This window comes from Panthera tigris, chromosome E2, assembly GCF_018350195.1.
Source record: "Panthera tigris isolate Pti1 chromosome E2, P.tigris_Pti1_mat1.1, whole genome shotgun sequence".
Lineage (NCBI taxonomy): Eukaryota > Metazoa > Chordata > Mammalia > Carnivora > Felidae > Panthera > Panthera tigris.
Window position 1 is genome coordinate 54,156,719 of NC_056674.1, and position 112,912 is coordinate 54,269,630.

At 44.6% G+C, this 112,912-nt stretch overlaps 3 protein-coding genes across 12 annotated transcripts; 2 read left to right on the forward strand and 1 right to left on the reverse strand.

The window, feature by feature from the left end:
- Positions 1-51,478: 51,478 nt before the first annotated feature.
- Positions 51,479-67,687, reverse strand: CMC2 (C-X9-C motif containing 2). 4 transcript variants are annotated; one of them, XM_042969299.1, is made up of 4 exons: positions 67,212-67,687; positions 59,892-60,006; positions 55,346-55,417; positions 51,479-51,582 (listed from the first exon to the last, which is right to left on the reverse strand). In XM_042969299.1, exons 1-4 carry the CDS (start codon positions 67,391-67,393, stop codon positions 51,496-51,498), a joined length of 456 nt encoding a protein of 151 aa, XP_042825233.1. In that variant the 5' UTR covers positions 67,394-67,687; the 3' UTR covers positions 51,479-51,495. The 4 variants fall into 4 exon arrangements, with proteins under 4 accessions (XP_042825233.1, XP_042825235.1, XP_007082905.1 ...); XM_042969301.1 differs by lacking the exon at positions 67,212-67,687 and adding an exon at positions 66,928-67,072; XM_007082843.3 differs by lacking the exon at positions 67,212-67,687 and adding an exon at positions 60,114-60,296.
- Positions 67,688-67,787: 100 nt separating this feature from the next.
- CENPN (centromere protein N) lies at positions 67,788-93,873 on the forward strand. Of its 6 annotated transcripts, none has more exons than XM_007082841.3 (11): positions 67,788-67,855; positions 72,033-72,213; positions 74,074-74,119; positions 76,715-76,774; positions 77,478-77,554; positions 84,386-84,562; positions 87,159-87,260; positions 88,311-88,371; positions 90,113-90,225; positions 92,840-92,966; positions 93,201-93,872. In XM_007082841.3, exons 2-11 carry the CDS (start codon positions 72,043-72,045, stop codon positions 93,281-93,283), a joined length of 1,017 nt encoding a protein of 338 aa, XP_007082903.1. In that variant the 5' UTR covers positions 67,788-67,855; positions 72,033-72,042; the 3' UTR covers positions 93,284-93,872. The 6 variants fall into 6 exon arrangements, with proteins under 6 accessions (XP_007082903.1, XP_042825232.1, XP_015393299.1 ...); XM_042969296.1 differs by lacking the exon at positions 67,788-67,855 and adding an exon at positions 67,912-67,979 and having other exon boundaries at positions 93,201-93,873; XM_007082842.3 differs by lacking the exon at positions 67,788-67,855 and adding an exon at positions 68,031-68,249 and having other exon boundaries at positions 93,201-93,873.
- A 2,866-nt stretch (positions 93,874-96,739) lies between these two features.
- Positions 96,740-112,166, forward strand: ATMIN (ATM interactor). 2 transcript variants are annotated; one of them, XM_042969283.1, is made up of 4 exons: positions 96,740-97,072; positions 106,334-106,459; positions 107,246-107,445; positions 108,107-112,166. In XM_042969283.1, the coding sequence occupies exons 1-4, from the start codon at positions 96,740-96,742 to the stop codon at positions 109,917-109,919; spliced, it is 2,472 nt and encodes an 823-aa protein (XP_042825217.1). In that variant the 3' UTR covers positions 109,920-112,166. The 2 variants fall into 2 exon arrangements, with proteins under 2 accessions (XP_042825217.1, XP_042825218.1); XM_042969284.1 differs by lacking the exon at positions 96,740-97,072 and adding an exon at positions 97,223-98,032 and having other exon boundaries at positions 108,107-112,150.
- Positions 112,167-112,912: the final 746 nt, after the last annotated feature.

The following is a 112,912-nucleotide window of genomic DNA, read 5'->3' on the forward strand; positions in this document are numbered from 1 at the left end:
CACAGTTGGTCACAGTCCACAGGGCACCAGCAGGAATGGCTATACCCAGTGGGGCAGTGTTTTCATTGAAAATTGTATCAGTTATCTATTGCTATATAACAAAGGACCTTCACACCCCTCAATTATTTATTATCTTGAAACAACATCCATTTATTATCACTCATGTATCTACAAGTCGGGTAGAACTTAGCTTCCCTAGGCTGGGCTCCACTGAGTCACCTGTGCTTCATGTAGTTCTCCTTTTCCTTGTACTACCTGGCTAGCCAGGGCATATTCCTCCCACGGTAATGGTAGAGGATCAAGAATACAGGGGGCAAGTGTGAGTCCCCCTAAGGTCACTTCCACACATATACCATTGAACAATGCAAGTCAGATGGTCAAGGATTGAGGGAATATACTCCACCTACGATGAAGCCAATGCAAAGGTATGGATGCAAAAAAGAGTGGAGACTCTCCTACCAGGACTCTATCAATAAAGGTAGACAAGGGGCGCCTGGGTGGCGCAGTCGGTTAAGCGTCCGACTTCAGCCAGGTCATGATCTCGCGGTCTGTGAGTTCGAGCCCCGCGTCAGGCTCTGGGCTGATGGCTCGGAGCCTGGAGCCTGTTTCCGATTCTGTGTCTCCCTCTCTCTCTGCCCCTCCCCCATTCATGCTCTGTCTCTCTCTGTCCCAAAAATAAATAAAAAACGTTGAAAAAAAAATTTGAAGTTAACAAAAATAAATAAATAAATAAAAAATAAAAAAAAATAAAGGTAGACAAGGGTCACATGAGGAAGAGGCAGCCAAAGAGAAAGATTTGTTCCAGCACCTATAAGAAACGTTCCCACCCTGGAAATGGCATGAACCAACTGGAGAAACCTTTGAGTTTCTTTCATGTAACCTCATTAAAAGGTAAGAGTCCCCTCTTTCATGTAATGTTATCTTTCATGTAACCCCATTAAAAGGTAAGAGTCCCCTCTGCCTTGGTTTCTCTGCAATGCTCAGAGCTCTCCCTTCCTCTGACTGTCAGCCTTCTATTTGTCCTCATGCAAATTATCTTCATGGTAGCAAGATGGATGCAGACTGATCAGAAGATATTCCCTCAATCGTCCTAGAATGATCCAAAGTTGCCTGTGGAAAAGATAAACCAAACGTGGCCAAGTAAGGACATGTGTGGACTATCTCAGGGATGCATTACTGTCTTCCAGGTACCAAATCATTACAGCAAGAATGAGATTACACTGTCAGCCCCCCTCAACTCTTATATTTGTTACACAACAGGGTAGAGTTGATTCTACAAATGAAAGCATGGGCGCTCTTAGGAAGGGGAAGGGGGTAAAGAAAATGGGAAAGCAGGCAACCAGTGTCCACTAGAAGCAACCAATAAACATATTTCCTGTCCTCATGGGAACTTAGAGTCTAGCTGAGGTGAGAGCGATTAACGGCCACAAAAACATATCATTACAAACTGGGGTAAGTGCTACAAAGAAAAGAAATGAATAGGGTGTTATTGGGACAGATACCTGCGGACTCCCCTGGATGAAGAGAGAAGGCAGAGATAGAAGGGTGAACAGGATAAACTAGGTGGAAGAGATTGTACGTGGGAGACAGGGAACTGACGTGGTTAGAGCATCCCAGGAGCAGGAACAGGCTCCTGGACCAAAGGGATCATGGCACCAAAGGCAGCTGGGAGAGTGCCGGTGTGTTTAGAGCTCAGAGATGAGGAGGAAGACATGAGGGGGGGAGGGACAGGGGGGCTGGGCCATGCAGAAAAACCCTTCATGAGGTATTTTATCTTTATCCTAAGAGAAGATGGAATCTCGAAAGGTCTTAAGTAGAGAAGGGGCATAACTTGACTTCTGTTTCTTTCACTCCCATGCGCTTTGGAGAATGGGCTGGAGTTGACAAGAGTGGAAACAAGAGGCCTATGACAAGACAACAGAGGTAGTCCAGGCAAACAAAGCTGCGGGATTGCAGATGGAAAGAAATACATAGATCTGTTCGAGAAGCAAAATCAACAGGACTTGGTGGAAGATTGGGGAGGAAGACCAGGTTAGTAATCTCTGAATCTTGACCCTGCTTTCCATTAAGGACATCCTGATTTTTCTATGACCCTTATTCAATCGTCTGAGGAAGGCACACAAGTTGTCTTGGCAGCAAAGAGTATAGAATGGACTCCAAGCCCAAATCCACCTGACACTGCCATGAACCCTCACTCGGCCAGCTCAGTGTGGTATTAACTACATGGGATTGTGGAATCCCAGGACGTGGGATTCCATCTTTGATCCTCACGAGCAAGAGAACTTCAGGGACCTATTTTAATCTCTTAAACTTCACTTTCCAGATCCATAAAATGTGGATTATAATACCCACAACTTGGGGTGGTTTTAATCTGGGTTGATTTAGGCAGAGGATACTTTGCAAAGGGTAAAGGACTAAAAAATGCTAGTTCAGCTGGTACACTTCCAAGGAAAATCATTCTGAGAGTACATTTATCTAGTACAGTGGTTTCTGGCAATGGCTTGTTCTATATTTACTTAGCTCAAAAAAGGGAAATTGCTTCTTGGGTCTTTGTTGTGATGTTACATACCTATGTATGTAGGGGACAAAACCTCCCTTTGTGACTTGTCGCTGAAACCATTTCAAGAAGAGCACAAAGTATCCTATTTTGGGGACAGTTTTCTCCACTCAGAAAACCTGTCGTCAATGACCTGTCACCTTGTCTGTAGTCCTCTTTGATAAATTACACAGGTGTTGAAGCCACAGGGGAGCAAATGTTCCAATGCACAATGGGATCAAAAGAGGCCGAGCGAAGGGCAGGATTGGTCCCAAGCATAGGCCTGGTGTCAGAAGGGCAGTATTTCAATTAGAGATGACTACAAATAGGCAAAAAAGGAAAATTCATTGACATGAAACAGAAAAGATCGGGGCTATGGCAGACTGAGGTGCAGCTGGATTCTGGGACTCGAACAATGTCGCCAGCTCTGTCCATCTTGTACTTCTGCTGTGTTGGCTGCAACGCAGACAGACTTTGCCCTCAGGCCCTTCTGGGTTCACATCCAAGAAAAGAGAGACATTCTCTTCCAGGTAACTCCTGGGCAAGTCCTGGGCTTCACTCTGATTGGACCAACTTGAGTCAAATGCTCATCCTTCAACCAATCAGTTGGCCAGAAACACAGAGCTCTGCAGCTTGGGTGGTCCTAGATTGCATGCCCATCAGTGGCAGAATGGATATGGGCTGAGAATGGGGGAAAAGATGAAACCCAAAGAGAAATCAGGGACTACTGTGCGGGAGTGGTGCTGGGAATTCCCTATAGACAGGCATGGGGGCCTGCCTACCTCTTTCTCCTGTGAAAACACTGGCCTACCCAGAAAATCCAGTTTAATCTCTCCATCTCAAGATGCTGAACTTAATCACATCTGCAAAGTTTCTCTTATCAGGCAAGGAAACCTATTCACAGGTTATAAGGATTAGGCCACTATTCTCTCTACCAAATTACCTTGTAGTTGTTAGTTGGGTTCATCCAATGGGAGGCACCTGCAGGTGACTGGAGGGTAGGAGGAGAGAGAGAGAGAGGTCCCCCTTCCTGAGCGCCCTCTCTGCCAGGCCAGGTCTGGTGTAGCTGCATTCCTCAGTGGCCGCAGCTCCTCAGTCTGTCCCCACAGCCTTTCAGCTTTCACACACTCCCCACACCCCATTCTCTCCTCTTGCCCTTTCAAACCCATGGGTGGTAATGGCTCCGGCTGTTGCTAGTCTTTGGATGCCTCGACATCCCTTGTTGATTCTCAACTGAAACCATACTTCCTCTAAGAATGGAGGATTATTAAAGAATCTTAAGCCATTTGAATTGGATTGTTTCCTGCTAGGACCTTGACTTAAGCCATCTTTAAAACACTGTTTCTCCATGATTTTTTTCCCCTCCACATCAATACCTTCCCCTCCTTCTCCTCTGCCTACCAACCAGCTCAGGTTTCCCCAAACTTAAGATGACTTTCGGCTACCTAAAAATACCATAGTATTTCTTCCTTCTTTACCCCACCAACCTTCTTAAACAACTGATCTGCACACACATGCGTACTCTGTCTCTGAATCTGGTTTCTTTCCCTCCCTGAAAGCTCCTGAACATTTCCCTGTGAAGGTCACTCAGGACATCCTATTTCTCATGTCTCTGGGAGACTTTCAAAGAGAATAGAGACTTCTTCTCTACCTCTGGAGGGTGAGATACGAAACGTCACCCATATCTTCTGTCTGTTCCTTGTACATCTGGGCCCCTCCCCGGTGGACTGATCCCACTCCTGCTTCTCATTTCATCATGTCATCATCTGTGAGCCCAAGACTCTGGCAGCTCAGAGTCCTGTCTACACCTGCCCCTTGGTCCTCTGCACCTGGACAGGACCCCTCACCACCTCCCAGATGGAGCTCCACCTTCAGCCACTGCTCCCTGTCCCATGCTACTGATTTCCATCTGGGCATTCCTGACATTTTATGGATGTACTTCCACGAGACTGAAGCCCAGGACATTGTCTTCCCTCCCGGCTCCTCTTCCCTTGGTGTTGGTGTGCACCTGCCCTCGGGCGGACAAGCTGCCTGGAGGATAGCTGATGGTCAAGTCACCTGAAGGAAGGTTTCCAAAATACAGATCTCTGGGCCTCGCCCACGCCCCACTAAATGAGAATCTCAGACATTTGTATTTTACCGATTTACCCAGGTGATGGATAAATGGTGCTTGGGAAATCCTGGTTTAAACAACCTACCGAGATAGCTTCACCGTCCAGTACACGTTTACACTAAATTCTCTATTCTATTAATTAAAAAAAAAATAATAAATTAACAAAGCAAAGCAAGACAGTCTCTTGTACATTGTATCCACTACAGGTACTTGAGATGGTATTGGCTTGACAAGAGAAACTTCACGTACATTAAGTAGATATTCATGTACTTGTATCAACCCCTGTGTCCGTGTCCAACTCAAATGACCCATTTGGCAACAAGAGCGAGTTCACAAGGGGCGTCAGGGTAAATGAATAAGAAATGAAGAAATAGGAAGGCTTCAAAAAGATAATTATAAGTTCTTCATTTCTTATCAAAACAAAAAAAAAACCCTTAGTAATATAAACAGAATGGAAATCTTCAGGACAGGATCTCAAGACATGCAAAGATCCATATCCAAGTTAGTCAGCTGCCTTTCTAACTAGCCTTTCATTTCCCCCAACTTTGTTAGCCTATGTTTGTTTTCCCAAGATTTACCAGATACACTCTCCCTTCGTGAGCCATCCAGAAGCTTGAGAATGTTCTCCACCTGCATACATGTTCATCTTGAAGGTGATATTCCACTGACCACTTTTTTAAGAGTTCTGTCCAAACTTTTGTCTCTATAAATAACTCTGGTGGACTTTGGTGCTTGTTTTCAGCCGCTCAGAAAGAAATATTCCATGCTCCCTTCTAATTTCCATGGTTGTTCTTTCTCCAGAGTTTAGACAAAAGAAAGGGGAAAAATCTTAACACTAACACAGTATATATATATATATATATATATATATATATACACACACACACACACATATATACACACACACATACATATATACACGCACATACATACATACATATACATGTATGTATGTGTATATATGTATACATATATATATATATATATGTATGTGTATATATAACTTCTAAGTTTTGGACGCTAACCAACTCCAAACTTCAGAAATTGGGAGCCAAGTTTGCCCTGGGCTGATTAGTAATAAATCAGTTCTTCCTCCATGCCCTGGAAGACTATCGAGGGCATTGTCTTGATCCCCTATAACAAGTACCACAGACTGAGTGACATATAAACAACAAGCAATTTATGTCCCACAGCTCTGGAGGCTGAAAAGTCCAAGATCAAGGTGTGGGCAGATTCTGTGGCTGCCGAGGATCCGCTTCCTGGTTCACAGATGACCGTTTTTTTGCATCCTCCCACTGCAGAAGGAGAACCACCTAGCTCTCTGGCCTCTTCTTCCAAAGGCATCCATCACGTTCATGAGGACTCCACCCTCATGACCTAATCACCTCCAAAGGCCCCACCTCCAAATACCACCACATTGGGATTAGGGTTTCAACATGTAAATTGAGGGGGGGACACAAACATTCAGTCCACTGCAGACGGTGTCTGTCTCCCTGTGCTCTGACTGTCCTGGTCTGGAGTCCCCTGCCAGCCCTCTCTCTGCATCTAAGCAGTGTCATGAGCCCAAGGCTCTTGGGTGCCTGCCCAGGCAAATGAGGCTGGGGACACAGATCTCGTGGAGCTGGAAGCCTGCTTCTCCCCCTCCAGTGCAGACCAGACCAGACCACAGAACAACTCTGGCGTGGCGGGAGCGTCTGCCTCTTCTGCCAAGCGCCAGGCAGCAACAGACTCCCAGCCAACATCCACGTCATCTTGCCTGCCTTTTGCAGGTGATAGAGAAAAGGCGCTGCTGTGATGGATTCTGACCCATTGCCTCCTTTGGCTACAGGTGAGAACTGCTTCCAATGCAGGAGAATCTGCTGCCCTCAAGTATAGAGCCAGTCAGAAGTTTCTCATGCTGACTCCTCCCTCTGGGATGGTTCCTCTCCAACCCCATCCAGGTGAGGCCTGAAGATCCTAGAATTCCCATGCTTGACAGAGCCTTCAAAACTGTCTCAGCAAGGGACCAGGGCTCCCAACTCTCAACCCTGTGCTCTTTCCATGAGTGCATTAGTCCGGGCTCTCCAGAGAAACAGATGACACATAAAAGTCACCAGCACAACAGGGCACTTCCACTTTGGAATCGGAAGCCTATCCACTTAAAGCAGCTTCACTGGGGCACACGAAGGTCTTGTTCAGCATCAACAGAGGCTTGCTAAGCTTGCCTTGACCCTCAGAAGGAACATGAAGCAGGCGTGTGCTGTTCTCCCAGGTCCACTCGATGTTTCTTTGGGACATTCTTCTGCCCCCAACCCATGAGGGCGGCTTGTGGGTTTATCAGTCATGGTGCCCTGCCCACCTGCCATGGGAACCAGATAGATTGAGCTATCCTTTCTACCTGTGGTGGGCAGACTAATGGCCTCCCAAATTTGCCACATCCTAAGCCCCGGAACCTGTAAATTCGTTGCCTCACATAAGGAGGAATTAAGGTTGCAGATGGCATTAGGGGTGCTAATTAGCTGACCTTCAGATAGGGACGGTAACCCGGGTTATCTAGGTGGGCTCAAAGTAATCACAAGTGTTCTTAACAATGGCAGAGGGAGGCAGTTAGACCAAGCAATGTGAGGATGGAAGCAAGGTCAGAGAGATGCTTCGTCGCTGGCTTTGAAGATGAAAGGGGCCCGGGCCAAGGAATGTGTGCCGTCTCTAGAAGATGGAGAAAGCCAGGAACCAGATTCTCTGCTAGTGCCTCCAGAAGAAATATAGGCTTGCCCGCACCTTGACTAGAGCCCAGTGAGATCTACGTCTGACTTTTAAACTACAGAACCATAAGATAATAAATTTGTGGGGGCGCCCGAGTGGCATAGTTGGTTAATCATCCGACTCTTGATCTCGGCTCAGGTCATGATCTCACAGTTTGTGGGTTCGAGCCCTGCATCGGGCTTTGCGCTGATGGCGTGGAGCCCACTTAGGATTCTGTCTCTCCTTCTCTCTGCCCCTCCCCTTCTGGTGCTCTCCCTGTCTCTCTCAAAATAAATGAACTTTAAAAAAAGATAATAAATTTGTGTTGTTTTAAGCCACCATGTTTGTGATAATTTGTTACAGCAGCAAATGAATACACTACCCTATCTTCTAGGAACAGTGATTGGTCCGGGAATGGACTTGATATCCAAGAAGGGCCAATAGAGAACCTTTCCTGATGAGTATCTGGCCACTGGAGAGAGAATTCCCTCCCCTGCTGAGGATGTCAGCTGGAATATAGCTCAATGGGTTGTCTAACTGCATAATTAAGCCAATATTCAAAGAGAGGCCTAAGTTGATAGAGACAGAGAGATAGTACTCTAGATCCAACCTTGCCTGAAACACCCAGACTTCCCAGTTACACGACCGACTGAGTTATCTTTTGGGCTTAAGCTAAATTGAATTGGCCATTTGTTGCTTGCATCTGAGAGAGTCCTGGCAAACATGGAATGCCAGCAGAACTGGTCCTGTGATTCTTAGCTTTTTTTTTTTTTGGCGGGTGTGGGGGGGGTGGGGCACGGGTCGTAGATTCCTCTAAAATTCTAAAAGAAAATAAGAATAGACATGACATTTCTTGAGAACTAAACTTCTTGGTTCCAAATCTGGGCTCCCGGGCTCCAGCAGCACCCAGACTCCTGACCCACAGAAACTGGGAGAGAAGACGTGGATGTTGTTTTAAGGCACTAAGTTAAGGTAACTTGTTACGCAGCAGTAGATAAGCAAGGCACCAGCTTTTTCCATCCTAGAGGTCTCTGAGTGTGAATCATGAGTCCGTGAGGCTGAGAGCTGCCTCGGGCTGTGATGGCCCCCTTCCCATGCAGAAGGCAGGAGACGTTGATTTGAGGCGGCTGGTGGATTTGCCTTTCACGCACTCCTAGGCAAGATACTGCTTTCAAACTCCCAAACCCAAGGCCACGGATTCTGTGCCACGCTGCAAGCTGTTCTCTGCTTCCTGAGACTTGCACCTGTCAGATATTTCAGATAACTCTAAAATGAGAGGGAACAGTGCAGCTGTGGTTATGTGTTCTCAGCACCCATTCAACCCTTCCCATGGTAATGACGATCCCAGTTTTCCTTTGGGAGAACATGTTTTTCTGACTCAACCCAGTGGCTTGGGAGAGGGTAACCTCTACCACCCCCCAACCCACTACTCATTTCCAGAAGTGAGCACACGATACTGGTCTGACCAATCATGAATGAGATGGGAAAATTGGGGCAGAGCAGGATTTGGTGGGAGGGGAGGGGGGATCTCGGAGTTCTATTTGGACATTCCAGCACTTGAGAAGCCTGTTAGATATCCAAGTGGAGACACCACAAAGGCAGGTGGATGTTCCAAAGGAGAGTCCAAGGCAGAGGTCCAGGCTGGAGCTATGAATTGGCCAAGAAGCAGCCGCATGTGGTCAGGATCAGAATTATGAAGCTGGATGAGGTCACCTAGGCAGAGAGGATGGGTAGAGAAGAGACGAGGTTCAAAGCCCCAGCTCTGCGGGACTTCAGCCTTTAGAGAGCTAAGGAATGATGGACACTCAGCAAAGGAGACTGGCCACCCAGCTGCGGGAGGAGGATCCGGAGAGGAATTGTCCCCAAAGCCAGAGAAGAAAGCATATCAAGGAGAACATGACCAACCGTGTCCCGTACTCCTGATAGGGCACGTCAGATAAGGGCTCAGAAAGGACCATTGGACTTAGCCTCAAGGCCATCCCTGGAAACCTGAAGTGCATTTTCAGTGGGGCAGAGGGACAAAACCCCGATGAGGGTGGGTTCAAAACGAATCAGATGAGAGAAAATGGAAGCAGCAAGTATGGACAATTATTCAAGGAATTCCTTGAACCCATCAAGTATTAATTTTTCCTGAAGCTACTGTGAACTGCTTTCTGTTGCCCATAACCACACATGGCCAGACTAATGGAGGAGGTAGACAGGAGGCAAACACCAAAGGAAGGTACTGAATATACCTAATATGCCAGGAACTTCACACACATTGTCTCATTTCATTTTGACTATATATAATAACCCTATAAAGCAGGTGTTCATTATCCTCATTTTAATGAGAAAGAAACTGAGGCCCAGAGAAATGAAGTACGCTTGCATTCAAAGTGGCATTCAAACCCAGATCAGACTCCAGATCCTATAGCACCACTAGGTCAGGGACAAATGCTACTGAAGAAACCAGAGAGTCACTGAGGCCCTACTTTTACATTCAGAAATGCACCGTGGTTCTCAAACTTCAGAACCACCCGGAGGGCTTGTTAAAACCAGGTCGCTGGGCCCCAGATCAGCACTGGGTGGCAGGGAGGGGAGAGTCTGCATTTCTAACGGGTTCCACACGCTATTGACACTGCTAGTCCGAGGACCACACTTTGAGGACCACGGATTCGTACCATCACACTCCCTTGCTCAGACTCAGGGTGCCTGAAGAGCCCCATTCGGAACTCAGATCTCTCCATCCACCTTATTCCCAAGCTACTAGAGGGAACCTCACAGCACTAGATTGGACTCCTTCAGGCTCTTCCTTTGAGAGCTGCTGACCCCTGGCATTGGGAGGTCATATAGAAGGCCCTTAGTTTAAAATGTCCTGTATTAAAGGGCACCTGGGTGGCTCAATCGGTTGAGTGTCCGACTCTTAGTTGTGGCTCAGGGCATGATCCCAGGGTCGTGGGATTGAGCCCCGTGTCAGGCTCCGTGCAGAGTGTGGAGCCTGTTTGAAATTCTCTCTCTCTCCCTCTGCCCCTCTCCCCCACTTATGTACTCTCTCTGTATATATAAAATAAAAAATAAAAAATTATTTTAAAAATGTCTTGTGCTAAAGAAAAAAGCCTTGCATTGTAAAAGACTCTCCATATTTATCATCACATAGCTTATAATCACTCATAATCATAATTATCAACGTAAGACAGAGAATTCTCTGAATTCCACTATTTCAGAAAGTTTCTTTGGGAAGTTTGATCAGAGTGTAATCGAGGGGGAATAGTTCTCTCCGGTGGCTTCAGGTCAGGCTGCTACAGACAGCACTATCCAGAAATTTCCTCTGGTGGGCAGCCGCTGTGGGATGACATGGAAAACAACCCATTTGAGCCTCGTGAAAACCTTGCACAGGCCCCTTGGGCTGAACAACCCACATCCCCGACACTTTCTAGAATTATTTTAATGGTCATTGACTTTTGAGAGAGAGAGAGAGAGGGAGAGAGAGAGCGAGCACAAGCATGGGAGGAGCAGAGAGAGAGGGAGACACAGGATCCAAAGCAGGTTCCAGGCTCTGAGCTGTCGGCACAGAGCCCAATGCAGGGCTCGAACCATGAATTGTGAGATCAGGACCTGAGCCGAAGTCAGACGCTTAATCAACTGAGCCACCCAGGCCCCTGCCCCCAACACTTTCTACCCAGACCTTAGTTCCCAACCCTAGAATTGTATGTCTGCTCTTCTCTGACCCTGCCTTTCCTCTCAGCCACAGAGTAGGGCTGGGTCTCTTTTGGGAGTCTGCATCAATAGGGGAGAAAGCAGGACTGAACAGAGCATTGACCTTGAAGTTGGACATATGTGAATTCTCTTCCAATCAGCCAGGGAGTAGCTGCGTCCCCCCCCCCCCCCGCCCCAGCAAACTGCTTGACTCCCTGAGCCTGTTTCTTCCTCTATGAAACAGAGACAAAAAAGAAACACCAAATAGGCTGCTGGAGTGGATCATCAAAACTATTTGTCAAATGCCCAGAATAAAGAATGTTATTAACAGGGTTGTTTAATCATTCATGTAGGAGCTGGGGATACAGCAGTGAAGAAAGGAAACAAAACTTTCTGGGGCGCCTGGGTGACTTAGTCAGTTAAACGTCTGACTTCAGCTCAGGTCATGTCAGCTCGTGGGTTCGAGGCTCGTCAGTCTCTGTGCTGACAGCTCAGAGCCTGAAGCCTGTTTCAGATTCTGTGTCTCCCTCTCTCTCTGCCCCTCCCCCACTCACACTCTGTCTCTCTCTCTCTCTCAAAAATAAATAAACATTAAAAAAAAAACACAAAACTTTCTGCCTTACTTGACCTGGGAAGTCTGGTGGGAACAGTCCAACAATTTGTGTTATTACATGACATTAAAAGGAGCTAAGTTTTTTGGAGGGGAGATAGGGTCCATCTTGGCAGGAAGTTTGCAATTGTCCATAGGATGGTCAGAGAAGGCCTCGTGGAGAAGATGTTCCTTGAGCAAAGACTTGAAGGAGATGAGGGGTGAGCCATGTACCCTGGGACCAGAGAACTTGGGGCAGAGAAGACAGCAGGCACAAACGCTCTGTCTGAGATGGGGCATTCGGCATGGGTTTGAAGATAAGCAAAGAGGCCACTGGGCCAGGGCAGAGTGTGCAAAGGGAGGAAGATTAGCGATGAGGCCAAGGCATAATTATTTGGCTTTTTATTAATGGAAGCTATAAGCCAAAGGTAAGTCACAGCTGCTCTAAGTCAGTTCGCCTGGCGACAGCTACTAAAGTCATGTTTTAAATAATTGTGATGCTTTATACATGACACAGCAGCCCTTGGTAAGCACATTGTGTGATGGGGTCTTTCCAGTTGTAATCAAAAGTGACCTTCACTAATACCAACAAAACCCAGATTCCCCAAGGATACAACTGGGAAATGAATCTCAGTGAATCCCCATGTGCGTAGGGGCAGCTGGATCCCGGCTCTTGTGCCCAGACACCTGCCTTCCTTTGGAGATCTGTCACCACCACCAGCGTTCTGGCCACTAGGGGGCGCTGCTCCCCACTTAACGCCCTCTCTAGCCTTCATGAGGAACCATAGCACAGCAGCGGGGTCAAGACTGACCAGGTAATCAGGGTTTGCAAATACAAGAGGAGAGCAAAGGGGAACTAACACAGGGACTTATGGAAATATGATCACCTGGGGATCTAAGCCAGACCTAGATTCCAGCTCCCAACCAGCCTCTCTGAGGTAGGCACCTTGTAGCATTTATTTATTTAACACATCCCCATTGGGTGAATACCGTGTGCCCAGCACTGTGCTAGACAGTGAGAATATGAATAAAAGAGGCATAGATCTTACACTCAACCAAGAAATCGATACATAATCCCAAAGTGGAATAGGCCAGTGAAGGAAATGAAGAGGGTGTGGTGATAAAGAATACTGGAGCTGATTTGGGGTGGCCAAGGAAGACCTCTTGGAAGGGGTGACCTGCAATCTAAGACTTGAAGAGAAGCAGCCAGCCTTGCACAGGTGGAAGGGAGACAGTACCAGGCGTGGGGAGAACCCGTGTGAAGGCCCTGAGTGGACCAGGACCTTGAGATGTTAGAGAACCAGGAAGCAGCCCCAAGAGGCTGCTCAGTGGGCAGTGGAAGGGGCAGGGGGATGCAGTGTCTAGGTGACACATAGACGAGCCTTTGTCCTAGGCTTGTAATGGATGCTCCTGAAGGTCTTGAAGCAAGGCATTTCCTGTATGACCACACAACAACCCACAACAAGCTCTGTTAGGTCACATGCTCTTCCAGTGTGACCTGGCCTCATCCTCATGGAGAGGTAGGGTCTGTGTTCCCACCCCTCAGTGAGGACAGGAGCTGGGACTGCCATCCCCAGTGGAGGTGGTGCCATGTGACTCCAGAAGACAGGTCGTCCAAAGGATACAGATTCTGCCCAGCTCATCCCTTTTGGGACACTTGCTGTGTGGAAGGCCAAGGAAGCCCAGGTAGAAGCTTACATGGAGGGAGAGACGTGGAGAAAAACTGAGGCTCCCAGACAATAGCTGATAGCAACCGCCAGACTGATGAGTCAAGAAGCCTTCAGATGACTCCAGCCACCAGTCTTGCTGAGCAGTCCCAGCCGAGGTCCCAAACACTGGTAGACAGATAAGCCACCCCTGCTGTGCGCTGTTTGACTTCTTACCCCACAGAATCCATAAATGCAGACCTTGTTTGTCTGACACCCCCATGTCGTGGAGGATGCACTAGGCAGTGCTGGGGAACTCGAAGAAATACAATGGCTCCCTGGGGAGGGGACCGGCCCGGACACAGACGCCCAGTGGAAGCACTTCCCTAGACATTTCCATTCCCTTGCAGGCTAGATCCAAAGAACAAGATCCCTCCTTCTCCCTGACCTGAGATAAAACCTCCAGCCCCCTTTTTCTGTCTGAGGAACACTGCACACCCAGGCAACTGACCTGGGAAAGAATGTTTCCATCTAGCCAAGGGCCCCCAGGTAGGATGGACAGGGCCTCACGGTTAAGGACCATATAGAATAAACAGAACATGGTACAGTCACCCAGATGGCCCCACATAGTGCACACACCAGGGAGTCATTTCCCTGCTTCCACTCTTTTTTTCAATGTTTATTTATTTTTGAGAGAGAGAGAGCAGGGGAGGGGCAGAGAGAGAGAGGGAGACAGAGGATCTAAAGCGGACTCTGTGCTGACAGCATAGAGCCCGATGCGGGGCTCAAACTCACGAACTATAAGATCATAACCTGGGCTGAAGTCAGATGCTCAACCGACTGAGCCACCCAGGTGCCCCTCCCTGCTTCTATTCTTGAGTCCAGTCAGCTCATTCATCCAAGAACACGTCCACCTTAATTTTATATTTGTAACAAGCATGTGTCAAAACTAATTCCTTTTTCCATGATATGTAGCATTTCATCCCTTCAGTGTTTCTGCTTCCTTTTAAATGTGGTTTGCTATTTTGCCTATTCTAGTATTTTAAAGACTTTTTTTTTAAGCCATTTCATCCAAGCACATCTATCTTAATTGGCTGAAAATCCTTGAAATGCTGAAATGTAACTAAATGAGAAAAATGCATCCAGAGTAAAGGGCTGCTGCTGGCCTTCGAGGTTCGGTGCCCAGGGTTCAATGCCTCATCTTCTGATGTAAAATTCAAAATCCAGAATGCAAAATTCGTTTTTTGGGGCAATAAAATGAATGAATCATTTTTTTTCTTATATTACTAGAAAAGAAATACATGTTGATTGCAGAAATTTTAGAAAATGTATAGCTGAAAGGAGGAGGAGGAGAATAGAAGGAGAGGGAAGAAGGAAATTACAAACAACCACTATCGTTACCCATAAAGTCATAATTTCTCATTAGTACATCCTGGTAACCTACTCGGCCTTTTTTTTTTTTAACGTTTATTCATTGTTGAGAGAAAGAGTGTGAGCAGGGGAGGGGAAGAGAGAGGGGACAGAGAGTCCAAAGCAGGCTCTGCACTGACACCAGCGAGCCCAATGCAGGGCTCGAACTCAAGAACCGCAAGGTCATGACCTGAGCTGAAGTTGAACACTTAACTGACTGAGCCACCCAGGCACCCCTATTAGGTCTTAATATGCTCATTTTGTGCCAAGCCAATCTCTCTCTTGTTTTCATTCATTCATTCACCGCACGAACTTTACGAAGCACCTACTATGTACAGGGTCTGTCATAGGCAATGAAGCTACAATGATGACCAGACAACTATGACACAGCCAGATACCTGCTATGGTGGGAAAATAAAGGGTACTAGAGGGACACATGGGAAGGCCCCCAACTCTGCCAGGTTGGGGCACCAGGGAGAGATGTCTAACGAGGCTTAACAAATGGGTAGGAATCAGCCAGGCAGCAGGAATAAGGTTTTGGGGGCCAGGTTGAAGGGGAAGTGGAGAGAGTGGTTCACACATTGCAGGACCCAGGAGAGGTTTGTACGCTGGAGTCTGGATTCCAAGGAAGGGCATAAAGCCAGGCCAACTCACAGACGTGAGATCATGAAGGTCCTTTATGGGAGGAGAAGGTGGAATCTCTGTGGCCTGTGGGACGCTAGGGTTTGAGGAGGGGTGACAATGAAGGCAGGGGGACCGGTTAGGAGGCTCTTCTCCAGTAGCCCTGGCTGGAGATGCTAGAGGATGGTGGAGAAGAAGAGGAGAGCACATACTAAAGAGACACGTAGGAGGGTAGAATCATCAGGACTTGGTGGGTGACCAGATATGGGGGTGAAGGGAAGACGGAAGTCAAAAGTGACTTGTGGGTTTCCACAATTAACAAGTAGATATATTCATGGTATTGTCACCAAGAGAGGACCCAACGCATGGGACGTGTGCAGTTTCTGACATAGGGAGCTCCAGGTTTCTATGGGATGTCCAGCTGGAGCTGAACAGTGGGAGGTGAATGAAGTTTGCGTTTGTCACTTGTGACTGTTTTTCAGGTTCCCTGAATAACACCTGTCTCTGTCAAACTTCTCACATTGGTGGGGCGCCTGCGTGGCTCAGCAGGTTGAGTGTCCGACTTTGACCCAGGTCATGATCTCATGGTTCGTGAGCTCGAGCCCCGCACTGGGCTCTCTGCTGTCAGTGCGGAGCCTGCTTCGGATCCTCTGTCCCCCACTCTCTCTCTCTGCCCCTCCCTCCATCACGTGTGCACACGGTCTCTCTCTCAAAAACTAAATAAACATTTTAAAAAATGCATTACATTGGTAATTAGCAGTTTCTCTACTTAGATACCGGGTTTCAGACTCTGCTCCTTACCTAATTCTGAAGCAAAAGGTTATAAAAAGAAAAGGCTAAACAACTCGTTTTGTCTATAGAGTATCAACATTCAAATCAAACACACAAACAAGTAGAAAGCAAGTAGTGGATTTACGTAAGTGTGTGGGCATGTAGAGTCTCCACCCACGGCATCTGCACACCCACGGACATGTTCCAGTCCTTATGCAAGGGACCCATGTCACCAGGTGTGCATGCCGTTGGGGCTCAAGATCACACTGCGGAGGTAGTGCCACTCAGGCTGAGAACAACGATCGGTGAGGATGACCCCTCCATCCCACAGCTGGCTGAAGACTTGTCTCTTGGCAGTGGCTACAAGGCATCTTACAAGGAAGAAAGGAAGACTAAGGATATGAAAAGAAGATCTGGGAGATCTGACGGTGTTTTACTCAAATCATAGCCCAGCGTGGGCACCTTCTTATGCTCACTCCTTTGACTCTCCCTCCCCTGACCCCCACAACTGGGAGAGACGCCCCCATCAGGCTGAGCCCTACTTTCTAAGCCTTGACTGTCAGAGTAAACCACAGCTGGCTGCGTTCGCTCCTCGTGGAGAATCTGGACATTTCTGAGCCACCACAGCACCCGCTTCGGTTCACTTTTCATTCGGATCTCCGGAGTCTCAGATGCTACAGCCCAAAGCCTTTTAAATGGCTCCTCCGGCCCCATCTTGAGGTCTGCCTTCCTAAGTCATTTCCCACTGCACCAGCAGGGAACACGGTCAGCTCCCTGAATGGATTTATGTGATACATGCCTTTGTAGCTTCAGGAAATGGGCCAAAAAGTTTTCAGGTTATTAGTTTGTCCATTCACCCATCCATCCATGTAATAAAATGTTTATCGAGCACTATGTCTTCAGGATGCAAGAGCAACAAAAACACACCTGGCCCCTGCCCTCATGGAGGTTATAGTCCAATGGTGGCAACAGGCATTAATCCTGGGGCTCAAAACAACTACTCCTATTCAGCAAGGCTGCCTGCCAAGGGGAACAGGAGGGTGTCTCATGCATCTCTGGCCATGACCAGAGACCTGGAAAAACCCCAGATTCTTTGTCACATGCTCCCCCTCCCGTAGGGTACAAGAATCCACATGTTCATCGGGTCCCTTAAGCTTTCTACTTCTATGTATCTCCAAGGAAGCTACGCAAGCTTGCATTCCTAACAATGGCCTAGATAAGGAACTGGAGACAACCTATCAGCTGCTTGAAGAAGTTACCAAGAGGGGCGCCTGGGTGGCTCAGTCAGTTGAGCATCTGATTTCGGTTCAGGTCACGATCTCACAGTTTGTGGGTTCGAGCCCTGCGTCGGGTCTGTGCTAACAACTTGGAGCCTGGAGCCTGCTTTGGATTCTGTGTCTCCCTCTTTCTCTGCCCCTACTACCCCCCTCAAAAATAAATAAACATTAGAATTTTTTTAAAAAAATAAAAGAAGTTGCCAAGAAAAGGGGTGCCTGGATGGCTCAGTCAGTTAAGTGTCCAACTTCAGCTCAGGTCAAGATCTCATGGCTCCTGAGTTCAAGCCCTGCATCATGCTGTCTGCTGTCAGCCTGGAACCCACTTCATATCCTCTGTCCCCTTCTCTGTCCCTCCCCGGCTCATGCTCTTTCTCTCAAAAATGAATAAGCATTAAAAAAAAAAAAAAAAAAAAAGGTGCCAAGGAAAATGTTTGATTACTTGAGCATTCAACTAACATAAAAAACAAACCACTTCCTTGAATTAAAGCAACGTTTACTCTCAGCATGCCAAGGCGTCCCGACCAGGTGAGATACCACCTCACTCCTTCGCACCCAGGGCGGCTGCATCTCTCCTCTGCCAGGCATCCACCCTTGCCTCCAGGAGAACAATGTTTTAATTTTTGGCATTTTCATCTCTGCCACAAACGATTAAAGTTCCACTGAAATTGAGAGCTCTCAGCAATGGAGCCTCAGGATGGTGCCACTGTATCCAAGATGAACTTGCCCATCGTGGTAGAAGCTGAGGCACCCACAAACGTCGGCTACTCCATGAAAGGACAATGGACAAATATATGGATCATGCTTTCTAGATTTCTCCTACTTGCCAAAGAAATTGCTTAAGCAAAATCTCAACAGAAGTGATTGGAAAGGAAAGGACTAGCTGACAGAGAAGTGTTTAAAAGTCAAACATTTCAGAAAGGGAGATGTCACGTAACTAAAAACAGAAGGGCTAAAGCAGAAAGGGGGATGAACTGCTATGGCCACAGAATGGAGTAGGGCTCAGCAACAAGGAAGTGCATAGACAACTCAGGGGACAATTCAAAAGGCCACACAGTGCATGTTTCCATCTATATGACATTGTGCAAAAGACAAAATGGTGGGGCAAGAAACAGATCAATGGTCACCAGGACCTGGGGAAGGATGGAGAGGTTCGCTATGAAGGGGCACAAGGGGATTTGGGGGGTGATGGAATTCTTCTCCAGTGTTATGGTGGCAACACAACTATGTGAATTTCTCAAAACCCCAAAAAAGGATGGATTTTGCTAAATGCAGATTGTGCCCCAAATTTTAAAAATTGAAGTGTGGGGGAAAAAAACAGGGGAAAAATATTTAGAATAAGCATGTCAAACCCTTAGGTAATTCAGATTTATATGCACACTCCAAGACCCAATAGAGAGATAGGTAAAGAATATAAATAGATCACGTGTATGGGCCAGTACAAATCGTAAAATAAGCATGGGGGAAAAATACATGATGTTAAATTTTAACGCAGGCTAAAGCAACCTTGACCTATTATTTTCAACCTACCCAATTTGGCAAAATTTCACAAAATAAACAACATGTAATGCGGGCCAAGCTGGAACGAAATGAGAAACTTATTCATTACAGGCGCTGTTATAAATCGGGATGGCCTCTTTGGAGAGCAGTATTATATAACACATTCCCAATAATTTCATTCCTGGAAACTTACACTACAGAAATAACTCAACAAAAGCAAAAAGCTGTATGTCACAAATATGTTGATTACTTTCTCAGCTATTACAGAAAAATAACAACTAGAAACTAAATGTCCAACAGTAGAATATTGTGTTGTAAATCATGACATATCCACTAAAAATGTTTGGAACACTGAGGAGAATTTAAAAATGCTAATGATGTAGTCTTGGTGAAAAAAAAAAAGTACAAAACTGTATGTGTAATGGTTTCTCACCATAAGCAAGTTCTAAATTTTATTCCCTGTAAGGAAAAACATCCCATATATTTCAAGACAGCAGGAGCCAGTACTATTTGGAAAACAAGGACAGGGATTATGTCAAATTCCATTTCTCTTCCTTCTCCCTTACCAGCAGTGTTGGAAAATCCCATCTTCTAAGCCTTGGTTCCTTCATTTGTAAATTTAGAAAATAATGAATGTCAAATTAAAAAAAAAAAAAAGGAGGGGAAAATACTTTCTAAAGTATATTGTGCCATATAAACAAAATGTTGCAAAAATATCAGGAAATAGTAAAAACTTAAGGCAATGGTTCAACAGGAAGTTGGAAGACTAATAAATAGCAGGGTTAATTACATAAAGTTTTAAACAACTCCAGGCAGTTGTTGGTGGTGGGTTTTTTTTTTTTTGGTTTGGTTAGGTTTGATTTTTTGAGGTGTGTGTACATTCATGGGCTGGTTCTACAAAGAACATTGCCAGAAGAATTTTTAAAATTGAAAAGGATATTGTTTAAAAATTAAGCTATCTTTTGATAACTTGGAAAAAAAAGCTTCTTAAATTTTCCTTTTTTTCTTTCTTCTTCCTTTTTCTTCCTTCTTCCTTTCTTCTTCCCTCACTCCCTTTCTCCCCCTCCTCTTCCTCCTCTTTCTCTTCCTCTTCCTCCTGTCCCTCCTCCTCCTCCCCCTCTCCTTCTCCTTCTCCTTCTCCTCTTCCTCCTCCTCATTCCTCTCGGCAGTTCTTACATGATGTGAAAATGCTCTCAATTCAGTTAAGCTGTTTGGATCCATGTGATGGGGGGATGTACAACATGTACAATTTGGAAGCAACAGTGAAGAAATGATATAATTACCTCAGCGTCTTAAACAGAAATATTGTGGAATGAATGATCAGTTGAATGAATATGGATAAGGGCCAAGGACAGGTTTTTTTCAATCAAAGTGTGGGCCTGTGAGTAACTGGTTGTCACGTGCAGAACAAAACTGCAGAAATTCTAGGTTAAGAGGTTTAAGATAGTGATTGAAATTCCATCTCAAAACTCCCCAGTTCCAACACCTAACACAATCAGCAAAACAGCTAAACCAGTAAAACAAAAACAAAAACAAAAAAACAGTCATCAAAAGCAATCAATAACCAAAAGGGTAAACTGATCAAAGATCAACTAAGGGAAGGAACAAAAAATTCTGGAGCAAAGCAAAAAGTACAACGAGGCAAGGTGCTCAAGCCACCCTCGTACCACAGAAGCTGTCCCTTTAAATCAACAAAATCCAGAGAAGTTTTCCTTAATCTCCCAATTCTTACCCTTTTTTCTTCTGCTGTAGAAATAAGGGAAAGGGCTGTTAGGGAGAAATAGGGAGAGGCACAAAACAACAGAAAAAAGTAAACACACAGAAAGTCTCCAAAACTATGTGCTGAAGTGGAAAACAAAACACAAGGAATCCTCAACCCCCAGGGAGATGGGCATACCCCCACCCCCTGCCAACTGTGTGGAGTGAACCTTGATCCAGACTATTTGGCATAATTTAGAAGACAGAATAAAGCCCAGCCAATTGTAACAAAGCATTTTTACCCTTGCAGGCTAAAGCAACCTAATCCTTCCCCCTGGATCTCTCCCTCCCTCCACCATCCCCCCAAGCCACAGATAAGTAGATGGAGCACAAAATACCTAGCCCTCAAAATGCAGCTTGGAGAGGAAACAGTCTGGTTTCAGACAGGGTAGGAAGAGAGTCAAGAAGTTATCCACACTATGTACTTGCAAATAGAATGTCTAGTCAGAGCTGCCCAAGCATAAGAAAGACGAAGGGGCCCCTGGGTGGCTCAGTCAGTTAAGCGTCCAACTTCGGCTCAGGTCTTGATCTCACAGTTCATGGGTTCGAGGCCTGCATCAGGCTCTGTGCTGACAGCTCAGAGCCTGGAGCCTGCTTCAGACTCTGTGTCCCCCTCTCTCTCTCCCCCTCCCCTGTTTTCTCTCTCTTTCAAAAATAAGAAAACATTAAAAAAATTAAAAAGAAAGATGAAAAGAAAGGTCATAGAAACTATGCAAAGAAAAGAAAAGGGAAAGAGAAAAGAAAGGAAGAAGTGACAAAGGGAGGAAGGGATATACAAGTATAAAACAAAGAACTCAAGCAAGAAGAAAACATGGATTCAAAAGAGAGAAGGAAATCCCTTACATACTACTTCATACCAGCAACAAATGAGAACATAAATCTCAATAAAACAAGAACTCCAAACAAGAGAACAAAAATCTCAGAATGAGATTTTCTGAATGGAGACTGAAAGAACAAAGGAAACAAATTAAAAACCAAAACAGTATTATGGAACTATTAAATAATTCAGGACAGCAAAGAACGAATCAATCTTGTGTGGAAAATGAATTATTGGAACAAAAGTCTTGCATTACAATTAAAATGACAAACACCTGAAAACTGTATGAGAGAAGCTAACAGATATGGAAGACAAAAATTATCCAACATATGCATATTTGATTCCTTAAACTGCTAATCCAACAAAGATTTACGAAGATGTGCTTAAAGACATAATACAAAACAAACAAACAAACAAAACCCACAAGAAAAAAAAACCCAGAAAACTGTCCTGATATAAAAAGAGTAATGACTTTTCAATTCTAAAGGGTACAATCCATTGTAGGAAAATTTTATTGAAAATCCTCAATACTGAATATATCCCAGTTAAGCTGGGATTATAAAGAATCAGAAAGAATGCCTCCAATACTCAGGAACAAAAATAAATTACCTACAAAAAAGAAAAAAAATCCTAGGTATCCTCAGTTCCACAGCAGCACTCAATGCCAGAAGACAATGGAATAATGTCTACAAAGTTTTAAATGACAGAAAATGTATCTTAAGAATTTTATACACAACCCAGGATGCTGTTCAAGCAATAAAGGACTTATAAGGCATTCTTGAGACAATGACTTTGAATGAAATCCAGGTAATTGAGAGATGACCTTAAGGAAATAATGCAGGAATGCAAAAGACACATGAACAGGGCTGGTGATGAGTACTGAATCCATTTAAACATAGAACTAATACTAAATAACTCTGGGGAAGTATATTTAAATGACTGAATGTCAACATTATAAACCTGGAAAATTAAAAATAATCATAGCGAAAGTTTTAAAAATCAGGAAACAAAAGAAGTGATAGGAGGAAACTCACATGTTAATGCTCGCATCTTTCTTAGCAAGATTAATTATACTCGCTAAAAACTGAAACACATCACTTTTTAAAATCTCCAACCTCTTAATTTTCATTCTCTCCATGCCCTACCTCTGTCCCCCCCCCCCATCTCCTTTCCTCCCTCTTAAGGGAATACTTTATTATATCTCTTGTGGTAAAGACACATTAAAAATTGTTTTTCCAACAATTCGCTCCCTCTATCATTTCTTTTCTAGTATTGAATTCAAATAAAAGTAAAGTATTAAACTGAATGCTTTTAATAAAAATAGCATTTCCCTTTTATAAAATTGTTATATCTATACTCTAACTGTACACATACACATAATACATTAAAATATGTGCTTATTTATATCCCTAAAAACATATCTAGAGCAGTTGTCCACCCAGTGTTTGCGATGGTTATTTCCGAGTGGTGGGATTTGCTCCCGCGTTAACTTCTGTGCAACATTCGATCTCTTTAAAACAAGCACGTTACCTGTTTAAATGACTGTAGACGGGTTGTATCAATAAACTCGGAGAGCAGAAGGTGGTGGAGGCGGAGAGAGGGAGGGGCAGGGTGTCAGGTGGACAGAGGGAGGAGGGGAGGACCGGAAAGAGAGGGCAGGACCACGAGCGGAGGCCGCAGGGGGAACAGAGGCGGCGCAGGAGCGGAGCGCACTCAAAGAGGCGGCGCCCAGCGGAGCGCGCTGGCGCCTGCAGGAAGCGCCTCCTGGCAGCACGCTGACCTACTTTCCGCGGGCCCATCGGTCTGCGGCCAAAGCTCTGCTAAAACAGCCTGGAGCCTCGGAGACGCGCACAGCTCGGGAGGAGGCCAACCCGGACAGCCTCTGCCTCTTCCTCTGCGCCCGGAGCTGTCAGATTCAACGGCGCCGGCGTCCCCCGGAAAGCGGGGGTGGAGAGGGATCCCCGAGCGGACCCTGGGGCCAGGCTTCTTGGAAGAGGTCAGCCGGCTCGTCTATTAAACCCGAGTCGTCCGGTGGGACCTCTGGCCTGAGAGCAGGCGCCCTTCTCCCTGGGAGAGGACTAGGACTAGAGCCTCGCCTCTCCAGCTGATGTCCCCACTCCAGGCTGCAGGGAGTCCCACGTGGCGATCGCGCACGCTTCCTCCTGCTCCAGACGGCCTGTCAGCACCTGCCCAGAACTTGCAGGCCGGGACGGGCTCAAGTTGTCAACTCAGCCCTGCCACTTCCCACCCCTGTCCTTGGGCAAGTCACTGGATGCCTCAGAGTCCCATCTTTCTTGTATTTAGGTAGGACAGAAGATGCCATTTACATCCCAGAGGCAGGGTGAGGAGTAAATAGAAAGACGGGGGTCATGGTGCCTCGAGTGGCAGCGGGCCCCTGCCCTGTGCTCAGTATAAAATGTTAGCTTATCCACTCATTGGGAAGATGCCTTGTAGGGGGCACGATTGATGGCTTCAGGCGCCAGCCACCTCTGCCCACTCCTGATCAGGGGCGATTTATGTCATCATAGTTACTTATGCCCTGAGACATTAAGTAACTAAGTGCTTGATGCAATGCATCCTTTCTGAAATATTTCCTATGAAATACTTTGGCCCTAAGCCCACTACCTAAAGAATTATGTTTTGGGTCACTGATATGAAAAATAATAATAAACACTTAAAAAGCAATTGCTATGAGGCAGATGGAGGGTGAAATAACTCTCTGCCTCTCAGCATCAACCACCAGGGGGAAAATCGGGTGAAATAAGCAGTGGACATTTGTCATTTGGGGGCATATGGCATCCATTCCTCCCTTTTTTATGGTTAATATCTTGATTTCTTCCCGGGGAAATTGCCCCACCTGCACTGAGCCATTTTGCGTAGATGAAAATCAAAGTCTCCTGCGCTCCCCAAACCAAGGAGTGAGCCCGTGAGCCAGCTTGGCCAACTGGACTCTCCCTCCCCCAGGACTTGGAATCATGCAGGGCCCAAACAAAGACAGAAGAAAACACTAATAAAAACAGTAAAACAGGGGCACCTGGGTGACTCGGTGGGTGAAGCATCCGACTTCAGCTCAGGTCATGATCTCGCAGTTTGTGAGTTCGAGCCCCGCGTCGGGCTCTGTGCTGACAGCTCAGAGCCTGGAGCCTGCTTCCGATTCTGTGTCTCCCTCTCTTTCTGCCCCTCACCCGCTCGTGTGTGTGTGTGTGTGTGTGTGTGTGTGTGTGTGTGTGTGTGTGCGCTCTCTCAAAAACATTTAAAACATTTAAACATTTAAAAAACATAACATAAACATTTAAAAAAAAACTTTTTTTAAACAATAAAACAAGACAACAGGGGCATTTTCTTTCCGGTGGTGATGCCCTACCTAGGTTATCAATGCTTCCATCACCACCACCCACAGCCCACGAGCCTCGTGTGTGCCCATCCAGAGCTCGGGATGCAGGAATTCAGCTAACATCTGGACAGCTGCAACCTTATGTCTTGAGGCCATTACCAGGTTTAAGAGTGACCTCATCGGGGCGCCTGGGTGGCTCAGTCGGTTGGGCGTCCGACTTCAGCTCAGGTCACGATCTCGCGGTCCGTGAGTTCGAGCCCCGCGTCGGGCTCTGGGCTGATGGCTCAGAGCCTGGAGCCTGTTTCCGATTCTGTGTCTCCCTCTCTCTCTGCCCCTCCCCCGTTCATGCTCTGTCTCTCTCTGTCCCCAAAATAAATAAACGTTAAAAAAAAAAAATTAAAAAAAAAAAAAAAAGAGTGACCTCATCAATCTCCCCTCACCCCTAAGCCTGCTCCTCTCCCAAGTTCCCTGCTTCAGTGCAGGTCACTACTACCCTTCCAGTTTCCCAGGGGGAATTATCCTAGACCGTTCCTTTCTCATCCCCCATTCATCTGGTTTCTGCATCTATCAATTCTGCCCCCTAAAAGCTTGGAACCCCTTTCTTCCTTCATCTGCCTCAGTTCAGGACTTCATCCTTTCTCTCCGGGAAGATGGCAATAGCTTCTCCAAGAAGATGTTCCCTACATCGGGCCTTGCTACTCCTAACTCATCTTCCACACCGCAGTCAGGGCAGTCTTTCTGAAAGGTTCCACATGGTTGTGTCGGGAGCTGGAAACTCTTTGACACTCTGCCCTTTGCCTCTCCGTAGAGCCCAGTCTCCTTATCATGGTAAACAAGGTCTTGAATCCCTGGCCACTCTATCCCCTTTCTTGTCATCTCTCAACACCCCTCCCCAGGTACCTTCCTCGACCCACATGAAAGTTTCCACAGAGTTCAGGACATTCTTTGCTTTTTTTTTTTTTTTTTTTTTTTTTTTTTTTTGCTTTTACACCATTTCTACTCTGGCATTGCCTTTATCCCAGAAGTCATGTCTCAAACTGTCCCCTCTAAGGACCACATCGACTCAAACAGAGTAGGATCAGTGAATGAGTACATTTGGGTTGGAGATGGGGAAAGGAGATAGTCTCGCATTTGCTTTTTTCCCAGGCAGATTGCAGGAAGCTGGTTTATGTTTCTGAGAGTGACTAAGACGTTAAGCCTGGAACCACGGGCAGCCGTGCTGTCGCTACGAGGAAAACACTGCTTGGGAATGGAGCCAAAAGAAGAGAGTTTGCCCATGAGACCAAGTTCCCTTGGTGACATTTGAGCCCCTAGATGCATCTGTGCCTGAAATCAGACATGACTCTTGAACTTTTTGGTTGTGTAAGCCATGCCCTCTTTTTGCCTGAGCCATTTTAAACGTGGATTCTCCACCTATTGCAAACAGAAGAATCCTGATATCCCTAAAGAACAGTGAAAGTAAGAATACCCCTTGAGAGAAAAACATCAAAATCCACAAAACAGAAGTCTGGGATCAACCTGAAGAGAAAGAATGGTCCTATGGCTGGCAAGACTTGACTGTAGCCTATTGAACAAACACAACATATGTTGTGCCTAGACTCTAAGTTACCTGATATTGAAAACATCTAGCAGAGGAGGGTTGGTGAGACATGCATACGTGGACAAAGTGGGGTTGGGGAGGAAGACTTGGCCATGCCCATCCAAGCGCCACACAGGTCAACAGGTATCAGAGTTCCCTTGGCAAGATTTACCATCTAGTTCAGGGGCTCTGAAACTGGGATCCCGTGGCTGGGCTTCCTGGAGTTTTGCAGCCTCTTGAAATTGTATGTACAATTGTACATCTTCCACAGAACAATGTCCGTGGTCTCAATCAGATAGTCGTGGGGGTTCATTACACCGTGTAGATTAAGAATTGCTAATGTAGCAAGTGAAGAGTATTCCAGGCACTCTAAGAAACCCTTCTTAAAACCACCAAATTCCTTTGTACATTCCAGTCTGTTTCTCAGGACACCATCCTCTAATAATCAGCTTCCCATGTGGCTTGCGTCCAGGGAGAAAATGCAGTGAAGCCACTGATGGGGGCCCTTGGCTCCACTCGAGAGCTGTTTCTCACTACAAAGCAAGAAATGGGGACATTGGAGGAGGGGGCTGTGTTACCTGAGGCAGCTCAGAGGCAAGTAGAGGAAGATTTGGGGAGCAAGAACTAGGATCCGTTGAGCTTGTGTTCCCAGCACTTGCCTATGTTATCTCATCTAATCCTAACAAACCTGTGAGACAGAAATTACTATACCCCCGTTTTATACGGGATCAAGGTTTATACAGGTTGAAAAACGTCCATGGCTGCCTGACTTCCAAGACCATCCTACCAACAACTACTACGAAGCACATCCAGGTTCTGGTAATCCCACATTGGTCTTTGTGGTCACTCTGGTTGTGGTGCTACCGTCTAGATCCCCCTGCGACATGCTTCTAGCAGTGGACCCCTGCCTTTACCCCAAGCCACAGGGAATGTGAACCCAAGCACATCCCCCCGGGACATCCTTTGGACAGAGAGGTTGATTTAGGGATAGAAATATGACCCAGGTCCAGGCCATCTTCCAGGGGCTTTGTAAATGGAGATAGTAGGGAAGGCCCTTTGCCTCTTGGGTCTTGGGGAAAACTAATCTTCCAGAGAAAAGAATAAAGTTAACCAGAAACCAGAAAAGATGAGAGATGGGCCGCAGGAGCCCCAGCAGCTGGAGGTCCAGGTTCTAGAAGGTCTTGTTTGCATTCTGTGAATTCCTCTCATAACAGCCTGGACAGAAAGAGTCAGTCAACGGGAAGGGGGTAACAGCAAACTTCATGGCTACCTTTCATTGCATTTATTCTTCACATCAGAACTCTAAGGTAGGTTCTATCCTTTTTGCCGAGATGAGACAAATAAGGAACAAAAGTGGTTCAGCAGACTGGCCGAGGTCACACAGAGGCGGGTGCAGAGAGGAACAGAGGACACAGGGCTCCAACCCAACCACCATGTTATGTCACTTTCCATCAACACGATAAAAGTGCATCCCATCAGTAAAAGCAGAGTGATGTCATGCCTCAGTCTGGGGAGGGAGCTGGAAGTAGTTGAGATGCCTCCCATGGAGAAAGTTTGCCTCAGAAGATGGAAACACTTCCTAGCTTACCTACAGAACCAATGTATTAGTATTTTGCTGTAGCAAACAAACAAACAAACAAACCCAAAAAACCTCCAAAAATCTCAGTGGCTTCCAACAACAAGCTTTATTCCTTGCACTCTGGTTTGCAGCTCGGCTATATCGATGCCCCGCTCTGCTCCACTTGTCTTCTCACACCAGGGGTGAGGCTGAAGGAGCAGCCACCATCCGGGACATGGCCATCACGCTGCAGAAAGCAGGAAGGCAAGGGGCCAAGCCAAACGATGCGGTATCTTTGAAAGCTTCTGCTCTGACATGGCAGAAAAATGACACCCTCTCACATCACACTGGCCAAAGCAAGTCACATGGCCAAGCCTGACAACATATTCCACCTACTGGAATAACTTCTGGAAGAAATGTATTCCACTCACCGGCATCACTCCTGAAAGTCATGTGGCAAAGAGTGTGGATATATAAAACCCTCACAGGGAGGAAGACGATGGTTGCAAACAATAACATAATCAACTACAGCAGGAAATAAGCATGGGCTGGAACAACAGAACATATGACAAATCTACCTTTCGTCGGAGGGGGCCCTCCAGCAGGGCTGCTGGGAAGACAACACAAACTGAACAAGGACAGAGTCCCAGCTGCAGAAAGGCCAGCTTTCAGTGGCAAAAACAGCAAGTCCTGAGAGCTAAAGCTTTCAACATCTGCATCCCAAAGAGAGAACTCACAAAACACCAGAATACAGTGGCCCAACGGCATGCCTGATGAGTGTGTCATAAGAATAATCATTATCTCAGGGCCTTGGGTTTTGAGTAATTTCTCCATCTGTTTTCTGTTGTGTTATTATGCTTTCTTAATTATAAAAATGAGCAATTTTTTAAAGACATGTGCCTTTCTTGAAGCCTAAAAGAACAAGAGCAGAGGCAATTACTTTCCAAGGCCAAGCCTCATGGTGTTGAGGAAGGTTTGCATGTTGGGTGATGCACCAAGAGGGTGTCATTTCAATCCTGTGGGGTAAATGGTCCTGCCACCTACCCTGATGACTGACAAATGGAAAGAGAGTGGTCAGGAAAACTTTTTCCTTGTGTGTGTGTGTGTGTGTGTGTGTGTGTGTGTGTGTGTGTTTTGCCCCAATTTAGACATTCCAGGAAGTTTCAGCTCAGATCGCATCTGAGGCTGAAGAAAAACAAAGGCCACCATGAGTTCAGTATGAGGTGGAAATCCTGGATTCCTTTCTAGCCCAAGGAGACTAGGTAATATGGGCTTAAAATGTCTCAGTTCACTGAGTGTGTGAGACAGTCAGCAGTGGGTTTTGTGGAAATTAACCATGAGTTTAAGCCGATTTGAGCCCAGTTTGGTGTCATGTGTACAAAGACTTCAGCCGTGGGCTTCTGAGTTACACAGATCTTTGAACCCTGGCCCTGTTGCATGACAGCTCTGTGACTGTGGGTAAGTAATTTCTTTGTGCCTCAGTTTTCTCCTTGAAAGAAAATGGGATAATAACAACATCTACCTCACTGGGATGCTTTGGGGATAAAATACATACATCTAAAACTCCTAGCATTGTACCTGACATAGAGCAGGCGAATAACAGATTTCAATTAGAAATACTAATGTAATAGGGACAAAAATGATTGACATATGTGTATTTGCAGCCTTTCTCCTTCTCCTATTCAAGAAAAGCTGGGGCTGGGGCACCTGGGTGGCTCAATCAGTTAAGCGTCCGACTTCAGCTCAGGTCTGATCTCACTGTTCATGAGTTCGAGCCCCGCATCAGGCTCTGTGCTGATAGCTCAGAGCCTGGAGCCTGCTTCAGATTCTGTGTCTCCCTCTCTCTCTCTCTGTGACCCTGTCCTGCTCACACACACACACACACACTCTCTCTCTCTCTCTCTCTCTCTCTCAAAAGTAAATAAACATTAAAAAAATTAAAAAAAAAAAAAAGAAAAGCTGGGGCTACATCAATACCATTTCCCCTTTCTGCCCCTTCTCCCACGCTCCCCTCCACTTTGGGGTCTTACTGGGGACATCTGGCTCATTGGTGGGAGAAAAATGAGAGAAATGGGAAGAGGGATTTGCAGTGGAAAGGCTAAACAGAACAAAAACAAGCAAATAATAAACGAGAGACAGACAGACAGACAGACAGAGAAGCAGGCCTGAACAGTGAGGGTATCTATGATGGTTTCGAAGAGAGGAAAATAAGAAACAGGAGGAGAGACTCTGGAGCTGTTTGGATAGTGTGAGAGAGGGGGTAACGGAGATACACCAAGGGAAGAGAATGAATTAGGTATCGACTGCTGTATAACCAGTTATCCCCAAAGGTGGCAGCTCACAGCAATAAAGACGTAGCATCTCGCAGTTTCTGTGGGCCAGAACTTGGGAGACTGGCATTCTGGCTCAAGGCCTCCCGTGTGGGTGCAGTTACCATGTCACGCAGGGTGCAGGTCACCTCAAGACCAGCTGGCTGGAAGACCCCCTGACGGCAGCCATGGCAGGAGGCCTCCGCCCCTCAGGGCAGGGCTCTCCAGAGGGCTGTGGGGTGTCTTCCCAATGTGGCAGCTGGCTTCCCCAGAGCGAGTGATCCAGGCGAGGGAACAGGGGGAAGCTGCAAGGCCTTTTGTGACCCAGCTTTGGAAATCCCCTAGGGTCCCTTCTCCTTATCTGTTCACTAGCAGTGAGTCACGAAGTCCAGCCCACACTCGTGGGGAAGGGAACTGACCTCCATTTTTTGAACAGGGGTAGGGGGCAAACGTAGAAGAATTTGTGGACATATTTTAAAACCACTGAAAGGATTTAGGGGCGTGTCGCTGTGGACTGTGACTTTGAGTCCCTTGAATATTATTGGGGAACTGCATGAGAAACTTGGGAATATTTTTGCCTTGACCATAAAACTTTTTGTTGTTGCTTCACCACGACGTGGTCCGAGATTGGTCTGTATATTTCAGTATCATTTCCCTTGTGCCTGAATGACACCCCTTAGCATTTCTTGCAGTTCAGGTCTGCTGCAGGTGAGTTCTCTCAGCCTCTTTCTCATTCTGGGACTCTAATTACACATAGAAAAGATGATTTGATATTGTCCCCCAATTCCCTGAGGCTCAGTTCACTTTTTAAAATCTTTTCACTCTTTGTTCTTCAGACTAGGTCATTATTACTCATCTGCCTTCAAGTTCCTGGATCTTGTCTTCTGCTATCTCAAATCTGCTACTAAAGTCGGCTATTATTTATTTCAGGGCTTTTTTTAAGTTGTTTTTTTTTTGTTTGTTTGGTTTTGTTTTTTTTGTTGTTGTTTTTTTGTGTTTTTTTTTTTTTTTGGAGAGAGAGCAAGGGAGGGGCAGAGAGAGAGAAAAAGAGAGAGAATCCCAAGCAGGCTCCACTCTGTCAGTGCAGAGCCTGACGCAGGGCTTGAACTCACAAACTGGGAGATCATGACCTGAGCTAAAATCAAGAGTCAGACACTCAACCGACCGAGCCATCCAGACACCCCTATTCATTTCAGTTTTTACTTTCATTTATAGAACCTCCATTTGTTCTTTTCTGTGGTCTTCATTTCTTTGCATAGATTACTTCTTTACTCCTTTAATTCTCTGAATGCATTTATAATAGCTGCCTTAAAGCTTTCATGTTTCTCCCATCCAAGTACTATCCAGGCCTGACGCTGCTTAGCTTCCGAGATCAGACGATACTGGGCGTGTTCAGGGTGGTATGGCCATAGACTAAAGCTTTCATTCTTCTAAGTCCAATATCTGGGCCATCTTGGGTTTAGTTTTTATTGGTTTTTCTTGACTAAACATCATGTTTTTCTGTTTGCTTGTCTCTCTAGTGTCTCTTGATTGAACACTGGGCATTGTGATAAATATGTAATAGGGTATGTATGACTATCTACATATCTGGATTTTGTCATCTTCTCCTCAGAGGTATTGCTTCCGCAGCTCAGCTACCAGTGAGTCATCTTGAACGAGTGCAGGTTCAGTTTTACGATTTCTTAGTGCAGATCTGTGGAAAGCGGTGTTTCCCAAGCTCCTCCAGCTTGGTAGGACTTAACCAAGAGTGTGGCAAACTCTGCTTCTACTGCAAATCTTACCATGACTTTGTTTTGGGGGTTGCCTTAGGGGAGGTAGAAATTAGGTTTTACCTTAGGGCAGTGGTTCTCAACTGGGGTGATTCTGCCCACAGGGGACACTTCACAACGTCTGGAGACATTTTTGCCTGTCACAAGTTCGTGGTGCGGCACTACTGGATCTGGTAGGTGGAGGTCAGGATGCCAAATATCCTACAATGCACAGGACAGTTCCCCCACAACAAAGAACTCTCTTGTCCAAAATGGCAATCGAACCAAGGTTGAGAAATGGAGCTCCCTCCTGTCCCATGGATTCTGGTCTCTTCAGTTGCCCCAAACTCTGATCTATGCCTCCTTCAGTCAGTGGGACCATTGCTCTCTGCCCAAATTCCAGTTCTTCATGCCATATACTGTCCCCAAGCAGGGAGCTGAATGATTACAGGACTCAATTCAAGATTCCCACCTCTCAGTGATCAGTCTTGCTGGCAAAGTTGCCCCACATAGTTCATCAGGTCTAGTTGTTTGTGATGAGAGGGCTAATCCCTAGAGCTACTCCATGGTGACTACAAACTGAAGTACAGTGTGTTTATCTTGGCCTTTCTAGTTCTAACTGAAACCTTACAGAAATTGATGAACCTGAAGAATTGTAAAAACACACACGAACCGTAAGTTTTCCCAACGAGCCACTCACTGAAAAAATTTCTAGTTCAGAGTCTCATTCAACAGACATGAATGGGGCCCTCTCATGGACAAGGTTCACTCAGTTTATCCATATAAACCTGAGGTATGCATTACCATTGCCATTGCCATTTTATACGGAATAAACTTGCATCAGGAAGTGCAATTTTCCTAAAGTTTAGGGGAGATAAAACAGATTCAGGGAACATATAGAAACACATCAGAACATGAATCGGTCTGATTCCAAGTCCAGTGTCTTTTCTTTCCTTTCCAGCATCCACAGCTGTTTTTCTGGGATCTATCCACCATCTCTCAGAGGAGATAAAATGGCCTCATAACGTGACTGGTTTTTCCCTTCTCACACCGATCTGTTCTCTGCTAATTTCATTCATACTTTCCTTTTCTGGCAAACCCTTATTTGGTGCTTGGCCTCTTTGTCCACATTTGTCCTGGGACATATCTGAGGCTGAACACCTCTCTCTCAAGGATCCAGGGACTTACGTGGTCAAGAAAATGTTTTCCAATATTTACATCACACAATTTCATTTCCTCTGTTAAAATCTTTTTTTACTGTTTAATTTTAATTGATTTTTTGAGAGAGAGAGTGTGCGTGCACGTTCAAGTAGGGGAAGGGGCAAAGGGAGAGAGACAAAATCTTAAGCAGGCTGCACAGTGAGTGTGGAGCCCGATGTGGGGCTCGATACCACGATCCTGGGGTGATGACCTGAGCCGAAATCAAGAGGAACGCTCAGCTGACTGAGCCACCAAGGCACACGATGATTTTTTTTTTTATTTTTAAGTAATCTTTACACTGAACCTGGGGATCAAACTCACAACCCCAAGATCAAGAGTTGCATGCTCCACCAACCGAGCCAGGTAGGCACCCCTCCTGTGTTAAAATCTTAAAAACAAAAACAAAAAATAAAACAAAACAAAAACCTCTCAATTGTTAACTAAGCAGTTATCCAACTTGGGTAAGAGAAAACTGAATGCTTCCTATAGAGAATCGGTGAATACTGATCTATTTATTCCTATTTTTATGAATCGGGAATGACTTTTTAGGTTGAAAACAAAACCACATTATCTCTTTGCACTACAGAATCACAACAAAGAGTGACTACATTGTAGTGGGTTGAATGGAAAAAAAATATATATATATATACATACATATATATATATATGTTCTAACCCCCAAAACCTGTGAGTGTGACTTTATTTGGGAAACTGGTCTTTGCAGGTGAAATTAAGGATTTTGAGATGAGATCACCCTGGGCATCCAGGTGGTCCTAAATCCAGTGACAAGGGTCCATATAGGATGCTAAAGAGGAGAGACACAGAAACCCCAGGAGGAGACCACAGGAAGACGGAGGTAAAGATTGAAGCAATACCAATGGCCATGAGAAGCTGGAAGGGTCAAGGAAAAGAATCCCCTCTAGAGCCTTCAGGGGGAGCACGGCCCCACCCACACCTTGATTTCAGATCTCTGGCTCCAGAACTGTGGGAGAATAAATTTTTGTTGTTTTAAGACCCCTAGTTTGTAGTAATATGCTACAGTGGACACAGGAAACTAATACACATGTTCACATTAAAAGGCAATTTGACACATTAACCACCCTGGACTTTGCAAGATCTTTTCCATTAATAGTTGGTTTCCTTCTTGTTTGTGGATTTCTTCAGTGGCTACTTCTTGCCAGTGCTGATGGCCAACCATCAAAGCAGGCTACAAACATTTAAGTCAAAATAGGAGAAAAAACTCAAAACTGAGAAATTAAGAAACAGTTAATTTTCCTGCTGATTAGGAAGTGATTGCTGCATGCTTCTGCAGCAACCTAGGTGGTGCAGTTAGAATCCTTTCAGCCACAAGACGATGGAAAACCCAAACCAAAGTGGCTTAACCTCAAGAACACTTACTGGTCACATTCTGGACCAGCAAACCCAGGATGGACTTCAGTGCCCGGCTGGTAAAGTCGGCAGATGTAATCATCTCTCCACCCTGCCATTTACAGCATTGGTTACTTTTTAAAGCTGTTCCTCTCACTGCTGGAGGAAGGCTGTCACAGGTAAGCAGGGCTACATGCTTCTTCTTTTAGGTCCAGGAAGAGAGTCAGAGAATGAGAGACAAAGACAGAGAGAGACGCTTTCTGTAGCTCTCTCCTTAGAGAAGGTACTTCCCAGAAGACTTCAGCAAAACACATGCCCTCTTTTGAACCAATTGCTGATAAGAATGATGCGTCATCCTCAAACTAATGAGGCCCTACACCCTGAACTTGTTGAGGTAGGTTTGGCTTCCCCACGGCCTCCCCAGAATGCATTCAAATGGAGAGTAGTTACTTAAACAAAATGGAGGTCTGTCAGGAAGGGCAAGGATTGAATGAGCTGATGGGCAGATATCGTATATAAACAACAGTGCAACAATCCCAATGTGCCAACCATCCCATCCACCTTAAAATATAAAATATATCCGTGGTTGAGGGCATCTGCATTCCCCTGCACAATTACATCCCTTCACCCTCCTTAGTTACCTGCTATTTTAAACTTGGGGCTTATCAGTGCCACGTATTCCATTCTTACTATTCATCTATTCTTACTGTATGTCTGTATGCCGAAGCCGGTTTCATTCTCTTGCGTGTCTTTAAACTTAATATAAATGGGATGTGTATGTACTATTCTGCAACTTGCTTTTATTGTCCCAACACCGATTTGTGAGACACGTCCACACGGAACATATGAAGTTCTAGTTCACACATTTTCATGGATGCATTCCAATGAATGGATTCATTAATCCTCCTGTCCGTGAACATTTAGGTTGACACTTTTTTCTTTACTACAAAGAAAGCTGCCATGAACATTCTCAGCACGTGCCTCTGTGCAGTCCTAGGAGGGTTTCTTTGGAGCACGTGACAGAAGGAACATCATCGAGTTATCAGGTATGTGTATCTTTAACTTTGGCTGTTCTCGATAGAAGCCGTACCAAATTATATCCCACCGGCTGCATATGAGGATTCTGCCCCTCCACACCCTTGCCAACACATGCCGGACCTAACTTTCAAATCTGTTAGTCTTGTAAATCTTCTTTAAATGGTCTGTCATTCTCACTAGTCTCCAAATTCCACTCGGGCAACCACTGCGGTTACCTCATTCACTCACAGACCCCTGACAATGCTTAGCACTTGGTAGACTTCATGACAAAGAGATGGGCCGATGCTCAGTGTTTTTAGGGCAGGTTCCCAGCCTCATTCTTCTCTGCATAAATCCTTCACTATGCTGTTAACAGTAAGAAGGGAAGGTAGGCATGGTCCGGTTACTGGGAAAATCTTGCTATTAGCTGAATCAGCACACACACGGGATCCAGAGTGTGGAGAAAAGATGTCTCTACCTTTGGCCTCAAGTTGCCTGTCAGTCAGGAGTCTGCCTCCCTTCTCTCCGTACCCCCCGGTGCTCTGGGTACCTAACCCCACACTAGACGCCTGGCCGGCGTCTTCCTCAGCCTCTGGCTCGGGTTCAGCTGTTCAGGTCCATCTCGTTCACCCCTTAATGGCAATGGGGGTTGAGAAATGGGTGGGTGAGCAGGAAAGAAGGGATAAAGAAAAGGGAAGAAAAGCAGCCTTCCTGGTCCCACCTTGGTGGGGAGCATATGAACACATCAATTGCTGAGCTCATAAATGCACTTGGTTTTCTCTGTGCTTTTTCAAATACCTCCTTCTACTGTCTTAATTTAGTATGGGCCAAATTCCTAGAAAAAGGCAAGCGTGCACCACACCCAAGACAGTGGGGACCGCATCCAAACTTTTTGTTCCAAATCCAGCTTCCCTGCAGTGGTTCTCAACCAGGGGCAGCAGCGCCCTCTGGAGGCACATGAAAAACGCGTGGAGGCATTTTTAGCTGTCTCCCTGCTTGGGAATTTAGTTAGTGGTCATGGCCAACAATGCCCACAATGAACAGGTCAGACCCGCACGGTGAGGAACCGTCTAGCCTAAAATGCCAATACTGCCCCCCACTGAAATCGCCGTGGGCTCTGGGAGGCTGAGGGAGAGGCCTGTCATGTTCACAAGCGTGTCCCCAGGGGAGTCTGGCACGAGTGGGGGCTCCATAAATGCTTGCCGAGCGAAAGAATTCGGGACTCCAGTATGCTGTAGCACCAGCTCACAGAACCCAAGTGCCGGCTCCAAGCACACACTGGAAACCAGAGTGCTAACTCATCAGTCAGAAACAGACTAGGAATCTCAAGGGGAAATATCCTCTCTGCCAGAAAGTGCGTGAAATAATCTTCAGATGTGGGGAAGACTGTGTTCTCTGTCCCTGGAAAGCTATCACCTGGAATCCTGTCACTTCTCCCATTTAGAAATATGAGGGCGTTAAAGAGATACAGTCATAGGGAAAAAAAAAAAAAAGCATAAGTGTTCTGACATTACAAAGCAGCCAAAACCTTATGCACAATTTCCCCCCAACCCCACCACCATATGACAGTGACCATGAATGAACATCGCAAAGCAAAATTTGCCCAAGCAGTTGCTCCTGGGCCTTCAGGAGCAAGTGAAGGGAGTTCGCAAGCCCGTCCTGCTGAAAGGAGAGAGCCTGACTAAGCACTGGGCTCTAGATCAGAAGGCAAGGGTTCCATCCTCAGTTGTGATGCCCAGTAGCTGGGTAAGCCGCCGAACTTCTCCAAGCCTCAGTCCCCTCATCCATAGAATGGGAATGGCGATACCTACCCTATGGGGTAACGTGAGGGTTAAGTGATACAGTGTCGGTAAAGCAGGAAGCACAGTGCCTGGCACTTAAAACACACATTATCATTACTAATTCTTTGAAAAGCAACCCCAAATAGCCAGTAATAAAGCCACTGACTGCCTTGCAGAATAAAATAGACACTCAGCCATTTAACCCAAGGACATGAGCAGACCGACAGAACATCCTGTTCTTAAAAGACATAGATGAAGTAATTTTATTCTGCCTCCAAGTCCTTTTGTTCCCTGGTTGACCAACAGTGCTGTATTTCACATTAAATTATAATTGTGTTTCTATATCCCTCTGGTGATAAATATTTCACTATTGGGCCTCTTTTGGAAAAAAGAAAAACAAAAAGAAGGTCTTCGAGCCAACTTATTCCTCATTCAACCTTTACGTTTTTCTTCCCCCATCCTCCACCTTCTCTCCACTGGGTCCCATTGCTGGCATTTTGCTGTACGAAGGAGTGGATTTGTGCTTTATTCCAATAACTTTGAACACTGATAATAATGAAAACATTTGGCATCTGTTTTCTGTTGAAATGTGAAAGCTTCAGAGCAATATTTACAAAGCCTACTTCCCCAACCGCGGCTCTCAGATCTGATTAAGTAACACTCAAACATGACATTCCAAATCAGAGTAACAAGCTGTTCTTGGGCTGTGTCAGGGCCAATCCTTTATATTTTCAAATTTATGAGTATGCTACTAGAGAAACATCACTTACCCAGCTGATCCAACAAATATGCTCTCTTCTCTCGTTCACACGCAATAGTTTAGATCTTCCTGACTCAAATCCCAGTCAGAGTCCCCTTCCACACGTTTTAGGGAGTGGCTATGATGTGGGGGACGTCTCAATAGTGGTGGTGCATGAGTTGGGGCATATTCATACGTTGACTGATCTTTTCGTGAAGACGCTCTGGCATAAACAGATCAAGGTAGCAGCAGGGAAGGCTATATATATTTCTTTAATCAAACTCAAGTCCCTATACAGAAAGCTGAGAAAATTCTCCCTGGGAGAGTATGTGGGCAGGCAGCAACTCTCACACATCCAACTACACATATTTAAAGCAAACCCACCATCGTTAACTATTACTATGTGGAGTAGGCTGAATAATGGCCCCCAAAGAGATCAGGTCCCAATACCTGAGACCTATAAATATTACATTATTTGGAAAAGGGGTGTTTGTGGATGATTAAGGATCTCAAGATGGGAAGATTATCCTGGATTATCTGGTGGGCCCTAAATGCCATCACAAGAGTCCTTCTAAGGAGGAGGCAGAGGGAAATCAAACAGAAGAGGAGAAAGCCATGTGGCCACTGCGGCAGAGACTGGAGTGACGGAGCCACCAGCCAAAGAATGCCAGCAGCCACCAGAAGCTTATAGAGACAAGGAATGGGTTTTCCCCAAGAGCTTCAGGTGGGAACACAGTCCTGCCAACACCATGATTTCAGCTCAATGAAACCAATTTTGGAATTCTGGCCTTCCAAAGTGAGAGAATAAATTTCTGTTGTTTTAAGCCACTATGTCTGTGGCATTTTGTTACAGTGGCCACAGGATAATAATATACTAGAAAAATAAAAAGCAAATCATAACAGAGTCAAAATTTAACACTGGAAAAAACCTAACCCAGTCCTCCCTCTGTCCCATCTTACAGACCAGGAATGTAAGCAGAGAAGAGGCCAAGTGCTGTGGTAAATCCACACAGAATGGGAGGTGGAACCAGGACCAAGTTTCTGAGTGCCACAGCTCCCTTCAAAGAAGAGAAGTCGCACCTTTGGCCTGCTCGGGGGGGTGCCCTTTGAACCTTCTCAGAATGTTTCCAGCACTGTCGGATATCGTCCAATATGGCAGCCACTAGCCACCTGTAGCTATTTAAATTTAAATTCATTAAAATGAAATGAAATTCAACATCCAGTCCCTCAGGCACACAAGCCACATTTCATGACCCCTACACACACATGTGGCTAGCGGCTGCTGAATTACACAGGACAGGCAAACATTTCCATCATTTGGAGGAAGTTTACTGGACTGGACAGTGCTAGACTAGGCACACAGAAGGCCCTGCCAACTTCTCACCAAACTTAAAAACACCATGTCTGTTTGTTCCTCTTGCATTTCCAACACCTAGTACACTGGCTGGCCTGCCTTGGGGAGTCCCGTAAGGACTTCTATGAAGGTGCAGAGTGACACCAGGAATTGTGACCCCCTCACACCCTCTCCTCACTGAGAAGGGCTTTCTTGTCTCCTTTGAGGGGCACTGCGATATATGGCAAGGACCGCACCTCAGGCAGCTTCCTTGTCCAAGCCCAAGAGCAGCATTGGGAGGCCAAGAATAAGACAAAGGGGGCTAGACTGCGTCAGACCCTCCCAAGACCTGGCTAATGTCCCAGGAGAGTCTAGAGGCCATTCAGGGGCTGCTCCTAATTTCTTTGGATGCCTCTTGGGATACCAACAGAAGTATGACACACTCTCTCTAGAAAACACCAATGAATACTTGTACGGCCCTTCATAGTTCAAAAGCAATGCCCTGGTCTCCTTTGATCCATACAACTGGGGAAGCAGAGACCTCCTTTCAATAGTGAGAAAACTGAGATTCAAAGAGATTAACGAGAGACGGCTTGCCAAAGATACACAAAGAAGCCAACATTCCAGCGAAAAATCCTGACTCTAAACTTGCCTTGCGTACCATCTCATCTTCCTTCTTCCCCTAAGACACGGAGATGAGTCCTAGGCCTTCTTGAGAGCACAGGCGGGGGCCCACTCACCTGTGTAGCTCACCCGTGATACCTAAGCAGGGTGTTCCTCAAGCAATCAAATAATGCCTATGCTTGGTTTTCACACCTCACTCTCTTCCCCAGGCAGAAGTTAAGAAGACAAGTCAAGTCCCAGGGGGAAATGGGTCAAGTACAGTAAAACCTTGGATTGTGAGTCAGTTGTTCTGCGGGTGTTCCGCAAGACGAGCAAACACTTCTAATAAATTTTAACCTGATAAACGGGCGACGTCTTGCAACGTGAGTAGTACGTGACGCCGAACGTCACATGATCACAACTGAGCCAACGGTTCTTGAAATTTACTTTGGTATACAAGTGCTGTGGATCACAAGCATGTTTCTGGAACGAGTTATGCTTGCAAACCAAGGTTAGGAAGTACAGTAAGTACTTGGAAGTGCCCTTCTGAGTAGTCAACTCCAGAAATAGAGGATTGTTGCACACATCAACCTCAGAGAAGTGAGTTCCTCATACTGACAGAAGCTATGGGCCACAAGTGAGACAGGGTTTTCAGGGCAGACAACAGGCATTTGTGCCCATGTGGCCATGTTCTGGAGGTTTTTGTAACACACACACACACACACACACACACACACACACACACACACACGGAATCCATGGACACTCACAGTGTTCCAAGAATATAATTTAAACCTCACCACACCTGAAATGTTGTCAATTAAACCACAACTCTATGAAGTAGGTGCTAGAATTAGTCTCATTTCACAGCTGAAGAAACCGAGGTTCAGGAAGGTTAAGTAAATTTGCTCTCCATCATTACAGCTGGACGGCGACAGAGCTGGGACCTGAATACACGTTTGTCCTATTCTAAGCTCCTTCCCACGGCAATACTCTGACTCTCAACAAAGCCTGAAAGAGACATGGTGGATTTACAGGAATTTGTCATGGAAAATAAGGCCTTAGGAGAAAAAAATTCTTCAAAATAGTTATGAATAGGCTTCTACATGGATAAATACATACTTATCTCATATTTTGAACATATTCCTAATTCCACTCTGTGTTTCCGTTGTCAACACCTGTTTTTTTGTTTGTTTGTTTTTTTAAGGCTTCCCTCTGTCTTTAGCAGGAAAACCCAGAACGCATCAGAGTCCACAAAAATAAAAATAAATGTTATCTAGGAAAAGAAGAACCAATGGTACTGAGTCCTTTTCTCAGAAAAGTACATATTGATGACACGTTATATTTCTAGAGGAAATTACTTCTTGACTCTTAAGAGTCTAAGACTCTTTAAAAAATTTTTTTTATTATGGAAATTTCAAACACTCATTAAGGAAGAGAGAAAAATATAATAAACCCCTATGATCGACCTTTTATTTTCAACAGTTATACACTCATGGCCAGTCTTCTTTCATCTAATCCCCCTACACTCACTTTGTTTGCTCGTATTTTAAGGTAAGGGCCAGGCATCTATCAGTTACCCTGTGAATACTTCAAAAACTTTGAATGCATCTTTAACTGATAAAGACCTTTTCAACATAATCACAATCCATTATCACACTTAACAAAATTACAGTAATCTCTTATCATCTGAAACCCAATCATACTTAAATTTCTCCAACTGCTCCCCAAAATGTCTTTTTTTTGCAGTTAGATTGTTCCCATCAGAATCTGAGCAAGATTCATATATATCACATTTGGTTATGTTTCTTGAGCCTCTTAATTTTACACCACCCACAAAACTGGACTCAAAATGGATTAAAAACTTAAACATAAGACCGGAAAACTATAAAACTCCTAGAAAACTAAATTAGGAAAAAGCTCCTTGACAGTGAGTGATCTGGGCAACATTTTTTTTTGCCTAGCACACTAAAAGCACAAGCAACAAAAGCAAAAATAAACAAGTGGGACTACATCGAACTAATAAGATTCTGCACAACAAAAGAAACAACCAACAAAATGAAAAGGCAATCTATAGAATGGGAAAAAATATTCGCAAACCATATATATCCGATAAAGGGTTACTCTCCAAAATATATAAGGAATTTATACAACTCAAAAGCAAAAAAAAAAACAAAACAAAACAAAACAAAATAAATCAAAAAACAAACAAAAAGATTAAAAAACGAGCCAAGGACCTAGACATTTCTCCAAAGAAGACATATAAATGGTCAAAAGGTACATTAAAAGATGCTCAACATCACTAGTCATCGGAGAAATGCAAATCAAAACCACAATGAGATATCACCCCACACTCTTGAGGATGACTCATCAAAAAGACAAGATAATAAGTGTTGGGAGGATGTAGACAAAAGTGAACCCTTGGCTCTTGGGGATACTGGGAATTACGAATGTTCTGGGTACAGAGCAAACACTCCAGTTTAGCCAGGTCTAAATCACTCCGTACAGAATGCTTCAACTACTCAGCTCCCCACCCGGCAGAGCACAGTAGAAAGCAAATGCCCTGAGAATTTCATAACGGCTTTGCTCTCGAGTTAAGTAAGATTTTGCTGTCATATTCAATATGACAACATGTCAAATTAACACTCCCTCAATATAATATATCACCAATAGGAACTGTTCTCAAAAACTTCAGTACAAAAGCCATTTCAGAAAAGTGCTGAAAAATTAACTGGAGAAAAAGAACTAAGCTAGAGAAGTGGCCAAGGAGAGTGGAGGAAGGTCTTTAACCTCAAAGATGTAGTCATTTAAAACAAAAGAAAAAAAGTAGTCATTTTATGGAAGGTAGTCACATCAGAGATAGTCTAAATCAAATTTTTAATATACTTATCTCCTGGGGAGTTTATTAAAATGCAGGTGCTCAGTCAGTAGGTGAGGGGTAGGTCCCGAGACTCTGTATCTCGAACAAGCTGCCAAGTGATGCTGACACTGCTGGTCCATGGACCACAGTTTGAACAGCCGGAGTCCAGATGTAGATGAAGGCCTAGTGAAACGAGAATGTTCCCTCTCTGCCCTTCCTACCTCCCCACATCCTCCCAGCTCCTTTCATACCCACTCATCCTCTAGGAATGAACACTCAGTCCTCTAACTGTTCAGAGTACAACCATTCCTTGTGAGCAACGTCTCTGTGGGCTAAAATCTTATGCACGGGACACCTGCTCCTGGTAATGCAGCTGATTCTATCATCTGAAAGCTTTCCCGATAAAAAGTACTTGAAAATACTAAAGAACACATTTCAAATGAAATGTGTGAGGCATAGCTGACCTTACAGGAAAGCACAGAAAAATCTATGGAGGCTGAAACAGAAAACTGTAAGCCAAACAGGTAAATGCATCAACAGATGCACAGTATCCTAGACCAGCCCCGTAAACCTAGAAACAGGTTTTCATACATAGGCCGGACAAAGATGGAGAACACTGGGTCTGTAGGAGGAGTGGTACGGAGATAAGAATCCCACGTGGTGCCAGCCCCCAAAAGGCACCCCTCTAAGAAAACGTAACTACCATAGGGAGACCAAAGCCTGACACCATGAGCTCCAAGAAGAAAAAAATTTTTTCACCCAGAATTCATAACCATGAGTTTTCTTCCCTCACCTCATTACTCAAGTGGTCTAGGAATTCCTAAACAACAAACTTAGCACAAAAGGTGGCTCTGACTCCGTAATCCCTCTGGGGTACCTAAGCAGAGGCAAATACCAGAGCTCTCAAGGGTGTAGAGGTATTCTCTCTCTCTTCTGCCTGCGCCTCCCCAGCTCGTGCTTTTGTCGTCTCTCTCAAAAAAATAAATAAGTAAATTTAAAAAGCAGCAGCAGGAGCAGACTGGGAAAAAAAAAAAAAAAAAGGCGGGGGTGGGGGGGAGCGGGGGGGGCGGGGCAACCGCAGCAAAAATTGCTGGTCCTATAGCTACTCCCTGTCCGCCATGATCCACACCAGCAAATCGAATAGCTGACATCCTGCCTCTCCCCAGCTGAAGTCCATTTCAAATTCAAGCCTCACTGCTTAATGGATGCCAATTCAGTAAAGCCTAACTGTAAGAGAATCTGAGAAAATGTGGGACTTGGCTTTCCAGATGAAGCAGTATGGGGAAGTACACGTAACTGACGCTGAGCAAGTTCATCAACCACAGACAGGGACTTCCTTAACCACGCAATGGTGTCTTCAAGAAACGTACTGCAGGGGCACCTGGGTGCGTGAGTTCGAGCCCCGCGTCGGGCTCTGTGCTGACAGCTCAGAGCCTGGAGACTGCTTCGGATTCTGTGTCTCCCTCTCTCTCTCTCTGCTCCTCCCCTGCTCATGCTCAGTCTCTGTCTGTCTCAAAAATAAATAAAAACATTAAAAAAAAAATTTTTTTTTTAAAAAGAAACGTACTGCAAACACGTCACTAACCAGTGAAATGTTCGGATTTAATGTCAGTAACAAAACCAGTCTGATGCTGCTTTTAAACACTGTACTAGATGCCTAAGTGCAATTTTTTTTTTAAAAAGTGTAAGCATTAGAAAGGAAGAAGCAATACTGTTAATACATTCACAAGTCGACATGACTGTCTACATAGAAATACCTAAATAATCTATAAACTATTAGAATTAAAATTCAGCAGGCTTTCTAGATATAAAATTGATATAAAGAAAGCAACTGCATTATACCCATAATAATAAAATAGAATATGCAATTTTTAAAGTACCACTTAGGAACAAATCTAGCAAAAGATGCGTAAGGTTGTCATTTAAAAATCATTTAAAAAGCTGGCGGGTCGGGGGGGGGCACGACTGGGTGGCTCAGTCGGTTAAGCTTCCGACTTCGGCTCAGATCATGATCTCACAGTTCATGGGCTCAAGCCCCACAATGGGCTCTGTGCTGACAGCTCAGAGCCTGGAGCCTGCTTTGGATTCTGTGTCTCTCTCTCTGCCCTTCCCCTGCTCATGCTCTATGTGTGTGCCTCTCTCTCAAAAATAAATGAACATTAAAAAAAATTAAAAATCATAAAAAACGTATTTAGAAACATAGAAGACCAGAAAAAAATGGAGAGACGTATACCATGTTCATAGATGTAAACAACTTAACATCAGTGAGATGTATTCATATATATCTGCAACTATTTACAGTATAATTTAGAAACTTCTAGCACAGTTGAAGATGTATCCTTACAGCTCAACAAAATCCAAGGTTTATACTCAAGAGACACTCTCGCAGACTGCACAAGACATGTAAGAATGCTAACTAAAGCATTTTAAAAGCAACAAAAATCCAGTGTCTAAAGTGACCATCAACAGGAAAATGCATAAACTGTGGTACAGTCATACAATGGAATATTACACAGCAGTTAAAATGAATAAAGAAGAGTTTCATTTAGCAACATAATTGTGAAAAAAGTGAGCTACAGAAGGCTATACACATCATGGCAACTTCTCAACAAAATATTTAGACATGCAAAATCATACAGTTCATGTGTACTTATATATATATCACAAGTATAAAATCATACATGGGAATGAAATATATCAGAGCAGTCTGTAGTCACCTTTGATAAAGGAAGGAGAATGGGATTGGGGTGAGACACACAGAAGGCTTCACCCACATCTGTAACATGTTATTTATCAAAAAAAAAAAAAAAAAGACCTGAAACACAGTGAAACATTAAAATTAATAAAAGTTAAAAAAAATTTTAATTAGTAAAGCTGGATAGTGGGTACGCGGGTGTTCATGTAGTATGTACAGTTTTCTGTGAACCTGAGAGGTTTCCTTTACAAAGAGAACAGCAAGGTTGGCTAGCTTAACAAAGGTGACACACTGTGTGTGTGTCCCTCATGCTGTCAGAAGTGGTTCACACTGAGCGGGTGTCTTCCACAAGTTTCTGCAAGCGAGAGCAGCTCAGCCAGCTCGATCCCCCGCCCCGCCTCTCTATCATCAGTCTCGTTTTCAACGTCCCGTCTTCCCAGATGACCAGCTGGCTGTGAGCGCCGAGATGCGCTCGGAGGAAGGAGACTGCCCCCCAGGCTTCCAGCCTAGGCCACCTGCTCCACCTGGAGTACCACCGAGTCAGCAGGCTGGTAACAAGGCTTCCTCGGGCCTCCCCTTGCACTCTCCACTATGGACTTTCTCCTCCAGGAAACTCACTGTGCGGGGGGCAGCGTTTGGCAGATCTGAACCCCCGGATGTAAGAGCACATAAAGGGCACCAATTTTCATCTGACTGTGGTGGCAAAGCCACCTCACCTGGGACTTGGGGACTTGTTCTTTTGCTAAGCACAGAAAGATCTCTGGTATGTCCACCTGGCAGGCCAATGACATCACCTTTATAGATTTACCCCAAACGCTCTCAGGAAATGAACTTGGTGCTTTAAGCCAAAAACTCCATGGAGATTAAAGTGGTTTTAAACCCCATTTATGCAGGGTCAGAAAAAGTTCAACTTTCTACCCTCACTCTTCAGTACAACTGTGCAGTATTTGTTGCAGTAAAACGTTAATAAATTTGTCAAAAACAGAGAATCAGGGCTCAGGGCAGTCTACACAATTAGATTTCTCAGGAACACCTTGGCCTGAGCTCTTCAACTTGGAGAGACGGTCCTTTAGGATCCAAAGCCGCTAGAAATCCACACTAAGTACATCTATCACTTCACTCCGTATCCTGCATAGCCCTACAGTGTCTTCCCACCGCCCTGGAAAGGAAACCCAGATTCCTCAGCAGGACTCAGGTGGTCCTTTGTGACGCGCGCCCTGCCCTCACTTGGACTGTGTCTACCTCGTTCAGCACTGTAGTACCAGCACACGATGAGGTGCCAGGTGCCTGATAAATGCAAGAGGACGTAGGACGTCTGCTCCTTCCCACCCCCTCTCCCTCCAGTCTCTCAGGCTCCTACTACAAGTGGCAGTAAAAAATTAAAAATTAAAGAAATAATAAAAAATTAAAAAATAAACCAGAAACCCCCAGGAGGAAAGTGCACTTGCTCCGCAAAGGAGAGAGAAAACTGAGATTTCAGTCGGATCCGCAGAGGGCTGGGAATAGCAGGCAACTGGCGACATGTCCCAAACCAGAAGAAGGTGGTGGTGTCGCAACAGAAAGAGAAGCAGACGGCCCGGTGCTGGGGCACAAATCCAGCCATCGAGGCACAGGCAGGTCCCATTTCCTCCCTGATCCACCTGGCACACGGTGACTGTAGACCCTGTGAACTCCAGCAGTCCTGGACTACAGGTGCTCCGTCACAGAGGGCACAAGGGTCTTGCGTTAGCGTACATTCTGGGGGACAGGTACTTTCAAGTGGGAGAGGTGACCATCAGTGGGCCATCAGTGAGGATTCTTTGCATTCTCTCTGCCCGGCAGCGGTGCGCCGCAGGGGGCCGGAGTCAGCTGGTCCCAGCTCGGGGAGCCTTCCTGTGAGCACCTCTTCCCAGCTCCACCGTCAGGGACAGGGACATCGGCTTGGCAGGCTGAAATCTGCCGTGGCAGGATGGACACGACAGAAAATAGCAAACGCTACCAGTTAGTGCCTTTTATTTTCCTTTTCCAGGGTTTTTAAACATTTACCAGACACGACTAGTTACGGAGAACCATGTTAGTGTGCCTGAGATGTGGGTCCCCGGAGAGCAGAAACAGAGCCCGGGTGACAGCAGCACATCCCATACAAACAGGTTACTTATTGCTCTCTGAAAGGAATACTTTCCATTTCCTATGGTGCTTCATTTTCGGTGTCGAATTAGTTTTCTGGGGGGGAAAAAAACCCAAAACAAAACAGTATCCCTGTCGGCATGGGCCCTGAATCTCACTCACTTCTGCATCCTCAAAGATTTCACTCCACAGATGAACACCTCCCTCCTTTCTGGCATTCTTTTCAGGAGACAACCCTTTCCCAAGTGTCACTCACCATTTCCTTTCGATTTTGCGAGTCCCCCTCTCGACCTCACATTGTCCTTTCCATAGAGCCAAGCCCTTCCAATTACTTGTGTCCCTCCGGCTCAGCCATTTAATCCAGTGACACTCCGTCCTCTGGACGCTTACTGTCCATCTCTATGGTTGTGGAGTGGCACCATTCTCTACGGTTTGCCTTCTCTCCCTACACCTGCTCCTTCTCCACATATGGGGCTCCTTTTCTTGTCCTGAAATAGTCACGGAAATGCACAGAAGACATACCCAACTGTCAATTATTGGAGCCAAGGGACATCAGGGTGTGAAATCTATCAAACTTAGATTGTCTCAGTGTTGCACCGAAATGTAGTACTTACATAATTTTAAAAACTCAAGTGACCCCGAAGTTTCATCTATAAAGCACCTCAGGCGGTGTGCTAGCACCTCTGGCCCACGGGCTGCCAGCGGCCACACGCAAGCTGTTGTCTCCCAATTCCGTCGTCATCCACACAACTACTACGCTCCGGACCTGCGTCCTCAGAAGCCGAAAAGCCATCTCCACCCAGGGCCTTCCGCACACACCTCGAACCCAGCACTCTCCCCCACACCTCTGCTACCCCCCTTCCACTCCCACTCGGGGCAGGACCCCAGCAGCATGCAGACACAAACGCCCAAGACCCCCTCGCCAGCCATGCTGAATCCGTGTTCAAACTGCCCTCAAATCCAGCCATTCGTCTGAATTTCCAAGCCTCTTTGCTATTTCAGGCCTTCACTTACCACCCAAACTAGGGCAAAATTCGAGCGGGTGTCCCTGGGTATAACTTCTCTCTCCAATCTATCTCCTAAACCATAACCAGAAAGATCTTACTAAAATGCAAATCGAAACACATCGCCTTTCCAACTAAGGCCCCTCCATAAATCCCTAATCACCATATTAAAATCTGCAACTGGTCACGAGAGCATTGAAGAAAAATTTCCAGGGGCGCCTGGCTGGCTCAGTCAGCTGAGCGTCTGACTCTTGATTTCAGCTCAGGCCATGATCCCAGGGTTGTGGAACTGAGCCCCGCTTCGGGCTCTGTAAGGAGCATGTAGCCTGCTTGAGATTCTCTCCCTCCCTCTGCCCACTCCCCAGCTCACGCTTGCTTCCTCTCTCAGATTAAAAAAAAAAAAAAAAAAAAAAAAAAAAAAAAAAAAAAAAAAAAAAAAAAAAAAAAAATTAAAAAATTCGTTCGTTTAAAAAAAAAGAAAAAAGCTCCAACTGAATTCAAAGACATCTTTTATCTTCCTCCACCAACAGCTCTCACACTCCAGTCATGTTAAACAATTTGAAGTTCCCTAGAATGCATTCCATTTTTACTCCATTTGTCAAAGATTACCTTGCTAAGTGGCTTTCTTGGAATGGCTCCTTTTCCCTGAAGGCTGGGTATGGATGCCCTTTCTATGTTTCCTATGACACCCACCTCATCATGGCACTACTATGCTACTGTAATAGTCAACTCATGTGTTTACTACAAGCATCTAAAGGCAAGATGTCTCATTTCTGCACCTGTTCTGACTGACAAGGAGGAAGGGGCTGAATAAATATTCGTAAATCTCAGTCTCAGAAAGGCCCTCAGAATTAATTCTACTTCTTTCTCCATCTCTCCAGCAAATGCCTGCTACTCTCTGTGACCACCTTGCTCAGTGAATGTCCAGCCCCTTGAACACCTCTTATGATGAGAAAAGCACTTATTGAACACTACTATCAACAAGGCCTCACTCTGGACATATACACAGACTTCACTAGAAGGTGCACACAGCTCACAATCTGTCAACATCTCAACTGACAAGAAGATCAAGACCCTGCTGCGGCTGTGGCTGGAAGCTGCTGACTTCTAGATTGTCACCAGTTTCAGAAACACCTGGCAGAAAGAGCCCTGGTGGGGGTGGGGGGGTAGGGGGGTAGTGGTGACCACTAGAAATGAATCTGGAAACAATAAAGTTGGGCCATTTTCATATAGTTAATACAGCTGAGACTCCCCCAAACTCTTTTTGCCCTAGCTTGTGTCTTCAATGTTTAAGCTCCAAAATCAGTACATGGTCAAAAAGGAGAGTCTAATGGGACTATTTTGCCCTAATTGCAAGAAAGTCTAAGAGAACAGAGACCATATGATTCAAGTCAATTATTTTATTGAAGGAGATAAGTTACGCAAATGTTAACTGATTGTTGGCAAAGGGAGGGAACATGTTACAAGTCAGGTGTGTTGGCAGAAGGGAGAGAGTACCTAAAGCTCTCTGCCTAACAAAATACTCAGAATCGGGGTTTCCATATTTCTCCATGGCTTGATTTCTCATGGGTCACTTTCTGTCCAAAGGATTCTGGAGACCAAATGAGGTTAAGATTCTTTCAGTTATCCACCAAGAGGTTTTAGGTCTTCTCTCAGCTAAGGCACCTAGTGGAAGTATACAGGCAAACCTCAGAGATCCTAAAGATTTGGTTCCAGACCACAAGAAAGCAAATACCACAGTAAAATGAGTCAAATGAATTTGCTGGCTTCCCAGCACATATAAAAGTTATGTTTACACTACCCTGTAGTCTAGTGAGTATACAATAGCTTTACGTCTAAAAATCAATGTACACGCCTTCATTAAAAAATACTTTATTGTTTATAAGGTGCTAAACATATCACCTGAGCTTTTCGCAAGTCAGTCTTTTTGCTGGTGAAGGGCCTTGCCTCCTCGTGGCTGGAGCTTCTGCAACAGCGCCTGCTGCTTCACCTTGGACTTTGAGGTTAGGACGACAGCCTCTTTCCTTTGCGCCTCACAAACCAATATCTGCCAGTTTCAAGCTTTTCTTCAGCTTCTTCGCCTCTCAGCCTCCATGGAACTGGAGAGAGTTAGCACTTTGCTCTGGATTAGGCTTTGGCTTAAGAGAATGTTTGCTCTTCTATCCAGACCACTGAAACCTTCTCCACATCAGCAGTAAGGCCTCTCGCTTTCTTCGCATTTGCGTGTCCACTGGAGGAGCCCTTGTGATCTCCTTCGGGAACTTTCCCTTTGCACTCACAGCTTGGCTAAATGACGCAAGAGGCCTGGCTCCGGCCTATCTCCGCTTTCGACATGCCCTACTCCCTGAACGTAATCACTTTTGGCTTTTGACTTAAAGCCAGAGACGAGGGACTCTTCCTGTCACTTGCACCCTTAGAGGCCAGCGTAGGGTTCCTAACTGGCCTAATTTCAATACTGCTGAGTCTCAGGGAACAGGGAGGCCCGAGGACAAGGGGAGACGAGGGAAGGGCTGGTAGGTGAGCAGTGAGAACACACACAACGCTGATGAAGTTCACTGTCTTCTGTGGACACGCTTCGTGATGCCCCGAAACAATGAAAATAGTAACATCACAGACCAGCATAAGAATTATAATAGTGATTATAAAGTTTGAAATATTTTAAGAATTACCAAAATGCAATACAGAAACACGAGGCGAGAAATGCTGTTGGAAAAATGGCACCAATAGACTCACTCGACGCGAGGTTGCCACCAACCTTCAATTTGAAAAAAATGCACTAGCTGTGAAGCTCAATAAAATGAAGCACAACAACACGAGGTATGCCTGCAATTTATTTTTCAGATTCCTCTGCGGGATTAAAAAGTCTTTTTCTCATCGCATTGCCATGCTCCCTGCTCTTGGTCCTCTTTTCCATGTACTGGAAAATAAAAGGAAGGGGGAGAAAAGAGACAGCAGATTATATTACCATTGATATATCAGCTGAGTTAGATATTTTAAAATATTTGCAAAATAAGTTGTTTCTGCTGATAAAATTCTTATTTGTCTTTTATTTCACTGAATCTGAAATTGCAAACACAGTACAGCACCTACATCCTAATAGATGAACAAATATTTACTGAATTAATTTCTTCCCCAAATATGAATTCAGGAAATATTTAAGATGAGTGAGTGTTGTCCCTGTTCTTTAGGAACTCACGATCTATCACACGCATCTAAGCTCTGGTTGAACACTTATAGTTATGAGGAGCTCACTACCTTGAGAGGTAACCTCTTTCGCTGTTGGCCACTTCTACTTGTTCCGAAGTGTTTTTTGTGTTGAACCAGTGTTTCCACGTAAATTCTCCTACTGCCTATTTCTTCTTGCCTGCTATAATCTGGCAAATATCTGGTTACAGATGACCCACTTACTACCTCTTTTTTAGGCTGAACATTCCTGGCTTCCATAGAGGTTCACAGAACATGGCTTCTGCCTTCTAATAGCTACCAAGCACCTTTTATAAAGCGCTTTAATATCAATATTCCTGATAAAAAATATCACAGCCAGAATTAAATACAGTGCTCCACACAGTCTGATAGATGTGGGCTACAGTGGACCTACTAGTTCTTAGGACCTAGACCTGTTATTTCTATAAATATTATCAAGAGTAAAGGGCTCTTGGCAACCATATTATCCTATTAGTTCACGTGGAAACTGCTAGTCAGCTAAACTTCCCAGGATTATTTTCATTATAAAGAGTCATCAAACGGATTCTCCCCAAATCCTACATTTCTGTAATTAGATGGATCTAAAAGCAGTTTTCACCTGGAGGTTTTCAGCCTCGTATTCTGATCTGATCAGTAGGTTATTAAATAACAGGAAATAAACAGCCTGGCACTTAGGCAATGCACTCATTTAAAGCAGAGAAACTTCAATATAAGTGTTTTTACATGGATATATGTACAGGTTTATATACACCAATACAGACATTACTTTAAAGGTGAATGAAGGGTCCCTATGAAAAAGGGGAAAAATATAAAAGTAAATTCAAGTTGGAAAAACTAAGTATTGTGAACAGCTAGACATCAAAATCTTTTAGGAGCCAGAGATATGGGAAGAGGCCACAGAAATGAAATCGGTGATAGAGAGCTAACTAGAGACCTGACTGGATCCCCCGCCTCTGACCCCTGAGACAATGGTGTGGAGGTTCATGATCAGTACATCTTCGGGTCCTGTAACCTCAAATACAGGGAGCTAGGCTAGATGATCTTTAAGAAGTTTTCTGGATCTAAAGTTTTGATTGAAGAGTTATAACATAGCTTCTGGAATGATAGTTTCCGAAATTTTTTTCTTCCCCATCAAAGGACCACTTCAAATTACAGATGAAACACCAGGTCCCTTTAACCAAAATCATTCCTTTTATCTGTCATACATTAATTTTCTTCTGAAGATTTTTCGGGGGAAAAGGGCATTTCATTGCTTTAACAAGTTTTGGTTTTGCTTTTTTTTTTAAAGGCACTATTCTAGAACATGGAGAGATACATACTCGGAGAAAAATATTTGATATCTGTCTTTAATCACATATGCTGGACTGCCCACCAGCAATCAGGTTGGGAGAAGGGTTTTAAGGGTAAATCTTCAGAATACTGTGTAGGTGGCCCCAAAAAACAGGTTAAAGAGCAAATTATACTCTATGTTAAAATATATGTTAAGATATCCCCAAAGGGAGTCCAGATGGCCTCTGAATAAAAGAAGGAAAAGAAAAATATATGCATGTGATGTTATTCACAAAACTTCGCTGAACAATGTAGATAGAATGGAAGCTCAATTAACCAAAAACTAAACCAAACCGAACAATTAAGAGGGACAAAAAGGACGCTGCAAAAGTAATACTAGTGATTCTTTCAATAAAATGGGGAAGTGGGGGGGGGGGCAGTAACACAGTGGCAAAGAGAGGCAAAGGGAAACTGGCCAGGTCCTTCTAGTTAAAAGCTTCAAGGAATAAAGTACTCAAATGGCACATGAAGGAAATGGTAGAGGAGCACGTGAGAGCAGTAAATGGTAAACCAGAAAGCATTAAAGGCAGAGAGGAAATAAATGAGCACAGGTTCAGAGGACTGAAGCATGAAAGTACAGACAGAAAAACATCTATAAATCAGGTAATGAAGCAACATAAAAACCACATAGAGGACTTAGAAAATAAGTCAAGGAGAAAATCTAAAATTTATATGAAAACAAAGTAAGAAAAATATCTACAACATCCTACCAAACGGTCACTAATGTCTCAGGACCACCTGGGAAGAAAATTTCATATAAAGATCTAATCACCACACCAATGGCAAAAATTATTGAACCATAAGAAGAAAAAAAAATCTAAATTTAGGGGAAAAGGTGATCAGACACAACAGAAAGCATGTGAGAAATAAATCGCTGCAATGAACACCACAGCGTGGGCTTCGTTTTCCCATAATCCTTATGAAAACCAAACAAAGCCCTAGGTTCAGCTTTCATATAAACTAGCTTTACCAGTGAAGAAAAACTCTTGAAAAATCAATTTAAAACACTTATACATGTACATGTTTGTGCAAAGAAAATGATGACCCTGAAGTGAGAACTCCAGAAAGTTCTTCAAACAGTAAAGACACTAGAAAGGGACTCTAGGAAGAGAAAAAACAAACAAAACCAAAAACCCCCAAAGCCTCAGATTGGAAAATACAAAAAACAAAAATATAGATGCTGGACAGCTTCAAATATTATAACTAATACCTTTCACCATGAGGCAAATAGGAAAAGAAGTTCAAAAATATGGAAAATGCAAAAAAACTGGAAGGCAGGTTTTTAATAGTTATAGATTTTTTAAGGTTTTGGACATAACACAACTCATGTGTGAAAACAAAGGGAATTAAATTTCTTTTCGAGGCACCTGGGTGGCTCAGTCGGTTAAGCGCCGGATTTTGGCTCAGGTCATGATCTCACGGTTCGTGAGTTTGAGCCCCATGTCGGGTTCTGTGGGGACAACTCGGAGCCTGGAGCCTGCTTCAGATTCTGTGTCTCACTCTCTCTCTGCCCCTCCCCTGCTCATGCTCTGTTTCTGTCTCAAAAATAAATAAACATTTTTAAAAAATTAAAAAATACATGTCTTTTCAAAGGTTTCAAAAGCACTCTACTATATGCCCAAGTCCATGTCATGGCCTAACACCGAGTTTAGGAAATGAGTGTTTCCAATCAAGTCAAACTAGATCCCTATCTATGGCTGGTACATGCCATGGTTATAAACAAATTCACAATTTTAAACCTGTGAGGAGACCATGTCTGGCTCCCGCCATGTTCTATGAGGGAACAGGCCCAAAGTGTATCTCTTACCCGCTACAGGTAATAGCTGACTGTCCGAAGTCTTTCTGCTAAACAAACTCAACTTCCCAAACCTTGCAATTCATATAGGAGAGTTACAATGATTACAATAAGGAAGTTGTTTTCATTTACGTGCATGCAAAAAACAAAAAACAAAAATCTTAGCAATGTTCTGTCCCCAGAAAAGGCTTTTATTTCTCCTCTTGGTTTTAGGGGAGGATGTACGTCTAAAGTCAATTCTCTCTGTTATACTAAAATTCGGAATAAAAATTAATGGCAATATTGTAAAATATTGTTCAAAAATGTTCTATTCTACTGTTCAACCATTTTTATTCTTTAACACTTTTCTTACCTCATTCTTCAAGCACTTTCTCATCTCCCGATCAAGATCATTGCAATGACCAAAAAATTTCAGAATGCTGTGCTAAAAGGAAGAAAAGGGGTAAAATATTTCATCCCACAACATGCTAAGGCCTCTGGCACACAGAATTTAAATACTTATTCCTACAGAAATGGGTTTAACGTGTCACCACATTGTTAATAAGCAAACAGGTAAATCACAGGTATGAGGTGTACAAATAAATGTACTTATCCTGGCCATCCTAAAGGAGAGATAAAAGCTCTGTAGGTAGAAATGAAAAACCAAAAGACTTTTCCTTACTAAAAGGGAAGCCTATTAAACTGCCAAAACCTCACAATGACAGAGTGTAAACAATTCTGTTTTCAAGTACCTCTGTCTTTAAGGGCATGTTAACATCACAGCACAATCCATCATCTACTACGGGCAGTGATGTCAAAGTGCACTGTGGCCATATTAACATGACCAGTAACTTCCTTCAATAGCAAACACTCTGTCCCACTGAAGAATTACCTAATAAACGCTGAGTGCCAACACTATTTTCTCATTGGCCTCCATTCAAAATGTCATCAAAATACATCAGAAACACGTAACACTATTAAACGGTCTATATGGACCACATAAATAAGCCACTAATCCACAATATCAGAAAATCTATGTCTGAAGTTCAAAGTCTGCTTTCTTTGAAAAGCAGAAATAAAAATCTCCTAGTGGTTTCAAGGCCTACGACAATGATCGTGGCAAAAAGTACAAATGCTCCAAAGCAGATCACGATGAAGGCTGAGGTCAAGAACACGAATTTTTAGTAGGGCCATAATTAGTGTGTTTGCACATCACGATTTTTAAGGGTGCCCAGGACAGCATGGTGATGGCCTAAAACGACATGCCATAAATGCTGAACTTGTAGTTATAATAGGCACCTGCTCCTTTTCTTTCCAATTAAGGCTTTCATGGAAACAGACAACACATAATTTATAAGCTATGCCCCTCGCTACTCCTTTCCCCCTGCCTCATCGCCGCTTTAAATGTCCTCTTCTGGTCCAATCAATGAATGGGTTGGTTTTTCTGGCAAGCATTTAAGGTAAACTGACATCTCCTACTGGTTGCCTAATGACCTTTTCAGAATAAGTATTTCTTGTGTATTTTTCCTCAACTATTTCTCTGACCACAGATGAACGGGAACAATGCATTTTCACACACTTTCTGGTGAGGCGGAAACAAAAGAAAGGATTAATGTTTAGAATGTAAGGCAGTATTTCACAGTTTAGTTCACAGTGATTCCTATCGCCCAAAGAAATACACTCTTGTGACATCATGTGCAAAACAAACCCAAAGTGCCCCGCTGGACTTGGTAAAAGGAACGCCCATGGACTGCAGTTCTCTTGCACACACAGAGCAAAGGCCTCCAGTGTGTGATGTCTGTTTCCAGAAAACCAAACTGGGCCAGTGATTGAATAAATGGGCAATCAATCGATATCTCGAAGACAAGGACTAGGGATACAGTAGTGAGGAAGGTGGACCCGGGCCCTACTCTCACAGAACACGGTCATGGAACAGAGTGAGTCAACGAACAGAGTGACTGTTATAAAACAGTTGTTCTCCAAGTGCAGTCCAGGGGCACCCACGAGTTCCCAGGAGCTCTCCAGGGGGTGTATAAGATAAAAACTAGTCTCCTGATAATCAAAGATCTTATTTGTTTTGTTCAGTGTCATTCTCTCACAAGGCTACGGTAGAACTTTCCAGAGGCTGCTCAGAGGACAACATCACCAAAGACTGGACATGAGGCAGATAGGAGACTCCAGCTATATTCTATTAAGCCAGATACCAAGGAGAATTGCAAAAATGCAAAAATAATGTCATTCTTCTTTTTTTTAATGTTTATTTATTTTTAAGAGAGAGAGAGAAAGTGCACACGCGCACGCAAGCAGGGGAGGAGCAGAGAGGAGGGCGGACAGTGGATCCAAAGCAGGCCCTGCAATGACAGCACAGAGCCTGACGCAGGGCTCAAACCCACGAACCGTGATCACGACCTGAGCTGAAGTCAGAAGCTTAACCAACTGAGCCACCCAGGCTCCCCAAAAGCAATGTCATTCTTTTGACTCTGTCTTTTGTTTCAGAAAATAAGATCTTTTTTTGTGAAAAATTACTATGTTAACATGTACTGGATTTATTATTGTATTTTTACATACATTTACATTTTTTTAAATTTCTCAGTTTCAATTTCTACTTCAGTAAATATCGGTAGCTAGGGTCCACATACACAAAAGTTATTTGGGGTCCTCAAGAATTTTTAAGAGTGTATAGGAGTCCTGAGACCAAAACGTGTGAGAAGTACCTTGAAGTAGGAAATGGACTACGTATGGTGTTACTAGAGGACAGAGTGACAACGCCAAGAGAATCTAGGCCAGGAAAGGAGGAAATGAAGAGGCAAGGACACATTACAGACAATGAAACCTGGAGGATGATGAAACCTGGTACAGCATGCGGGGAAGAGGAGATAGTGAGGAGGGCTCCAAGATAAGCCAAGGACAAAGCAAGCCCAAAGCCTCAGAAGAGAGAAATGTGTGCCCCACACAACTGCAGAAAAGGTCGCTGGGGAGCGAGGGGAAAAAAAGAGTGCCGGAGGGTGTGAAACCCAAGGCTAAGTCGGGGCCATGTTCATGAAGGTCCTGAAACAACAGGAAGGAAGAAAGTGAGATCGCGTACCGCAGCAAAGGGAGCCGGTAGAGGGGAACGATGCCTGAACGTCGTTTGAACAGTCCCTCCTGACACGGTGTGGAAAGTAATCGAGGGTAGAGGAGAGGACAAACCCGTCAGGGGACCCGGTTGGCCCCACGAGGAGAACTCTGGAATTAACTGGTGTTCAGAACAGACACATAAATCGGCGGAACCGACCAGAGCCCAGAAAGAGACCAGTCATGTGTGGTCAACAGATTTTTGACCAAGGCAGCAAGTTAATTTAGGAGGGAAAGGCTGGTGTCTGCACAAATAGTGCTGGAAAAACAATAGACGTAGAGAAAGGAAAACACTGACTCCTACCTCATACCAGACACAAACAGTAACTTGAAATGGGTCACCAACCTAAATGGCACAGCTAAAAGCCTGAAACCTTTGGAAGAAAAAAAGGAGAAAATCTTTGTGAGCAGGAAACACACAAAGATCCTTAGAATGCAAACAAACAAACAAACAAAAAAAACAAAACAAAAACAAAACCCCTCACAAACACTGAAAGAAAAACCTGGCAATTAGACTTCATCAAACTTAGAAACCGCTCTTTGAAGCACAACCTTCAGAAAGTGAAAAAGGATGCCACAGACTGAGAACATACTTACCACACGCTTGTCAATGTCTTCAATTGTCAAGACAGGGTCTTGAATGTCAAATGAAAACAAATTCTTAAAACTCAATAAAGCAAACAACCCAATTTTAAAATATGGGCAAAGAAAATAATAATAATTAAATAAGTAAATTTTTAAAATTAAAAAAAAAATAAACTATAGGCAAAAGACTGTATGAATGGTCAACAGGCACATGAAAAGATGCTCAAAATCAGTCATCAGGGAAACACTCTAAAACCAAATGGGACGCGACTGCACACCCACAAAATAACGTTAAATATCATTAAAATAACGTACAAATAAAATAACATACAATGTATAAATAACGTTAAAATAACGTTAAATAAAGACTTATGATATCAATTCTGGATCTACATGTATGCTGAAAAAAGTCTGTCTCAAGTATATTGTCACCAACAACGTTCTTTGAACAAAAAATATCTAACTTCACAGATCAGAGGTAGTACTTACTACCTGTTAGCCTTTAAATGTTACTCATTTAAATGATACATACTGATATTATAATTTTATATATCTACAGTTTATGAATCTCATGAGGAAAACGCATCATGCAAAGTTAAAGAAAACCACAAATGCTCCTTATAACTGTCTCATGCATCAGTTATATGAAAAAAGCTTAATATCTGACATCCATAAAAATATTGGCTTAACTGAATATATTCCAAAAATGGGTTTCCTTTCCATTTTGGTTTTAACCATGGAATTTTACTTCCATTCCACTAACAAGTAAGTAAACGTACCAAATTAGGCCAATCATAATTTAAACCTAGCTAGTATCTAATTATTAAAAAAAATTTCAATCTCCTTTAAACACAGAATGATGGACATCAAGGAAAATCTTAGAAAATTTTTACAACAATTGCATTATGATCAGAAGAGTCAGATTAACGTAATCGTTCTAACATCCTGTAATTAAAAACAGGAAAGTATTTTATTGAAAGAACATGGGTTCTGACTGTTATGTATCATTTCAAAAGTTCCCTAACAAACGACCGTGCTTAATTTTTAGTAATCACGAATGGAAATGGTATCTGAAACATCACAGCATCAATTACTAATCTTTAGTAAGCTAAGATCGGCCATATTATCATTCCCCTTCCATCAGTGGAGGCAACATTGCACATCACTGTGTTGTACCTAAGTTTCATTTTTGCTTCGTGGTCATTTTTCTGAACTCTTACATTTTTGTGACATTCCTTAAGCAAGTTAATCAAGACGTTGCATTCTTCAGTGTGCAAGTGTGGAGATAAGTCAGGATGCATCTTTAGGAGAAGGGATGGAGCGCAGCAGAGCGACCTGTGGATACAAGAGTGTCTTGAATATGTGTGACTGTACTTGTTAATGCGACCTAAAGCTACTTCACTAAAAACCTGCAGTGAGCTTTATCAGAAAGGAATGCTCACCTTAGGCAAATGATTAACCTTGAGCCTCAGCTTCCTTATCCAGCGGTTTAACAGATTCAGCAAGTTATCAGGTGTTCAGAGAACGTGCAGTTTCTAAAGAGGCCCAACCCTGGAAAGAAGTGCTCTAGCAGAAACAGCCAGCCTCTCTTAATAAGCCTGATTTCAATTATTTTCCCCACATTCCTGAAATGGATTACAACTCATTTTGTTCAGATGAAATTCTACAAAACAAGAGAACTGGTTTATTAATCCTTTTAAAATGTATACTCCTCTCAGAGGGTTAAAGCCCCATCAGTCTCACATTAGTGTGAATTAACAGGGACTGTTTTCTTCCTAACATCTGGCTGAGAAAATCTAACTAAACAATGAAGAGAAACAAAAAGCAGATGTGAAAAAAGTTTTTCAGTTTAGCAGATCTGTCCATAAAACGCAATTATTACAATGAAAGCAAGATGCTGAAATTCCAGAAATTAAATTTAATTGGTTCATTCACAAAGGAGAAAATTAGCAGCCAAGGTCAAAGGAAAAGCATTATTTTGAAGTGTTTGCTATAGTTATAGTGTTATAGCACTATATAGTTATAGTGTTATAGCATTATTTACCTACTCTTTTTTGTAACCTATTCTTTTTAACTTGGAAAAGATTACCAAAAGAAAGAACCAATGATTGCTTTAATCTTCTAAAAGGTTTCAAAAAAGACAACCTAAAATAATGACCTTAGGCAGGACCAAGAGTTCTTAGGTCAACAGCACAATTCATAAAAGAAAAAATTGGTAAAATCTTATCAAAGTTAAAACTTTCTCGCTTCAAAAATATACCATTAAGAAAATGAAAAGACACAGGCATGGAAAGTAGAGCACAGGGAATGCGGTCAATAATACTGTAATATGCTTCTCGTGGTGAGCATTTCATGATGTATATAATAAATTTTAAAAAAAGGATAAGCCACACTTTGGGTGATGATGATGTGTCAATGTAGGTTCAGTTGTAAAAACACACAACTCTAGCGGGGGATGCTGATCACGGGGGAGGTTGTGCATGTGTGGGGCAGGGAGCACATGGGGCCTCTCTGTACGTTCTGCTCAATTTTACTGTGAACCTAAAACTGCTCTAAAAAATAAATATCCTACAAGCTGGAGACTAGGGGAAAATATTTGCAAATCATGTTTGAAAAAGGACTTGCTACCTAGAACATATAAAGAATGCTTACAAACCAACCCAACGTTTAAAATGGACCCCCAAAATGGGCAAAAGATTTGAATACTTCACAGAAGATGGTATGAAAATGGTTAATTAAGCACATAAAAAAATGCTGAACACCATTAGTCACAGGGAATTCAAACTAAAACCACAATGAGATACCACTCATTTCCACCCGAATAGCTATAATCAAAAAGCCAGACAATACCAAGCAATGGTTAGGATGCAGAGAAAACAGACCTCATGCATTGCTAATGAAAATGCAAAATAGGACACACTTAATTTGGCAGTGTCTTAAGGAGTTAAACACATACTTACCAAATGACCCCTGACCACGGAAACCGCACTCCTAAGAATATACCCAAAAGAAATGAAAACATAAAACCACACAAAGACATGTATGCTAATTTTGACAGCATTATTCATCATAGCCAATACTGGAAACAATGCAAATGTCCAATAACCTGCCAACTGGATAAATAAATGCGGTATGCCGAGACAATGGAATACTATTTAGCAATTAAAAGGAATGCACGGACACAGGCGCCAACGTGGATGAACCTCAAAGCACCAAGCTGAATGAAAGAAGCCAGATTCAAAAGACTATATATGATTCCATTTATATGCAATGTGTAGAAAAGGCAAAATGGTAGAGAAAAAAAAGCCGATGGTTTGCCTACACCTGAAAGTGAGAGGATTATTTGTCACTGGCCACAAAGGAATACATCCGCGCGACGAAAGCATTTTAAAACAGGATTGTGGCAGTGGTCGCACAATAGCAGTTTACCAAAATCACTGAACTCATGGTGGGTGAATTTTATGAAATGTAAATTATACCTTCACAGAGCTAATACAAAAACGTTTGAGAATTTCAAACTGCCTATGTACTTTCCACTCTCAACAAGTCCTTACAAATGTCTAAACAAAGAATTCCAGAGCATTACAGTATCCCTACTATTTCAGAACTCCATTTCCAAAAAGACCAGTGGATCACTGTTCCACTGAGTGACTGACTACACATGCACACACCGCAAACCACAGCTGACAATCCCAAACCAAGCAGCTATGCCCAACTAAGTCCTTGAGTCTCTGAAACACATTTGGAAATGCAGCCAAGTTCAAGTTTTGTTTGCCTGCCGCTGACTACGAAGTCTTCTTAATGACATAATGTTTTCCCTCAGAAAAATGAGGCCTCATACAGTCTAGAAATTTAAGTCATCTAATGTTGTACTATTAAGTCACTTAGAAAATGTCTTTTTATTTTGTAAATGTGACAAAACATTTTCACCTCTATCAACCAAGTCCTCAGATTTGTGCTTTTACAATTTGGAAACAAGCTTATGATGTACTGAAATGACCTCTTTGATTGGCCCATTAAATACTTTAGAAGACACTTTGCGGCTGAGATAAATATGCCCACATTGTATATAAGTAGAAATGCATACATACCACGATGTATATTTTTCCTCCCTCAGTTACAAAAGTTTATGCGCTGTAGACCCAGCCAGGGTACCAATAAGATAACTTCCTCTCTACTTAGTATCCTATGTAACTATGTCAAAGAAGAGAATGGTTTCATATAGTTTCCTTTTCCTATTCTTCCTGGTAAAAAACTAAACTACTACTTCTCAATCTACAGCTCTAAACACTGACCTACCTAATCCCTTAGCTAACAAATTCCTTGCTTTACCAGTCATTCCCCCCCTTTCCTCCACCCCACCTTTTCAGTGAGATACCCTCTTCTTCTTTCCCTCTGTCCACCCTGTACCCACACTCTCTTCCAGCACCCGGCTGGCTGCGCCTCCCGTTGGTGCTTACACGGGGGTACTGCCACACTCACAGCTATAAAACGATGCCACTGTTGTCACAACACTTGCTGTGAGTGCTGATATCTTCCAGCAGTCATCTTTAAAAGCCTATTCTGGGCCGCCTGGGTGGCAGGTGAGCATCAGACTGCGGCTCAGGTCATTATCTCCCGGTTGGCGAGTTCAAGTCCCGTGATAGGCTCTGGGCTGACCCGCTCGGAGCCTGGAGCCTGCTTCGGATTTTGTGTCTTCCTCTCTCTCTGCCCCTCCCCCATTTGTGTTCTCACTCTCGCTCTCTCTCTCAAAAACAAACATTTAGAAAAATAAAAAATAAAAGCCTATTCCAATGAACATTACTATAACTCAAAGTAATTTATGAGCTGAAGAAAACTAAACGTCTATTCCATATTCTTACTTTTAACATTCCTTCAAGGCCATGACTATATCTACATTATTAGTGTAGAAAATAATTTTTGAACACTTACCACACACTGGGCACAAGTCTTCTAATCCTTCCAATAACTGTAAATTCACTGGAACCATAAGAAATTGCCTTTTTGCACTTCAAGTATGCATTACTCACATTTTCGTATCAAAAATAAGTCCCAGGTCACATAGCAAGTGGCAGAGTTACTGCTACCCAGTGCAATCTCTAAACCAGGACAAATTATTCCCATGTTCGAAACAGAAAACTTCCCAGCAGTTTGTGGGTGAAATAAATTCAGATAGAAAAAACTATTTCCCAAAGAGTCTCTGGTTGGCTACGAGACCAACAAGCACTAATTGTGGGTTCCAAAGAAGTCAATGTAACATTATCCTGCATTCCTAGAAACAGAAGGTCAGTCTACCTCAAGAAAAAGAACAATACTGTATTCGTCCTGAGCAGCCAAGTCCGGAATATTGACAATGTGAATATTCCTGGAGAGACTGCTCAGGATGACGACGGCTTTGCCTCTACTCTTAAACTCTTCTTCTCAGGATCCGTAAGAAGCTATTAATGAAACTGGCAATATTTACCAATTTAGGGAAGCCCCCATCAGAGGTGACAGATAAAAGGAACAACCTGGTTAAGTAGGAGAAGCGATGGATCTGAAGGCAAAAGTTGTGGACTTATCTGTCCATAGGTTGTAACACTTTGGTTACTTAATCTGACCTAAGTCTCTTCTTCCATAAAATGGTATTAGCTCTGGACCTGTATCTCTGAGGGGTCGTGAGGTTTAAAATAACATATGTGGGACTATCTGAAATGGTAAGCAGTGAACGTGACATTTGCAAAGTATTATTTGTATATGTGAAATGCTCATCACATGACGGGAAAGGCTGAACTGAATCTGCAGTGGTGTTCCCAAGGTATTTCTGAGGACAGGTCTGGAAACCAAAGAGTGGAAGACGTCATCTTCCTGGAGCTGTCCAACAATGAAGCAAGCTGCAATGGGAAGTTCTCGGTTACCTGTCTTAACGTACCCCAAAGAGACTGGCTACATCAATTAAGGATGTCACAGAGAGTATTTCTGCACTGCAGTCTTCAGTTTCTTCTCAAATCGAAGTTCACAACTAAACGATTTTAACCTATTTTCAGAAATGAAATTCGCAATGGATAAACACTTATCACCACTAGGAAAATACAAAAAAAAAATTCAAAAGGGTAATGCCAAAATAATTATGAACATCAGCAGCATTGATGAAACAAAGGTGAAGGGAACATTTGTGATTAAGACTTCACATGTGTGTGTGTGTGCACTAAGAAAGAGGAATAAATTCCATTCACACTGTTATGATTTAGACACAAAACTTCAGTCCCACTTTTACACTGGCATTTAGAAAACACCAGGTTAACTTGTCACAGTTAAAGGGCTTCCCTCCCCAACTCCACCCACTGCCTCTAGCATGCAAACATTTATACTAAAACAGATGCTGAAACTCTTTAAAAATGTTCAGTTGTGACAATAACTGGGTGATTGGCCCCTGCAAAGCAATTTTAACCTTTACTTGGGGGTAAGCTGGGAGGACAGAAGCATATGGTACTCTCACTAAAGACATAAAGATTACAGTCTTATTCACCTGATTCTACCAAGACAAAGGTAAAATTTTCCTAAGGAGTATTCCATGATAGATTTCAACCACCAGGTGGCACAGTTTTAAAAAATAAGCCAAGAAGTAAGCAATACACGACCTCTAGTAAAGAAAAAGGAGTAAGCATTTTAATAACACCTCAGCAAATCTATAATCACGAGGAGGAAACCCCCTATTTTAATGTCACTTGTGTTTTCTTTCCAAAGATTTTGCTGTTTTGTGGCTGCACCAGAAAGAAATGTACTCTACAGCTGCAATTTCTAATGGCTTTTTAAAACAAAAAACAGGGGCGCCTGAGTGGCTCAGTCGGTTAAGCATCCGACTTCAGCTCAGGGTATGATCTCACGGTTCGTGAGTTCAAGCCCTGCATCGGGCTCTGGTGCTGACAGCTCGGAGCCTGGAGCCTGGAGCCTGCTTCAGATTTTGTGTCTCCCTCTCTCTCTCTCTGCCCCTCCCCTGCTCGCACTCTGTCTCTCAAAAATAAACATTAAAAAAAGTAAAACAAATCCAGAAAAGTCCCTTGTTTAGAGTTTGAAAAATCTGTTCTCCAGGAAAAACTGTAAACTTAATACACAATGCTTTCTACAACATGCATTTTTTAAGGCCTACTTTCAGAAAGCCCTGGAATTAGTTAAATGAGTATTTCTGCAACTATTTCAAACTATGCACCATATTCAGCAGAAGTAGCAGACGCAGCAAGGTACCGCCTACCCTACAGTCTTCTACTTATCACAGTTGCAAAGGGACCAAATCTAAACATCTGCTATTGAGTGACTAGTGCTCCCAAACACAGACCATGCCCCACTGCTACCGAAAGGAACCCCTGGGCTGCCTGGGGGAAAGATCCGTAAGGCTCTCAAGTTCCACCACATAGTTTCCTAAGGAATGGAAGCTGCAACTCTCCCTGAACAAACAACAGTACTCAGCAGGTGCTGGGCATTCTGCCAAATCACCTGAATTTCAGAGAAAAAAGAATCAGTCCATATACCTCAAAGAACGCACAGGCTAGTGAGGGAACGTTCTTGTAAATGCACATAGTAAATGCCCAATCAATGCTTGCCAAATGTTGAATTCAGGATTAATGTAGAACTGAGAATTGGTTCACACCTCAACATAGTTAACAACAACAACAAAAGAATGGAAATGAGTGAGGCTCATTTTAAATAAACTAAACACGTGCAGAAGCCTGTATGTACAGGAAAGGAGATACAAGGGTGTCACAACAGAATTCCTTCGCCAGCGCCAACCTCTTTTATGCAGTTAAGGTTTTAAATGAAAGTTTCCAGAACGCGGGTTTACTTAAGACTCTTCATTAAGCACCTTGCGTGAACCTACAAACACGGTAACTTTTAATTCCAATAAAAGGGACCCGAATGTCTACCTTCCTTGCAAAGTGTACTGATGGGGATCTCCATGGATTCTCGCTTCGCAAGACAGACTGGTGGCAACTTTCACTGCAGCTGACAGGTGCAGCTACATGCAATTTCTAACTCCGAGATGACAATAATAATCATGCGATTCATTGAGCGCTCACCGCTCCTAGTGTCAAACGCTGTGAATGGCTTCCCTTCTGACCATCGATGCGATGGGTTGTACCCATTTTACAAGCGTGGAAGCCGAGGCTCAAGGAGGGGAGGAGCCCACCCCATCCCCCGCCCAGGTCACTAGGCTCGCGAGTGGCGAGACAGACTGCAGCGAAGAGAGAAAGGTCTAGACCAAAACATTCTCTAAACTACCTCGGCAACTGCCTGCGGGTGGAAGGGCCCGGACGCGCCTGCAGCTACAACCGCAAAGCCCCCCGCGCGGTGGTCTGCCTCGGAGCAGGGCGAGCCACGGCCGCCCTGAGGACCAGGGACCTGACCTTCAAGGTCCCAACCTCCGACAGGGGCAGGAAGGGGCACGGCGGGGCGCGCGCGAGCAGGGCACGAGAGGAGGGACAGGTGGGTGTCCCGCGGCCTCCCAGGACACCGCGGCCAGGAAGAGAGCGCTCCTCGGAACGACCGGGACTCCTGAGACTCACCCGACTCGAAGCCACACAGGGAGGACTGAAGTGACAGTCACCAGCGAAGACTCCCAATCCAAAGGCCGGCGGCCTGGGCGCCGGAGTCGCAGCAGCTCGGGGTGGCAAAGTCCCCCGCGCCCTCCACAGCTGACCCGGCTCGGCGCGGCCAGCCCCCGCTGCTCCCGGCCTCTGAGGCGCATGCGCCACCCGGCCTGGACGGGCCCATTTGCGGGCGCTGGGGGGAGGGAGAGCGAGTGCACTGAGGCACGGCCGGGACTAAAAACAGCAAACCAAGCCAACAGGCCAGATTTCGTGGCTGAGCTTAACTGCGTTTAACTAATGGTCTCTACCAACAAGAGTGATGCGGGGACTTGGCGAGTTTCACTTCTGCCGCTCCCCGACGCAGCTCCCTGTGCCTAGGGTACAGTCCAAAGATAGAGCTCCGGGGTGGGCGGGGCTGGAGGGCGACGGGAACTGCAATTGGTGGCTTTGAAGGAGCAGCGGGCGGGAACGGCTGCCGAGAAGAGACACTGCTGGAGATGACCGACTGTAAGAGGCCCGCGCGCGGCGTGGGATCGGGACCTTGAGTGTGGCGGGAGTCTCGAGAAAGCCACATCTCAGGCTTGTGGGGCGACTTTTTCACGTCTGCCACACGTCTCAAGGTGCGGGATTGGCGCTGGGCCTCCGGCAAGAAGTGGGGGACTACAGTTGAGGCCGGGATGAGAGGGCAGTGATACTATCCGTGACATCACCTCCGCCCGCAGTGGGGCGGGGCCTTACTGGGATGTACGTAAGTTCCGGAGCCTCCGCCAGTTGTCACGTGGCCGGTTACTTTGCTATCCGACCCTTGGGTTGCTGCTGTGCTGGGAGTCGGGTGTTTTGGTTTTTTTTTTTAAGTCAGCCTTGGCATCCGTTTTTTTTTCCGTCCGTGCGCCTGTGGTATTTTTCCTAATGCTCCAGTGGCAGCCCTTCCATGTAGATCTACAGAAAAGTTACCTAAAAGGGCTCTTGTCATGTATTCATTCAACAGATGTCTTGAGGAGCTGCTATATATATGTATGTATATGTATATGTGTGTGTGTATGTATATATATGTGTGTATACATATATGTATGTATGTATGTGTGTATATATATATATGTATATATGCCAGGCACTGTGCTACTAAGAACTAGAAGTAAAAAGAAATTAGTCACAGGGAATCAGGAGTTTGTTCAAGGGTTTACCAGCTTTATTGGTGAGACTGAATGCTCTCTACCAGAAGTCTGTAGAATGGCATTTTGCAAACTTAACCCAAAATGAAGAATCTTCTGAAGCATTCTAAAAGTGCAAGCTCTCAACGCGCAGCTGGGTGCCCGGCTCCACCCCCACCCCTCTCCCCCCAGTTCAAATTGATGGAGCCCTGGGAATGCATTTTTACAAGCCTACCCCCCCCCCCCCCCGCCACCCCGCGCCAGTGTTTTCAGTGGGAGAAGTTGGTTTGATATATCAGTGACTGTTGGACCCTATTTCTTCCCAGGGTATCTCCTCACACACTGCTTACCGAGAATATCTAATATTTCATTCCACATGTATTTATCATTTAGGGATATAGCCATGAATAAGGCAAACATAGTTCCTACTCTAGTGGCTCAGTATTTTAAGACAGTAATCAATAGGCAAGATCATTTTAGATAGTTTTGTAAAGACAGTAAGCAATGGAAGGTGGGGAGATACCTTTAGAATGGGTGGTCAGGGGCGCCTGGGTGACTCAGTTGGTTAAATGTGCAACTCTTGCTTTCAGTTCAGGTCATGATCTCAGGGTTTGTGGGCTCGAGCCCTGAGTGGGCTCTGCGCTGACAGCTTGGAGCCTCTTTGGAATTCTGTCCCTGCCCTGCTCACTCTCTTCGTCTCCCTCTCAAAATAAACAAATTAAAAAAAAAAAAAAAAAAAAAAAAAAAAAAAAAAGAATGGGTGGGCAGAATAAGGCTCTCACAGTAGAAGCCATCTGAGCTGAGACCTAAATTCAAGAGTTACCCAGGTGAATAATGTGCACAATGAACCTGAATGTTCTAGGCAGGGGTAACTGCAGGTACAATGAGCCTTCTCTGGAAGTATCCTTCTGTACTAGAGGAACTAAACACCAATGTAGCTGGAGTTCAGAAAGCCAGAGAGAGAGAGTGATAGATGATGGGGAGGGAGGCAAGAAGCAAACCCAGGGCCTTATAGACCATGGTGAGGATTTTAGTGTTGACATTAAGGTAGGTTGGTCCTGTATCTGGATAAGAAAACAAATCAGAGTCCATTTTCATGATCTTGATTCGGTTCTCTCTATTATTTTTCTCTTTCTAAAGTCCTAATAGTTCCCCATTTTTTTTTTTCCTGGAAGTGTTGTTTTCAGTATCTTCTTAAAATCATGTCGACTGTCAGTATCTTTTTGGAAATGGGCAATGGTAATAGATTGTATGCAATGTTAAACACTCAAGTGGTAGCATTGAGTCACAGCCTGGATTCCTATAGGGGGATACTTCTCTCTTTGTCCTTTTGCTAATCTCCTAGGCGTGGTGGAAGTAAATGAGATAGACAGACTGACTTCTGCCCCTTTTCTTAAATTTGGATACCAAGGTCTTGATGCTCTTTCTTGTCAGATAGGCAGAGAATTTAAATTTAAATTCTGCAGACACCTTGCTTCATCTTTGTTGAGAAACCATGCTTGCTTTTGATGTGCCATGTGTGTGTGTGTATATATATATATATATATATATATATATATATATATTTTTTTTTTTTTTTTTTTTTTTTTTTAGTTTATTTCTTTTGAGAGAGAACGTGCCCGCACGCATGTTGGGGAAGGGCAGAGAGAGAGGGAGAGAGAGAAAGAGAGAGAATCCAAAGCAGGCTCCGAGCTGCCAGCACAGGGCTCGACGTGGGGCTCAAACTCACAAAAGGCGAGACCATGACCTGAGCCGAAATCAAGAGTTCATTGCTTAACTGATTGAGCCACCCAGGCACGCCTGTGTACCATATTTTAAAATGGGGGGCAGTGGGAAGATGCCCATCAGTGCCCCCAGATGAGGTAACAGTTGAGATCAGCTGCCACCCTTGGCCCACAGCTTCTGCCCTGAGGAAGGTAATGAAAAGGCTCAGAACCCCCCTTCCCAGTGCTATAGCTGTAAGACAGCCACTAAGAGATGCTCCTGAAGATTGTTGCCCTTGTCTGTTGCTGAGGGAGCCATGCCAGATTTGGGGCTCAAGACCTTTAGGATGGTTGAAGACTCTCCCTGTCCGGCAGCAGGCAGGGAAAGTGAGGTAATAACACTATGTTAGCTGGTAATCCCTTAAATGAGAAAGAGACTGCAGCCCTCTTCACCTCTGTCTCTTACTGTGTCCTCTGGACTCCTGCATCCTACTGTTTAGCAGCATCTCCTCTTGGAGTCTAACAACCTTCAAACGTACATGTTCGAAATGGAATTCTTGAGCTTGCCTCTGCCCCCACCTCTAGTCTTCCCCAACTCAGGGGATAGCAGTTCTGTCCTTTCAGCTGCCTGGTACAAACATTGGTGTCACCTCTGGTCCCTCTTTCTCTCATAACCCCACATCGAGTCCATCAGGAAATCCCGTGGGCTCTTTCTTAAAAGCAGATCCAGAATCTGACCTCTTCCCACCCCTCCCCCTCGGTCCACCATCATCTCCTATCTGCATTGCAGCAGCCTCCTACCTGGCTTCCTACTTCCGCCCTCCACCCCCTCCAAGACAGTAGCCAGATTGATCCTGGTAGAAAACCTAAACAAGAGCATATCCCACCTCTTCTCAGGATCTTCCATCAGCCAGTGTCTGTCAGAGTAGAAGCCATCATCGTGGCAGTGACCCCTGGGCCCTCCGTATTCTCTGACCTTGTTACCTCCTCTGTGCCTCCTTACTGTCTACACTGTGGCCTCACTGGAGGCATCCTTCACATCCTTCACTGTTCCTTGAAAGCCCCAGGGCTTTTGCACTTGCTGTACCCTTTGCCCAGCAAGTTCTTTCACCAGCCAGCCACATGGCTCACTCTTTCTTCCAAGTATGGGCTCAACTGTCACCTGTATGAGGCCTGCTCATTCCATCCCCACCACCCCGACTTGTTCCCAGCCTGCTCCACTTTAACTATGGTTCGTTTCCAACACTGCTCTGTTCTCTCTGCAGCACTTACCACTTTTAACACAGTTTATGATTTTCTTGTTGCTTCTCTCTCCCCACTAGAATGGATGCTCACACTAGCAGGGTTTTTGTCTTTTTATTTTTTTAAGTTTTTATTTATTTATTAGAGAATGGGCAGGGTAGGAGCAGAGCGGGGGCAGGGGGGTGGATGATCTGAAACGGGCTCTATGCTAACAGCAGAGAGCCCAATACTGGGCTCAGACTCAAACTGTGAGATCATGACCTAAGCCAAAGTCCACTGTTTAACCAACTGAGTCACTCAGGCGCCCTGGGATTTTTGTCTTTTTGGTTAAAGGTGTATTTCTCCCCCATGCCTGCAAAAGTGCCTGGCACACATGGGTGCTCAGATTTTGTTACGTGAATGAGTAAATGAATGAATGATTTACCTGTCATTCCCATCAAAGATTAAAATACTCTAGCCTGTCAAGGAGAGGGAGCACTAATTTTTAAAACCTCCAAAGCCATTTAAATATGTGGCTTAAGGAGAGAAGAATCAAATCCTCCTTTTGAAACACTTCGCAGAATGCCTGAAAAAAAAGGTAAACATTTGGGTGTTTGACCTACAAATCAAAATCCTGGCTAAAAACATGCTGAAAAATTCCATTAAGTTAACCTTTGATGTTTGATTAATAGTTTGCTGTGCTGTTTTTGTTTTTATTGAAGTGCCAAAGAAATGGATGAAACTGTTGCCGAGTTTATCAAGAGGACCATCTTGAAAATCCCAATGACTGAAATGATGACAATCCTCAAAGCCTGGGATTTTTTGCCTGAAAATCAACTGCAGACAGTAAACTTCCGGCAGAGAAAGGAATCTCTCGTTCAGGACTTGGTTCTGCTCTGTGAGGTGATAACAGTGTTCAAGATGATGAACCTTAAGCATCATGCAACCCCTTTGGTTTTTTCTTTAATAAGATTTTTTTAATAAGGTTTTTTTTTTTTATGTTTATTTTTGAGAGAGAGAGAGAGCAAGCATGAGCAGGGGAGGTGCAGAGAGAGAGAGAGAGAGGGATGTAGGGTCTGAAGCAGGCTCTGCACTGACAGCAGTGAGCCCAGTATGGGGCTCAAACTCAACAAACCATGAGATCACGACCTGAGTCAGATGCTCAACTGACTGAGCCACCCAGGTGCTCCAAAGGTTTTCTTTCTTTTTTCAGTGTTTATTTATTTTGAGAGAGTATGAGTGGAGGAGGGGAAGAGAGAGAATCCCAGGCAGGCTCCCTTCTGTCAGCCTGGAACCCAGAGCAGGGCTCAATCTCAGGAACTGTGAGATCATGACCTGAGCCGAAATCAAGAGTCAGACACTTAACTCACTGAGCCACCCAGGCGCCCCACTTCCTTTTTTGAGTCTAAAAGAAATTTAGTGCAGCTGCTAAGCTATGAAGGGATGTGGGCTACCTACTACTACAGTGAGGAAGAAGCTAATTTTTGATTGGCTTTTGCAACTTCCAAAGAATGCCTACGTATCAGTAAGAAAGTGACCACCATGGGGGAAAATACAATCCATACAAGTTAAAATAATGAGAAGTATTCTTTTTTTACCTATTAGATTTTGCACCTAAAGATGAAAAGGTTAATACTCAGATGTGTTGGTAAAGTTGTATGGGAAGAGACCCCCTCTTTCACGTATATATATTAACTTTTCATTTTAAAACAATTTCAGATTTTCAGAAAAGTTGCAAGCATAAGAATAAAGAACACCCCTATTCCTGTACATTCTTCCCTCACTCACTTTTAAATAGATACGCTTTATGACCCAGCAATTCCACTGTGGGAGATTTATATGGAAAAATTAATAAAAAAACAAGGAGGTGGGGCACCTGGGTGGCTCAGTCAGTTAAGCGACCGACTTTGGCTCAGGTCATAATCTCACGGTTTATGGGTTCAAACCTTGCGTCAGCTATGCTGACATCTCAGAGCCTGTAGCCTACTCTGGATTCTGTGTCTTGCTCTCTCTCTCTCTCTCTCTCTCTCTCTCTCTCCCAGAAATAAACATTAAAAAATTAAAAAAAAAAAAAAAAAAGAGGTATAAGTATTATAATCGATACTCATATACTTAGGTACAAACATGTAAGTATTTATACATAAATAAGATGTTAAGTAGCCTTGTTTAAAAAATAAAAAATTGGAAATAGCTCTACATAGGAGGATAATGTTACGTCCACATAACAAAATATTCTTCAGCCATTAAATAAGATAAACTCGATCTTTATGTACAACATCAAAAAACGATATATAATATGCATGTATGTCAATGGATGTGTGTAGGGCAGTGGTTCTCAACCAGGACAATTTTGTCTGCAGTGTCTGGAGACATTTTTGGTTGTCAAAGCTGTGGGAATACTACTGGCTCATGCTGGGCAGAGGCCAGAATGTTCCTTAACACCCTGGGACAGCCCTCCACACATAGAATTATCCGCCTCTGAATGTCAGTAATGCCCAGTTGGGAAACCCTGATGTAGAGGAAGTTTAGAGGGATACAGCTGATTAAAAAACAAAACAGGAAGTTGAAAGTGCTGAATGAAGAGTAGATTGTGGGGGGAGGAGAGGAGAGTGCCTTTACCGAGACATGAGTCGGGTGTATCTGCTACTTGGCAGGAGAGCAGAGATCGGTGACACTCGTTCTAAGCAACTCTAAAATGTGCTGTAAATGTAGCAGAACCCAACTATCCCCCACGTTCACTCAGTGTTTTATCTTCTCTTTCAGAATAAGCGTGCAAGTCTCCGTGACGCAGCCCTTTTAGACATCATTTGTGAGTGTCGGTGATTGTGTTTACACTTACCCCATCCCCTTTTGTCAGAGAGGCAGTTCTGGATGTCAGTCAGGTGGACCTGGTTTCAGTCCCTCCTCTGTCACTTACCAGTCTCCAGTCCTTCACCCGGTCACATGGCTTTGCTAGGCCTAGACTCCTCCCAAGAAAAATGGAGAAACAACAGTACCTACTTCACAGGGTGGTTTGGGAGGGTTAAATAAGATAATGCTTGAAAAGCTCTTTTAGCACGGTCACTGGCACACACTAAGCACGTTTGTCAGGCTCTGTATCTTTAACAGAAATTGAAAATAAATTTCCGAGAATTTGTTCCTATTACGGTGTAACTTGTTACCTGTCCTCCCCTTCCGTTTCTTTTTTTTCCCCCCTTTGTATCCTAGGTTTCTTCTCTGTATTTTCTTCTTTAAGATGTTTACTTCCCTCAACAGGAGGCAACTGTGGAGTCTAAGAACACAGGCTCCAGGGCCAGATTTCTCGGGTTCGGTTCATGGCTCTGTCATTGTCTCCCTGTGAGTCCTGGTGGAGGCCCTTGACATCTCTGCCTCGGTATTATCATTGGACAAACCTTTATAATAATGATGATGTCGCATAAGGTGACAGTGAGGGTGAAATGAGTCCATGTCATGTTCTTAAAACAAAGTCTGGTATGGGGCGCCTGGGTGGCTCAGTCACTGGCTGAGTGTCTGACTTCGGCTCAGGCTGTGATCTCGCAGTTCATGAACTCGAGCCCCACATCAGGCTCTGTGCCGACAGCTCAGATTCTGTGTCTCCGTCTCTCTCTGCCCCTCCCATGCTCACACTCTGTCTCTCAAAAATAAATAGTAAACAAGGGGGTGCCTGAGTGGCTCAGTCGGTTAAGCTTCTGACTTGGGCTCAGCTCATGATCTTACAGTTGGGGCGGTGGGTTCGAGCCCCACATCGGGCTCTGTGCTGACAGCTCAGAGTCGGGGGCTGCTGCAGATTCTGTGTCTCCCTCTCTGCTCCTGCCCCACTCGTACTCTGTCTCTCTCTCTCAAAAATAAATAAACATTAAAAAAATAATAATAAAATAAATAAAGAGTAAACATTAAAAAACAAAAAAATTCTTAAAAAAAAAAAAACCCTGGTATTTACTAATTAATCATTATCAGTTGATATTCACTGCCTTCTGTGACCTGGGGCATAACCACATTCAGCTTTATATTCAGCTCCAACTACGAAATAGCTGAATTCATTCAGCGCATCTGCCTCCGGTTGAGTGTGTCTCATTTTCAGTGACTGGATGATGTCTAGACCGTAAAGGGTAGATCCACATAGTTTCCCTTTCTCACGCATTTGTTCACATGTTCTTTGACTACTACCACGCAGTGGGCTATATGCTAGGCACTGCTGGGTCCAACAGGTTGATTCATACTCTCTTGAGAGGCCCCAGTCTCAGGGGGGAGACAGGTCACCGAGTGACACAAATGCATTCTCACAGACTGTCGCAAGTGCTGGGAAGGAGAAAAGGCAGGGGGTCTGTGAGACCAGAGTGGGGTCAGCCACCCCAAGGGTTTAGGAAAGACTTCCTTGAAGACGCGAGCTGAGACCCACAAAGGATGAGTGGCATTAACTAGGCAAAGGGGAAAGAGGACATAAAGAGCAGGAGAGCATAGGGCACAGCACCAGAAGGTCTTGGAGCAGGAGGGTAAGTAGGGGAGCAGAGAGAAGGCGGGAGATGGGAGTCCAGTGCTGCAGGAGGGGGTCAAAACAAATGAGGCATAGGTAGGGGGATAATTCAGAGACTCAGAAGCCCCTCAAAGGATTTCACTCTTTATTCTAAGAATAAAGCCAAGCCCTCCAAAGATTATGAGCAAGAAAAGAATCAGGTTCTTGTTTTTTTAAAACTCTCAGTGCAGAGACAGGGACGAGGGAGGACGGGAGAGACCCAACAGCAGCCTGTTGGAGCAGCCAAGCAAGAGAGGGATATAGCCTGAGTGAGATGGGGGCGTGGAGGGATGGAGAGAAGAGAGCGGGGGCAGGAAATGCAAGGGGTAAAGCGGACTGGACTTGGCTGGTAGCTCAGTCCTAGCAGAGTGAGCTCCCGGGTAGCTGTAAGTGCTACGGAGGAAAGCAGCGCAGGGCGCAGTGGGCGGGTGCTTTGGGCAGGGGATCTGGGCAGGCTGCTGTGCATAGGTGGCCTCCCAGTAGAGACCAGAATGAGGGGCACCTCGAGCTCGGAGAAGAGGGCTCCCGACAAAGGGAACAGCCAGTGCGAACACCAGTCGTGAGGAGCACAGCATCCCTGTTCTGCTGGCTGAGTGAGGGGTTCCATGGAGGAGACCCGTGTGGGAATAGAAGAAATGGTCTAAGTAAGAGTAGATGCGAAACCTCTGCTATACTGAGTAATTCTTTATGATTTGTTTTAGTTGTCCAGGGGAGATTTAATCCACGTAAAATTTATATTTGAATAAAAATGTGTATGACCTAATTGATAAATTACTGTTATTTTCTCTGGCATCATATTACATTAAATACATATTTAAAATAGGTATGTATAAGCACATTACTTGAGAGTTCTGTGATGTGATAGTAATAAGCTCTTCCCCCCTCTCTCAGATACTCAATTTCATCAGCACCAGAAAGTCTGGGATGTTTTTCAAATGAGTAAAGAACCAGGTAATGTTTTCCATTTTTTTCAAATTTAATTTTATTTTATTTTTAGTCATCTCTACACCCAACGCGGAACTCGAACTCACAACCCCCAAGATCAAGAGTCACATGCTTTTCCAACTAGGTCAGCCAGGCACCCCGGTGTTTTCCATTTTAAACTGAAATTTATATTTTATATTTTGGCATTTTTAAAAGGAATGCTAATATGTTCCTCTGAAATGTCTCTTCTTTTGGGGGCACCTGGGTGGCTCAGTTGGTTAAGTGTCTGACTCTTGGTTTCAGCTCAGGTCATGATCTCATGGTTCGTGGGATTGAGCCCCAAGTCAGGCTCTGTGCTGACAGTGCGGGGTCTGCTTAGGGCTCTCTCTCTCTCCCTCTCTCTGCTACTGCCCTGCGCGCTCTCTCTCTCTCTTTCTCTCTCTCTCTTTCTCTCGCTCTATCTCTCACATAAATAAATAAACTTAAAAAAAAAATTTTTTTTTTAAATGTCTCTTCTTTCAAAATGAGCAATTTCAAAATTACTCTTTTGTGGGAAACATGAGAAGTATATTCAGTGACACTGTATCCAGGGTACCGGCAGCATTGGTTTGATTAGATCAGTGTCCCTCTTTGACGTTCCACAAAAAGCTTAGCTTCAGAGTCCTTGCACATGTATTTCTTGAACATTTGTCTTTATTGATTTGTCTTTACTTTCTTTTGACCTTGACAGGTGAAGACGTTGACCTTTTTGATATGGAACAATTCAAAAGTTCATTTGAGAAAATTCTTCGGAGAGCATTAAAAAATGTAAGAATAAAATTTATCTGAATCTCCACGAAATTCAATTTCAAGGCATCTGTGCAGTTAAAATTTGCTACTACCTTGGTTTGTGTTTGTTTTTTGTTTTTGTAAGAATTTTAATTAATTTTAATTAGTAATATCCCATACTCTTCTAGGCCAGATCAGAGATAAATCCTACTTCATTACAGAAACTTTCCCTACCTCTTACCTGTCAATTTGAGGCCAAATGCTTCTTTCTCAAGAGGAGCACCACGCACCAGAACTATCTGGAGTGATGGAAGTGTTCTGTGTCCACGCCATCTGGTACACGGGCTAGTAACCACGTGTGGCTATGGAGCAGTTGCAATGTGGCCAGCATGACCGAGAAACTACTACATTAATCTCATGTAACTGTAGTGAATTTCAGGCCAGTGGCTACGGTATCGGTCGGTGTCACTCTGGAGCGCCCGTAGAATCTTCAGCTCCCCTCCACTGTCCACAGGTACCACCGAGTACCTTCTCGTAGGTTGAGGCGATCATGTTTTTAACAGCCTCCCTTACTTCCTTCTCTTCCCACCTCAATCTGCCTCAGTCCTGCTTGCTTGGAAAGACAGGACCCATCACTGTCCCCGTGCTCTGGCTGCCCGCTCCAGAAGAGTGGTGTTCCCTCTTCATATGCAGACTCCACGACGTGGTCTTTATGTCTCTTCAGCTCACGCTTTGTGACGTCTGCCATACTCGTATCCACACCCTCGTCACTGAGCATCTTCCCTCATTTCTTTTCTTACGGAGACCCTTCTGTGTGACGTTTGAATCCCCGCCCTACCCCCGCATCCTCAGAGGGCCCACCTGCCTTGTTCTCTGTTCTCCATCCCATTTGTAATCGCTTCTCTACCACTCTACTGCTTATAAGCATGCTCCGGTCTTGGTGGAACGACATCCATTCTCCATGCTCGTCCTCAAGCTCTGTTCTTTCTACCACAACACTCTTGGGAGGAAATATTTATTTCTTGCCCCCGATGTGTCCTTCACAGGGAGGGGGTCCCATAGGCCCAATGGCACCGGCGTCCCTCCACCATCCCCTTCACCTTTCTCTGGAAGGAGCGCCAACTTAACCTGAGTGAGAGCAGGTGCCCACAGGGACACCCGTTCTGATCTGTTCATCCAAGGCCAGCTCTGCCCCTACCAGTGGAGACTTCCCGGAGTGGTTCTGCCACCACTTATGTGGTTAGGTCTGCCTGACTGGATTTTGTTATCTGGAGGGCCACCTGCCTGTGGATATGAGCCAGTCCCCATTTCTTGGTAAATCTGTGTTGGCCTCACCTGCCAACTCTTTGCCTTATTTCTCAGTTGATCCAGAAGGACAGGGAAGAGGGGTGGTATTTAGTGGCCCCCTTCAAAAACCTTCCCCAAAAGACCATTTGAAAGGGTAATGCAGGGGCACCTGGGTGGCTCAGTCAGTTAAGCATCCAACTTCAGCTCAGGTCATGATCTCACAGCTCGTGGGTTCGAGCCCTGCATCAGGCTCTGTGCTGATGGCTCAGAACTTGGAGCCTGCTTCGGATTCTGTGTCTCCCTCTCTGCCCCTAACCCACTTGCATTCTGTCTCTGTCTCTCTCAAAAATAAATAAACATTAAAAAAAATTAAAAAAAAAAGAAAAGAAAGAAAGGGTAATGCATCCTCACCGGCTTCATGCTTAGGCCCTTTCCATTCTGGCCACCGCTCTTGCCGCCATATTGAAACCGAATTTTAAAGGCAGCAGTTCTCACAGTTTGATCATCAACATCACCTGGGAACATATTAGACATGCAAATACCTGGGCTCCCTCAGACGCTGTAAGGGTGGGCCAAAGCCCTCCAGGTGCTTGCTAATGCCCAGTCAAGTTTGAGAACCTCCCTGTTCAGGGGCACCAGTGATATCACAAAATCCCACGGCCTGTTCTCTTTCAGCAGTAACGCCGATTGCAAACACCTCTGTGTGTCGGGCCTTGCGCTGAGCCCTTGCCACTCACTAACTCACTGCACCCTCCTGACGAAGCAAGGTGGGTCCCACAGGGGCAGAGCGGCAGAGCCATGATTTAAACGCGGGCAGATGGCTTCGAGGTCATGCTCTTCACATCTACACTGGCAGGGTCTCACACCTCCACCTTCCATGTTCCAGATGCACAGCATCCATTTCTTGTGCTCGGGAAGGTCACATGTCAGAGAACAGCCAAACCCTCTTGATCCTGAATCTCTCGTCTTCTCCCGGTTGTCGTCAGCCCATCCTAAACTGCTCTTCGTGACCACCCTCTTTCCTTTCCTCCTGCTCTTCACTGGAGCATCACCACAAGGTTCTGCACTCAGCCCTGCCCTGGTTAGTTTCGGCTGCGGCGAGAGATGGGGGAGGTGGTGACAGAGTCCTTTCTCATTTCCCTGTCAGAAGCTAATCAGTTGTCCGAACACCATTTGTTGACTAATTTAGCCTTTTCCGCTGGCTTATAATCGTTGGCTTCTTCAGATTCATTCACACTCTTTGGGTCCGTACTCCTGATGTGTTTCTCCTCGTGCCCTCCTGGATCCCCTGCCTGCCTGTCAGGTGTCACCACCTGTAGTCTACACTCCACCCAAACCGAACCAGTCTTCTTCAAGCCCTTGAGCTCGCCATAGGCTGTTCCCTCTCCTTGGAACGACCTCCCCGACCTGGCCTTTGCACAGCTCGCTCTTCCCTATCCTTCCCGCCTTTGCACAGCTCACTCTTCCGTATCCTTCTGGCCCCCTCAGGGAGTGTCCCTGATCCCCCTGGCAGGCGGTCCTCTGTCCTGTGCTCCTGTCACCATTTGCCTCCTACTTCCTGCTTTAATTGTCAGCCTTCCTCCGGTCCCATAGTCTCCCTGAGAGGAAACCAACCGTCCTGCTCCCCTCTGACAGCATGAATGGACTGGGCACAGGCTTTGCCACCTCCTTATCCACCTCCTCATTCCTTTAATAGCTGTAGTTTTAAAAATATTTAGGGACACCTCAGTGGCTCAGTCGGGTGAACGTCTGACTCTTGATTTCAGCTCAGGTCATAACCTCACAGTTTCATGAGTTCGAGCCCCACATCGGACTTTGTGCTTACTCGCTCTCTCTCTCTCTCTCTCTCTCTCTCAAAATAAAGGGAGGGGCAGAGAGAGAGAATCCCAAGGTCCGCACTCTCAGCACAGAGCCTGACACGGGGCTTGAGCTCATGAACCATGAGATCATGACCTGAGCCAAAGTTGGATGCTTAACCAGCTGAGCCACCCAAACACCCCTCAGTTATTAGATTTCTTCTCTTCCATCACTTCTGCATTCCAAAAGCTTTTCCCTCCTGAATGAATTTCAGGCAGACTAGTGGAAAAGGCTGGGTGAACAAAGGAGCTTTTTTACTGGTCAGATCTTCCTGCCTGAAAGGCCGGCAAATGCCCAGCACCCTGGTGTCTTCTCTGTCTCCCCTGTTCCCCTGCCCTGAGCTGGACCACGTGTGCCAGCCCCATTTCTCAACTACCCGAGGACTCCCAGCCGTCTTCGCTTTCTTCCTCCTGACTTAACTAGCAGCTGGATAACCCCACTTTCCAAAAGGCTGCTGATGGTGATGTCATGCCAAGTAGAGTCTCCTGGTGCCCAGGACTGAATAGTAACTTGCCTGTTGCTCTACAGGAGGTGACTTAACCTTTCTGTGCCAAGGACCCCTTTTGCTGTTAGTGACGCTTATAGGCCACTTCTTGAAAGTCATTTTTTTAATTTTTTTTTTAATGTTTATTTATTTTTGAGATGGAGGGAGACAGAGCGTGAGTGGGGGAGGGGCAGAGAGAGAGGGAGACACAGAATCTGAAACAGGCTCCTGGCTCTGAGCTGTCAGCACAGAGCCCGACGTGGGGCTCAAACCCACGAACTGTGAGACCGTGACCTGAGCCGAAGTTGGATGCTTAACTGACTGAGCTACCCAGGTGCCCCTTGAAAGTCGTTTTTAAATGCTATAATATAGAGAATTACAAGGAAAACCAAATACATGAAAATACCATTATTAAGGTATTAAAATACGAAGTCGTGCTGTAGTACTCATATGCTTCTTTATTAACACAGTAAATAATTTCACAGTAGGTCTAAAAACAACTAGTTTCAAAGTAGTGATGGCATAAATGATATTTTTGAGGCATGTGCAAGGCTATAATGGGGTGAGAAAATATTTGGTATTTGTCCAGACAATAGAGTAATAGTTCCTAACATTCTACCGTTTCGTTGCCTACCTTCACGATTGAAGGAAATGCCAAAGTTCAGTTAGTTTGTAGACGTGCTGATTTTGATCAGGGCCTTCAGGTTACGAACTCTTGCCCTTGAACCAATGGGGTAGAGAAGCTGGTACGACAGAGGGAGCTGGGGGCCTAACTTGGGGGGTAATGGATGGAGCCTGTGCTACGGGGGATCTGATCCAGAGCCTTTGAGAGTATGCTCTCTGTATGCCAGGGAGAGAGACACGGAGAGAGAGGCAGAGTCATTAATCATATGTCTTACCAGGTAAAACTATTCAAAATGCATTGTTCTTAGGAAACTTATAAAGAGTGGCACCTAGGTGGCTCATTTGGTTAAGCATCCAACTTCAACTCAGGTCATGATCTCACAATTCATGGGTTCAAGCCCCACGACGGTCTCTGTGCTGACAGCTCAGAGCCTAGAGCCTGCTTCAGATTCTGTCTCCCTCTCTGCTCTTCCCCCACTTGTGCTCTGTCTCTCTCTCTCTCTCAAAAATAATAAACATTTAAAAAAATTAAAAAGAAAACTTATAAAAAAGAGACAAACTAAAAAATATGTTTCAATTGTAAAAAGGTAGCACATTTACTCTCCTTTTTTTACCTATACATCATGTAGCACAATAATGGTAATCTGTACTAAATATATTAACATAGTTAAGTACGTAGCAATTCTGTGTGTTGTAAGCTTCATTTGTTTCCCATGCTAAACTTTTTTCTGCAATGTTCAGTAGCCAGTTATGAGCAGTTTACGGCCAGGGTACCCCTGGCCAGCAGTACCATCCCAGGTTAGCCAAACCACTTAGGACACTTGGCTGGACTCACCTCCTAGTTCAGCTTGGACAGTATTAATCTGAGCTATCCTCAGTGAAGCGTGCTTTTTCCTTGCTGTTGAAGGATGATATCTATCAAGGTAGTTTCTTGGGAAAATAGCAAAGGTCTGCATCTGGGCCTTACCTCTTCAGGTATCTGAATATCATCTTTACGAGAACAATGTGAGATAGAACATCTTAGCCCGTTGATTTTTAACCTTTTTTTGGATCATAGACTCTTATGAAAATTTTGGTAAGTGATACCGCACCCCTCTCCAGGAAAGCGTACATGTGTGCCCAACCACACATCCAATTTAGGAAGGACACAGACCTCTTTTAAGCTTCTCCAAAAGCCCTTGCTTACATTATCCTCATTGTAGGCTAGAGAGGTTAACCTGAATATGTTGAGTGCAACCGATATTCTCCCTCTGGTAAAGGTGAGCCCTCCACGTAGTGCCTTCAATCTTGATTTTACAGGCTTCGGTTTTATAATGTGACACAAGCCAGCAGAGGCCCACTGGGCGCCAGTCGGGGCCAAGCGCTGTGGCTCCTCACTCGGGCAGGTCAGACAGCCCCGCACACTCCACACCCCAGCCTGGGGAGGGCTCCTTGTCTCATATACGGAGGGAATGTGGGAAAGCAGCCAGATGAAGAGTGGGCGGAGTCGGAGTAACTGCCTTCTTACCACCTGCTTTCTCTGGGGATCCAAGAGGGAGGAAGTAAGGAGACGTGGGCAAGCCAAATGCATTTGCATCGGCTGCCTCCTGTCCAGGGTCTGACTTCCAAGGGGAAGCTGAATTGGGGGGCAGTTAAGAGTCTAGGAGGAGGCCATTAAGTTCTAACCCAACTGGCAATTACATTTAAAGGTTTAGAAAGATCTGTATTTTATCCATGAAATGGAAACCAAGTAGAATTTTCTATATTCTTGCCACGTAACTTTAGAGTAATCATTAGCATCTGAGCTAAATGCATAAGAACATTTGGATTAATATATTTGAGCCCATTACTCCAGAGAAATCTTACCATTAAACTTTATAGTGCACGCTAGGTCTGTGCTCGATGTCAAAAAGTCTTATTTATAAATCAGGTATGCCATTTGTAAGCTTGCCTTATTTCATAAACTCTTACAGGTCAGTGAACAGTTTTTCAGGACAAGCCCAAGAAATTGTTGAAAAATTGTGATACCCTGATTGTAGGGTTTAAAATTTGTTTTCCTTCTGGGGTGCCTGGGTGGCCAGGTCAGTTAAGCGTCCAACTTTGGCTCAGGCCATGGTCTCATGGCCCGTGAGTTCAAGCCCCTCTGTCAGCGGGGTTGTCAAAGTGGGCTGTCAGCACAGAGCCCACTTTGGATCCTCTGTCTTCCTCTCTCTCAGCCCCTCCCCTGTTCACGCTCTCTCTCTCTCTCTCGAAAATAAATATTTTTTTTAATAAAATAAAATTTGTCTTCTTTCCAAAAGACTTTGCAAGGCATAAATGTGTAATTCCAAACAACCACAAAACCTTTTCCCAAAGATTCCCAGAACACTGTACTGAAAACTACAGACTCTGCCAAATCTCTGCCTGTATGCAAGGTTACACACACATCCTTCACCCCGAAGGAGCACCAGTTGTTGGTGCTATGGATTTTTTTTTTTAATGTGACTTTTTTTTTTTTTTTTTAAGTAATCTCTATGCCCAATGTGAGGCTTGAACTCACAACCCCAAGATCAAGAGTCATATGCTCTACCGACCGAGCCAGCCAGGCCCCCTGGTGCCACAGATTTTAATTAGGAAACTTAAATCTTCTTTTTATTAAGGTGACGGTCAGCTTCAGAGACGCTGAGGAGAATGCAGTATGGATTCGAATCGCCTGGGGAACACAGTACAGAAAGCCAAACCAGTACAAACCGGTTTTTGTGGTGTATTATTCCCAGACTCCCTACGTCTTCACTTCCTTCTGCCACCTGAAGAGCAATACACCCCTTCTGAGTCAGGTATGGAACCAATTACTATAAGCTATAGTATTTTTATTACCCTTATCTCCGAGGTCTGTGTAGGTTTAAACTGCTCAGTAAGCGTTTTATATAAAATGCCACATGTAATCCTTGATTTCCTAAAATAAGGAGCAGAAAGTGTTCTACAAGTGGGAGCATAACACAAGTATTTGTTTGGAGCTCTCTTACTGTCTTTCAGTCTAGAAGAAATACGCGCTTCAGCGAAGGAAACAATCAACTAAAAGGCAGCCTACGGAAGGGGAGGAGACATTTGCAGATGACATATCCGATAAAAGTGTTAGTGTGTAAAACCTTTAAAGAACTTATGAAACTCACCACCCAGAAAACAAATAATCCAGTTAAAAATGGGCAGAAGACATGAATAGAGACTTTTCTAAACAAGACATCCAGATGGCTAACAGACATGTGAAAAGATGCTCACCATCACTCATCATCGGGGAAATACAAATCAAAACCACAATGAGATACCACCTCACACCTGTCAGAATGGCTAACATTAACAACGCAAGAAACAACAGGTGTTGGCGAGGATGCGGAGAAAGGGGAACCCTCTTGCCCTGTTGGTGGGAATGCAAACTGGTACACCCACTCTGGAAAACAGTAGGGAGGTTCCTCAAAAACTAAAAATAGAACTACCCTTTGATTCAGCAATTGTGCTACTAGGTATTTATCCAAAGGATACAAAAATACAGATTTGAAGGAGCACATGCACCCTGATGTTTATAGCAGCATTGTGTACAATAACCAAAAAGTATGGAAAGAGCCCAAACGTCCATCAGCTGATGAATGGATACAGAAGAGGTGGTGTCTACATACAATGGAATATTATTCAGCCATCCAAAGAATGGAATCTTGTCATTTGCATCAGTGTGGATGGAGCTAGAGTATATTATGCTAAGTGAAATAAATCAGTCAGAGAAAGACAAATATCATGTGATTTCACTCATATGTGGAGTTTGAGAAACAAAACAGATGAACATATGAAAGGGGGAAAAAGAGAAAGGGAAACAAACCATGAGAGATTCTTAAATATAGAGAACAAACTCCAGGTTGATGGGGGGAAGTGGGTAGGGGATGGGCTAAATGGGTGATGGGTATTAAGGAGGGCACTTGTGATGAGTACTGGGTGTTATATGTAAGTGATGAACCCCTGAATTCTGCCCCTGAAACGAATACTACATGGTATGTTAACCAACTAGAATTTAAATAAAATGTTGAAAAGAAAAAACTAAAAACAAATGAGGGTAAAGCAACTGGACATCCACAAGGAAGAAAAAGAAGAAGATTGTGTAGGCTTTGTACCTTTACAAAAAATAAACTCAGAAATGGATCATAGCAGTAAATCTAAGACTATAGAAACTATAGAAATCTAAACTACAGAAACTCCTAGAAGGTGGGGCACCTGGGTGGCTCAGTAGGTTGGGCGTCCAACTTTAGGTCATGATCTCCAAGCTTTGAGTTCGAGCCCTGTGTTTAGGCTCTGTGCTGACAGCTCAGAACCTGGAGTCTGTTTCAAATTCTGTATCTCCCTCTCTCTCTCTCTCTCAAAAATAAACAAACATTAAAAAAAAACTAAAAAAAAAAAAACAAAAAACTCCTAGAAGGTAACATAGGAGAAAACCTCTATAGCCTTGGGTGTGGCAATGATGTAACACCAAAGGCACAGTCCATTATAGAAAAATATGTAATAATTGATAAGCTGAACTTCATTAAAATTAAAACTTCAGCTGTGCAAAAGACAACATCAAAAGAATTAGAATGTAGGCCACAGAGTGATAGAAAATACTTGCAAAAGATAGGTCTAATAAGGGACAGCCTGTCCCATGATTTGTCTGCCTGTTACCCAGTATACAAGGCAGGAACCCTTCTGGGTCCCTTGGCATGCGGTGCTAGATTCCACTGTTTGCACGGGGCCATTTTGGTTTCTGAATGGATGCTGAATTTTAATTATTAATACAGGGAACAGAGGGATGCCTGGGTGGCTCGGTCAGTTGAGCATCCAACTCTTAATTTCAGCTCAGGTCATGATCCCAGGGTTGTGGCATCGAGATGCACGTCAGGCTCTGCACCAAGTGTGAAGCCTGCTTGGGGTTCTCTCTCTCTCTCTCTCTCTCTCTCTCTCTCTCTCTCTCTCTTCTCTGCCCCTTTCCCCTGCTCACGCATGCACGCTCTCTCTCTCTCTCTCTCTCTCAAGTTAAAAAGGGACATGTGATATGACATCACTGGAAAACGGCCACTGAAGGAGTGAATTCTGTGGTTATTTTGTATCACCAGCAGTCATAAAATTATATTTTCATGTGATTACCTTATTGTAAAGTAAATCACAAAATATGTAGGATATAACCTCAGTTTGTCGAACTCAGAGTCTTGGATTCTGCCTTCTAAAGTATTATTATTGTCACCTTTCATCATCAGTCATTTCCTTGTTTGGGAAATAAACAAATGGTTACCTTACATATGAGAAAAGGAAGAAGTAACGTGTGCTTAGTGCAAAAATTCAATCAAATACCATAGATGTTATAAATATCAGGATAAACACGGTAATCCTCACGGTCTTGCTAATTTTCACTTCCAGGCGCTGACAGTTGCTAGCAATCACCATAAGATTGTGAAAATGGACCTCAGAAGCCGGTATCTGGACTCTCTGAAGGCTATTGTTTTCAAACAGTATAATCAGGTGAGCCCATCAGTGACTCTGTGAAGTTGTGTGCGTCTCCATTTTCTCTTTCACACTTGAGTTAGAAGCATCTGGGCAGGTGGGAAAGTCCACCTCCAACAGAAGGAGATCACTTCTGATATTACTGAAGCGGAGAAAGCTCTCAGTCAACATGAAAGGAAACAACGGTCCCCCACTATCATCTTGTTATAATTACATTGTGTTTTATACTGCTCATCAGTCATCAGAGCTTACGTGAGAGAGCCCAGCTTCCAAATGAGCTCTTCTAGTTAGAAGTTATTTTATCTTTACAGTAACTTGACACTGTCTTTTGAAGCTAAATTCTGTTACTCCATTATGCAAGACAGAAGCAGAATTAATTCTTGTCCCATCAGTCAAGCAGGTAATAGAGGGGTTGCAAGGAAAGGAGAAAGCGTCGGTTTATCAAGCCCCCCAATTTATTTATTTCTTAAGATTATTTGAATGCATTGTTTCCTCTAATGATAAAAGTAGATCTGGCCTTTTGCACAGACTCAGGGTTATTTTTCGCTCTGCATGGCAACTGCGGGCCCATATGTTTAGACCCCTGTGAGTGGATTGTTAATGCTCTCTGTATATCTCTGAGCCCTTAGATATGTCACACTTACGTATTTTCATCTGTTCTAAATAGAAAAAAGTGATGGCTCTCTGCAAGCCACTCTTTAAAGAAAAAAAAATCTAACATTAAGTTAATGATTTTCTCCCATAGCAAACTCCCCCGCCTTACCCACCACCCTTCCACCTGTTCTATGACAGTTGCATTCATTCCTAGGAAAATTCACATCGTCAAACACAAAAACAGTTGCTGCAGCGTGAGTAGGGAATGAGAGATTGGCTTCCAGGAGGAAAGTGGTTTTTCTAAAAGGAATGTCGGCAGGTGTTTTGTGGTGATGAAGGCGTAGCTATCAAGCAGAAACATCACATTGCAAATACATTTAGTACCTGTGTCCTAAAACCATTTATTATTTATATTTCAAGATGTTAAAATTAGGAAAAGATTCAGTTTTCTTTCTTTCTTTCTTTTTTTTTTAGAAGTTTGAAACTCACAACTCCACTATGCCTCTACAAGAAAACCTTGAGCTGGACATGCACAGTATGTGTGTTTTAAGATAAAACAAATTTGGAAGCGCATCATTCCTTTTTAGAGTTCTTTTTTTTTAATTTTTTTTTTTTTTAACGTTTATTTATTTTTGAGACAGAGAGAGACAGAGCATGAACAGGGGAGGGTCAGAGAGAGGGAGACACAGAATCTGAAACAGGCTCCAGGCTCTAAGCTGTCAGCACAGAGCCCGATGCGGGGCTTGAACTCACTGACTGCGAGATCATGACCTGAGCCGAAGTCGGCCGCTTAACCGACTGAGCCACCCAGGCGCCCCTCCTTTTTAGAGTTCTATCACTCGGTAAAACACCTAATCACTAGGAGCCTGATTCAAAACTATTTACTGCTTTGCGAAAAATTGCAAATTAACTTTCTGCTGAAAGGGGGAAACCAAGCTCCCGTAGGTTCTTTCTAGCATTTACTAGAATGGCAAGTAGTAACACTAAAAACAAAAATTAACTAATAGTCAAGCATTTCTTTAGTGCCAGGCACCACACAAAGATGTTTACAGGTATCATTTCCTTCATCTTCATAGCAGTGCCCGAACAATCTCTTCATCGGGCAGCTGGGTTTCAGATGGGTTTAGCCACTTGCCAGGCAAAGTTAACACAGCTAGGAATTGCCGAAGCCAGAGACGAAATCCAAGTCTGTTTGAGTCTGGAGCCCCAGCTTGGAATGCGCTGGATAAACTGCTTCTGGAATACTCAGTTGTGACTGTGTCGCTCCTCACAGGTGGCACGAGTCTGTCCGTGGAAAACCCAGGACAGCAGAGTAAACAACGACTGAGGAGTGGAGGGGTACAGCCTACATTTATGGAAATGAACGTTTTCCTGTCTCTCAGCAATGATTTGGCGATAAAATGAGATAGTACAGCAATTATGATTTAAATACGTTTAGGACTTTCCGATGGCATAGGAACCGCTGTTGATGTCATGTTAAGTAAAGAAAGCAGGATACAAAACTCTGTGTATTTTATAATCCCAGTTAAAAATACATATCTTTTTATTTGCTAAAAAGGGGGCTAAGGGTGCCTGGGTGGCTTAGTCAGTCAAGCATCTGACTTCGTGATCTCGATTCGTGTGTTCAAGCCCCACTTTGGGTGAGCCTCGCTTCTCTCTCTCTCTCTCTCTCTCTCTCTCTCTCTCTCTGTCTTTCTCTCTGCCCCTTGTGGGATTCTCCCTCTCCCTCTCTCCGCCCCTCACTTATTTGCGCCCTCTCTCGAGATAAATAAATAAATAAATAAATAATTTTAAAAAGTGAGGGGTGAGCTAGACAAAATATATTAAAACATTAACAATGCTTTTCCTTCATTGGTAGAATTATTGGGGATTTTTATTTTATTTACCAGCGTGCACTTTCAGATTTTCCTATAGTAAGGAATTATTGCAATCAAGAGAAGAAACAGTAAACTTTCTTTTAAGTTTATTTATTTTGAGAGAGAGAGCATGCACACGTGAGCAGGGGAGGGGCAGAGAGAGAGGGAGACCCAGAAGCCGAAGCAGGCTCCAGGCTCCAAGCTGTCAGCACAGAGCCCAACGCGGGGTCCACCCACAGACTGTAAGATCATGACCTGAGCCGAGGTTGGACGCTTAACGGACTGAGCCACCCAGGCACCCCAGTAAATGGTATCTTTAAATGACACGAGCCAGTTGAAAAGTTAGGAAGGAAAGGAGGATACTTTATGGATGAAAGATATTTCTAATGTCTGTTTTCTTTTGAAATCTTCCATGTATAGTGGATTCAAGGATCATTCATGAAAACAGAATCGAAAAAGAGAGAGTCCAGAGAGTGACTCAAGAAACTTTTGGAGACTATCCTCAACCAAGACTAGAATTTGCACAATATAAGGTGGGACATTGCTATAAACATGAACTATGAGTTACCCATATGTTTGTAAAAGAAAAAAAAATTAGGTGGAAAACGATAATAAGAACCTTTCTTTTCCTTTATCACTGTTTTCTTTTTTTAACTTCTCTTTTTTCTTACTGAAGTGGTGTCGACCCACAAGGTTAGGCCAGTGTCAGGTGTACGGTCATGGTGCCTGATTCTGTGCATCACTCATTGCTCACCATGATAAGTAGCGTCACTATCACTTTGTATTCTGTGTGATAAATTGAAGAGTTAAAATAGACGTCTTTATCGTATGTAATAAGTTCCCATGGTAGCGAAGGAGACTTCTAGAAATTCTGAATTTGCCTTTTGATTTCATCTTAGGTACTCATTTAGTTTTGTGTAACCAGCTGTGATCTGTATTTTTGAGGGGAAAAAAGTTGTGAGCTATCCCCTTTCTAGCCCGTCCACACTTGCCTGTAGTCGGTGCTCATAAATATTCATTGAATAAAAGAGTGAATAAAGAAGTCGTGACATACCTAGACCAGTTGGCATCACCGGAGAGAAACCAGTAAGTAGCCTAGTCAATACTATAAACCTAGCTCATTCCAGAACTGTGCCACTGCCCACCAGGAAAGCCAGGTTGGGGGCAAGCCCATTGCCACCATTAGAAAAATTCAAGGTTTATATCACGATTGCCCCAATCTAATACTGGCACTCCTACTCATAACACCCTCCTCCCCTCTAGTAAATTCTTTCTGCTCTGCACCCCCTACAGTTATAGGCAGTGCTTTAAATCCACCATTGATCTGCTCACCCAGGCCCAACACCTGTTTTCTTTGATTTGTTTTTAGTGGGAAAAGCTATTATCTTTCAAGTTGGGCTCCCTACATGACAGTTTTAACCCAGTTCCTTTGAACAACTCATAGTCTAGGACACTGGTTCATAGTGTGGTCTCTGGAGCCACCGTATCAGCATCACTTGAGAACGGGTAAGAAATGCAGATTATTGGGCCCACTGCACCGTGGTCCTACTGGATCAGGGACTCTGGAGGTGGGACCCAGCCATCTGTTCTTACAAGCTCTCTGGCTGATTCTGCCTACTAAAGAGAACCACTGAGAATAAGTAAGAATCTGCAAAGCCCCCCGTGGATACAATTTAGAATCGCTCTGTTCTGTAAGTCAGAGTGCACGTTGATTCATGCCTGCTATTAATTTTCCCTACCTTTTCTATTTTGAAAAACGTCAAACCTTCAGAACACTTGCAAGGACATTGCAATGAACATCCATTTTCCCTTTGCTTCAGTTCACCAGTTGTTAACATTTTGCACATTTCCTTTCCTTCTTTTTCTTGATTTCTTCTGAACCATTTGAGTTAGTTGCAGACAATACTCACCCTCTAAACATTTCAAAATACTGCCTGTAAATTTTAAGAGGCACTTTAAGGAAAAGAATTTCGAAATTAGAATCTAAGACTCCAGTACCTATTGAAGCAGCCAGTGGATATTTGATATTAAAGGATTGTTAGATTGTTACTAATTTTTCTAGGTCTGATACTGTTACGGAGGTGAAGGTTTTAAAAGGAGTCCTTCTGGAGCACCTCCTCGGTGGCTCAGTTGGTTGAGCCTCCACCTCTTGATTTCGGCTCAGGTCATGATCCCAGGGTTGTGGGATCGAGCCCCATGTTGGGCTCTGTGCTGAGTGTGGAACCTGCTTAAAATTCTCTCTCCCTCTCCCTCTGCCCCTCTCCACTACTTATGCTTTCTCTCTAAAAAATAAAAAAATATTAAAAAAAAAAAAAAAAAAAAAAGACCAGTGCCTGGGTGGTTCAGTCAGTTAAGCATCCGACTTCATCTGAGGTCATGATCTCACTGTTTGTGGGTTTGAGCCCCATGTCAGGCTCTGTGATGACGGCTCAGAGCCCGGAGCCTGCTTTGGATTCTGTGTCTCCCTCTCTCTCTGCCCCTCCCCTGCTCATACTCTGTCTCTCTGTGTCAAAAATAAACAAACATTAAAAAAAAAAATTAAAAAAGAGTCCTTCTTAGGTCTTTTCTAGGTACTGAATGTTTACAGATGGAATACCATCGTGTCTGGGGTTTACTGCAGAATAGTCCCGTGGCAGTGGTCAGTATGGAACAGGAGGTGGGCTGGTAGAAGACTAGCCATGAACTGATAATGGTTTCAGCCGGGTGACGTGCACATGGGGACTCATTGCCTGTGCTCCTTACTTTTGTGTATTTTTGAAATCTTCCATAATCAGGTAAAAACAAACCATGGTAGTGACTCGAAAGACATGACATTTTTACATCGAAATGACAGATTTCAAAAGATAGTGCAAATTTGCCAGTAAGAATGCAAACTAAATACTCAGGTGAAGATCACCTGGGGGTAGAGTTGACCTCCAAGGTCTCCTGTGTGCGGGCACTGTGCATACATGGCATTTTGTGGATGATGCCTTTTGACACACGGGTTGCCCTCTACGTTTGCAGTTAGCAAATTAAATGGCTCCCGCCCCCGTCGATCCCTGTATTTCTTGAGGACAAGAATTAATGAAACACATCACCTGATTTAATTACAGTTTGCCATCACAGCTGATATATTTAGTAGTTATTTATAAATAAATTTGTTGACAGCTTGAAACGAAATTCAAAAGTGACTTCCATGGAGGCATCTTGGCTGAGAGAAAAGAGCCCCTCCGGTGCCTAATAAAGTTCTCTAGCCCGCATCTTCTGGAAGCATTGAAATCCTTAGCACCAGCTGGTAAGTAGTCAGCTTATCTTACAGGCGGGAAGAATTCACGACACACTATATCTGATCCTCTCTCTCTGCTGGCTAATTACCTCTGAGCTTCCTCCTGGCTCCCATCTGCTATCCCCGCGTGCCCTATTTTGCGTATATTCTCCTTCTGTACGTCACGGGGGTCCATGATCCACCCACCCTCTAATCTTGGCCATTTTTAAACTGACTTTTTTTGTTTTGTTTTTTTAATTTCAGGTATTGCAGACGCACCACTTTCTCCGTTGCTCACTTGCATACCCAATAAGGGAATGAATTATTTTAAAATTAGAGACAAATAGGATGTGTGTGGTTTTGTAAGCACACTTTTTCCTTGAATATATTGCATATGCATTTCAGTTAACAGCTAGCTGGACAGCTTCTGTGTATGAACTTGTGTTTTAGAAATTCATTCTTAATATTGACAGTCCAGAAATGTTCAATATGCTTGTTGGGACTGATTCTTTCCTCCTCCAGTGTGTACCCCGCTCCCCCATATCCTGCAAAGCATAGCAATTGTGGGCCTTTAAAAAGTGACTAGGTGTCCTGTTTCTCACTCCTGTCTCTCCTCGATCCTGGAGAGACTGAGTTCTAATTGCTGTTTCCAGTGATTTTGTCTGAAGCCTTGGATCATGGAAAGAAATAGCAAGAAACTATCCTCAACTCAAAACTTTCTAGGAAAATCATAAAATTGGTCCCTTCAAAGGGTAGAGTTGGGTCTATTAAGTTATTGCAGGAAGTACAATATCAGATGATTCAGTAATATAATAGTTGCTGTGTAAGTATGATACTTTTCATAGTCTGTTTTATCCTACATATGGCATTCAAACTCACCATACTATACTGATTTGTGAATAAAGATTTAAAAACTGGTACATCACTTCTGATGGAAATTCTTCGGTGATCATCACAATATAGCATGTCCTTTCTTAATAACATTTCAAACTCTACTCCCTGTTGTGTTCCACAAAGGATTTGGGGTATAAAAACGTTTATTACAGTTACGATAAAATTAAAAGGTGAGGCAGTCTGGGCAAATGGGAAAGCAAACAAAAAGCAAGGACCGAATAAAGGTAGAGATAAAACTGCCATGTAACAAGATACGAGTGCCTCCATCTGTTACAAGATTGAAAAATTGGAGCGATGTTAGCCAGTGGTCCGAGCAGAGAAGAAAACACCATTTGTGAATGAAGATATTCAAAAACTGGTACATCAGGGGCGCCTGGGCGGCTCAGTGGGTTAGGCATCCAACTCTTGGTTTCAGCTCAGGTCATAATCTCACGGTTCGTGTGATCGAGCCCTGCATCAGGCTCTGCACTGACAGTAAAGAGCCCGTTTGGGATTCTTCCCCTCTCTGCCCCTCCCCCACTTGCTCTCTTTCTCTCTCTCTTAAAATAAACACTTAAAAAAATAAAAACTGGTACATCAGTTACTTTTGATGAAAATCAAAAACAGGCTCAGTATACAAAAATGTAAATACAATCAGAGAAGGGCTAAACAGTGCTTTATAATTTAATGGTATTGTCTATAGATTATAGGTACGTGAAAAAATATGTTTTTAGATTTAATTCACAAGTGGCATAGACACTTCAGTAATCTCAGAGTGAGGCACTGAGTCTGTTGGGGCTCAATAATACTAATTTCCTTGTAGACCGTAGTCATGGTATAGAGCGTCTGTCCCTATGTGCACACATGTGGGAGGAGCTTCTGCCCGGTGCCTGAATGCCTCTGTTGGGTCTGCACAGAGGCCCTGCAGTCTCCCCAGGATGGTTTCTCACAGGCTCACAGCCCTCCCTGGTGCTTGGCAGTGATGTGCAAATGGAGGCTGAATGAGAAAGACACTAATCGTATTATCCACCCTACAGTGGAATCACTTGAGGCTCATCCTGTAGCCCTCCCAGACACAGGCTCCTGCTTAAGGAAATGAGAATACATGGAACTCTGTTGTGTACTTGGTGTTCAGTCTGCCCTCTGTTCTTCTTCAGGAGGAATTATTCTTTAGGTATAATTTGGTGAATTCCATGGAGGAGGTGAGTTCAATTTCTTCTTTTGTCACTGTCTTGGACTGGAACTTCTGTCATGTACTTGACGGTCCAGAGACACATACTGCATTCAAATGCAGTCTTAGGAACAGATGGAGCGGTAAATGCAGACCCAAGGACCGCTACAGCCAAAGGAATTTATTGTGCTTTAGGTAGAGTCTGCAAAATTCAATAGCTAACGTTTATGGAATATTTACTAGGTCACTGCTAAGTATTTTATATGCATTATCTTATTTTCGTAACAATCCTATATGGCAGGCAGAATTACCAGTCTAATTCTACTGAAGTGAATACCAGATCTTAGGCCAGTAAGTGGCTGTACCCACAATAAGCTGAGGCAATTGGACTCTGAGACCCCATGCCAAAAGAAACAATAGCCTGTGGATGCTATCCCACGCACATAGATGCGGGGTTGTTTTTTTGTTTGTTTTTGTTTTTTTGTCCCACAGTACTTTTAAAATCAGAACTTCTATGATGGGCAAAATAATGCCCTCCCCTCAAAGATGTCCACATCCTAATTCCCGGAATCTGTAAATATATATCACCTTACAAGGCAAAGGGACTTTGCAAAGGGGAGATTAGTCTGGATTTCCTAAATGGACCTACTGTAATCACAAAGGTCCTCAAAAGTGGAAGAGGAACAGGAGAGAGCAGAGGGAGAAGTCCGTGATGTGATAAAGACTCAACTCACCATTACTGACTCTGAGAAGCTGGACAAGGCAAGTAAACACCTTCTTCCATAGAGCCTCCAGAAGAAATGCAGCCCTGCCCACACCTCCAGCTTAGCCTCATACTCATGTCAGACTTCCGACATACAGAACTATAAAATAACAAATCTATGGCGTTTTAAGCCACTAAAATTGTGGCAATTTGTACCTGTAGCAATAGAAAGCTAGCACAGCTGCTGGTATATAAATTGGAAGTTTTCACATAAAAACATTGAAAAATACATCTAGTGATACCACACACGAGTGACAGCTGCCCCCTTTAAACAAAGGATGTCTTTTTCCATGTCTCTGCAGTCCTCATTTCTCTCTTCTATTTACACCTGGTCTCATGTGTGTTCATTTATGTGGTCCAGCTAGCCCTTCTAGGTACTTAGGTTTTGGAACCCTGCCCTGAACTATACTATTTCCCAAACAGTAATCAAATTTCAGCGCTTAAGATACAGGCATATAAATCCACCCTCTCTTAAAATGATTAACTCAGTTATTAGCAATTAATTTGTATAATGTGACCTATGGCTAGTTACTTCTCTGAAAATTGGGGGAAAGCTTATAGTACATACCCGCTACACCTATTGCGAGGACAAAATGAGATACAAAATGTCTAGCGCATGGTAAGTCCTCAGCAGACAATAGATGTAATTAACATACTATTGGCTAATATTTGGGTTGTTTCTAATCTTTGGGAAATAAAGTTCCTGAACATACTATACTGATTTGTCTTCCATACAATTATTGCCCAAGGTTAAGTTTCTGGGAAGGTGAAGAACCAGTCAGTGGGACCAACCCCTTCGATGCGTTCGCAAGGGACCCCGGTGAAATTTTGTAACCCTCCGGCCTCAGCCGACCCGCGCTCCACGGCCCGCAGGGGGCGCCGCGGCCGTCCCGGCCCCGCCGGATGCTAATGAGGCTGGAGGCCCCGCCCCCTGCCGGAAGTGGCTGCGGCGGGAGGCGGGGCCTGCTGGCGAGGCCCTTCTGCCGTGCGGCAGCCATGGCGGCCTCTGAGGCGGCGGCGGCGGCGGGGTCCGCGGCTCTGGCCTCGGGCGCCCCGACCGTCCCGACGGCCGCGAGGGGAGCCGCCGCCGCCGCCTCGGGCCCGTGGGGGCCTCCCGGGCGACTGAAGGGCAGCCGGCCGCGACCCGCGGCGGCGAGGCAGCAGCCCGCGGGTCCGGCGCCTCCGGCCCGGGAGCTGATCCAGCCGTCGGTGAGCGAGCTGTCCCGGGCCGTGCGGACCAACATCCTGTGCACCGTGCGCGGCTGCGGCAAGATCCTGCCCAACAGCCCGGCGCTCAACATGCACCTGGTCAAGAGCCACCGCCTGCAGGTGAGCCCGCCGCGGAACGACGCCTCCCAGGGCCTGGCGCTCGGGGGCTCGGGCGCGCAGGGCGGCGCGGCCGGCGGCGGGGATTGCGGTGTGTGTGTGTGTGCGCGCGCGCGCGTGTGTGCGCAGCCCGGCCGGCGGGGTGTGTGTGTGTATGTGTGTGTGTGCGCGCGCGCAGCCCGGCCGGCGGGCATCCAGCCCTAGAACGGGCCAAACCGGCCAGGGAGTCCCGGCGGGGCAGAGTGGGAGCTAGCACGCAGGAACGCGCAGTCGGAAAACACTGTGTCATGTGGCTCCGCTGCCGGGCTCGGACGTGCCGGGACTGCCGGCCTCGGGCTTGGCGGCCCGGCCCCTGGACCCCTGCACCTCGGTGGTCCTCCGCAACTTCGTGAGGCCCGGACCGTCATCCCCAGCCTCTTGATGAGAAACAGGTTGCGCAGCCGGACGAGAGCTGGGATTTAAACCCCGTCTCTGCTTCGAAAGCCCGAGTTCTTTCCACCACACCCACAATGCCTCCCTGGGGCCTTCGGGTTCTGCCCGGTGTTTAGGAGGGAGCTGCAGATTTGCCTCGAGGCACCGCCAGTTACGAGTTTCACGGTATTGGTAGAATCGGGTTGGCTCTGCACCGAGACCTAAGAGAAATTTCTCCCCGCAGATCTTCTTTAAGAGGGGACCCGTACGTCAACATGACAGTAGTCTGAACATCGCCTCCACCGTCTGTAAAATGGGGCAGTGCGTTTTAACCTTCAGTGCACGTCTGCGGAAAATTTATGGAAAATCCAGATGTCCGGCCGCACCCTAGGCCTTTCAAGTTATAATTTCTCAGTCACTACAGTAGGAAGTTTCTTCCCACCACCTCTCGCTCACTTGGTTCCGTGCCAACAGCGACATAGTTACACAGCATGACACTCAAAGCAAAGTTTGGTGAATATGTAGCTTTTGATGGTCTGGATTCACTCGGGAGTAAGTTTGAATTACCTGGCGTGTTGCACGTCCCTGTCTGTCTGTCCTTCAGGTGCATCGTCCTTGGAAACTTCCTTAGAGTCGGGCCTCTGATGAGAATTGAATAAGCAGCAGGTTTGAGGCTATAGTCCCTAGTCGGGCAGACGTGTGGCCCAGGAGAGGCAGTCCCCGTCTAGCACCATCGTTTTCCTGGGAAGATGGGGGAGCCCAGTCGGGAAAAGTGGGTGGACCCTGGAGGCCCTCAGAATAGTTTGGGGTTTCTTCCAGGACCCGAGTGTAGTGACTCTTCAGTGGTCTTCGGGAGTGGTCCTCAGTCCTGTGTTTTCTCTTTCGCACGAAATTTTACCGAAATCCTTCCTTGTCTTCGTATTTTCACTTCAGTGGGTGAACTGTGTATTGCTAGGAATTCTGCGTCAGCTTGGTTCCCTGAGCTCGTATAGGACAGCTGTCACCCGCCGTTAGAGTCATGTCCTCAGCGATCGACAGCCGAGACGCATTACGTCTGGAGTACAAGAGAAGCCACCGGTCCGACCAGGACCCTCCCGTGTTGGCCTGAGTATCACTCTAACAAGCACTTGTCAACAGTTTTATTGTTCTTTTCTCTGGAATTGCTGTCTGCAGCTCTCTACTTCTCTAGACTTGGTGAAGCATAAAGGGCATTTACTCTCCAGGACTAGTTTGATAGCATATAACAGGTTTATTTCTAATTATGTTTTTAAAACACGTGACGTTTAGGAATTCTGAAGATACCAGTACATACACAAAACATACCAACACATATGTGATGTATAACACAATGTACAAAATACAAAATATAACAGGCTTAAGGAGTATGTTTGAGGCACATACAGATTTTGATAGTCAAATCTCTACTTGGATTTGTCAAAGCAGCCGTATCTTCCCTTGCTGCTTCTGCTGCGTGAGGTCATTCTCCCACTTGCAAGGCTCTTTTCGGGTGTCTCTTGTCTGAAGACAGCACAGTGAACTCAAGATCCCTTTCCAAACTAGAAATGTTGAAGGGAAAAATGGTCTCTGCTGAGTTTCCTTCCTAGGTCACGAGGGACACCCGTTTCAGCAGGAATTAAAGAAATCTCACCCAGAACCATCTCTCCCGCCCCACCCCCTCATCAAAGAGGCTCACTCTGCTGCCTTGTTCCGCCTTTCTAACCATAGCACCCAGCAACCCCCAAGCATCTGCTGTACCGGGGGAAAGGGGTTCGTTCTCTCACGAAGGCAACCTGTAGGACAGAACAGCCGCATCTGGACGAGGGTGCCCCAGCCCCAGTGTGGTGAATCTTACCCTTGCTCTGCATCCTGAGTAGAAGAAGGCTCTTGAGTTCAAACATCACTCTTGACGCTTGTCAGAGTATTAGAAGGAGGGAGGGAGGAGGGGAGGCCCGGGGACGGGAGCTGACTGGGAGATCCCTGTGGTTTTGAAAGACATTTGGAGAGACCCCAGTATCTGTCAAGTGCGTGTGCCTACTTTCCGCCCTAAAGGTGGTCTGAGTGTATCCGCTTGGTGGGTTTGCATAATAGTCCGTGGAAAGTTTCCTTCACGTTCTCTTGGTTACAGCTACTTGCATAATTCTAGTTCTTTCTTAGTGTTTTTTTTTTTCTAGATTTTGATAATCTTTTATTCCCTTCCCCATCTGTTGCTGTATGGTTCTTATTTTCTTTTAGAATTTCTTCACAAGATACCCTGCACTCAACCAAATAACTCCCTTCTTAATGTAAATAATTAACGAGCGCTTCTGAAGGGTGATGGGTAAGGATGGGGACTGATGCAAGGACGTGCTGCTTTTTGGTGTTATGTGGGTTCTTATGACCTATGTCTATATTCCATCTGCTGGAAGAAATTGGAAATACCCTGTCCAGCCTTGCCTACAGGGTTATCCTTGGGAAATGAAAGCTGGGGCTTTGAGGGAAAGGAAGAGTAGTAAATGGGCATTTCTCAATTGTTAGAGATTCTTTTATTCCTTGTGTTTGAAAGCAGTGAAGGGGACAGGAGGGCCCTTGAAGATTTTCTTACCCAGCAGCATTTATATTTTTAAAGCATGGCTTCAAGGATTTTGTATTATGTTCAGTGCAAGATTTGCTTTGAATGATTTGCCAGGAAGGTTTTTTTTTTTTTGGTTTTGGTTTTGGTTTTTTTTAAAGCAAAGGGAAGGAAAGGTTTCAAGTTGCTCTATAGACTATACTGTACAAAGACTTCCAATTTTAAGTTTACAATAGGAGGACAAGAGAGCAAACTAATTGTTTCCTAGGATGCTTTCTTTGAAGGCAGTGAGGTGCTAGAATACTTTTGCCTCTTTTTCCCAATTTTTGCCACTATTTTTAGTCATTTCCTTTTATCCTTTCTCCTTAAAGTGTTTCCTTCCTCCTCCTTTTCTCTTCTTCTGTTTGTTTACTTTTTTCTGCCTTATTTTTTGATTGTTTCATCTCAAAGTTTTTCTTTTTTCAAATTCTTTACGTAAAGTGTTGCATGAACATTTTTCAAATTTTTTTTTTCTTTCAAATACTTTTATGTAACATTTACCCAAAAAAGGAAGAACACAAAAAAGATAAATCACAAAGAGTCTGGTGAATTTTGTTCTTGAACATATATAGAGAATGCCAGAACAAAACGTCACTTTGTCACTGCAGTTCACGTGGTATTGTGCCATCACCATTTCTCATCTTCCCCATTCTCATCTCAGCCTTCCTACCCTTTGAGCTTTCTGTCTCCAGCTGGAATGGGAAGAAAGCCCAGGAGCTGGGTAGAGAGGTGGCGATGGGGAGGGTTGAGGGGTTGGCCCTCAGCAAGCAGGAAAGTGAACAGTATCACGTTGTTGCTGTGCCTGTAAAAAGGCATTGGGGGTTCCAGGTATCCTGGTGCGGCTCTCTGTAGTGTTTCATCCTGGTGCATGATACAGATTTGGCTTAGATGGCCTCTTGAACAGAGTCAGTATAACGCTCCAGGTTTTTCTGGACCGTTTACTCCGTTCAAAGCATTCTCACATGCAACAGAACATACAAAAACATTCCTCCCCTTGAAAAGTTTGGAAGATTTTAAGTAGCCTCAGTGGACAAGACGGGTAAAAAGCAGAAAGAGGTAAATGACAGAAGAGAGAGGTAATGCAAAGCTATATAGTAAGGGACTTTGAATGTCTCAAGTGAGAGAAATTCAGACTCGGGAAGATTTGGGTGTCACTAGAAATGTCGGAGTGAGGTAATGACATTATCAGAGCTGTAGTGTAGAAAAATGAATCTGGCAAACTGAATGAAAAAGAGATTGAGGTTCTAGAAGTTGGTTGGGAGGTCAGTGATAAAAGTGCAAACCGCGAGTCAGGGCGACATCAACTAATGGTGATGGCAGCGAGAAAGGAAAGGGAGGGAGATGGTAGAAAACCTGTCAAGAAAAGTAATTGCCAACACTTGGAAGCAACCCAGATGCTTCCTAGTCGGTGAGTGGAAAATGAACTGTGGAACCTCCAGAGGATGGCATATTCTTCAGCACTAAAAAGAAGTGAGCGATCCAGCTGTGAAAAGACATGAAGGAAATTTAGATACACGTGTGGACTAAACAAAAGAAGCCAATCCGAGAAGGCTGCATTACCGTATCATTCCCACCATACAACATTCTTGAAGAGGGCAAATAAGATTAGTGGTCGTCAGGATGGGTTTAAGGGAAAGAGGGTTGGGGCCTCTGGACAGCTCAGGGGGTTGAGCATCTGATTCTTGATTTCAGCCCAGGTCACCATCCCAGGGTTGGGGGACCAAGCCTCGCATTAGGCTCTGCACTGAGCATGGAGCCTGCTTAAGATATTCTCTCTCTCTCTCTCTCTCTCTCTGTCTCTGTCTCTGTCTCTGTCTCTTTCTCGCTCTCTTTCTCTTTCTGTCTCTTTCCCTCTGCCCCTCTCCCCCACTCACTACCTCTCTAAAAAAATAAATAAATTTTAAAAGTGGGGAGAGAGTTATCAATAAGTGTAGCACAGAGGATTTTTAGGGCAGTGAAAATACTCTGTGAGAATGTAACAGTGGATACATGTCATTGCACATTTGTCAAAAGCCGTAGAATATACGACAGCAAGAATGAATTCTAATATAAACTCTGGATTTTAGGTAATAATAATAATAGGTCATTGTAGGTTCACTGATTGTGATAAATGTACCACTCTGATGGGGGAATAATAGTTAATAGTGGAACAGACTGTACGTGTTTGGGGAGGTAGGGGTAGCTGAAAACTCGTGGTGCTTTCTACTCCGTTTTGCTGTGAACCTGAAACTTGTCTAAAAAATAAGTTCATTAATTTTTTAAAAAGTGAACAGGAATATGAGAACATGATTGGGAGTTTGAAAAGGGATAATAAAAGGATTGCTAAGCAGAATTGAGTATGGATTAGAAGTGAGCATGAATTTTGTAGTGACCCTGCAGGCAGTTTTGTGGAACGTTGGACAGCCTGAGCATTGGAAGGGACCATCTTCCTGGCATATCACTAAGAGGAATTCGATGATGGTCAGGTGAATGGAGGATTTTTGAGTCTTCCTAATATTCTCCCCACATTTCGTTTTCTTTTGCGGATAACACTAGGTGGAAAAAATATAAGTTAATTGAAAGTATGCCGTTAAAAACACAAAACAAAACACTAGATGAATTGGTGAATAGGATGAGTTTGGTGATGAGAGATGACATCAATTGTCATTAAAGCTGCCAGATGCCAGTGTTCTAACAAAAGAGCCTTTCAGTCATACTTTCACAGGTACAATATTTAATGTAAAGTACTGGTTTAGATTAGGTCATTGGCATTAAGTTGGCAAAAACCGAAAGAAGAAACAAAACTCTCCACAGCAAATAACTCAGCAATAATAACTAATTGATCATGTGATAAGCACTGTTCTAAACCCTATTATGCCTACTTTACAGATAAGGAAACCTTCATTTTCACAAGGTCACAGGAAAGTGACAGGGTAGAGAATTCAAACCATGGCAGTCAATATTCCAGAACCTGTGGGCTTAACCACGACACCCAAGGTTCTTAAGCTAGGTTGCACTTTGGGATCATATGGGAAGATTTAAAAACCAAATATGGATCCCTGGGTGCCTGGGTGGCTCAGTCGGTTGAGCATTTGACTCTTGATTTCGGCTCAGGTCATGATCCCAGGGTTGTAGGATCGAGCCCCACATCAGGCTCCATGCTCCTCACAGAGCCTGCTTAGGTTCTCTCTTTTCCTCCCTCCCCCTCCCCCGCCCCCGCTTGCGTGCACACAGTCTCTCTCTCATGAATGAATGAATGAATGAATGAATGAATGAATGAATGAATGAATGAAGTAAAACATTAGATAGGTAGGTAGATAGATCCCTAATCTGCCCCCCAAACTAATTATATAAGAATACCTGGAGTTGGAACCAGGCAGAAATACTTTTTTGAATCTCGTGATTTTTCAGAGGCCCCCCCAGGGTTGAAAACCTGTCCTACCCTGGACTGCCTTTCTAAAAATGCTCTGCATTTAGCATGCACTTGCTCTCTTCTTTAAGCATTAAGGCAATAGGAGGTGGTGTACAAACTAGTTTCTGCCCTTAAGAAATTTAGTTGGGGAGGGGCGCCTGGGTCACGAGGTCTGTTAAGCGTCTGACTCTTAATCCCTGCTCAGGTCACAATCTCACAGTTGTTGAGTTCGAGCCCCAAGTCAGGCTCTGCGTTTACATTGTGGAGCCTGCTTGGGATTCTCCCTCTCCCTGTCTGCCCCTCCCCTGCTGTCTCTCAAAAAATAAACTATAAAAAAAGAGAAATTTAGTTAGGGAGACAGGAACTCTAGGAGAAAAGGATGGTATTTAAGATAGCTTAAGTTAGTTACTATCTTGGAATTCAAACAAGAAATAGGTCCCTAGATCTGGGTGGTAAGCCGAACAAGGGAATGTTATTTACTGAGAATGTGATCTGGCCTAGGCTTTATGCTAATCTAGTACAAGATAATCCTGAGAGTTAACTATAGTATCTGTCTTAAAAATGAGTAAACCGGTTCAGAGAGGTTAAATCCCCTGTCCAAGGCCACGCCCCTAATTGCTGGTAAAAATGGTATACAGGGCTTTCAATGCCAAATGGCTTTTTCTACCATTGCATCCTGCCTGAAGGGAGCCAGGGGGATATGGGACAAACTGGGCCTTCATAGAAAGTGCAGTTGGAAGTGAGAATAATACGAGTCTGTACGAGTCTGAGTAGGGTGGTGGATGAAAAGGGAGCAGAAAAAGACACGTCTGTAATTGGAGATTGGAGGTATAACACACCTATAGGTGAGAGATACAGACAAGTTTTTGGAATATCAAGTCTGCTACCAAATTAGAAAACAAAGGAAAACTATTTAAGGGACCATTTAACCCAAATGCATATGAATGTCTAGACAGTACAGTAGGATTATAAAAGGATGGACCAGTGTGGAAGACCTGGAGAACGAATTGAATTTAATATGGAAAGATAAATTATGTTATTGATAAATAAAAAAAAAAAAAAATAGCTTCTTTTCTCCTCTCAATGAGTGGACACAGACTCAACAAGATCAACATGCTCCTCTTGGGATCCACCGGGAAGGCAAAGAGGAGTCTTAGCCACCTGGTTATTCATTCCTCCCTTCTCCCGAAATGTGGATGGGAGAGAAGGAAGTAGACATGTTCCACAAGTATGAGTCCTTTCTCATCAGAACTCTAGATAAGCAGAGTATCTGTGTGCTGCAGCAGCACGTGAGGCCCAAGTGAATGAGGACTTCGACCACGTCCACTTTGACCTCAGTCTGTAGTTTTTAAGTGATTAAGTTCTTCTTTCCAGCTTATCTCTTCACCCGGGCACAAGACCCAGCAGGCATAGCATCCCAAGATGGAGACCCTAGCAACAGGGACCGCCTTCACACCAGTAAGACCCCCACGTGACTGACCCCAGGACAGTGATCAACCTGACCTTCACTGCCCACCCGCACGTACCTTTGTGTCACATTTTCCTTACATAAACCTGGAAGTATTTTCAGCACTTTGGAGACAGTCTTTGAGACACTAGTCCACTGTCTTCCCAGTTCTGGCCTCACTGAAATAAATCCCTTTCTGGTTTCTCCACCCCTTGGCTCTCTGCCTGTGGATTTTGTTAGCGGCAAGTGGCCCGACCTGATCTCTTTGGGACCCCCAGAGCCAGGTGCTCTTGTACCCGTGAGTCCTGTTGTTTCCAGTGACCTATAGAGAGGTCCTTCCCCACCCCTCACCCCCCTACCCCTGCCACTGCCACTGCCACCGCCACCACCACCACCATCCCCTTCCTTTAGGGCCAGACGGGAATTACACTGGAGGTCATGGGTACCTTACCCCTGCGGTATGTGGGCTCATCAAGGGCACCGAGACAGAACGCTTCAATTTAAATGAAGTCACCCGTTATTTTAAACTCCCAGCCAAAAAGTTAATCACGTACTTAATAACAAAGGATTATTAGGATGACATGATGTATATAAAGTGCTTAGAACGGTGCCTGACACAGTAACAAAAGCTCTAATAGTACAGATGATTAAAATGGTTATTAAAGTTCACACATAGTACAGTGCCTGTGTTCACGCTGTTGTATAAAAAGTTGTCAACTAGCTTCAGCTACTTCAGGGGGCAGCGTGATGACCCGAGAAAGTCAGGATGCTGTCGGGAAGGCCTAGACCACAATCAAAGGAGGTTTTTTTCAGGGGCTCCCACTAATTGAGGGTGGGATGAAAGGGAAGGGAATAATTAGGGATGATACCAAAATCTTGAGCCTCAGAAACTGTGAATATACGCTTACGAACAGAGAGCCTGGCTTTAAGGAGAGAGATTTTGAGTTTAGAAGGAAGAGTTCTAAAGGAACGGATAGAAGGTTTTTAAACAACATAGGTTTTTTGTTTTGAAAATTTTTAACAGGGGCAGCTGGGTGGTTCAGTAGGTTAAGCATCCAAATCTTGATTTCAGCTCAGGTCATGATCTCACGGTTCTGTTCATGGAATTGAGCTATACATTAGGCTTAGTACTGACAGCTCGGAGCCTGCTTGGGATTCTCTCTCGTTCTCTCCCAAAATAAATAAACTTAAGGAAAAAAATTAACAGATTTATTGAGCTACAGTTTCTTCACCGTGTACTTATTTTAAGTGAATAATCTAGTTACTTAGTAGATTCACATGGTTGTGCCACGAGCACCACAATCCAATTTAGAGCGTTATTAACCCTTAAAAGATCCCGAAGAAAAAGTCATTTTTTGTTTCTGCTCCCAGCCAGTTCTATTGGGTTTTTTTGAAAATAAGCGCTCAAAGTAACTTTTTCTTTTGCAGGATGGCATAGTAAATCCAACAATAAGAAAAGATTTGAAAACCGTACCGAAATTCTACTGTTGTCCAATTGAAGGATGCCCCAGAGGCCCTGACAGACCATTTTCTCAATTTTCTCTCGTAAAACAGGTATTTTACTTGTCTTAATGTACTTCTCTGAGGATGAGGCACAGGTGACGTAAACCTAGCGTGCAATCCAATCTCTTTCCAAATGTAACTGGAGAACTCTGGGAGAGAGCTGCTTGTGGGAATAGCCGGCTGCCCAAGAGTCTCCCTGGAGGGGAGAGCGTGAGTGGGGGTACCGCGAGTGGAGGAGACGTAGCTTGTTGTGGAGGTGAAGATGTCCGGGAGTGGGTTTGGAGGAGAGACCAGAAGACTGCTTCCTCAGCAAATGAGAAATGTGTGTCCAGCTGTCTCGTGTGACCCCGGGTGCCTCTGAGGCCAGAGGCGCAAAGGCACGTAGGAAACGGTCTCCTGAGGGAGCACGTAGCCGCGGAGGTCAGGCAGAGAGTTCCAGCAGCAGCCACCTTAGGGAGGGGGCCCGGCGAGTGGGGACAGAGGTGCCTTAGGACTGGCAGAGCCTGGCGGCTGCGAGCCTTCCCCCAGCGTCTGCTGGAGGGTCCCGAGGAACGCGTGGTGGACCCCCCCCCCCCCCCCGCCTGCGACACTCGTCTGGAACCCCTAAACGGTGGTCCCAGGAAGTTTTTGCCAAACCGTCTCCCACTTTTCCCAGAGCAGGAGTGACTAGGAGAAGGGGCGCGTGACAGACCGCAGCCTTCCCGCTTCTCCGTTCTCCTGGCGCAGACCGGCTGCGGTCTGTCCTGTGAGGTCAGCGCTAATTCGGGCGTGCGGGTCGCGTCTGGAATGCTTTGAGCGCTTGTGGTTGCCCACTCTCCCCCCCTGTGTTCTCCCCAGCACTTTATGAAAATGCACGCCGAAAAGAAGCATAAGTGTAGTAAGTGCAGCAACTCCTACGGCACCGAGTGGGACTTGAAAAGGCACGCCGAGGATTGTGGCAAGACCTTCCAGTGCACGTGCGGCTGCCCCTACGCCAGCAGGACCGCCTTACAGTCCCACATCTACCGAACTGGCCACGAGATCCCTGCAGAGCACAGGTAAAGGGGAAGGAGTGCCGGTCCGCAAGTCAGTGGCTGTGGGAAGAGTTTCAGGTGAAACTTCTGGAGAGCCGCTGTCGCGGGCAGAGAGGAGGAAGGACGGAGACAAGACGTGATGTGGAAGAAGGGGACTTTCGGGAGAGCAGAGCTTTTCGGCAGGACTAGGAAAGGATCCGCACCCGCCTAACCCGGTTCTTCCTTATTCCTTCCCGGTTAAAAATATCCACTTCCAGCATTTCTGTCAGAGGGATGTTAGAGTGTTGAGTTCAGTTTTACCATAAAACTGTACCTCATTTTAAAGGTCAGCTTTATATTTGGAGTAATAGCTTCCTACTTTAGGAACAGTAAAGGTTGCATTATATAATCTGTTCGCTTCCTTATGCTTCCAGAGCTAAGCTAAGCTGAGTTCTGGTACTTGGACGTATACCCAAAAAAGGAGGTGCTTTCTCCTTCCCTACTCACGTGTTTCTCTGCCCGCCATCACAGCAGGCCGAGTTCTCAGAGAGTCGCGGAGGGAGGTCTCCTCTTCACCCGGTGAAGTCTGACCTCTGCCGTGGGTGTGGGGGGCAGTGTTTGGAAGCAGCTGAGGAGACGGCCCCCGGGTTGAAGACAGCTGCAGCTTACGCTCATTTTTCTCTTTTCACTCTGTCATTGCTTTCAGGGACCCACCTAGTAAGAAAAGGAAAATGGAAAACTGCCTGCACAGCCAGAAGCTGTCCGGTAAGACCACCGAGTCACTGAGCAGTCAGCCAGCTCCAAGACCAGACACTCAAGAACTAGAAACTTCAGAAATAAAACTAGTCACTACTTTTGAAGACTCTTGCAACTCTAATGCCGGAAAGCAGACTCTTACGACACCTCCAAGATGCCCTCAGAAGTTGCTTTTACCCAAGCCCAGAGTGGCTCTGGTGAAACTTCCTGTTCTGCAGTTTTCTCCCACGCCTGTCTTTGTGCCTACAGCCGACTCCTCGGCTCAGCCCGTGGTGTTGGGCGTGGATCATCAGGGTTCCGCCCCGGGCGCTGTGCACATACTGCCCTTGTCGGTGGGAACCCTGATCCTCGGCCTAGATTCAGAGGCTGGCTGTCTCAAGGAGAGTCTCCCTCTTTCAAAAATCGTGAATCCTGTTGCTCTGGAGCCAGTTAGTACAGGTGTTCAGGTGAACTTGGGTAAGAGCCTGTCTAATCCTTTACAAGAACTAGGAAACACATGTCAGAAGAATGGCATTTCTTCAATCAACGTGCAGACGGACCTGTCTTACGCCACACAGCACTTCATACCTTCCTCCCAGTGGGCCGGCCCCGATTCCTCCGTATCTTCCTGTTCTCAAACGGATTTGACGTTTGGTTCCCAAGTCTCCCTTCCCATTAGTGTTCACACTCAGACATTCTTACCCGGTTCTAAGGTAACCTCTTCCATAGCCGCTCAGACTGACACGTCCGCAGATGCCTGTTACCAGCCAGGCGGGATCTCCAGAGAAACCCAGACCAGCGGGATGCAGAGTCTGACAGATGGCCGAGTCCAGATGGACCAAGCTGTAATGTGTGGAGACATTTTTGAGAGCGTCCATTCATCCTACGGTGTTTCCACAGACAATATCATAAGCAGCAGCCTAGTAGCAGGGACTGTCACTCATGGTTTGTTACCTCAGAACCACCCTAAGACTTTAAATCAAGATATTGAGAAATCTGCACCGATTATAAACTTCGGCGCACAGCACAGTATGCTTCCTTCACAGAACATGACGGATAATCAGACCCAGACGATGGATTTATTAAGTGATTTAGAAAACATCTTGTCAAGTAACCTGCCTGGTCAGACACTGGACAGTCGTAGTCTTTTGTCTGACCCGAATACTGGACCTGACACCCAGCTCCCATCTGGCCCAGCCCAGAATCCCGCAATCGATTTTGATATCGAGGAGTTCTTTTCCGCCTCAAATATCCAAACTCAAACTGAAGAGAGTGAGCTTAACACCATGACCACTGAGCCAGTCTTGGAATCTCTGGACATAGAGACCCAAACTGACTTCTTCCTTGCGGACACCTCTGCCCAGTCCTATAGCTGTAGGGGAAATTCGAACTTCTTAGGCCTCGAAATGTTTGACACGCAGACACAGACAGACCTAAACTTCTTCTTAGACAGTAGCCCCCATCTGCCTCTGGGAAGTATTCTGAAACACTCCAGCTTTTCCATGAGTACGGATTCGTCTGACACAGAGACCCAGACCGAAGGAATGTCCGCTGCTAAAAGCATCCCTGCCGTAGAGAGTAAAGTTCAGTTGAACAGCACAGAAACACAGACCATGAATTCTGGCTTTGAGACCCTGGGCAGTTTGTTCTTCACCAGCAACGAAACGCAGACCGCAATGGACGACTTTCTTCTGGCCGATTTGGCCTGGAACACAATGGAATCTCAGTTCAGCTCTGTAGAAACCCAGACGTGTGCGGAACCACACACGGTCTCCAACTTCTAAACGTGAAGTCTGTGCGCGGGTCGGCCTTTACAGTTTCCTTCCGGGTTCAGCGAATGGAGGGTAGGACGACAGTGTTAACGCCGTTGAATGTAGTTCCTGATGCGTTTACTTGGGTCCTTGGAGGTTCTTTGCCTTTTGTACTTGTAAACATGAAATTTGTGTATAAATGTGAGTGTATTATAAAGCGTAAGATGTTGATCTAAAAATGATTGTTTCTGTGTTGCCTCCATTTGCCCTCTCACAGTTAGTTGTCTCATCTTAAAAGAACAAGAGTGTCTCACACCTGTAAAACCCATCTAGCACTTAGCTGAAGCCAAGCTTACCAGGTCCTAGGGTACAGACTTTTCAAATCTGCAAAACATTTCAGTTGAAATGTGACTCGCTTGACTTAAATTGCACCTAAAATATCTGACGGTGTTGGAGAGAAGTTCCTGTTTCCTGAGAGTAAATCTAAAGAACTCGGACGCCACGCAGCAGATTTGGGCACGAGTGCTTAGGTGGCGTGGGGCTCCTGCCGCCTGCAGCTTCGTCGGCTTTGACCTCTCCCTTTTTTTCTGACTTGGAGACGAAGGAAAACTACAGCCAGCTTTAGCTTTTGAGACCGTCTTCAGGTAACCAATGCTTATTCTTCCTCCACACGAACCAGGAGTGATCCCAACGTAAGTGTACTGTACTTGCCTCACAAGACGCGTTTCTGAACAATTACTGCTTCAAGACGTAGCGGCCAGCCCTCAGTGTAAATAGAGATCCTTCTGGCCGAAGTGACCGTCCGTCATCCCAGCCGCGGAAACGCCGCGTTGTGGAATCGTGCCCAGTTAGCTCATCCTGGAGTGTGCCCTGTGAACACCCCTGCTGCTCTCCCCAGTAGGCGAGGGGGGGCGCTCCAGAGCTGCTTCTCAAAGTGGACCCATAGGCTGGATCTGAGTTGTGTCTAAATGTTAAGAAAAACAATAATGGAGAGCGAAGAGGCCATTCCCCCCTAAATCTCCGTACTTTGTGTAAGCTTGAATAGGGCAAGAGTGCAATCAATTATTCTCAAGTGAATCTTCATCCACCTCTCATCTTTTCCTGGAGTAAGGAAAGACATTGGCCCAGCAAGGGTAGTATTTGTGCCTTGAGGATAAGAAGTACATAACAGATCCACCCGCACTATGGGATTCCACATTTTGTTGCTTTATTTAGACAGCAATACCAGTCTTCAAAGAAGATGAAGACCAACTACTTCAGTAATCAAGAACATCCACGTTTTTAGTTGGGAGCATGGCCAGATACGCTCTGGAGGTTTTCTCTCTTCAGGAAATCAGGAATTCTTGGTTGTTGGCCAACTTTCAGTCAAGGAAAAATCGGTGCAGCCCCTAAGTTTTCTAAGTTTATTTAAAAAAAAAAAAAAAGTTCCTTCTGTGGCACATGCTTATGCTGCTGAAGACTAAACCCTCAAAATAAAACCTAAGGAGTAGACTAATAACTCATTAAATGGATGATATTAGTATTAATTCCTGTCCCATAGAATAGTTGGTAGTGAATCAATAACTTATCCAGGACGGATGAACCTAACCTGATAGATAAAAGTTTGCTGTGGTCACAGTGGCCTATGAATATGGGTTTCAAAACAGACATAAAGCCTTAACTTAGAATTTCATTATGTTTTAGAACTGTCACTGCCTTAATGTTCAAACATTTATTTAAGTTCTCCTAGTCAGGGAGAAATGCATGTTCGTTTATGGCTTTTTGTAAATACAAATGCAGTGATGTTTGGCTTTAAACAAAAATGTGTTTTGTTTTGTTTTGTTTTGTTTTGTCTGTGTGGAAATGTTTGTTAATTCAGCCAGTAGAGTTACTTACAGAAAATTGGAGCATGTCGTAGATCTTCATGTAAAGTAAGAACTGTTTCCCTCCCAAACCTTAGTTACCTGAATTGTCCTATGATTATTCGTAAAAAATGAAATCCTGTGATTAAAGAGAAGTGAGAATTCTACCTTTTTTTTTTTTTGTGAATTCTTTGACATACGCATAATGTGACCTATTTTGTTGCCTTGACATTTCACAGACCCCTTAGCTTCCGATAGTCACAGGATCAAATGGTTGTGCCTAGTTATGTTCATTACTGTTTTACCTTTGTTAGCAACAATATACTAATTTTCCTCGTAGAAAATGAAAAGACACTCCATTACCAAACTTTCTATTATGATGTAGAGTTTTTATTTGAGAAAAGCTATATACCTTAGGATTTCATTTGTTGGAGAATTTTGAAGGGAATTACCCCCAATTCATGCATTTGCCAATTCATGACCGTTTTATTTACTTTTTTTAAATGTTTATTTTTGAGAGCATGCAAATGAGGGAGGGGCGGGGACAGAGGATCCGAAGCGGGCTCTTTGCTGACAGCAGAAAGCCCGACGTGGGGCTTGAATTCACAAACCACGAGACCATGACCTGAGCTGAAGTGGGACACTCGAGCAACTGAGCCAGCCGGGTGCCCCCAAGTCACGGCCATTTTATAATGGGGTCCCTTTTATCTTTGTAAATAATGTAATGCTAGCTTAAGAGCAAAAACGAGAGGGTTACGACATGAGTAGTTCTTTGCTTAGTCACTGATTTGTGAAAAGCCAGATCAGTATGTTTCTGATTCCTTGATATAAAGGGGAAATGAAAATAGAAAAATTTGTGGACTTACCTGAAAGATGCTGAGTAAGGTTTGAGGCTACTTTTGATCAGAGGAAAATGTAAGCATGTCAGTCTAGTGAAGTTGAATTGTTTTATTAATAGTGGCAAGTGACAGGGTGATACTTTCGTGTAATCCTTTATGGCCTCAGTTTTAGATGGTTTATCTTAACTCCAGTCCAAACCTCACCAAAACCTGCCATCTACTATTGACTCCAAGGAGCATTTACTATCTGGTATATTTAAAGCAGTGCTTCTCACACTGGTCTTCCAAAGGCTTTTAAAGAAAGAGGAGGAGGAACTTGTACCTTTGGGGATTTAGGGATGAAGAA

What these genes read in the sequence shown, in the direction of transcription:
- CMC2 (XM_042969299.1), bottom strand. Translation starts at nt 67,393, where the DNA reads ATGCGCCTCAGAGGCCGGGAGCAGCGGGGGCTGGCCGCGCCGAGCCGG. An exon ending in CCTGTGTGGCTTCGAGTCGG is followed by an intron (nt 60,007 to 67,211) that starts GTGAGTCTCAGG and finishes TTGTATCCACAG; the next exon opens with GTCGCTCTGCTGCGCTCCAT. An exon ending in TTAAGGAATGTCACAAAAAT is followed by an intron (nt 55,418 to 59,891) that starts GTAAGAGTTCAG and finishes TCTTCCTTTTAG; the next exon opens with CACAGCATTCTGAAATTTTT.
- CENPN (XM_007082841.3), top strand. Translation starts at nt 72,043, where the DNA reads ATGGATGAAACTGTTGCCGAGTTTATCAAGAGGACCATCTTGAAAATC. An exon ending in ACTTGGTTCTGCTCTGTGAG is followed by an intron (nt 72,214 to 74,073) that starts GTGATAACAGTG and finishes CTTCTCTTTCAG; the next exon opens with AATAAGCGTGCAAGTCTCCG. An exon ending in TTTTCAAACAGTATAATCAG is followed by an intron (nt 87,261 to 88,310) that starts GTGAGCCCATCA and finishes TTTTTTTTTTAG; the next exon opens with AAGTTTGAAACTCACAACTC.
- ATMIN (XM_042969283.1), top strand. Translation starts at nt 96,740, where the DNA reads ATGGCGGCCTCTGAGGCGGCGGCGGCGGCGGGGTCCGCGGCTCTGGCC. An exon ending in TCAAGAGCCACCGCCTGCAG is followed by an intron (nt 97,073 to 106,333) that starts GTGAGCCCGCCG and finishes TTTCTTTTGCAG; the next exon opens with GATGGCATAGTAAATCCAAC. An exon ending in GAGATCCCTGCAGAGCACAG is followed by an intron (nt 107,446 to 108,106) that starts GTAAAGGGGAAG and finishes CATTGCTTTCAG; the next exon opens with GGACCCACCTAGTAAGAAAA.